At 44.1% G+C, this 121,896-nt stretch overlaps 1 protein-coding gene across 1 annotated transcript; it reads left to right on the forward strand.

Annotated features, from left to right (window-relative positions):
• Positions 1-40,516: 40,516 nt before the first annotated feature.
• Positions 40,517-117,174, forward strand: LOC311144181 (protein FAM222A-like). The gene is made up of 4 exons (XM_084180186.1): positions 40,517-41,438; positions 59,910-60,054; positions 77,818-77,971; positions 114,490-117,174. Exons 3-4 carry the CDS (start codon positions 77,866-77,868, stop codon positions 116,001-116,003), a joined length of 1,620 nt encoding a protein of 539 aa, XP_084036312.1. The 5' UTR covers positions 40,517-41,438; positions 59,910-60,054; positions 77,818-77,865; the 3' UTR covers positions 116,004-117,174.
• The last annotated feature ends 4,722 nt before the right edge of the window (positions 117,175-121,896 follow it).

Raw genomic sequence — 121,896 nt, forward strand, 5'->3', positions numbered from 1 at the left:
TTTATTTATAATATATATATATATATATGTATATATATCTTTTTATTTTTATTTTTTTTGGTTCTTTAATTTTTTCAGGGGGTGCTGCAGCACCCTCAGCACCCCTACTTCCTGCGGCTGTGGGGTAAAAATAATCTTCCAACACGTTGTACCAAACTCAAAATTCAAGAAAAAGAACAAACATAGCGTCACTTAATGCGTCCAACTGAATCAAATAGGCCGGAGGCTGAGCCGAGGTTCGGGCTGCCACTCACACAGAGATAGCATCCACACTGATAATGCTACCAACAACCACACTGCTTACACAACCTATGGTAGCCCAACCTGGTCTCAGAGCATTTCGTGTTATTCTGTACGTAAATCTGAGAAACATTCCTTTCCAACAAAAACTGAAGAGATTAAATTAGAACATAATTGAAAAGAATAATCATCTTCTTCTTCTTCTTCTTCTTCTTCTTCTTCTTCTTCTTCTTCTTCTTCTTCTTCTTCTTCTTCTTCTTCTTCTTCTTCTTCTTCTTCTTCTTCTTCTTTAATAAATCTTTAGCTTTTCTCTGAGCCATAGAAGGCCCTCATTGTTCCCCATTGTATTTGGGTTATTAACAACTTATAGAGTGGCTCTATTTGCCCTCAGCATGCATTTCTTTCGCATTTCTCAATGTCTAAAGAATTCATATGTTCTTCTGAAATATGAACACAGAAATATTGGACATTTTGAACTCTTATTATCGTTGAGATTTGACTAAATTACCGTCATGGTCTTGAATTGGACTCATATTTTTCTGGTCTCTGTCTTGACTCGGTCTCAGACCCCTCATCCCCCTCATGGTCTCGTTCTTGTCTCGGTCTCACCCCCCCCTCCAGTCTTGGTCTTGACTTGAACTTGATTCGCTCCGGTCTTGGTCTTGAATCGGTCTCACTTTAGATGTTCTCGAACACAACTAGCTGTTTTGCCATGTACTGCAAAAATGTGAACACACACTGTGAGCAGTCCCCCAAACCCTGTTCATTGCCCAATTGATCTACTGCTAAAGTAGAAGGAATGTGGTATCACTGTTTCCATAGTCAGTGACAATAAATGAAGAGCTTTTCCAAACAGATGGCCAAGTTGTTCTACGGGTCAATTCAAAACACCATGACAACATTCAAGCATCATTTTTAAATGTTCTACCTTACCCTGACATGACTATGATGGTCATATGTGTGTACTGTTTTCACCTGTCTTTTGGTCAAAACATTTTCTTCATCTGACCTTAAAGAAATGGAAACCCACCATCAGTGAACCGGGAGCCATCTGTCTCCCATCTGTAGGAGAGACGGGAATGTCGGGAACATCATCAACTTCCACGGAGAGAAAGATGGAATCTTATCTGGCCAGTCAGCACAATTCCATTAGACCAGTTCCTTCCCAATATCCCTTCTGCACTCCCAGCTTTTGTTTTAGTCAGGCACGAGCGAGCCACCACTCAGACGCAGAGGTCTGAGATTAATCGGAATTGGGTCTGACAGCTGCGGCTATAAAGTGGCATTCTATACAATTGGTGTTGGAATTCCAGTGCTCTCTGAGGTGAATCATCTATCCATTAGACCAGATCGATTGGATTCAATTGATTCTTCAGCCTATTTAATTTGGTTTCTGATGTCTGATTAGTAATGACTTACAGAGCCCTGTGTGCCATCGCAGAATCCCTCAAAGATAGGGGTGAAAGTCATGCTACCTTTGATGAGCCTTCTTGATTTGAGTTTCTTTCAAAGCAAGCATGAAATCTTTGGATTCTGACCCTACAGACAGATGGCTATCACATTCTACACTCTGTAGCTTCTGCATATAAGGGGGGGGGGGGGTGAAGGCCCTATCTTTTGATCTCCTGTAGGGAGTGAGTGAGGTGTTGGGGTAGGGTGAAGGAAGGGGAACAGGGGGAAGGTTTCGGAGACTCTCTCCCCTGCTGTCAGTGGAGAGGAGGAAGTGGAGCGTCTGTCCGAAAAGCGGCGTTTCAGAAGTAGAGGCCTGTGGGTAAATGGAACCGCACAGCTGGAGCCCCCCGCCGTGTCCTTGTTGGCCCCTGCTGCAGGTTACTGTGGTGCTTACAGCCCTGTGATAAAACACAAAGACACGTGCTGAGAACAAAGCACCGGCATTATAGAAGGAAAATATCAAAATAAAGACAATTAACTATGATATAGCCAGATATCAAATAATTTAATAAACAATGTTAGCGATGTTGTTCTTTTTTCATCACATAGGAGTCTGTTTATAAGACCTTGCTCCTTGATGGGCCAGTGGTTAAGTTATTCACTGTTGGGTTCTGTCTGCTTCTTGATCACTCATCGTTGACGAAACTCCCATATAGATTTTTTGCAAAGCAAACAGTGCACTGCTGACTGTGATGTTTTTACAACACACTTGTAATGCCTCTGCTGTTTATCTCTGCGGAACTGAAGAAATGTTTACATAGAACCTTGTTTTGCTCCATGCATTCTATTTGATGTGTGTTGTGGATTTAAAACTAGTCGGTAGACTTCAATACCCCTCAGTGGAGACATATGAACCACTAAAGTTGTACTTCTAAAGGCGTCCGAATGCATCCCAGCTGAAACAGTTCGGTAGAGTTTGTGCGTATACAGTGCATTCGGAAAGTATTCAGACCCCTTGACTTTTTCCACATTTTGGCACACCTGTATTTGGGGAGTTTCTCCCATTCTTCTCTGCAGATCCTCTCAAGCTCTGTCAGGTTGGATGGGGAGCGTTGCTGCACAGCTATTTTCAGGTCTCTCCAGAGATGTTCGATCAGGTTCAAGTCCAGGCTCTGGCTGGGCCACTCAAGGACATTCAGAGACTTGTCCCGAAGCCACTCCTGTGTTGTCTTGGCTGTGTGCTTAGGGTCTTTGTCCTGTTGGAAGGTGAACCTTCACCCAAGTCTGAGGTCCTGAGCGCTCTGGAGCAGGTTTTCATGAAGGATCTCTCTACTTTGCTCCATTCATCTTTCCCTCGATCCTGACTAGTCTCCCAGTCCCTGCCGCTGAAAAACATCCCCACAGCATGATGCTGCCACCACCATGCTTCACCATAGGGATGGTGCCAGGTTTCCTCCAGACGTGATGCTTGGCATTCAGGCCATGGTCTGAGAGTCTTTAGGTGCCTTTTGGCAAACTCCAAGCGGGCTGTCATGTGCCTTTTACTGAGGAGTGGCTTCCGTCTGGCCGCTCTTGCATAAAGGCCTGATTTGTGGAGTGCTGCAGAGATGGTTGTCCTTCTGGAAGGTTCTCCCATCTCCACAGAGGAACTCTAGAGCTCTGTCAGAGTGACCATCGGGTTCTTGGTCACCTCCCTGACCAAGGCCCTTCTCCCCCGATTGCTCAGTTTGGCTGGGCGGCCAGCTCTAGGAAGAGTCTAGGTGGTTCTTAACTTGTTCCATTTAAGAATGATGGAGGCCACTGTGTTCTTGGGGACCTTCAATGCTGCAGACATTTCTTCATACCCTTCTCCAGATCTGTGCCTCGACACAATCCTGTCTCGGAGCTCTACGGACAATTCCTTCGACCTCATGGCTTGGTTTTTGCTCTGACATGCACTGTCAACTGTGGGACCTTATATAGACAGGTGTGTGCCTTTCTAAATCATGTCCAATCAATTGAATTTACCACAGGTGGACTCCAATCAAGTTGTAGAAACATCTCAAGGATGATAAATGGAAACAGGATGCAGCTGAGCTCAATTTTGAGTGTCATAGCAAAGGGTCTGAATACTTATATAAATAAGGTATTTCAGTTTTTTTATGCATTTGCAAAACAATCTAAAAAAGTTGTTTTGCTTTGTCATTATGGGGTATTGTGTGTAGATTGCTGAGGATTTTTTTTTACTTAATCTATTTTAGAATAAAGCTGTAGCGTAACAAAACATGGAAAAAGTCAAGTGTTCTGAATACTTTCTGAATGCACTGTATTATGATGACATTTTGTGATGTTTTTGTTCGTTTTGGACTTTGGTGAGGGTTTTTTCGGGTATTCAGGCACACAAAAAAAATTCTGGAGGCAAGCCGAAGTTCGGAGCCGAAGTCTACGCCCCTTCGTGGGTGATTGGTCAACAGCAGGGATTCTTCAATAAAGTCTTTGTTGTTATTCAATGAGAGATGACTCGTTTTCATGCGACATTTTCCATAGAAAAATACTGCACCAAACATCTTAGTTAGATGTACAATTGCGTGACTAAGATCTCTTCGGCAAAAAACGTCAAAATTAATGACAGATTTCTTGAGTTATCTTAGACTATTTTGAAGTGTATACTGGCTACGGCGTCTCAAAACGGACAAACAGTACTATTGCTGCTTTTTTCTTGTTTTTCAAGCGAAGGTCTTTTAAAGGAGTATGCGAGCACACTTGTTCGGTTCGGCTAGCCTTAACCCAGGCTGTTCCTAGATGTTATATAGTCTCTGGGCTTTGTGGTTTGGCCATCAGTTGACTAACAAATTCTTTGGGAGGCTACCACTTCCACTTTATTGAAATTACATTAAAATGCTGATAGTATCTCATGCTAAAAGTCTCTCTCATGCAAATGCCAAACTTAATCTCACAGAGGTTATTTCCAATATGTGCAGCTCCACGTGAAGGGGGGGAAATGACACGCAGTCTCCGGTGTAGAGGCTGATCGTGTGCTCGAGTCATTTGACTGCCAACAGGCATGAAGACACAGAGGAAATTAGGCGTGCCACACGAGTTCTCACCCGCCAGCCAGGTGATATGGCAGTTGCTGGGACTCTCTGAGTTTAGGGCTTGTATTCATAAAGCAGTAGAGTGCTGATCTAGAATCCGTTTTGCCTTGTAGATCATAATGAATAAGATTACATATACAGGGGGGACCTGATCCTAGATCAGCACTCCAAATCCGAGACTCTTTGTGAATACGGGACCCAGGTTCCTATGGGCTTATGGATCTCCAGTTGGAACAGAACTTGATCACCCTACGTTGACAGTAAATATTAGAATGTTGTTCCATACCACAGAAGAAAGGGGGACAGTGTTATGACTGTCCATTTGTATTCCTGATGAGGCGTTGATGTTCCGGACGACTTTCCCAACTACGTGTCTCAAAGCTTATGGTTTGTAGATTCTGTATGTGGGTAATATGATTTTGCCAATGGGTACTTGTGAGAATTGTATTGCATCTGATCCAGTCTCATAACCCCCATAAATGACGGTATACCATTATACTCCAATCAACCTTTCCTTATATTTTCACATTTTCTTCTCAGTCAATTGCACTCCTTGACATAATACAGTAGTTTATACTGTACATTCTTATTTAAGTTATTAGTAACATTCAGTACAAATCCAATCAACTTTTCAATAGCCTCTACAACTTTGGTCAGAAGTTGAGAAAAACGACATAAAGGAGCATTGAGTGATCAGCTAAGCTTGACCCAGATCAAGGCAACACAGCGTGTGTTAATGCTTCCCAAAATCAAAGGCCACACCTACCCTCTGTTCTCCCATCCATAGGATCATGAGGTGATAACACTCGGGTAATGAAACCAGTTTGTTTCCAATCAGAGAGAACATGACTTGTGTTGAGATTTTGTCAAAGCTTCAATAGCACTGCCTCACCTGTATACACACATTGTCACCTAATCTATTTCCGTCAAATCATCCCTCCCTTCCATGTTGCGCTTTGTTCAGAGGAAAAGACATCAAACAACGCCTTGTGTTTGATTTTTAGAGCTACCCATGGTGCATTTTTGTTTGTGGAGCGTGTGTGTGTAAATGTGGGGTGTGTTTGTCTGCTTATAGGTAAGAGTAGGGTGGATGAAGCCATAGGACACTCCAGCTTAGCAGTGGCTTGATTTGTGTGTCTTGATTGAGAGAGGGTAGGTGTGTGTGTGTGTCCAAATGCAGCTCTGCAGGCTTGAGGTAGCAGGTGAAGAGGTCTGTCTGTGGCAGAAGGGTGGGACCCAGTCAGTAGGAGCCACCTGCTTTAGACAAATAGCCAGCACTTATGCTCTGTGAGTATTTGTGTGTGTGTTGTGTACTGTATATGTGTGTATAAGTGTGTGTGTGTGTGTGTGTGTGTGTGTGTGTCTATATGGTTGTTCAGGCTTTAATGTTGACTTGGATTCCAATATCTGGAGCATATTGTACTGTGGCCTCATGTAAAACGCCTTTCTCCTCTAGTCTGACGCAGTTCTCTCTCAGTGCTTCAATCTGTTTGATCCTGGCTTTGGCTTGGCCAGTAAGGAGCTGCTTCCTAGCCTATCTCCTCTACTCTCCCCTGTGGCTGTTGGAGGGACATGCTGGCCTCCTCTCACCTCTCTTTCCTCCAGAGGGCCCTCTCTCTTAATCTCCCTCTCTCCCTCTCTCAGTTCCCCCTCATCTGCCACATCAAAGGATCTCATTACGAGCTGTCATACCAGCTCTGCTCGCAGCCAACCTGCTTCTGCCATCACATTTAAATAGCAAGACATTGTATTTTTAATAGGCAATGTCACGGCAACGTGCTCTCTGATGTCTCCCCCCAGCTCTCCCGTGCTTTCTCTCCGCATCCCCGTCCCCCCACCCCCTATTCCCCCGACACCTCCACCCAGCCCTGTACACCTCGACAGACGGCCCTCTATAAAATTCTCTTTTATTTATTGCTTGTTTGCTTTTTTATTAGGCGGCTGTGTAGAAGCCGAAGTCGCTCGTCTCGTTTGATGTGCGCCGCGTCGTCTCTCGTCTGTGATTATGAATTGTGTCTTTAAAAAAAGGACGTTAAAAGAAACGACTTGAGTGGCGATGCATCCTGGGCTGTAAGTGATACTAGCGGTCGATTGGCCCTCCCCCATCCCATTTCTGATTGGCTCTCTTGCCCTGCTGTCTATACACGACCCCATGTAGGCATCTCACCTGGCCACCGTTGCCTACATGGGGAGGGGCCTGCTTTGGCTTGACAAGCCCACCTGGAGCCATTAGTAATCCAGGGCCCACCTGTTAGTATGCCAGAGTCCCACGGCTGCAGCCAAGGGCATCATTAACAGGAGTGGGGTTCCTGCTCCTGCTGCTCGCCTCCCTCATTTACCCACTTAATTTATTTACTAAAGGAACGGAGCAGTGCCACCGGCTCGGCTCTGCTCAGGTTCCCGGCAGCACTCTCCATCCACACTGCGACGGTAGCGGGGCCGTTAAAGGAAAAGGTAGGGCCTTCCAATGCGCCGTAAATTATCTCAACGGCGCACTTTGGCCGAAGCGAATGAGCACCGCCAATGATACATATGAGGATGATGACAGTGAGGTGGGGGGGCTTTGGCGTAGGAGCCTTTTATCACGATCAATGGACGCTCGTTTTAAGAATTTGGGTCCTCAGTGGTGCAACTCTGTGATTTATCTGATTGTGGAGGCTTTTGTTATTTCCCTCTTGCTCTGTCCATGGCTCATAAAGCCCCTCTGTCTATCTTTCTGGCTGGACTGACATCGCTCTCCTCATCTACTGACTGCCAATTAAATCAGCATGGTAGTGAAACCTGGACGGCCAAGCGTTCGCTCGACTGACCCGGTCGGCTATGGAGGTGTGTGTGTCAGAGGAGTGTGTATGTGTGTGTGTGTGTATGTATGTATGTGGGGGCAGAATGTACAACCACAAGGACAACTCCTCCATCTCTCCAGACATGTATCTGACACTTGGGAGTAATAGATGGAAGTAGCAGTGGTTTTTGGAAGGCGATGTTAAGACTTTTATTTCAGAGAGATATTTTGTTTTTCCTTGGAGGGCTTCTTTTGGCAGGGCTGTTGCTCAGAGGCATTACTCTTTCTTCTTTCTTCCTTTATATATTTTTCCCTCTCTCTTTTCATCTCCATTTTTGTTCCCCTCTCACTCTCTCTCTTCTTTCTCTCTTTCTCTCTCTCTTTCACATACACACAAACACACACAAAAACACACACACACACAATCTCTCTCTGTTTGATAAACTATTGAGATTCTCATTTCCTATAACAAAGCACACAAGAAACCCCAGCAGCTGAGGAAAGGACAATCGCATTGTCAAGGTGCTTTGAAGAGCAGAGCAGTGTGCCACGCCAGCAGATTAATGTCCTCGTAAAGCGAGGGAGCTGATTTTGATGGAGGACTTTATAGATTTTGAGGTGGACCACCTCCTTCGGGGGATATTTATTTCATTGTTTGTTCTGCATACTTGAAGACATAAATGGAGGAGAGGGGAAAGTCGGAAACACTCTTGAGTCATGTTATTTGACACAAAACTGAAAGAATTTGGACAGAAACAGGGAGGGACTACTTGGAGTTCAGAAACGCTTATTTCCATTTTTGGGGTTGACAATGTGGGTTTTAAAAACCATATCCACTAAATTACCATTCTTCTGCATGGAGCTCCCCCATACATCTCACGGGAGGAGGATGATCCATATCCCCTGCAACACTGGTGCTTTGTCTACTGTAGTAGAGGGATTGGACATTGTCCTTGGAGTGGCCTGGTAAGGCAAAGCACATGCAAACAAACACACGCTGTCGCTGGCACACACTCACACACACACACACACACACACACACACCCGCTCATATCACATCATCAAGGGGTAATCGTCCAGGAATGATTGGCCCAACAAACAATGAATCAATTACTATAGTAAAAAACAGCCATGGCCATTGACGTGAGTAAGTAATGATATGATAATACTTCACAGATGGAACAGTTTGTTAAGGAGTCACTGACCTTGATTCCTCCCATAGTTCCTATCTGCCCTCTCATCTGGGAGTCTTGTGTTGACACTTTAGTACAGATGTAGGATCTGAATTTGACCCGTTTCTCACAGCAGGAAAATAATCCTGCAGCAACAGGAAATGTGAAATATTGTGAGGATTATAATTAATGGACATTTCTGAAGGGGTTGATACATTTGTAGTTAAGGCAAATCAAGTCAGACATTTTTAAGTGGAAATTACAAACTGGAGAAGGCTTTTTAAACCTCAAATAAACTACAAGTTTGCATTTCCTGCAGTACAGGACATTTCCCACAACAACAGGGTGATCAAAATAAGATCCTACATCTGTAGATCTTCTTCTGGCTCTCAACATCAACATTACACTAGTCTTGGACAATTCATTAAGATTGTGTGAGCTTTCCTTTAAACTTTGTTTGAAAAATTACTGTTATTATTATTGCATTACTATTCAGGCCAGAGCATTTATTTACTAATATTGTTGTAATTGGGAGTTGGAGGGGTGCGGCTGTGGAACAACAAAAAACGGACATTATTTTTTTACTGCTGAAATTCAATTTTCAATTTGACAGCCACAAAGAACAGCAGCAGAGAGAGAGAGCCTTGGAGGAGAAGAGAGTTGAGGCTGGACAGGTGAGCAGGGTAAGGAGACCTCCCTCTGGGCCTGGCAGCCCCAATTCAGTCTATTGATTTTCTGTCCACCCCTTCAATATCTGGAATGCAGCGTACCCGATAGATTATGACAGACGGGGCCGCCAGAGACCAGCGATCCTCTCTAATTGAACCTGATGGAGTACAGCTGAGGATCACAGGTTGGGGAAATTCAGTGACATAGCAGGTTTCTCTCCTTCTTTAAAAAACACTCAAGGTCCATTAAACAGGGGGAGGGAGAGAAAAGGCGTTATCCTCTCTCCCTCTCCAATCTTCCTCCCTTCTCTCCTTTCCTCCTTTCCTCTCCTCAGACAAGGGAAAGCTAGACTCTCACCGCAACGTTGAGCACAATGGAGTCAGACTTGGTGCTTTACAATAACAACCTTCTGCCAAAAGTGCAAAGAAAAAAAGCAAGGCAGAAGAAAAGCTCAGTGCTCTATTTTGATGAAAGTAACAAGCACAGCTTGTTGTAAATAGGCTTTTCTCCCTGGAGGACGTGCTTTCTGCATCTCTCCCGGGGTGGCTGTCGCTGAAAGGTTCTCTCTGGAAAGAAAGAAGAAAAAAAATACAACTGGAAGAGGCACAAACAAGAACTAGCTTCAGCTGTTTCAACAGGAGGAGGAAATCATCGTTCAGTGGGACACGCTCGCCTGGAATTGCCATCCATTCAGATTGGAGAATGAAATGCGGTGTTACATGGCAGACCGAGTGGGGAGCAATTTGTTAGCTGTGCACGTTGGGTTTACACTAAGTACAGGTGCACACAGAAGGGTTTGTAGCCGGGGGTGTTAAAGGTGTTCAGAGATGCAGAGGAAAGAGGTTGTGCCTTTTTTGTGATATCCAATTGGTCATTTACAGTCTTGTCCCATTGCTGCTCCCGTACGGACTCGGGGGAGAGCCATGCGTCCTCCGAAACACGACCCCGCCAAGCCGCACTGCTTCTTGACACGCTGTCCGCTTAACCCGGAAGCCAGTCGCACCAATGTGTCGGAGGAAACACCGTACAGCTGGCGACCGAAGTCAGCGTGCATGCGCCCCGGCCACCACAAGGAGTCGCTAGAGCGCGATGGGACAAGGACATCCCAGCCAGCCAAACCCTCCCCTTACCCAGACGACGCTGGGCCAAATGTGCGCCGCCTCATGGGTCTCCTGGTCGCGGCCGGCTGCGACATGGCCCGGGATCGAACTTGGATCTGTAGTGACACCTCTAGCACTGTGATGCAATGCCTAAGACCGCTGCGCCACTCGGGAGGCCCCGTGTCTGTCCTTCTGTCTGTCTGTGAGCTCTGTTCATCTGTGTGTGTTTGTGTCTGTGCCTGTGTATTTGTCTGTCTGTATGTCTGGCAGGGAGCTCTGTCTGTCTCCTGATCCCAGATAACCCAGATGTGTGCATATTCAAATGAGACCAGCTCCAGGCATCCTCTTGCAAATCAGGTGCCCTTCACGCGGTGCATTGTTACACAAATGAGAAACGTCCGTTTAGGGGCTGAGGAGAGGTGTGGACTGCGGACCCACTCAGCTCTGGGCTTCCTTTGATGAGGAGACCACCTCCACACCTCCTCACAAAGACAGGGTCCACTGAACCATGTGACTCTCACCTCCATCCTGAGGAGAAAAAGAGGGAGAGAAAAAAGTGTTTCCAGTCAAGAGAGAGAGTCGTTTTTTCTCTTTTTCTTTTAATAAATCTCCTCAAACCTCTCTCTTCAGTTACCTTTCTTCCCAGTGCCTATAAGCCCCTCTGATCCTTTCCAATAATAATGGCATTGCCAGCCAATCTCTCTGAAAATGGGTTCAGCGCATACCTAATCCCATTTAATTACTTAGACACAGAGGGCTCAGCACACACTGCTCAGGCGGTGCCCCCCCTTGGTAAGCATGGCCCCTGTTTGCAGCCCCCATCCACCTCACCTCATGAATTATGGATCCCTAACTGGCTGCGAGGCATAAGGGCCATCATTCCACCTGCTCTGTCATAAGGCTCAGGGAGAGCCTGCGCTTTGTCTAAATATGGTGCCTGTCTGGGGTCGGGATGCCCTATTGTGCCTGGTATTAAAAGCTTGCCACTCTCTCCCTTCCCTCTCTTTACTTCTGCCGCTGCATTGGCTCCAAGCAGGGGGAGGGGGGTATGGGTAATCACATAGGCCTTCCAGCTCCCTGCCCAAGTTCATCTGTGCCCAGCTCACGCTGACCGGTATTATGGCTGACAGTCATCCTACCTGTGCGACGGGGAGAAATGGAAGGGAGATTGAAGCTGAAGGCAGTGGAAACAGGCTGGATCAGCCCAGTTTACTGGTGATTCGTCAGCAAAAAATGTTTTTTTTTTCTCTCTCAGTACGAAAACATCAACTTTTCAACGTAGCCAGATGACAAAGTCCCTCTGGCTTCTTTCTGGAAGCAGATGACGTAACGTTGATCTAATGTTGAGATACATCTGTATTATAACCTGTTTAGCTAGCCCATTTTGTGAATAGGCAACATGCTCTAAAGCAATGTTTCCCAACTCCGGTCCTTGAGTACCCGCAACAGCACATATTTTTGTTGTAGCCCCGGACAAAAAAACAAGATTCAACTTGTCAAGGGCTTGATGATTAGTTGACAAGTAGAATCAGGTGCGCTTGTCCAGGGCCACAACAAAAAGATGTACTGTTGGGGGTACTCGAGGACCGTTGGGAAACACTGCTCTAAAGTAACCCAAGAGAGGGCATTTAATATTGTAATTTGTATCCAGCCTGCTCCAAAATTAGACATATGGCAATTATATGTCTGTGTCGACGTCGTCGCATGATATATTATGTTAATATTTATAATGCACCCCACACACACACACCAAGAAAAAAAAAATGATTCTGACTGTATCCATGTTTTCAACTTGTCTGCTCTGAGATCTTCTGATGCTGTCTGTCAGAGCCCTGAGCACATTTCCTTGAGCCCGATACAGATGTGGGCTCGGGCTCGGCTCGTTGCCCTCAGCAGCAGACAGATGTCATCTTTATCTCTCCAGATTCCGTCCTAATCTGTTTCTCCCCCCTCGGCCTCTCTTCATAAATCTGTCATAAATCATCTCTGGACTCTGCCCCCGGTCGTACAAATGCTTTTATAAAGAAACAGGAAAAAGGCACAGACAAAACTGTCACATATCCAGACTAAATTCCATCTCCATATCTTTCTATAGGTTTCAAACTTTAGTCGTTTTTCCATAGCCATATTGCTCTCGTCTACAAAGTACTAAGAAGACACAATAGGTCTGAGCTAAGAACAAGTCCTTGGTTCTCAGAATACTTTGCCTCTGCTTTTACCTCTGACCCTCCAGAGCCACACTCTTACAGGTTCTCCACTTCTCAACAGCGAAGCAATTAAAATGGAATGGAATAAATTATTGATAATTAAGTGATGAGAACGGAAATCAGTAGACTCAAAAGCCTACCTATGATCTTAGGTCGCAGGGCCTTAATTAATGTTAGTCACAGGACATGCTTAGGAGTAATAATCAATTATTCCACCATATACACTGAGTATACCAAACATTAGGAACACCTTCCTAATATTGAGTTGCACCTTTTGCCCTCAGAACAGCCTCAATTCAACAGGGCATAGACTCTATAAGGTGTCGAAAGCGTTCCACAGGGATGCTGGCCCATGTTGACTCCAATGCTTCCCACAGTTGTGTCAAATTGGCTGTATGTCCTTTGGGTGGTGGACCATTCTTGATACACACAGAAAACTGTTGAGCATGAAAAACCCAGCAGCATTGCAGTTCTTGACACAAACCGGTGCGCCTGGCACCTACTACCATACCCTGTTCAAAGGCACTTACATTTCTTGTCTTGTGCCATTCAGAGGGTGAATGGGCACATACACAATCCATGTCTCAATTGTTTCAAGGCTTAAAAATAATTATTTAACCTGTCTCCTCCCCTTTCTCTACACTGATTGAAGTGGATTTAACAGGTGACATCAATAAGGGATCATAGCTTTCACCTGGATTCACCTGGTCAGTCAATGTCATGGAAGGAGCAGGTGTTCCTAATGTTTGTATACTCAGTGTATATGTATATCAGGCTGTAATCCTAACACAGACCATGGCCATTAAAACTAGTCTGATTGCAACCAGGATCTAGTGTACTTAATCAAAAATAAACATCTTAGCAATGAAGGATCATAGCAACAGCCTTTACAACTAGAAAACTAATCAGGATCATCACCTAACTGATGATTATGGACATGACGCAAAACCCACGTCTAATGGATAAAGGCTGCAACAGCTGAAACGTCTCCTCTCTTTTTTCAAGTGCTCTTCATTTTGACAAGTATCATCTAAAATGATGTCGTCATGGCAACGGCATACTCATTACATTTAATGCACTAATTGCTAACTACCTCCACAATTGGTTGTAATTGCATTGCACGGTTAACCCTTCGATTGGTATGCAGAGCAGGCCTACTCCTCCCTTCATCGGACAAAGGGCACAAATAAAACAGAGAGCGCTTAAAAATCACCCTCCCATACACACACAAACACGCACCTGCACACGCACGCACACACTCAGTCACACAAACCCATTCCCTTTCTAAAAAAGGTTATTTGGCTTCCCTAAAGCATCCAGCACTTTATTAACCAGTGGCGGTTGCCATGGCAATTAATCACTGCATTCTCTGTCAGCAGTTTTTAGTCAAATGGGCCCTGATGTTTGTTTGTTAATGGAGCAGTAAACAATGCTGCTGGAGCTCTTTTATTACCTCCTCAGCAGCTCGCTCTACTCTGCTCTGCCAGCACCTGGACCATTCAACCATAGACGACGAGTCGTGACATCAAAGGAAACAAATCTCCTCAATTTAATTATACCAGCAATGCTGTTCCCCTTACAAACACATCTGTCTTTTCTAGCTGTAATAATCTGCCGGACTGTGCTGTTGGGGTGTCATACAAAAGTAGTGCAATTGGCACGCCAAAATGTATGGGATTGGTTACTTTAGAGTGGCAAGGTGCAGTTAGCACCAACACCCAACTATAAAATCATGGACACATTGTTGTGTGGTCACACCAAATGTTCAGTGACTGTGAAAACTAATGTCGGGTGTGAACGAGTACTTTGGAGGAGGCGTGTGTATGCACGTGTGCGTGGGCACAGAACAAACCAAACCCCTTTGAAGAGTGCACAGCTCAAAGGACTGGAGAGGCAATCCGAGAACTTCACAGGCGCATAGGGGAAATTGCCTTGAACCTCGAGGTGTATGAAAGTGCAATTTGTGTCCCATCTGTTCTGCTTCCCTTCCATTAGGCGGGAGAGTGCTCTTAGGCGGGAGAGGAGAAAATGCCCACGGTAGGGTCCTCTGGGCACACAGAAGCACTCCTACATTTAATTTGACATAGGTTATTCTCTTTTTTGCTATATTATTTGGAGCTTTGTATGTTCTTTTTTCAATTCCATTTGTAATTTTCAAGATGAAAGTACAGTACATTTTTAGTTTGCGGAAATGTTTCAAGAGGTAAGCTTTGTTGCTTTGTGTGAGTGTGCGTGTGCGTGTACGTGTCTAAAAGAGGAAGTAATGGGGTTGTGGTAAAAATGATTTCTTTACTCAATTGACCACCTATGGGGAGAAGTGGGGAGGGAGAAAAAAGGGATACAGACCCGAGGTCTCTATTGTCAAGAGTCCTTCTGCAACATAAAAAACCCTGTCCCTCTCACAGGAAAGTGCACAGTGGCTGTATTGGCTTCCTTAACTTTGTACCCTTTCTTCAGATGGATTTGCATGACAGAAGCCAGGAGGGAAGTGTGTTGCCCGGGCAACGGATTGCCTCCATTTGCAGTTGGAGCAGAGGTGTTACTAGAGCAGCTGAAGCCCATGGCATGGGGAAGGAGACAGGCCCCAGGGACAACATGTTTGTCAGAACCCAGAGAATAGAGGACAAGTGTATGACACTGACAAGAGGATTTTGGTCCTTTGGTGACATTTCAAATTAAATTGGTTCCACATCTCTATGGGGACTGCATTTAATAGACAGTTTGTGTATTTTTGTACAATGTTCCACTTAGAGATAACCAGACCAACAGGCCCACTCAGGTTGAGTATATTTACAGTGGCTTGCGAAAGTATTCACCCGCCTTGGCATTTCTCCTATTTTGTTGCCTTACAACCTGGAATTAAAATTGATTTTTTGGGGGTTTGTATCATTTGATTTACACAACATGCCTACCACTTTGAAGATGCAAAATATGTTTTATTGTGAAACAAACAAGAAATAAGACAAAAAAAACAGAACTTGAGCGTGCATAACTATTCACCCCCCCAAAGTCAATACTTTGTAGAGCCACCTTTTGCAGCAATTACAGTTGCAAGTCTCTTGGGCTTGGCACACCTAGCCACTGGGATTTTTGCCCATTCTTCAAGGCAAAACTGCTCCAGCTCCATCAAGTTGGATGGGTTCCACTGATGTACAGCAATCTTTAAGTCATACCACAGATTCTCAATTGGATTGAGGTCTGGCCTTTGACTAGGCCATTCCAAGACATTTAAATGTTTCCCCTTAAACCACTTGAGTGTTGCTTTAGCAGTATGCTTAGGGTCATTGCCCAGTCTCAAATCTCTGGACGACTGAAACAGGTTTCCCTAAAGAATTTTCCTGTATTTAGCGCCATCCATCATTCTGTTTCCCAGTCCCTGCCAATGAAAAACATCCCCACGGCATGATGCTGCCACCACCATGCTTCTCTGTGGGGATGGTGTTCTCGGGGTGATGAGAGATGTTTGGTTTGCGCCAGACATAGCGTTTTCCTTGATGGCCAAAAAGCTCAATTTTAGTCTCATCTGACCAGAGTACCTTCTTCCATATGTTTGGGGAGTCTCCCAACAAAATATTTGCTTAGCAATGGCAATGGCTTTTTTCTGGTCACTCTTCCGTAAAGCCCAGCTCTGTGGAGTGTACGGCTTAAAGTGGTCCTATAGACAGATACTCCAATGTCCGCTGTGGAGCTTTGCAGCTCCTTCAGGGTTATCTTTGGTCTCTTTGTTGCCTCTCTGATTAATGTCCTCCTTGCCTGGTCCGTGAGTTTTGGTGGGCGGCCCTCTCTTGACAGGTTTGTTGTGGTGTCATATTCTTTCAATTTTTTAATAATGGATTTAATGGTGCTCCGTGGGATGTTCAAAGTTTCAGATATTTTTGTATAACCCAACCCTGGTCTGTACTTCTCCACAACTTTGTCCCTGACCTGTTTGGAGAGCTCCTTGGTCTTCATGGTGCCGCTTGCTTGGTGGTGCCCCTTGCTTAGTGGTGTTGCAGACTCTGGGGCCTTTCAGAACAGGTGTATATATACTGAGATCATGTGACAGATCATGTGACACTAAGATTGCACACAGGTGGACTTTATTTAACTAATTATGTGACTTCTGAATGTAATTGGTTGCACCCGATCTTATTTAGGGTCTTCATAGCAAAGGGGGTGAATACATATGCACGCACCACTTTTCCGTTATTTATTTTTATTTCATTCCACTTCACCAATTTGTGTATGTCCATTACATGAAATCCAAATAAAAATCTATTTAAATAACAGGTTGCAATGCAAAAAAATAGGAAAAACGCCAAGGGGGATGAATACTTTTGCATCTTCTGTCACTATAAATACATTCAATTTAAAGGACATCAAAATGGAGAATCATGTTGCCCCTTGGATGCTCTCATACATATTTCAATCCTGTGAAAATCTAATCCCGTTAACTTCAGTGAGCCGCAACCAAAGATTTCCAGACAATGTGATATATTCACCTTCATGCAGTAAATCACCATGTCCAAGTGAATCAAAAAAGAAATCCTTGAGTCAAGGCTATTTGTATATTCTCTTGTACCATTATGGCATCGCAAAGGAAACGTAACTAACCTCTTGCTGTGTTCTCTAGGATGAGTCATGCTTTTCCGAAGAACCCACTTAAGAGGAGGTATGGAGCGGGCGCAGACCCCATGACCCCTGCACCAGGGGTATTAGCGAATCATAATAGCGCCTTTCAGGGAAATGCTCGTCTCGACATATTGATTTCCAGGTATGAAACCCCGAGCTGCCGCAGGAGGTTGCAGCTCCTCAATCCGTCTTCACACATACAGTGCCTTCGGAAAGTATTCAGACCCCTTGACTTTTTCCACATTTTGTTACGTTACAGCCTTATTCTAAAATGGATTAAATCGTTTTTTCCCCTCATCAATCTAAACGCAATACCCCATAATGACACGGATGTGATACGGAAATATCACATTTACATAAGTATTCAGACCATTTACTCAGTACTTTGTTGAAGCACCTTTCTCAGCGATTACAGCCTCAAGTCTTCTTGGGTATGACGCTACAAGCTTAGCACACCTGTATTTGGGGAGTTTCTCCCATTCTTCTCTGCATATCCTCTCAAGCTCTGTCAGGTTAGATGGGGAGCTTCGCTGCACAGCTATTTTCAGGTCTCTCCAGAGATGTTCGATCTGGTTCAAGTCCGGGCTCTGGCTGGGCCACTCACGGATATTCAGAGACTTGTCCCGAAGCCACTCCTGCGTTGTCTTGGCTGTGTGCTTAGGGTCATTGTCCTGTTGGAAGGTGTATGTTCGCCCCAGCCTGAGGTCCTGAGCGCTCTGGAGCAGGTATTCATCAAGGATTTATTTTTACTTTGCGCCGTTCATCATTTTCTCGATCCTGACTAGTCTCCCAGTCCCTGCCGCTGAAAAACATCCCCACAGCATGATGTTGCCACCACCATGCTTCACCGTAGGGATGGTGCCGGGTTTCCTCCAGACGTGACGCTTGGCTTCAGACCAAAGAGTTCAATCTTGGTTTCATCAGACCAGAGAATCTTGTTTCTCATGGTCTGAGAGTCTTTAGGTGCCTTTTGGAAAACTCCAAAGCAGGCTGTCATGTGCCTTTTACTGAGAAGAGGCTTCAGTCTGGCCTCTCTACCATGAAGGCCTGATTGGTGGAGTTATGCAGAGATGGTTGTCCTTCTGGAAGGTTCGCCCATCTCCACAGAGGAACTCTGGAAATCTGTCAAAGTGACCATCGGGTTCTTGGTCACCTCCCTGACCAAGGCCGTTCTCCCCCGATTGCTCAGTTTGGCCGGGCGGCCAGCTCCAAGGATAGTCTTGGTGGTTCCAAACATCTTCCATTTAAGAATAATGGAGGCCACTGTGTTCTTGGGGACCTTCAATGCTGCAGGATTTTTTTGGTACCCTTTCCCAGATCTGTGCCTCGACACAATCCTGTCTCGGAGCTCTACGGACAATTCCTTCGACCTCATGGCTTGGTTTTGGCTCTGACATGCTCTGTCAACTGTGGGACCTTATATAGACAGGTGTGTGCCTTTCCAAATCATGTCCAGTCAATTGAATTTACCACAGGTGGACTCCAATCAAGTTGTAGAAACATCTCAAGGATGATCAATGGGAACAGGATGGACCTGAGCTCAATTTCGAGTCTCATAGCAAAAGTTCTGAATACTTATGTAAATAAGGTATTTCTGTTGTTTTTTTATATACATTTGCTACAATTTCTAAAAACCTGTGTTCATTTTTTCATTATAGGGTACTGTGTGTAGATTGATGAGGAAAAACTTGAACGTAACAAAATTTGGAAAAAGTCAAAGAGTCTAAATACTTTCCCGAAGGCAATGTATGTGGCGCTGTGAGAGGGCTGGCCGATGACCTTCACGTAAAAAGGGTTTTACTAAAAGAACTGGAACAGTTTCTTCTAAATTTTGAGATTTATTTCCAATAAATATACAAACACAAAAACAGGCTTCAAAATGGCAAAGAGTTAAAATGATAAAAACAAGGACTAAAAGAGTAAGACCAAGAATAAAAGCATCATCTTCACTGGTCTATCCTTGTTTACCTCTCTCCCCCACTGGTACACGACGACAAACATTTAAACAGCTGTAGCTCATTATCTAATTTAGTGGGCGGGGCCTACAATTACCTCTTTAGCCAATACCAATTCAGACAAAAACACAAAGTTACTAGACACTACTGTAAAAATAACTAACCAAAATATATTTTTAGAGTAATCAGTGTCTGATCAGAGAAGTATGTACAGGTACTTGAGAAGTGTTCTCCCTGTTTCTTTATTATTTCAGTCATAGTTACTATTTCGTATTTTGGCTGTCAGCTTGTTTTTGGAGACTTATTTGCTCCACATTTATTTTATCGTATTAAGTCCGTTGTTTTATATCCTGGCTTTGGGACCACCAGTAAAGATCCTTGTTTCACCATCTCTGCCTACTGCCTACTGTCTATCCTGCACCGCACCTTGGTCACACCTCACACCAACCCTTACAGAAAACTGAGACAATATGGACACAGCAGAGGCAGCACTGTATTGGAGCCCATTAGCATCACAGAGCTTTGCTATGCTGAACCAACATGACCGTAGCCAGCAGCAGCTCACCGAGAATCTCCGCCATCTGACGATCACCGCGCAGAGCCGGGTGGACACCCGACCAGCCCCGGCAGCCGGTGGAGCGGAAGCCGCGGCAGTGGTGTCTCCAGTCTTGCCTGCGACATCGCGGGAACCCCGCCTAACACGTCCGGAGAGGTATGACGGACGTCCAGAGGGCTGCAGGGAATTCCACACCAAGTGTTCCCTGGTATTCAGCCTACAACCCTCCTCTTTCCCGACGGAGCAGGGCTGGGTGGCCTACATCAACACTCTGTTGACGGGTCGGTCCCTTTCCTGGGCTACCGCGGAGTGGGAGAGCCAAACTCCGGCATGCTCTAACGAAAGACGAACTCTCCTTTAGGGAGCTGCTAGAGCGACTGGACGGCCTCGTCGACCTCTCGGTGCGTGTAGACAATCGGCATCGTGAGAGGGCGCACGAGAGAGGGATGACGCAAGGCACGCCTCCGCGTCCCCCTATCAGCCCAGAGGCTTTCCGCTGATTCAGGGAGGAGACGCCTCAGGAGGAGGCTATGCAGCTGGGTGCGGCGCGCTTGTCCAGGATGGAGAGGCAGAGGCGTCTGCACCAGGAACGTTGCCTGTACTGCGGCCTTCCAGGTCACCACTGCGACTCATGCCCGGAGAAGCTGGGAAATGGGAGGGCTCGCTAGTATCGGGAGGGGTGCTAGCGAGCCGGAACCAAAACTCCAGAGATTCTCAGACTTTTCTCCCCGTCATGGTTCAGTGGGACCACTCTGCGAGTCGGCGCATGCACTGGTGGATTCTGGGTCCGCGGGAAACCTGATGGACGTGGGGCTGGCCCAAGGGTGGAGCATTCCGTTACTCTCCCTCTCTGAACCGGTTCCGGTCATGGGACTGGACGGCCGGCCGTTGGGGTCGGGCTTCATCACCTGGCGCACTGTCCCTGTGCGTGTCCAGGTGGCAGGGGGGCTATGGGATGATATCCAGTTTTTCATTGTGGACTCTACGTAATGTCCCCTTGTCCTCGGGCACCCCTGGCTGGTCGCCCACAAACCCCGGATAGACCGGTCCACGGGGCGGCTCATCCTGGAGGGAGGATCCGCCACCGTCCTGTTCCGGTCTCCACCGACAACTCATCAGCCCAAACCACCGTCCCAGACCACCTACCAGTCCTCACTTCTTCCCCAGGTCCCGCACTCCGAACCGCCTACTGCCCTAGCGCCGGTTGCCACCGGGAGGACGGCGGCTACAGACTCCGTCACCGGCCCAGACCTGGCAGGCGTTTGCCGGGAGTATTGGGATCTGGGGGAGGTGTTTAGTAAGAGGCATGCCAAGGGTCTGCCTCCTCACAGGCCATACAACTGCGCTATTGATCTCCTTCCGGGAGCCATGCCAACATGAGGGCGATTGTTTTCCTTGTCCCGGACGGAGACGCTGGCCATGAGGGAGTATATCGACGAGGCACTCGTCGAGGGTCACATCCGCCCATCTACCTCACCCACGGGCGCTGGCTTCTTCTTCGTGGGGAAAAAGGACGGTGGGCAATGGCCGTGCATTGATTACTGGGCGCTCAATGACATCACGGTCAAGAACCGCTACTCACTCCCCCTGATGACGACGGCATTCGAGTCGTTGCAGGGAGCCCGGATCTTCACCAAGCTGGCTTACGAAATGCCTACAACCTGGTGAGGATTCGGGAGGAGGACGAGTGGAAGACTACTTTTAACACACCCAGTGGGCATTACGAGTACCAAGTCATGTCGTTCGGTCTAGCCAACGCGCTTACGGTGTTCCAGGCGTTGGTCAATGACGTGCTCCGGGACCTCCTCGACCACAGCGTCTTCGTGTATTTGGATGACATCCTAATATTTTAAAAGGACATGAGTGAACACCAGCAGCACGTTCGGCAGGTCCTCCAACGCCTTCTCCTTCACCAGCTCTACGTCAAGGCGGAGAAGTGCGTATTCCACATGGAGACAGTCTCCTTCCTGGGGTTTATCGTCACCCAGGGAGACCTACGGATGGACCCAGCCAAGGTCAGCTCGGTACTGGATTGGCCCCAGCCCAGTTTTTAGGGTTCTCTAATTTTAAATACTGATTTATTCACAATTTTAGCTCCCTAGCCGCTCCCCTGACAGCCCTCACCCAGACGAGCGTGCGCTCCTTCGCCTGGACCCCGGAAGCGGGGAACGCATTCGATGAGCTTAAGCAACGTTTACATCGGCCCCGGTCCAAGGGCATCCTGATCCGTCCCTACCGTTCATTGTGGAGGTGGATGCTTCAGACGTTGCGGTGGGAGCAATCCTGCAAGACTCACCCCTGCGCGTTTTACTCCCGTTGGCTATCCCCAGCGGAGCGGAATTACGATGTGGGAAACCGTGAGCTTTTAGCGGTCAAGCTCGCCCTGGGGGAGTGGAGGCATTGGCTAGAGGGGGCCTCCCATCCATTCGTCGTATGGACTGACCATAATAACTTAGCCTACATTCAGGGGGCCAAGAGGCTCAACTCGTGCCAGGCCAGGTGGGCGTTGTTCTTCACCAGGTTCCGGTTCACGATCTCATACCGTCCGGGGTCGAAGATCACCAAGCCTGACGTGCTCTCCCGGCAGTTCGACCCCATGGACCTGGTGGAAAGGGATGACCCCATTGTCCCCAACGCCCTGATTGCTGCCCCAATTTCGTGGGGAATCGATAGGCTGGTCAGAGCAGCGCTACGGCGGGAGCCCGATCCAGGCGGAGGTCCATCGGGGAGGATGTACGTACCGAAGGTGGCGCGCTCGCGACTGCTTCAGTGGGCGAATGCGTCCGACCTCACCAGCCATCCAGGGGTGTGCCAGGACGTTGGAGTTCCTGCGTAGGAGGTTCTGGTGGCCATCAGCTGATATGCACACCTTCGTGGCCGCTTGCCCGTGTGCGCTCGCATGAAGAGCTCATGTCAGCCTGCGACAGGGCTGCTCCAACCCCTGCCTATCCCCAAGCGCCCCTGGTCCCACATCTCGCTGGATTTCATTTCTGCCCTACCCCCCTCTGATGGATACACAGTCATCCTGGTTGTTGTGGACCGGTTTTCGAAGGATGCCCACTTCATTCCACTTCTCAAACTCCCGTCGGCCCGGGAGATGGCTAAGTTGGTGGTGCAGCACATTTTACGGGTCCACGGCCTTCCCCAAGATGTGGTGTCGGATCGGGGCCCTCAGTTCGCCTCCAGGTTCTGGAAGGCGTTCACCACCTGCCTCAGCGCCTCCGTCAGCTTGTCTTCAGGCTTCCACCCCCAGTCGAACGGGCAGACGGAGCGCATCAACCAGGATCTGGAGGGGGTGCTGAGGTGCTATGCCTCCAGCAACCCAGCTACGTGGAGTCAGCGACTGGCATGGGCGGAGTACGCCCACAACACCCTTCTCTGCTCGTCGACCAGCCTGTCCCCCTTCCAGTGCCAATACGGGTACCAACCCCCACTATTCCCAGAGCAAGAGGAGGAGGCGGTGGTCCTGTCGGTCCAGGCCCATATCAGTCGCTGTCGCCGCACCTGGAGGCAGGTACGGGCGGTGCTTAAGCGGGCCTCCGTCAGGTCTCAACATCAGGCCAACCGCAGGCGTGGCCCGGCCCCGGTTTTTTGCCCGGGACAGAGGGTGTGGCTCTCCACGTGGGATCTTCCCCTCCGCGTGGAGTCCAGGAAGCTGTCTTAGACCGGTCCAGTGGTCCGGAGAGTCAACCCAGTTGCCTACCGCCTGCAACTTCCCCCCACCATGCGGGTGCATCCCACGTTCCATGTGTCCCTCTTCAAGGCCATCGCCACCTGTCCCTTGGCTCCCCCTCCTTGTCCTGTTCCCCTGCTGCGCCTCGTCGGAGGGCAGCCGGCTTTTACTGTGGACCGGATCCTGGACTGCCGGCGGTGGGGAGGGGTCTCCAATTTCTGGTGGACTGGGAGGGTTATGGGCCGGAGGAGCGGTCCTGGGTGCCCAGGAGGGACATTCTGGACCCAGGGCTGATAACAACATTCCGTCGCCTCCACCCGCAGGCACCGAGGTGAACGGCTGGGGCCTGTTACAGGAGAGGGTCGCGGTTCCGGAGCGATCCACTAGGTGTCATCCTCCGACAACCTTAGGCATCTCCTTACTCACAGTCTGGACTAATCATCATCCTACTGGTGTCACCTGTGTCTACCTGTTCACCTGTGTATTTATGCCCTCACTTCCCTGTGTTGCCTTGCTCAGTTTTCTCTGCTAGTTTCACTATGCTCAGCAGTACTAATCAGTGTCTGATCGGAGAAGTATGTACAGGTACTCAAGAAGTGTTCTCCCTGTTTCTTTATTATTTCAGTCATAGTTACTATTTCGTATTTTGGCTGTCAGCCTGTTTTTGGAGACCTATTTGCTCCACATTTATTTTATCGTGTTAAGTCCGTTGTTTTGTATCCTGGCTTCGGGACCACCAGTAAAGATCCTTGTTTCACCATCTCTGCCTACTGCCTACTGTCTGTCCTGCACCGCACCTGTGTCACACCTCACATCAACCCTTACAGCAGATGAATGCGTGCTAAACTTTGTTTTATTTTCATTCATTTCATTTGTTTCATTTAATTTATTTTGTTTGATTAGACAGTACACCAATGTTGCAATTATATCTGAAATTTAAAAAATTGTTGCATGAATGATTGTAGAGGATGTCTTCATTGATCACCCCTTTGATTACACATTGGATAGATATTATGGAATTTATAGATATGTCAATTGTGTTGGGTAATGTAAGTGTATTGCCTAATGTGAAAACGGTAATCTACTGTAATTTACAGTACTATAGCATATTACATTCAGCACTTCTAAGGGCGATTTTAAACACGTATCTTGCATTGTTTGCGATTGGATTAACTGGTAGTTAAAACGACTAAATTGAATTGATATCATGTTGTGTTTTGTTGATTAAACCAATGTTCTCATTACATTTCACAATAAACATATATTTTTAACCAATGGTTGTGTGTCTAAAGATGTTTACAATCCAAATGAATGCACAAAGACGGGTTTTGAATGAAAGACTAGCTGCGTTACAAGTGTGACCAGTTTGGAGTTTTGTACTAAGAGTTGTGAAAATAGTACCAAAGCGATAAAAAAATAGAAATAGGGAGGGGGGGTGTAGTGTGTTTGTGTGTGTGGATGATTAGCACCATGGTCTACACGGAGGAGAGTGCACATACCGTCCCTCTCCTGCCAGCTGTGAAACAAGAGGCGTCTAAATTGAATAATGCAGTCTGTGGGAGAAAGAAGTGGGATTTGCACACAAAGACTGACTGACAGATGGAGAGAGAAAGCAAGAGAGAGTGAGTAGAGGCAGCCAACCTTTAACAGAGCCAGGGAAAGAAAAAAAGACAGTCAAATGGCAAGATAGATTAATAGATTGGTACGGCCTCGCAGAAGACAGGACAATAATTCACCAGGAAAATAGTGATATTTGGGGGTCTGAGACAAAAGACAAGATGGCACCGACAGACACGTTCACCCTGTTTCTAGCTCCTAGCCAACTACGCAGTAATTGGGTTTTTTGTGTGTTATTTCTTACGTTATTTGCTCAGAACGCTTTTAGTATTATTACGTACAGCTGAAAATAACTTTTGGACATTCGATCAGCGGTCACTCACCAAAAACTTGACCAGAAATTCGACTTCCCTGACCTGGATCCTTTGTTTGGACTCCCTGAGGCAGCCCCATTCATCCTGGGTGCTACACCAAAACGTAGACGTAGAAGAGGGGTCCTAGTCAGGCTCAGGTGGCGAGCAAACCATCCACCGCTTCTGAGTATATAACGTTCAGTCCCTGGACAATAAAGTAGATGAGCTCAGGGTGAGGATCTCCTTTCAGAGAGACATAAGGGACTGTAACATACTCTGTTTTTGGATACATGGCTCTCTCCAGATATATTGTCCCCGTCCATACATCCAGCGGGGTTCTCAGTTCATTGTGTGCACAGGAAAAAATAACAGGTTAGGGCTGTGGCGGTCACGAAATTTCGTCAGCCGGTGATTTTCAAGCAAATACCTGCCGGTCTCATGGTAGTTGACCGTTAATTAACATAAACACATTTAGTATCTCCTGGGTTCCACGCATAGCCTACAAGCCACTGATGCAGACCTTTGGAACATCTACATTAAAAAAAAGTCTAATAAATCCATGTAATATAGCCTACACTTTCACAATAAATCCATTATTTATTTTAGACAGGTCTAAAGAAACATGATATGAAGAAAATGTAGTCTATTTCAAAAGAACAGAATAGCATACTCTGAGTTGTCCTTATGTTAGGTCCTGATCTGGCTATGCCATATGGCTGTGGGCTACACTAGTGAATTTAGCAGACAAGATTTGCTTAGAATTCCGTGGCATTATTTTATAGTATGAAGAATACAATTGAACAAAGCTGAATAAAATAGAAAGGATATTTTCTCCAAACGATTTGAGGGAGTGCGGACATGCGGCTGTTCTGTGTTGAGCGGTTAACAAATAAATAGGTACTCCTATATGCTTAATTTAGAGTTATTCATGTAACTTTAGTTGTTCTACAAACGTTGGGCTATATGTTATGATTTTTAATACATTGTAATGATGATTTGAAAAAAGTAACTTGAAAGGCATGAGCTCTGCTTTGTTTTTCGCGCAGGCTGTACACACTTCATCAGTCTGTCATTTATAATTTGACAAGCACTTGATAATGCCTCTACTTTCCCGGCAGCATCCTCTTTGTATGGCCGTAATGCCGCCTAACAAAATCCATGCCTCTCCGTGAGTGCTGCGTGTTCCGAAGCACCTCTCACTCACATGGCTCTCCATCACGTGATCAGGTCTTTCTCACAGGGTACAAGTGAAGACAGACACATCGGGGACGCAACGGCGCGCGTCCTTATCCAATTCCGAGGTGCATATTGAAGATATTGGAAGAACTGTCCACATTTACTTTTCATCAGCCAACAAGATGAGTAGGCCTAACGAACAGCAAAAGCACTAGCCTATGTCAATCTACTATCCCCCATAGTACAAAAGTTGACCTATTCTATTCTGTGCGAGAAATAAATATTCCAAACATAGTCTGGGACAGTTGTGGGATGTGGTAGATCCCAAATTAAAACAACCACTACCATCAAAAAAACGTTTTAACGCAATGAGGCTGATGCAACAGATCAGAACGTTTAGCTTAAAAGGTTGATAAACTATTAGGCTATTTCTTCACATTATAAGCGCTGCAATGCGCACACGGGAAAACACCATTATCAAAAGTGGCCGCATATGCGATTATGCATGCAATGCTTTCATTTTTTGAAATTTTAGTCATTTAGCAGACGCTCTTATCCAGAGCGACATACAATTAGTGAGTGCATACATTTTTCATACTGGCCTCCCATGGGAAGCGAACCCACAACCCTTGCATTGCAAGCACCATGCTCTACCAACTGAGCTACAGGAGGGCCAATATTATAAAGGTGCATTTTTATGGTGACAATTATCTTCCTCAAACTTGAAACTCATGCGCTGCTTATTTATGCCAGTTAGCCTCTACACCCCTTGTAAAGCGGATTAATGTGTTATTTGGCCACTTTAGTTGTGATACAAACCTTATCAAACAGATAGGCCTATGGGCTAGACTACATGAGGTGTGCGACTGTGATTCGAAAAAGTCGCAAGAAAAAAGGCATTGTTTCTTGCCTTATGCTGGGCATCATTCACAAATGATAATATATAATTCACAAGTGATAGGCTAATATTGTCACCCATCAGATTATTCTTGATTTACAGTGGCTTGTGAAATGCATGGCGTTTGCAACGCCAGGGTTGTGGGTTCGATTCCCACGGGGGGCCAGTATGAAAAAATAAAATAAAAAAAAATAATAATAATGTATGCACTAACTGTAAGGGTTCCGCTGGTGTACAGCAATCTTTAAGTCATACCACAGATTCTCAATTGGATTGAGGTCTGGACTTTGACTAGGTCATTCCAAGACATTTAAATGTTTCCCATTAAACCACTGTGTTGCTTTGGCAGTATGCTTAGGGTCATTGTCCTGCTGGAAGGTGAACCTCCATCCCAGTCTCAAATCTCTGGGAGACTGAAACAGGTTTCCCTCAAGAATTTTCCTGTATTTAGTGCCATCCATCATTCCTTCAATTCTGACCAGTTTCCCAGTCCCTGCCGATGAAAAACATCCCCACAGCATGATGCTGCCACCCCCATGCTTCACTGTGGGGATGGTGTTCTCGGGGTGATGAGAGGTGTTGGGTTTGCGCCAGACATAGCGTTTTCCTTGATGGCCAAAAAGCTCAATTTTAGTCTCATCTGACCAGAGTACTTTCTTCCATATGTTTGAGGAGTCTCCCACATGCCTTTTGGCGAACACCAAATGTGTTCGCTTATTTTTTTCTTCAAGCAATGGCTTTTTCTAGCTACTCTTCCGTAAAGCCCAGCTCTGTAGAGTGTACGGCTTAAAGTGGTCCTATGGATAGATACTCCAATCTCCGCTGTGGAGCTTTGCAGCTCCTTCAGTGTTACCTTTGGTCTCTTTGTTGCCTCTCTGTTTAATGCCCTCCTTGCCTGGTCCGTGCGTTTTGGTGGACGGCCCTCTCTTGGCAGGTTTGTTGTGCTGCCATATTCTTTCCATTTTTTAAATAATGGATTTAATGGTGCTCCGTGGGATGTTCAAAGTTTCAGATATTTTTGTATAACCCAACCCCGATCTGTACTTCTCCACAACTTTGTCCCTGCCTGTTTGGAGAGCTCCTTGGTCTTCATGGTGCCGCTTGCTTGGTGGTGCCCTTTGCTTAGTGGTGTTGCAGACTCTAGGGCCTTTCAGAACAGGTGTATATATACTGAGATCATGTGACAGATCATGTGACACTTAGATTGCACACAGGTGGACTTTATTTAACTGATTATGTGACTTCTGAAGGTAATTGGTTGCACCAGATCTTATTTAGGGGCTTCATAGCAAATGGGGTGAATATATATGCACACACCACCTGTCCGTTATTTATTGTTTAGAATTTTTTGAAACAAGTTATTTATTTCATTTCACTACACCAATTTGGACTATTTTGTGTATGTCCATTACATGAAATCCAAATAAAAATCCATTTAAATTACAAGTTGTAATGCAACAAAATAGGAAAAACGCCAAGGGGGATGAATACTTTTGCAAGGCACTGTAATCTTGTCTTTACAATATACTAAATAATATATGTGTGAAATTCGTTTTGATTTAGAATGGAGCATTATCATGCACCAGTCTCGAAACAGGGGGAAAAATGCTTGTCATTTTTACATTTTAAATTTTAGTCATTTAGCAGACGCTCTTATCCAGAGTGACTTACAGTTAGTGAGTGCATACATTTTTCATACTGAAACAGGTTTCCCTCAAGAATTTTCCTGTATTTAGCGCCATCCATTATTCCTTCAATTCTGACCAGTTTTCCAGTCCCTGCCGATGAAATGCATAACATATCAGCTGCACTTAAATAACAAATGGAGGACGCTTTTTCCGTGGTTCATTTTCATGCGAGCCAGGTAGGCTATACTCTTGTTGTAAAGAGAAGCAATGTGCTTAATATTAGGAAAGTAGAGAAATAAATATAGTAGGCCTAGCCTATAGAACGCTGATGGGATCCTCCTCTTTTTAATAGAGGCCATCACTCTGTTTTCTCACGCAATTGCATAGCCTATAGAAATGTTGCGCAACATGAGCTCATGGGCTCTCATGAAGTGTTTGATTAGATTTTCGATTACATTTGATGTCAGGGTGATTAGAGGGACAATAGAGTGCTGAGAACCAGGCAGTTAGCAAGTTTGTTAGGCTACTAATGACCATCAGCAGCATCAGAGCTTGGAGAAGCCTAATTACCGTGACTAAACGGTCACGTGGAATTTGACTGCCTTCATGACTCGTGACCGCCGGTATGGTGGTAATATGATCACCACAACAGCCCTACTCATGGTGCGATTGTTGTAACGTACAGGAACTCCAGTCCTTTTGTTCTCCCGATCTGGAATCCTTCACCATCAAATGCCGACCGCATTACCTCCCGAGTGAATTGTATTTTCTTATTGTCACTGCATTGTATATTGTCCCCCAAGGAACTACACTAGACTTTGTGAAAACTGGAAACCTCATATCCTGAGGCCACATTCATTGTAGCTGGGGACTTTAATAAAGGAAATCTGAGTAAAACGCTCCCGAAATTCTAACAACACTTCTCCTGTGTTAAACATGGCAAGAACGCGCTTGACCATAGTTACTCTCCCTTCTGGGACAGCTACAAGTCCTCCCTTCAGCAAATCAGACCATGCCTCCATCCTACTCCTCCCGCTATAGGCAGAAATTTAAGCAGAAAGCACCTGTGGTAAGGACAGTTCAACGTTGGTCTGATTAATCGGAATCTATGCTTCAAGACTATTTTGATCACGTGAACTGGGTGACTTGGTTCATCAGGAAGTGCATAGAGGATGTTGTTCCTACTGTGATGATTAGAACTTATCCAAATCAAAAACCGTGGATAGATGGCAGCATTTGCACAAAACTGAAAGCAAAAACCACCACATTTAACCCCGGCAAGGTGACTAGGATATGGATATAGGAATATGGACGTGTACACACAGACCAGCTATGTCCTCCGTAAGGCAATCAAAGAGGCAAAATGACAGTACAGGGACAAAGTGGAGTCGCAATTCAATGGCTCAGACACGAGGCGCATGTGGCATGGACTACAGACAATCACAAATTATAAAGGGAAAGCCAGCCATGTCGTGGACACCGATGCCTCGTTCACGGACAAGCTTCAAGTTCCTCTGAAGGAAATTGGCTTGGCACCTAAGACCCTCACAACTTTCTACAGATGCACCATCAAGAGCATTCTGTCGGGCTGTATCACTGCCTGGTATGGCAACTGCACTGCCCGCAAATGCAGGGCTCTCCAGAGGGTGGTACGGTCAGCCCAACGCATCATCGGGGGCACACTACCTGCCCTTCAGGAAATCTACAGCACCTGGTGTCACAGGAAGGCCAAGAAGATCATCAAGGACCTCAGCCACCCGAGCCACGGCCTGTTCACCCCGCTACCATCTAGAAGGCGGAGACTGTACAGGTGCATCAAAGCTGGGACCGAGAGACTGATAAACAGCTTCTATCTCCAGGCCATCAGACTGTTGAACAAGTCATCATTACCCGGCCTCCGCACAGTACCCTGCCCTGAACCTTAGACACTGTCACTAGCACCTGTTTCTCTACCCTGCACCTTAGTGACTGCTGCCCTATGTAAATAGAGTCATTGAACACTGGTCACTTTAATAATGTTTACATACTGTTTTACCCACTTTATATGTATATACTGTATTCTAGTCATGGCTGATCCTATATAGCTACTGCTGTACACACCTTTTCATATACTGTCCATACTGTCTATCAGTGGCGGTCGGTGCCATTTAAGATGACGGAGGACAACCATTTATTTTCATGAGCATGGCCTTATTTCTATTACAATATATTGGATGACTGTCATTCATATTCCATTCACCCAGTTCAATGTAACAGCGATAGGTTTAGGCTACTTCATGATACTCAGATTTTTCCTATACCCATCATGAGGTTGCTACAACCTAGCCTATGAAGAAAAGTTTACAACGTATGTCTACACAGGTCGAGAGAAAATGTTGAGGTGACAGACAGTGACACATGGACAGACAGTGACACATTCAATACCGCTAGCTGATCTAGGGTGTAATCATTAGACCAACAGTTGCAAACAAGAGTTTCTGTTGGACAAATTCAGGTATGTTTATCCCCATTTTGTTCCGTTTGCTTCCGTTTAAGAAACGTTTTCAACAGAATCAGCGGAATGAATACACCCCTGATCATGCGTAAACACAGTTTACTTTCTAGCAGCCACATTGTATTCCTTCTCGCATTTATGCACTCTCCTCCTCTCACCTTTTTCCCTTCGCTTGTGGACTTCAATGCACAATACATCAGCTGTATGTGACCAGGTGAAAAAACCTTTCCAAGCCAAACCTTATCATAACCACTACACACAGCCTACATCGTTGTCACCATATTAGCTAAAGTAACATCATAGTCAACATAGCTAATAGAACTAACGCGTTAGTAAACCCATTACAATCATGCAGTAAAGTTACAGTGTACAGTCAGTAAGCGGTTTAGCACTTACACCGGCTGGCCCCGGTGGCAATACATTTGTAAAACCAAAAGCTTACCTTGACTTGGAAGAGTTCCAGTGTTGTGTTAGATAGTCATAGCCGGCTAGCATCCCTCTGTTTGAGCAGGGTGTTTTAGCAGGCTAAACTAGCTAGCTGCATTTGCTAGCTAAGTAAGTAAAACTGAAAGTGAAAAGAAATGACAATCTCTCTCTTTTCATCTCTCTCTTGCTTCTCCTTCATTTTGGAAGAAATGAATTTATTCAAAACTGTTCAACTATCGTCTTTCTCTCTCTTTGAGTCAACTACTCACCACATTATATGCACTGCAGTGCTAGCTAGCTGTAGCTTATGCTTTCAGTACTAGATGAATTCTCTGATCCTTTGATTGGGTGGACAACATGTCAGTTCAAGCTGCAAGAGCTCTGATAGGTTGGAGGACGTCCTCCGGAAGTTGTCATAATTACTGTGTAAGTCTATGGAAGGGAGTGAGAACCATGAGCCTCCTAGGTTTTTTATTGAAGTCAATGTACCCAGAGGAGGACAGAAGCTAGCTGTCCTCCGGCTACACCATGGTGCTACCCTATAGAGTGCTACTGGGGCTACTGTAGACCTTCATTGCAAAACAATGTGTTTTAATCAATTATTTGGTGACGTGAATATATTTAGTATAGTTTTATCTAAAAGGGATAACTTTTTTAATGTTTTACAATTTTATTTTCATGAAATTCACTGAGGAGGATGGTCCTCCATTTCCTCCTCTGAGGAGCCTCCACTGCTGTCTATATACACCATTCACATACACTGTATATATGTATTTATATTCCGGACTCTGACATTGCTCGTTCTGATAATGCTCGTTCTGACATGTCTTAATTTCTTGTTTAAAAATATATATACTTTTGGATTATGTGTGTGTTATTATTGTATTGCTAGATATTGCTGCATTGTTGGAGCTAGAAACATAAGCATTTTGCTGCACCTGTGAAAACATCTGAAAAACTGTGTACGCGACCAGTAAACGTTGATTTGAGTTAAGCGGGAAGAGGGGAGGCATAGTGCTGAAAAAAATAGATAAAAGAATGGCAGAAAATGTCAAATGTTTAAAAAGATAGGAAAGAAAGTGAGAGGGAGGGGAAATGAAGGTAAAGATGGTGAGCATGTGGATATTACACAGAGCAATATAGTTCCAGTTAAAGGGAGAAAGAAAAGCGAGGGAAACACCCCTCATTATTTTCAGAGAGAAAGAAGCCAGTTAACTACTGAACTCCAGGGTCATGTTCATTAGGCACCAAACGGAAGAATACTGTCGTGTTCATTAGGCACCAAACGGAAGAAAACAGACTGAAACAGGGAAGGACTACCTGAACTTTCATTTTTCCGTTTCAAAATGTTTTGAAATATTTATACTGTGTGTCCTAATTAACATGACCAAGCTCACCATGTAACAGAGGTTTACAGCTGTTTCTAGACAGTGGGATATGATGGAGTGAAAATGAGCACCTGGCTCTCCGTTATCCAAAAAGCTTATTTGAGTCTCTTTTTTTAGAGCAACATCAGCTGAATAGCACACAATCACTCTGGGTGTCAATTATATCCTGTGACATGGGAAATGTACTATTTAATTGTACAGACCTCAATCCTGTAACCCTTTCTAATGGTATGTTGCTTGTTTGAACTTGGTTCCTCCTTGTGTAGTGATTGCATGTTTCTTTTCTGCTCCGACTCTTTCACTCTCCATCCCCAGGACCCTGATTTTAGCCCCCTCTCTCTGTCCTCATTCATACTTTGTGTACTTCATTTCCTGAAGTCCCACAGTGCTTTTGCCCAGCTGCCAGAGCTGTTCATTGGGCACCAAATGGAAGAAAACCAATTAAAACAGGGAGAGACTACCTGGGACTTGTCCAATAAGAAATATTAATTTTCTCGTTGCAAAATGATTTCCTGTTGTGCACCTTAATGAACACAATGATGTAAAAAATCTATTCAAATCTGTTTTTATTTGTCAAATGCTTCATAGACAATAGGTGTAGACATGTGAAATGCTTACTTACGGGTAATTTTCCCACATTGCACAGTTAAGTACAAATACAAAATGTAAATAGTGACATGATGAATAAATACACAGTGAATAATGAATAACGAGTAAAAGTAACATGGCTATATACACGGAGTACCAGTACCGATGAGCAGGGGTATGCGTTAATTGAGGTAGCTATGTATGTGTAGGTAGGGGTAAAGTGACTAGGCAACAGGATAGATAGTAGACAGCAACAGTGTATCCTTGAAGAGTTTTTCTAGTGGCACAGTCAGCTTAGATAACATTTTGTTTAATTTGTGAGCATTCCGTAAATTTAGCACTGAGCATCAACTAGGACACCAAAGGAACCACAGATGTCATCCTAGTCAGATTCTTCTGGCTTCATTCGGCATCATGGAAGAAGGCTGAAGAATCGATACTCTGTAACAGTGTCATTAGGGGCATCATTTCAGAGAGGGGAATGAGCATGCAACAATGTCTCCATCACCATCATCATACAATGTTCCGTACTGAAAATGTTTGACACCCAGTGATGATGCTTTAGGAGGACAATTCCTGCAAGTGACGTAGTCCAACCGAAAGGATAATAGCCTACTCGGCAGATATTTAGAAGTATGGCAGGGAGTCTAACCCTCATAGTCAGTTGTTCCACTCTAAACTAGGACAATATGTGAGGAAGGAGACTGAGGAGAAAGTATTAATTGGACTTTCATGGAGAAGGGAGTGTTGTAGTGATCTAGAGAGAGCGAGAGAGGTTGTCTCTAATGTGATTAGCTGTCTGGTTGAAATTAAACACAGGCCAATCATGAAACCAGGGACAAAGTAGCCAATTGTCCTCCACATCCCCTGCAGATCTCTCTCTCCCTCGCTCCTCTGTTTCTCTGTCTTTCTCTGACAGCTTTTGTTCCGCCTATCATCTCCAGACCCTGTCCTTTTTTTTTTTGAGACTGACAGAAGAGTGAGAGAGAGATGGGTGGGGGGGAGAGGGGCAGTGGGTGAAAGGAGGGAGCACTCAAATCCCAATGGCTCAGGGGGGCTGTCAGAACTGATAGTACTCTATCACTTGCGAACGGAGGTGCAAAATTGGGCAGAGCCGAGCGTTGGGGCGAAGCAAAGGATGATGGTCCTTCTGTCTACTGGAGCCTGACTGACAGAGATGGAGGGGAGGCAGAAGGAAGGAGGGAGTCTCCAGCCGAATCTCCAGGTATAACTACAAAAACTCCTCCATAAATCACCAATGTAGTTTGATACGCTAACAATAACGCTACTGAATAAATCACCTATAAAGAAACTCACTACTACTAATAATAATAACTGGTAATGAATTCTCAATATTAATATTCGGTTTATTATATTTATATTACATTTACTTTGGGTTTCTATGTTCTATCATATCCTACCATTGGTGTGTTATTTGGGGAAGACAGCAAGAGTAACAGCAGTAATTGGTGACAGTGTTTTGCCAGGTTTCTGTATGAGTGTGCTGGTTGTGATGGAGGGCCTTCTTACCTGTCACATCCACCAGTGGCATCGAGGTATCAGGGAACAATGGCCTTGTCTAAGGGGAGAGGGGAGAGATGCTACCACAGCGTTCACAAAGAACAAACAAGGTTTGTTGTGTTGTTGGCAAGACCTTCCAAAACAGCTGTTGTTTTGGCGATAAAGTGTCATTTTGATGGCTATCACTTTTGACCTTAAGACAGTTCAGACTTTTATGTGAAAAATACCCAAGACAAGTCCACTCCACTTCAACCTCTAAACATTTCAGATGTTGACATAGCTTCCTGAATTGTTTCATAAAGTAGTTTACCTAATGGATGTACAGTGTTTGCACATTATGTCTCTATAGTTTATGTTTTCAACAATCTGGCTCTTGTACAGACAGAGCGCTATAGGGAAAAGGTTGTGTTCGAGTGGCCTTATGACCTTTCACACCTCAGGCGAGAGGAGTCACTCTCTGTCTGACCTTCCCACTCCTCTTTGGTGTGCTGCTGGTCACATGTCAAGTCACAGGAAAATCACTTTGGATACCAGACAAATACATGTCAACAGTGTGTCATCAATATTACATCTCAAATAAAGTCATTCACACAATGCATGCATCTATGTATTCATTTATATGCAAGGGAATGAGTTGAAAGACAGAGAGCTGGAATACCCTGGGACAATTCGACCCACTATGTCAGTCAAAACCTTCATGAACAATTAGGCATGACATTTGAAGTTGAATATCTTACTAAAATGTCATTCTATTTGAGGTATCTGTTGACTATTGACCCTTGAAACTTTACATATTTTGTGATCTAATTCTACAGTAAGCCAAATCTATTCAAATGTACACTGAGTGTACAAAACAACTACCATACCCCGTTCAAAGGGACTTAAATATTTTGTCTGAATGGCACACATACACAATCCATTGTCTAAAGGCTTAAATTGTCTCAAGGCTTAAGAATCCTTATTTAACCTGTCTCCTCCCCTTCATCTACACTGATTGACATGGATTTAACAAGTGACATCAATAAGGGATCATAGCTTTTACCTGGATTCACCTGGTCAATCTGTCATGGAAAGAGCAGGTGTCTTTAATGTTTTGTTCACTCAGTGTAAATGTGTGTACACTAATACTGTACCACACCTGTATTCAAGCATCCTGGATACAGCCATCACTTATATTATGGTGTGTACTTTCCATCAGTACTTCAGTACTTTCATCAGTACTACATTAATTTCCATCAGTACTTCAGTACTTTCCATCAGTACTTAGTTATGTGCTCTTGGTTTCCAGGGAATTGGTAGTTGATTTACCCTGAGCACCCACTAGCCATGTCACACATGGTCTGGACACCTAAAAGCATCACTGTTTCCACAAACTGTCCCTAACCAGTCTTTGCAGCTCACAAGTCATTACATTTACATTTACATTTTAGTCATTTTAGCAGACGCTCTTATCCAGAGCGACTTACAGTTAGTGAATACATGTATATATTTTTTTTATACTGGCCCCCTGTGGGAATCGAACCCACAACCCTGGCGTTGCAAACGCCATGCTCTATCAACTGAGCTACATCCCTGCCGGCCATTCCCTCCCCTACCCTGGACGACGCTGGGCCAATTGTGCGCCGCCCATGAGCCTCCCGGTCGCGGCCGGCTGCGACAGAGCCTGGATTCGAACCAGGATCTCTAGTGGCACAGTTAGCACTGCGATGCAGTGCCTTAGACCACTGCGCCACTCAGGAGTATCTATAGCCTACCTCATCCCACTGGGCACAGACGTCATTTCATCGTCTAGTTTTGATTTACATTTGGTTGAGTTGTCAACTAATGTGAATTCAACATGAAAACAACAAAAAATGTCACCATGTCCTTGGATTTAGATTAAAAATACAAAATTCCCTTACGTTGATGACTTTTTGCAAATCCAGTCAGCTTTCCACGTTGATTCAACATCATCACATTACATTTTTTGTTGTTGAAATTACATGGAAAAAACATTGATTCAACCAGTTTTTGCCAAGTGGGATCCAGTCTTATCCAGTCTGATCCATCCACAACCTCTTTTTCAATCTGATACTTTTTGCCTTTGCCCCCACCCCTGTCTACCCCCATCTCCCCTTTTCCAAGTCATCATCCACCCCTGTGTCCTCTAACCACTTGACACATTTTCAGATTCATTCCATCATTTGGCAGACAGTGTGTGTTTCACCTGTGGGCCACGATGCAGCAATCCCCGTGCAAATCAATGGCAGATAAATCAATTCAATCTCTTTTTTCCATGCCTCTGCTGCCATAAAAACATTTTCTGTTACTTTGGTGTTTGAGAAGACTTGAATTTCGCTCAATTAAACTCCAGTTGACTTTTCCCGATGAGCAAATTGTAACAGGACAAGGCTTGTATCTGTGTAACAGACAGCAAATCCCTGCCAAAACTCAGACAAACACTATTTATGAGGTGCCCCATATACAAAATAAACTGGGACTTGATGTCTTTGGAGGTTAGACCTACTCTCACTAATGTTATTGCAAAGTTGATATACAATTGCTTAGTCAAAGACAGAAGTTCTCTCTTGCGAAATAAGGTCTCTCTTGCAGATGACAATGAATTTCAATGAGACTAATCTGGATAAAAATGGGAAACCACAGCCACCTCCCTAGATGTACAGTAGTGGCCTATCCAATATTGGCCAGATTGCCACTCAAAAAACTCAAATAGGAAAATAGCTGTAGCTGTACCCAGGCCATTTCGGATCAGTATCATTTAGGGAGAAAACAAAGGTTACCAGTGCATTGCATGGGGGAAGTTTTGCTTCCAGGTCTCTTGGCAGGGAAATGTTCAATGTGATCTGCTAGGACTATCTTCAGCCTTTATGGCACAGATGCAAATATAATTGGAAATCATTTCCAGCTGATGCACAAGCTCAGACATATTATTTTGAAGCCTATATTTAATATAGCCGCACAGAAAATAATCCACTGTGATATTGTGCTTGTCTCCTCCATAAATAATTCATTATTTTTATGTGCCCTCATGGTGCCTTGGGGGATTGGAACAGCTAAGTGTTTTCACAACGCAGTTGTGTCCAATCTTCGGCGTTTTGGGCGTACTCTAATAAAACTGAGTAAACATGCTTTGAATATTTGTTGAGAATCAACAGTTGAGTCATTTGCTTATCAGCTAATCAAATAGCTTGCTTGCATGCCTCGCTCGGGCACAACAGTGCTCTGCTTGAGTATTTTTCAATTAATAAGATATTGAGTTGATTGACAGGCTGGATTCAATGTACACTGTTGGTCGAGATAGGATTGTCTCTCACAAACCAGCCAGATCCTTCGATAAAGAAAGGGTATGACAACTGGAGGGTGACTAGAAGGGAGGAACTATTAGAGCCCACCCATTGGGCAAAAATTGGTTGAATCAACATTGTTTCGACGTAATTTCAACCCCCCAAAAAAATCAAAATTATGACGTTGAATCAACGTGGAAAACTGATTGGATTTGCAAAAAGTAATCAACGTAAGGGCATTTCGTATTTTTTTCACCCAACTTTTAACCTAAATCCAATGACATGGTGAATTTGTTGTTGATTTCACTTAGAGTTAACGTAAATCTAAACTAGACGTTAAACTGGCATCTGTGCCCAGAGAGGATGATTGCCATAGAGTATTGTCCAGTGTCTCAGATCACATAAAAGACCACGTACTTTATGTATCCTCCAAAGATATGTTACTTTTTAGCCTACTGAGACTAGCATGAAAGTGCAAGTCATACAGAGTATTTTCAAGGGAAGGTCCAGGACAGCCAGTAACATAGCATGGAGCTGCCAGTGCAAGGGGGATTGGTGAGCAATCAGATAGGGCAGAATTGATGACCTGGCTCAGGATGGATTTCTGGAAGAGTGGGCTGCCACAGCGAGGTAATACTTTCAGGCTCTTATCGGCACTGGCATAAGCTGAGGGCTGCATCACCCACTTCCCAGCGTCAGCTTATTATGAGAGGCCATGATGTGATTGCCTTGTACTGCTTTTGTGTGTTCCAGCAGGGTCTGTATGTGTGTCCCAGGCTGCCGGCTGGACAGAGTGCTTTTGGAGATGGCCTCATGTCACTCATCGCAAACTCCATATAGCTCCCTGTATTCATTGTGATAGTTTCCTAAATGTGGAATGCATTTTTGCAAGCAGAATTCCAATGATGGATAGACTAGAAGCTGTTGGGGTCAAATTCAAGTGGACAGAGTAAGTTATTTCATTTCCATCTTTATTGTGGATGATACATGTAATAAGATGTCTTAATTAAAGTATTGCTGAAATGGGAAAGGTTAACAGATGGTTGGTAATTGTGGGTTGGGTTGCTCTCACCCTTGTTGCCAGGCTTAGACTATTTAGTGCTCACAGCAGCAGGCACTAGCATTTGTTTGACAAATTGTGAAAACCATGAGACAGTTTGTTACATATATCGGCTAATTGTAATTTTTTTAGTGATCCAATTGACATTTTAGTCATTTAGCAGACGCTCTTATCCAGAGCGACTTACAATTAGTGAGTGCATACATTTTTCATACTGGCTCCCCGTGGGGGTAAGTAAGAATAAGACTTAAAAGCACATAACAGGCCTACATTTACTGTATATGGCTTCTCCTTCTTAAATTAGGAGACCCTTATGAGGGCTTTATTATGCCTATAATAAAGTAAGAATAATCAATCCGTGTATTCCCTTTATTATCGGGCCTATAATACACCGATTCACGTTTCTTATTTACAATGTGCAGTCGAGTCGGCTAGACTGAATCTCTCCATTCTAGGCAACTAGTCTACTAATTTCATTAAATTGGATAGATTTTCCGCGAATAAACAACGTGGTTTCAAACGTGACGCCTGGACGCTGACAGCGTCACCGTGGTAACAATCCTCAATTACCAATGATTGGCTAACCCGTGCAAACGTTTCAATTCCCTCAGTACAATGATTGGTTAGTGGGCGGTCTGAAGAGCGGGGGAGAGTCTGCATCGTTCCGGTTATTGTCAGTTTCGGCAGCTCGGCATAGGGAGAGGACCACATCCCGAAACGCAGTGAGCTGCCTTAAACAGACTAACATTATCAATATCGCTTGGTATTTAGATGAAAGAGAGGAACAACGCAGAGGAACGTTTAGAACTTGTTTTGTTACCTCATTTGGAAATCCGAGTCTGTAATCCGGAGGACAGAGGTTTCTGATAGGCTCTAGTCCAGACATCGCCAGAGAAAGTGTAAAAGACGAACGGGGCTTCATCGCCAGGATTTAATAGCACCTATTAATTTATTTCCGACAACTGCATTTGTTTCAAAACCAAGCTTTGGAATCTGTACGGTTACTCGGTGCCATAGACTACGTTTAAACATTTTGTCTACTGGACAAGTCCAGGTTGATTAGACTAAATAGGCGAAATACTTTGCCTATAGCCTATGCTATATCAATTATTTTGGATTGACAATTCCGTTTTGTGACAAGTCTTTTTGGAGATATTATCCGGGAAACGAGGAGAAGAAAGAACACGAAAGCGGATCATTTTGACAGGTTACTTTGTTTCGGAGGGCGAAAGGTTGAGTATGCTATACGTTAGGTGAAACCACCGTTTAACGGGAGAGATTGACACGCAACGCTCCTGGATTTGCCGACCTGTTATTTGTCGAGGTTTTAATACACCATCGTTAAACCCAGGAAACGAAACGCATCATTTACAACAGTACTGTGCCTTGACAGAAAGAGCAATTATCTTAACTATTGGGTTTTCCAGTTTGGAATCAGATTCACTGTCCGAATGTTCATGGCACTGAAAAGGGGAGAATAAACTGTATTGCTGATCAACGACGAGTGGTTTTGTGGTTTTGGAGAGTGGGATGAAACGTTTTTGATTTCTCTCTGGACGCAACGCTCTGAAGCAGACTGCTCAGCGCCAGTTAACCTGCATGGGATTCTAGTCTGCAATACGAAACAATTTATGGTAAATATTTTTCCCTTTCTAACTAACTCTTCACGTGCCAAAACGATATATGCCTAGTAATTAATTCATCGCATGCGTAAATGTGGGATTTTGTTCCAGCCTAATGGCAGCTGGGGTCATTTGGCGACATATCAGCATATCATAATTGATGGATGGAGTGAAGGGCGGCACAGCGTATAACAATTGATGAATAGTGTTGGAAGAAAATAGAATGAGGATGGAAAATGTTCGGTCTACGTTGCATAGATTTTGATAGGACTCTGGGATAGGATGGGCTATAAAACCTTTGTTTTCACGCATAGCCTAACCTACAGTAAAGGAAGTGTTGTAAAATGTATGTCAGTTACTGAATGGCTTTATGACCTGCTTTGATGTGTAGTATTTGGTATTTCAAGGATGGGGAGCAATTAAGTATATTGTCGGAGGTAGGCTAAGCAAGCAAGGCACTGACAGTCATGGGCGGCTCAGAATTAGGGTGTGAAATTCTTTTCTGTATGCCCCCATGCGTCATATTATTTTTAATGAGCAGTGAGTAAATATAGTTTCAGTGGAAATTAATGATTTCCCCTTAAGTGTAACTGGTGCTGCGTTTCTTTAAATAGTTAATGTCATACACTGATGTTGATCAGAGCTCTCAGATGTTCTCTTCCTCAAATGAAAGAGCATCACCAGTGAGTAATTCCTCAGAACTTTTTTAGTTGATGCTTATAGCCTATGCCTTACAGGTTGGCCTACCACTGTCTCATTCGATGTAGCCATTAAGTATAGACTATGCCCGAGTACATGTGCCTAAGAACAGTTTCCAAGAATAAATCCGCAGTTTGACTATCAGTTTTTTTTTTACCCCCTTTTTCTTCCCAATTTCGATCTTGTCTCATCGCTACAACTCCCCGACGGGCTCAGGAGGCAAAGGTCGAGTCATGCGTCCTCCAAAACATGAATGCCAAACCGCGCTTTTTAACACCCGCCCGCTAAACCCGGAGGCCGGCCGCACCAATGTGTCGGAGGAAACACCATTCAACTGATGACAGAGGTCAGCCTGCAGGCACCCGGGCCCGCCACAAGGAGTCGCTAGAGCTCGATGAGCCAAGTAAAGCCCCCCCTGGCCAAACCCTCCCCTAGGCTACTATTTCATCCCTCAACTAAAATATAGGCCTAGTCCCGACACATCTATGGTTGCTAGCCAAGCCGGCTGGCCGTTCATTCTATCAGTTAGCTAGAGACGCGACCCAGTTGTGAAGTATTTTTGTTCTATATCTATGGATGCGACCCAGTCGTCCTTTCTACATGTTCCATTGCCTTGCTGGCAGGCAACACTCTTATAGCTTGCTTGCTTGCTAGCTAGCCAACTATGGCTAACACTGTCACGTCAAACTGTGCATCTAGAATAACAGCAAAGTAGATGCATTTAATTTAATTTGACCTGTTTTTCTATTGACATTTCTTTGTATACAGTGCACTCAAACTATTCAGACCCCTTGACTTTTTCCACATTTTATTACGTTACAGCCTTATTCTAAAATTGATTAAATACAACATTTTCCTCATCAGTCTACACACAATACCCCATAATGACAAAGCGAAAACAGGTTTTTAGAATTGTTTGCAAATTTATTAACAATAAAAAAAACAAATACCTTATTTACGTAAGTATTCAGACCCTTTGCTATAAGACTCAAAATTGAGCTCAGGTGCATCCTTTTTCCATTGATCATCCTTGAGATGTTTCTAAATCTTGGAGTCCACCTGTGCAATAGGGGTAGAACAGCCTTGGTCAGGTGACCAAGAACCCGATGGTCACTCTGACAGAGCTCCAGAGTTCCTTTGTGGAGATGGGAGAACCTTTCAGAAGGACAACCGTCTCTGCAGCACTCCACCAATCAGGCCTTTATGGTAGAGTGGCCAGACGGAAACCACTCCTCAGTAAAAGGCACATGACAGCACACTTGGAGTTTTCCAAAAGGCACCTAAAGGACTCTCAGATCATGAGAAACAAGATTCTCTGGTCTGATGAAACCAAGGTTGAACTCTTTGACCTGAATGCCAAGCGTCACGTCTGGAGGAAACCTGGCACCATCCCTACGATGAAGCATGGTGATGGAAGCATCATGCTGTGGGGATGTTTTTCAGCGGCAGGGATTTGGAGACTAGTCAAGATCGAGGGAAAGATTAACGGAGCAAAGTACAGAGAGATCCTTGATGAAAACCTGCTCCAGAGCACTCAGGACCTCAGACTGGGGCGAACGTTCACCTTCCAACAGGACAACGACTCTAAGCACACAGCCAAGACAACGCAGGAGTGGATTTGGAACAAGTCTCTGAATGTCCTTGAGTGGCCCAGCCAGAGCACGGACTTGAACCCGATCGAATATCCTCTGGAGAGACCTGAAAATAGATGTGCAGCGACGCTCCCCATCCAACCTGACAGAGCTTGAGATGATCTGCAGAGAAGATTGGGAGAAACTCCCCAAATACAGGTGTGCCAAGCTTGTAGCTTCATACCCAAGAAGACTCGAGGCTGTAATCGCTGCCAAAGGTGCTTCAACAAAGTACTGAGTAAAGGGTCTGAATACTTATGTAAATGTGATATTTCAGTTTTTGTATTTGTAATACATTTCTAAAACCAGTTTTTGCTTTGTCATTATGGGGTATTGTGTGTAGATAGATTTTTATTTTATTTTTTATCCTCATCAATTTTAGAATAAGGCTGTAATGTAACAAAATGTGGAAAAGTCAAGGGGTCTGAATACTTTCCGAATTATGCTGATTCATGATTTCGACTGGCTGAGAAAAGATGTCTGTCTCGTCCTGACACGTACATTCTCAATAGGACAGTGGAGATCGAATTTCAATATTGAAACAATATTGCAAATGTCAAGAGACAATCTGTAACGTTTTTACAAACCCACATTGTTGCGACATAGTCTCGGCCTAACTACAGCACTGCCAATATATCCTCCAAACACCGGCTTCTCTGGCATTATCACTTTTATACAATGGATTACCAACATATTCAAATAATGATTGACATATTTTCATTAAAAACGTTATTTTGATGAATCTATACTTACTATTTCATCCTTCCACAAGATATAGTCCCGACACAAATCTAGGGTTGCTACCCAAGCCGGCTGGTCATTCATTCTATCGGATTGGTTGCCAAAGACACAACCCAGTCGTTCGTTCTAAATGTTCCATTGCCATACTGGATGACAACATTCTTATCCCTTGCTTGCTAGCTAGCCAACTACGGCTAACTTAACAGTCACGTCAAACAGTGCAGCCAGAATAACAACAGAAGCTGCATTTGCATTTGTTTAAGCTGTTTTCTCGTGACATTTATTTGGGGACATCCATAACAATGAGCTAATGAGGCACGATTTCGCCTGGCATAGAAAATGTGCTCTCTCGTCAGGACACTGTTGTTTAGAGGAGCTAGCTAACAACACAGCTAACACAATCACTTCAAACTGAAGCTGGAAAGACTGCAAACTAGCTGCACTTCGTTTTGTTTGACCTTTTTTCAATTGACATTTCTTTGTGTATATCCATAAAAATGATGCCAGAGAATTCATGATTTCGACTGGCTGAGAAACGCTGCCTGCCTCGCTCTCTCGTCCCGACACGTTTATTACTATGGGACAGCAGGAGATTGAATTTGAATATTGAAACAATGTTGCAAATGTCGGAGAGACAGACCGCAAGGTTTATACAAATCTCTGCTGTTAAATACGAAATGTTAGTCTAAAAGAAATGAGATAATGTCTAGATGGAGATCAAGATTATAAATTGCCTTGCTGCGCTGATGAGACATTGGATTGCGCAGTCAGATGGAACAGAGTAAATAAGCATTTTAAGGTCATAGATTTAGCCGGTTGTAACTTGTGGAACAGACACCGGCTGGAATGCGGTTTTAACCAATCACCATTCAGGATTAGTTTTGACCAACCTGTTGTAGAATTTTTTGAATAAGAATGGGACAAGTTGATAAACGAAGTTGATAAACACACACACACCGCATCAAGCTACTGTAAACAGCAGGTGCTAACAGGAAACATTTAATCTTTTTTTTATCTGTTTAGGATTTAACATGGGGACCATTAGGCCACAAACACACACCAGAGGAGCCTACTGGGAGGATCTATAGGAGGATGGGCTCATTGTAATGGCTGGAATTGAATCAATGGAACGGAGTCAAATGCGTTGTTTTGATGTGTTTGGTAGCATACCATTCCAGCCATTACAATGAGCCTGTCCTCCTATAGCTCCTCCCACCAGCCTCATCTGACACACACCACACACACCTTCTTCAGAGACCAGAGGGGACACACACACTAACATAAGCAAATGGGTTTTGTTTTTTCCTATGTGATAATCCTGGAGTTTGTGACTAGCTAACAGGCCTGGATAATCCATTTATTCATAGACCACTTCAGGCCAGGCTTTTGCTTAAAGTATCTATCTCTGCATTGTTTCAGTGGCTGGATAGTGGAGTAGCCTTCAGTTGAGCACAGTGGAGCTTTGCCCTTTCCTCGCTTGCTCATTGATCATCTAACATGGGGCCCCTCTACATCCTAGAGTCGCCAGCCCTGTGCGGCACCTGCTATAGCATAGCACAGTGCCTGTTTGCTAGTATTGAATAAAACATTGGGTGATGTATGAGGCCGAGGCTTCACCTGAGGGGCAAAGCCGCCTCATTTACTTCCTCCACTCGGCGCCTATGACCTGCTGAGCAAATCGTGCTCATATTAGCACTGCGGCTGCTCCTCATCGAAACAGTCTCCCCAGCATAATGCTTGCCTTAACATGATGGTTGGAGACGGGGGCTGGGGAGGATGGGGCTACTGGAGCTAGAAGGACAGCCTAATATGTAGGCTAGGTCAGTGAATTACCTCTTGGATTTTGTTTCGCCTCTGTTTCTTTGACGAAATATCGGGACTCATTCTGCCTCTGAAGGCTGAAAATAAACATGGTGGGCTTAAAGTGTTTTACTGAATTGGGATTTTGATACTAAGTATCCCGACATATTTTATTCAAAAATGAATATCCCAGCTGATTGTTTTTACTGTACAATCTCATTCGCAGGATTCTAAGTCCATATAGAAAATAACTTAAGCAACGTTTCTATTGTAAAAAAAGACTTCAAGCTATAGTCCTTAATTGAAACAATAACAAAGAAATCTCCCTGCCCGTTTGGCTAAAAAGCTGACGGATTTTGCCTATAGAAATGTAACCACAAATCATAGACAGGGCTATGGATTAATGCACTGGCCATCCATGATATTAAATGTATAGTTTTAACCATGTTTTGAGGCCATACAGTGTTTGTTTCCATTTACGAGTAAAGCTTATTTCTGGTTCTGATGGGGTACGACAGTTAAACTAAGCTAATGAGGCATTTATAAGTTATATTCTTCAAGAATGAATTGGCATACAGTGCCTTCAGAAAGTATTCACACTCCTTGACTCTTTCCACATTTTGTTGTGTTATAGCCAGAATTTAAAATGGATTACATTGAGATTTTTGTCACAGGCCTACACACAATACCCCATAATGTCAGTGTTTTTTAGACATTTTTACAAATTAAGTAAAAATGAAAATCTGAAATGTCTTGAGTTAGTAGGTATACATCCCCTTTGTAATGGCAAGCCTAAATAAGTTCAGGAGTAAACATTTATTTAACAAGTCACTTAAGTTGCATGGAATAACTCTGTGTGCAATGATAGTGTTTAGCAGGATTTTTTAAATGACTACCTCATCTCTGTACCCCTCACATATATACAACTATCTGTAAGGTCCCTCGGTCGAGCAGTGCATTTCAAACACGGATTCAGCCACAAAGACCAGGGAGGTTTTCCAATGCCTCGCAAAGAAGGGCACCTATTGGTAGATGGGTAAAAAAAAAAAAAGCTGACATTCAATATCCCTTTGAGCGTGGTGAAGTTATTAATTACACTTTGGATGGTGTATCAATACACCCAGTCACTACAAAGCTACAGGCATTCTTCCTAACTCAGTTGCTGGAGTGGAAGGAAACCACTCAGGGATTTCACCATGAGGCCAATGGTGACTTTAAAACAGTTACAGAGTTTAATGGTTGTGATAGCAAAAACTGAGGATGGATCAACAATATTGTAGTTACTCCGCAATACTAACCTAATTGACAGAGTGAAAAGAATGAAAGCCTGTACAGAATAAAAATATTCCAAAACATGCATCATGTTTGAAAAAAGGCACTAAAGTAATACTGCAAAATATTTGGCAAAGCAATTCACTTTTTGTCCTGAATACAAAGTGTTATGTTTGGGGCAAATCCAATACAACACATTACTAAGCATCATATTTTCAAGCATAGTGGTGGCTACATCATGTTATGGGTATGCTTGTAATCAACTGGGGAGTTTTTAAGGATAAAAAATAAACGGAATGGAGCTAAGCACAGGCAAAATCCTAGAGGAAACTTGGTTCAGTCTGCTTTCCACCAGACACTTGGAGATGAATTCACCTTTCAGCAGGGCAATAACCTAAAACACTAGGCCAAATCTACACTGGAGTTGCTTACCAAGAAGACCGTGAATGTTCCTGAGTGTCAAAGTTACAGTTTTGACTTAAATCTACTTGAAAATCTATGGCAAGACCTGAAAATGATTGTCTAGCTATGATCAACAACTAATTTGACAGAGCTTGAAGAATTCTCCAAGAATAATGGGCAAATGTTGCGCAATCCAGGTGTTCAAAGCTCTTAGAGACTTACACAGAAAGACTCATAGCTGTAATCGCTGCCAAAGGTTCTTCTGCAACGTATTTACCTCGACTAACCTGTACCCCGCACATTGACTCGGTACCGGCACCCCCTGTATATAGCCTTGTTATTGTTATTTTATTGTGTTACTTTTTATTTAATTTTTTACTTCAGTTTATTTAGTAAATATTTTCTGAACTCTATTTCTTGAACTGCATTGTTGGTAAAGGGCTTGTAAGTAAGCATTTCACTTTAAGGTCTACACCTGTTGTATTCGGCACGTGACAAATAACATTTGATTTGTTTTGACTTAGGGGTGTGAATACTTATGTAAATGAGATTTCTGTATTTAATTTTCAATACATTTGCGCACATTTCTAAAAACATGTTTTCACCTTGTTGTTATGGGGTATTGTGTGTAGATGGGTGAGAAAAATATCTATTTAATCCATTTTTTTTTTATTTCAGGCTGTAGTCAAGGGCTATGAATACTTTCTGAAGGCAGTGTATATCATTCATTTATACAGGAAGTCCAAAAATGGATGTAGAAACTGAGTCTAGCTGTAGCCCTTTCCTGCAGTCGAATGACCAAAGCGCTCTCTAGTGGCCTCATGAGTGGAACGTTATTAATATTTTTCATAATTTCTTAATTAATCAACATTATTTATTTTACACAGAAAATCCAGTGTTTCTATGTCAAATGGTTTTGTTATATTTCAGTCTTCTGTGATGTATATAAAGTGTAATATTGGGATGCAAACACAAAATTGAATATATTTCAACTCTATATCTGACATGGTACAGGTGTCTTCTATTTCTTAAGCCCATAACCATGTGTGTGAGGTCTATACTTTTGTTTCTAAGTAGATTTGTTTAAGACCCTGATTTAGCCAATTGCAGTAAAAGGTTAAGACTGTTCCATCCTAGGTTAACTTAACACTACATTGGGTAAATGCAATGACTATCTTTCAAACTCCATCTTTGTATTGATTAATTGCCTCCCAAAACCATCTAAAAAGCAGAACAAATCTAATGCTGTTGCCTGAACTTTCAACAAGTATCCTTCTTAATGTGCACAGAGTATTGGTTGAAGGACAGATTACATTTTGGCAAGATATTAAAACAGAAGTTATACTAAGCAAGCCCAGGCACTATATACATTTCCAACACTGAACTATTATTTTGATTTGATTGATTGATAGCATTGGCGTGAATGCACTGTACTCCTTGCTTATTTAAACTGCAGCCATGAGGGAATAAGTAAGGTTTGCTGATGAATATCTTTATAATAGCTCAACTTTAATTTCCTGCTCTATGTATTAATCATTTTTTAAATCCCACTATGGTTTGATTCTCTAAATGCAGACCCAGAGGCAAGGAAACCCAACTAGCACAGTATGTGCAATGCCACTGCAAACATACCTTTTATGATATTTTAAAATCATATGCTTTGGTTTATCTTCAATATAAAATAAGATTACTGTGCCAGCTTGATTGTGACATTTTGTGATTATATTTACAGCAATGCAATAGCACATTTGTTTTCCAGATAGAGGTGTTTGATGTATTCTGTATAGGCTATATTTAGTAAATGAAAGTATAGGGAATGAAAAGCAATGATCTTATCTTCATCTTGTGGCACAGCTTCCACAACCACTGACAATATTAAGTTGCTTCTTTCTTTCCAGGAAATGCATTTAGGCAAAACAATTTAATGTGACAAATGGGCATTTGGGAGTTAGGTCCATGAACCTTCTCTCTCAAGGGTGTCCAAACAGCATCTCATTAGATATTGATCAAAGAGTTCCTCATGCAGGGAGGTTACTGTATATATTTGCTCCGACTACAGTGTGCACAATTATTTGTGTTAACAATTTACATATGAATGAATACAAATGAAAGAAAGATGTTTGTGTTTGTGTTTCGAGCAGGGCTGTATTGTTTGCCATTTTGAGGTATAGGTACTGTGCTGTATGCGTATCCCCATATGGTTGGTAGTGTTAGGAAGGATTGAAGCTGGGTGTAGTCTCAAGTGGCTCTACAGTATCTTTTTCAGTGACACTTTCTTCCCTGGTCTTGTTGCCTTAGCACAACACGGCTTAAAGAGGCACTGGATCGACCGATGTGGCTAGTTTTATTGTATTTTCAAATAATGTAAGGACACAAAAAGAGGATTGTCTAGCCCACTCTTGTAAAGATTAAGGAACAATCATATGATACAGTTTACCAAGCTTCTGTTTCAGGCATGTGGTTTTGACATTCCTTGGGTCTTTAATGAGGCTGAAATGATTGGTGTTAAAGGATAAGGTTGATTTGGGACTAGAATGATATACATGAGTCATGACTACATCTCATGTCCTAACAACAGAATTCTATTTCATTTTAATTTGTTACAAAAGTTTTGATCACATCTATGTTTATCAAGTCATGACCCCCAATATCACCTCCTTTTTGGCTACTGATATCAGCCCTCTCCTTCCTATTACCCTGTTGGACGGCCTAAGACGCACACATTTTTATTTGAGAAATCTGCTGAGAGAAACATAGAAGACATTGGATCTTTTGGGATATAAGAGTGCAGAGAAAAAAATGTTCCAGTCTTGATTGTGTATGCCCCCCTGCAGTGTGCTGGCCAGCTGGTTTGGGTCTCTAAGCCTTATTATATCTGTGCCTTGAGGTCATCTCCAGACATGATTACCTTGCCTTGGACTGTGAGGACAGGTTGGTGATGTGCCCTAACTGGTGTTCATCCACTGTAACCCATAGTGATGGCAGGCAGTGGGCTTTTCATCAGGCTCAAGAGTGGAACTATAGTATAACTAACACATCCAACAGTATGGAACCAGGCTCAGTTAAGACACTCTATTCCTCCTCAGTGATAAGCTAACCAGTTCTCATAGAGGTTAATATATATTATATTTATATTTTAGTCATTTAGCAGACGCTCTTATCCAGAGCGACTTACAGGAGCAATTAGGGTTAAGTGCCTTGCTCAAGGGCACATCGACAGATTTTTCACCTAGTCGGCTCGGGGATTAGAACCAGCAACCTTTTCGGTTACTGGCACAACGCTCTTAACCACTAAGCTACCTGCAACCCCATCATACAGAATGCAGTTATGCATTTGAGATACAAGATGGAATCTCCAAGAGGACCTTGTCCCCAGTAAGGATATTTATGTGAATCCTATACGTTTCGGGTTTGCACATCGAAGATTAATAGGCTGTATTAAATAACTTCAGCTGCTGAGGCGGCAATACAGAATATTGCTAGATTTATAACTAATCGAGTTGGAGTGAGGAAAGACGTGTTGTCGCCAAAACTTTCCCACAAAGAGGGAGAGGATAAAACAAATCTGACAAGCTCTCCAACAGCAAATTTGTTCTCCTTTAAAAACAATGCCTCTCTGGCCTTGCCTCATGGTAACATTGATTTGTCATGTGTGACAGTGCTGGCTGCTCTCAAATCACCCTGGTGATGACATTGATCTCAAGGATTGTGAGGGGGACCACGGAGACACAGCACAATGAGAACTCAACTCAAAAACTCACTGAAGCCACCTCAACCTCAGTAGTGCATTAAAGAGGCTATATGGCAATTCTTTTCACTCTGGGGGTGTGCTTGAGCCAAAAGAGGTTCCTTACTCCTCAGCATTGCGTTAAGGCCTTGGATATGATTAGGGCCATTTATTCTGCCATAATCCTATGTGTGTGTCTTGGCCTCATCAGCAATTATGCATGAAGGAAGCTTTGATTCGTTGTGGAGGCTTGGATGCTGTTTGATTCGCTATTGTGTTGCGTATTATCTCCTGAACTCTTAATTGCCACTTGTTTCCATGCCAGAAACAGCTAGGGGTGTTTTTTTTTTTTTTATCTTGTGCAATCGTCTGATTAATCTCTCTTCCCCCAATGCTGGTGTACTTTAATCTGGAACGGGAGCTATCTGATTCTCCTCGCTTATTGAGGAAGATCAAACTTTAATGGAACAAGGAACTGCACATCATCCTAATCTCCGTCTCTCTTGGATTTTGGTCAGTTGCCTTACCTTGGGGGGAGGGCAAGATAAAGCGTTTTGTCTTTATGCTTTGGCCATTCATTCTCCGTTGACAATAGCCAGCACTTTACATGTAATTTTATTTGCTGGTTGGTTGATTACCTGGTTGTAGGAGCTGTCAGCTCGAATAAACAGGGCCAATGATTTACAAAATTGCAAATAGTCATGTGACCTAAATGGGCTGAACTTTTGTCTGCTATTTTAAATTAATTTCCTTAATGATCAGGTAGCTCTGGCTATGGTAGCCAAGTGCTCTTTACATATTGGCAGTTTTACACAGGGGTTTGAGGCCCAATGTGAATGACCTACATCATCCTATGCCCTCAGGGCCTGTGCTGTAGATGAGCTTCAGCAGTATGGATGTCTCATGGTTCAATTTTGTTTTAATTAGAAGGCAGTCATTCAGAAATAAGCTACGTACTGCAATTTTGCACAGCCAATTCAGATATTATGTCATTCAAAACGTTAGGCATTGTAATGTGTTCACTAGCCTGGCTTTGGGAGTGTGTGCGACAATGGCTACATGACTTGATTGTTGCAAATGGATACTACTTATACGGGGGTGACACAGCGACCATTAGCGTCTGTGACAAAAAAAAGAGGCTGTTACCCAATTCTGATGGCATTGCTGTAAAGGTAATACAATTTCCACTGACTGGAGAATATAATGTTGTCTGTTCTGCATGGTAATTGGAGAAGCCACCCCTCTTCGTTTCCCCAGCTCAGGGTGAACGCAACACAATTTAATACAACTCTGGAGATTTGGATCTTTTATTGCCGGGCCTAGCACCGGCGACACTGAGTGGAAAGCTGAGGCATTCACAGATAAAGGTCATTCAATTGAATTTTTACCAAGCTAGAGACAGATTTGGGAGAGAGCATGCGAGAAGGTTGGGATGGGGGGTAGTTGGTATATGTTTCTAGCCTAAACCCACTGTTAGAAATCCTTGCGATATTAGGATCTGAGGCCCTTTGGCTTCTCTGTGCCTGCTTTCACTCACGTACAGTCAGAAACATAGAAACACTGGCATGAGGACACATATGGACACACACACATCCACTTCTCTCTCCTAGCGCCTGTTTTTATTACCTCCCGCCTGCTGCTGAAATTGCTTTCCTCCCTCGAGTGAGCCAGGCAAAGCCGGCTTTATTGTGTTAACCTATTTGTGTGTCAAGAGCGATTGCGGCGTTCTTTATCTCTGTTTGTATTCGGACGGGGAGAAGGCAGCGAGATAGAGGGGAGATAGGCGGGCCACCAGAGATCGCCGGATGGCCAGTCACCTCGATCCACTCCCGAGGATAATGACTGGTTGCTAAGCAAAGAAAATGTCTCTGTCCCCCCTCCCCAGCCTGACTGGCATCCAGAGTAATCACTTTATCTCTCAAAGATGTCATGTATAATTATAAACCCACCGCCATCCTGTGAAATCTGCCTAATAGTATTTTAATTTATTTAGATGGGTGGGGGTGGATATGAAATTGGAGATTTGGGTGTGGGGGTTGGAGCTCTATTGTTTGATTCAACAACCTGTGTTTGTGTGTGTTCCTTTTCCCTATATATAAGTTCAAACTGCCTGCTGTAGCATATCCGCTGAAGCATTATCTACTTTGGCGGTGAGCAGTTGGAGTTTGACGCCCAACCCCACACACACACACACACACCTTCATCTTCAGAGACCAGGGGGGGATCAGGGTTCCTTTTTGTGAGCTCTTAGTTTTATTAACATTTTTATTGAGTTGAAGGACTTGCTGACCCTTGGTGGCATAATTAATTGCCTTCTCTGCTTAGGGGAAATTAGAGTTTAGGCAGAAATGTCTGGCACAGCTCCAAGCTTTTTAACCCAACATTTGTACTCTGTTGATTGAGCAGGTAACTTGGGGTAGGTAGGTATGGTAGGTAGGCCTGTATTTAAATGGCAGGATGAAGGCATATTATTTGAACATGACCGCAATTTACACATGCTTTCATCCAAGCAGTCATTGATGTGTGCCCAAAGTCCAGCATCATTTTAATGCCTGGCCAATTATCTTCCCTGCTTCTGAAAACACCCCTCCCTCTCCTCATTTTCCCATGTATGTAGAGGTAAAATATTAATTAGAAGTTCAAATTAAACATGAACATCTTCAATACAGACCAGAATATGTGGGGTTCAAAGTAAATGTGTACAGGATGGTATAGCCAGTTGGTGTTGCCTTAATAAAGCACACATTTGGATGTAGAATTACATCTTGAAGTATTTGCTTATTTTTTGAGGATTAGAGTGGTCGTCTCATCCACGTCTGTCTGTCGTTCGGTCAACTGTGTGCTGCTTCACTCACTCACTTCTGTTTAGTACCATCTCTCTTGAAATTTCAGACGCAAGAAACCGTTGCTACATCCGTTGCTATGTTTTGACAGCTTCCCTCGTCCGGGGAACTTCATACAGACATATGAAACATTCTACCCCTCCTCCCTCCCTTTGTGGTATGGTTCTGTGACTGCGTCTCCGGGAAGGAACAGCTGTCCAGCTGTCATCACAGCCAGCCAGTCAGCTGATATCCAAGCGAGGCAACATCTGTAGAGGCTGAACACGCAAGGGGCAGCGTGCCTCTACTCTCTGAAGACCACGGAAGAGTGTCAAGCATGTTCACTCTACATGACTACTGTACTGACCATATAAGTAGAATCACAAGAAGGGGAAAGCCCCTTAGAACACGGCAATTTGACTGCACCCCCATGGGTACACTCAATATGGCTGATATGGTAATGACATATCGATGGGTTTGTTCATTATGCAGTCTCACACTATACATTATCACTGTAATACTACATCCACCCTATTGGTTGGCGGCGCATACATATGCAACATCAGAACACCTTTATTCGCCAAGTACACAGAATTGTACTTGTTGATATGGTGCTGCTAGTGATAGACAACATTTAGAGACCTAATGCAGACAGTGGAGTTTAAACAGTTTACATACATTATATACAGTACATCCACCCTGTACCGCACTAAGCAACCGAAATGGATCTGTGAACCTGTCATTTTGGTTGACTTGGTTGAGTCAATTTAAACCAACTAAAAAAAAAAACTCCCACACACCTTCACGTGTTGTTTATTTGATGATGGGTGTGATCCCTGTTTTGGACATTGTCAAATACCTTGGGAATTGGCTTGGTCTGCAATTCATTCTGTTCTCATTCTAAGCGGGATCCCTACTAAAAATGCTCAACCTCTGGATTGTGCGTGCGTATGTAAAACAAAGTCCCAGCGAGTGAGGTAATGGCCTGGAACTGACAACAACCCACTGGGAGACTCTCTCCTTCATGTAGCCCCCCTCTCCATCTCTCCCCTCCCTCGCTCCCAACCTCCTGGCAGCGTGGAGAGAAGGAGAGGAGGAGGATGCCCATAGAGCCGTCTGAGTGGGGTGGGGAGAGCAGAGTGCCAGTCCCCTCTGTCAGCCACAAACCAGGATCTGGGAGAGGGAGAGAGAGAGAGAGAGAGAGAGCACATGGGACTTCCTCCTGGGATGAGCCTGTGGTGAAGGAAAGGGAGGAAAGCATCTGTTCACTGGGCTTGTTGTCTCTTCTTTCTATCAACGCATCGCTTGCTCTTTCCTCTCCTCCTCTCCCTGATGCTGTCTGTCTATAGCTTCTGTCAAGCTATTGGTGGAATGGCACATGGAAAAGGAAACATGTAGCATATAATTCTATATGAACTGACTAAGAAGAGGTCAGTTCTAGGATAGTGTCATGACACTGCCATCCACCTTCCTTATCCACCTTCCTGCTTTTATTATGAGACAGAAGTAGTGGATGACTTGTACTATTTTAAAACAGGCCTCTCAGGCATAGACTGCTGGTTGTCTACCCCTGCTGCTGAAACTGCGATGCGATGGGTTTGAACAAAGTTTTATGGATACTGTTGACTGGAGCAGAGAGAGAGAGAATGCCTTGATGTCTCCAATTAAGTGTCACTTAAGGCTCGTCTCCCAGTCCCATTTACATTTTGCTCTCCATCTACGGCAGGGGTGTCAAACATATGGCCCGCGAGGGGGTCCAATCCGGCCTGCGGGTGGTTTGAGAATGATTTGACCCCTTGACTTTTTCCACATTTTGTTACGTTACAGCCTTATTCTAAAATGGATAAAATAGTTTTTGTTCCTCATAAATCTACACACAATACCCCATAATGACAAAGAAAAACCAGGTTTTTAGAAATGTTTGCTAATTTATTAAAAATAAAAACCTGAAATATGACATTTATATAAGTATTCAGACCCTTTACTCAGTATTTTGTTGAAGCACCCTTGGCAGCGATTTACAGCCTTGTCTTCTTGGGTATGACGCTACAAGCTTGGCACACCTGTATTTGGGGAGTTTGTCCCATTATTCTCTGCAGATCCTCTCAAGCTCTGTCAGGTTGGATGGGGAGCGTCGCTTGGATCGGGTTCAAGTCCGAGCTCTGGCTGGGCCACTCAAGGACATTCAGAGACTTGTCCAGCATCTCAACATTCCATATGGCTCTGTAGTGGTAACCTCTCCTCTCCTCCTCTGGCCCCCATTCAGCCACTCCCCACCCAGCCCCCCGATGACAAGGAAATGGTCTGTTCGTGACTTATGGTTTTATCATTCAAATGTTCTCCATTGATGCCCCACCACTGTGATTGGCAGCTGGAGCTGAAAGACCAATGGAGCTGGGTGTCGGCAGCCAGTTGGTAACCGTGACAATGGTCTCTCTCTCTGCTTTCTTTTCAAACTTTTCCTGTTGTCACGGAAACTCCTCGGACTACATTTCTGCCACAAGGACAGCATCCTATTAATATTTTAAAGAAGAGCCTAAGCGAAGAAGCCATAGCCGGGGGAAGAAGGGGTGTTGAGGGTGCTGCTGCACCCCCTGAAAAATTATAATAAATATAAATGTTTTTTTCCACAAAAGTAGTGCAATGGGCCTTTACTAGATCTGTATTAGTGGACCGATATAGCCTATTGTAGCACAGGCAATTTTTATCTGCAGCACCCCCACCCCCAAACATTTTCACACGGCTATGGAAGAAGCAGTGTTTGCCAAAAACTTTGAGTTTGTTCTGAGACCACACAAAGGGGAAAAGGGGAAGAAACGGGGCTGGGTTAGGTCTAATTTGTGGCAGGAAAGCTGATCCTCTTTAAAAGGAACAATATTAGAAATCTTGGTCTGCTGCTGTGGGGGCATGCTGCTGAGGTCTGAGCAGTGGGGTGTATTCATGGTGCCAAGGGCTTCCCAAAAAAATTGACCAAGAACAAAACATAAAATAATGTATCTTTCGTCTCTGTGTTTTGAAAATGTTCCTTCAATTCGCAAAAGGCTGAATATATCTCACTGGAGAAAGCATCCGAGCAAGCAAAACAGCGCCCCTCTGTCTGTATGTGTAGGCTATCTATCTGATGCGGTCTGGTCATAAAGAGTATGACATTGTTGCGGCTTATAGCTTTGAATGCAAGGGAAGCCAGCGAGCATTTGGCCGCCCTTGATAATTTTTTAAATAAAATAATAGCCAATCAGCGTTGAGCTAAACTGAGTGAGCTCAACTGTGAATGGTCCTGGCGCACCCAAAAAAAGTGTGAAGGGAAGCCAGTTTGGTTTGGTTTCACTCCTATCACAGAGAAATACGTCATCAATAGAAACAACTTGAATTGTTGCATCTCGTTGTGTCGTTGTGCTGGAATAGTGGAGGCAGCTCCTGTTTTCTTTGCGACTTGCAGTGTAACTCCGTGGTTCTAAATCAATAGTTGTTTAGTAGTCCCAAAATGTCGGAAACATTAACTTTCTTGACCATGACAAACATGCAATATGCTTTGTGGACTTGCTCTCTGGTTTTGTGATGAAACAAAGGTGTGGGTGAATTTATTCTGCCACTGTCTTCTTATTGTCTTGGCCTTAGTTCATATGCCTTGCGACCGTGATATATGCATAACAGGTTATTGAGCAAACAATGCAATTATCACAACACATACAATTGAAGTTGGAGGTGTGAAGTTGGAGGTGTTTACATACACCTTAGCCAAATACATTTAAACTCAGTTTTTCACAATTCCTGACATTTAATCCTAGTAAAAATTCCCTGTCTTAGGTCAGTTAGGATCACCACTTTATTTTAAGAATGTGAAATGTCAGAATAATAGTAGAGAGAATGATTTATTTCAGCTTTTATTTATTTCATCACATTCCCAGTGGGTCAGAAGTTTACATAAACTCAATTAGTATTTGGTAGCATTGCCTTTAAATTGTTTAACTTGGGTCAAATGTTTCGAGTAGCCTTCCACAAGCTTCCCACAATAAGTTGGGTGAATTTTGGCCCATTCCTCCTGACAGAGCTGGTGTAACTGAGTCAGGTTTGTAGGCCTCCTTGCTCGCACACGCTTTTTCAGTTCTGCCCACAGATTTTCTATAGGATTGAGGTCAGGGCTTTGTGATGGCCACTCCAATACCTTTACTTTGTTGTCCTTAAGCCATTTTGACACAACTTTGGAAATATGCTTGGGGTCATTGTCCATTTGGAAGACCCTTTTGCAACCAAGCTTTAACTTCCTGACTGATGTCTTGAAATGTTGCTTCAATATATCCACAAAATTTCCCTTCCTCATGATGCCATCTGTTTTGTGAAGTGCACTAGTCCCTCCTGCAGCAAAGCACCCCCACAGCATGATGCTGCCACCCCCGTGCTTCACCGTTGGGATGGTGTTCTTCGGCTTGCAAGCGTTCCCCTTTTCCCTCCAAACATAACAATGGTCATTATGGCCAAACAGTTCTATTTTTGTTTAATCAGCCCAGAGGACATTTCTCCAAAAAGTATGATCTTTGTCCCCATGTGCAGTTGCAAACCGTAGTCTGGCTTTTTTATGGCGGTTTTAGAGCAGTGGCTTCTTCCTTGCTGAGCGGCCTTTCAGGTTATGTCGATATAGGACTCGTTTTACTTTGGATATAGAAACGTTTGTACCTGTTTCCTCCAGCATCTTCACAAGGTCCTTTGCTGTTGTTCTGGGATTGATTTGCACTTTTCGCACCAAAGTACGTTCATCTCTAGGAGACAGAACGTGTCTCCTTCCTGAGCGGTATAATGGCTGTGTGGTCCCATGGTATTTATACTAGCGTACTATTGTTTGTACAGATGAACGTGGTACCTTCAGACATTTGGAAATTGCTCCCAAGGATGAACCAGACTTGTGGAGGTCTACCATTTTTTTTCTGAGGTCTTGGCTGATTTATTTTTATTTTCCCATGATGTCAAGCAAAGAGGCACTGAGTTTGAAGGTAGGCCTTGAAATACATCCACAGGTACACCTCCAATTGACTCAAATGATGTCAATTAGCCTATCAGAAGCTTCTAAAGCCATGACATAATTTTCTGGAATTTTCCAAGCTGTTTAAAGGCACAGTCAACTTAGTGTATGTAAACTTCTGACCCACTGGAATTGTGATACAGTGAATTATAAGTGAAATAATCTGTCTGTAAACAATTGTTGGAAAAATTACTTGTGTCATGCACAAAGTAGATGTCTTAACCGACTTGCAAAAACTATAGTTTGTTAACAAGAAATTTGTGGAGTGGTTGAAAAACGAGTTTTAATGACTCCAAACTAAGTGTATGTAAACTTCCGACTTCAACTGTATGTTGTAATATGGTTTTTTTCCCCCTGGCTTGGCTTCCCCAGTGATTTTACCCACACACCGCTACTGGGCCTGAGTGCAGTCAGAAGCACCTGAAACTCCGATACGGTCAACATTTTAGGACACCCTCCACCTCTCCTCTCCTGAATGACTCCAGCAGATGTGTCTGGACCAGGGTTCCATTAGCAGGTAATAGATGGCTTTTGGTCCTTTTTTTTTAGCAGATAAATAAAATTGCCGCCAATTGTCCGGGAGAAGACGAGAAAATTCCATTGGGAAATAATGCTTTTTAGCCTATTCATTGATGGAAATACCAGTTGATGGAAATACCTTTGACTGGTCATGCTTATCGGTCTATAGGTTAATTTAGGTTAATTTGCATATTTAGTGGAATTATATTGGTCCGTGTGTACAGTATATTCAATCAATCAATCAATTTTATTTTATATAGCCCTTCTTACATCAGCTAATATCTCGAAGTGCTGTACAGAAACCCAGCCTAAAACCCCAAACAGCTAGTAATGCAGGTGTAGAAGCACGGTGGCTAGGAAAAACTCCCTAGAAAGGCAAAACCTAGGAAGAAACCTAGAGAGGAACCAGGCTATGAGGGGTGGCCAGTCCTCTTCTGGCTGTGCCGGGTGGAGATTATAACAGAACCATGCCAAGATGTTCAAAAATGTTCATAAGTGACAAGCATGGTCAAATAATAATCAGGAATAAATCTCAGTTGGCTTTTCATAGCCGATCATTAGAGTTTAAAACAGCAGGTCTGGGACAGGTAGGGGTTCCATAACCGCAGGCAGAACAGTTTAAACTGGAATAGCAGCAAGGCCAGGCGGACTGGGGACAGCAAGGAGTCACCACGGCCGGTAGTCCCGACGTATGGTCCTAGGGCTCAGGTCTCTCAGTTGGCTTTTCATAGCCGATCATTTAGAGTTGAAAACAGCAGGTCTGGGACAGGTAGGGGTTTCGTAGCCGCAGGCAGAACAGTTGAAACTGGAATAGCAGCAAGGCCAGGCGGACTGGGGACAGCAAGGTGTCATCATGCCCGGTAGTCCTGACGTATGGTCCTAGGGCTCAGGTTCTCAGAGAGAAAGAGAGAACGAGAGAATTAGAGAGAGCATACTTAAATTCACACAGGACACTGGATAAGACAGGAGAAGTACTCCAGGTATAACCAACTAACCCCAGCCCCCCGACACATAAACTACTGCAGCATAAATACTGGAGGCTGAGACAGGAGCGGTCCGGAGACACTGTGGCCCCATCCGAAGAAACCCCCGGACAGGGCCAAACAGGAAGGATATAACCCCACCCACTCCGCCAAAGCACAGCCCCCGCACCACTAGAGGGATATCCCCAACCACCAACTTACAATCCTGAGACAAGGCCGAGTATAGCCCACAGAGGTCTCCACCACAGCACAAACCAATATTCATTATGTATCTTATTTACATGCGTACAGCATACAGATACAAAGCCTTTGAGCGTAAAATCTGTCAGAAAGCGCAAGAGCTGCTGCCACAGCATCTCAAACAGAAAATGTATAGGCAACATCAGCACGTCACACACCACTTTGCAATGAGCTGGAGGCAGTATACATTTTGAAAAAATATACTTAATTGTTTGAAACCTAAACGTTTTACCCACATAATATGAGGAATGTCTTACCTTGCTTCAAAGTAGCCTAGCCAAAATCAGACCATATCCATGGAGGCAGTTATTTTATATCAACTTTCTTTCATTGTCCAGTAGCCAAAGGCACAATCCTATTCATATAAGCAACCCATGCTAGTTGTTGCATATTAGATCTCCCCTTTTTCTAAATATGTTACAGATATTTTCATCTCTGTCACGTGAAACCGCTCGTATGTGTGGTGCCCTTTTGACAATGGTGTTTTCTCGCTAATTACATTATGGAACAAACCTTCACATAGTCTACTGCCTTGTGCACATTGCTGCCCTTATAATGTGAAGAAATAATAGTTGATCAACATGTTAAGTTAAATGGTCTGATCTGTTGCATCATACTCATTGCTACAAAAAATAAAACATAGATGTTGCCTAGGCCTACTGGTTGGATCTATCGTCCCACAACTGTCCCAGAGTCTGTTTGGAATAGGCTATTTCTTTCTCGACAAGGTAACTAATAGAATAGGTCAACTTTTCTATTATGGGGATAGTAGATTAATATAGGCTAGTGATTTTGCTGTTCGTTACTCGTCTTGTTTGCTGAGAAAAGGTAAATATGGAGAATTATTCTAACATTTTCAAAGTGTGCATCAGAATTCAGGAAGAAGGACCACACATCATTGCATCCTTGACTTGCATGTTCTGTTAATATGAATTACCATAATCTAACTGTGATTTCTGTCATTCTGAGCCTCGTGGGTGGATGCCCTAATCAGGTTACGCACTCAATGCATATGGGTCCAGTAAATTGATTAAATGCCCGGTAAATTAAAATGCTGCCGGTCAAATGTCTGGCACCACATTTTCCTAACAGAAATCCTGGTCTGTATTCTGATCTGGAAGATGGCAGTCTGAATAGAACTCCTGTATTTATAGCAAATTCTAAGCGTATATGGAATTATGTATCTGTTTTGTTATGGGAGAATGGAACTTCATACATTCTGTAGTAGCAGTATGTTTCAATATTGCTACAGTATATTCAGAAATTCATGCTGTAGCAACCTCTCACTGAGAGATGCAACAGTAACAAGGCCAACAAGTCACTGTGCATAACAGAACAGCAACCTTGTAGAACAGCCCTTTTCTTCTAACCAACATTAATATCTGTGGAGATCATAGCTGGTCCCATGTTGTCTACATCACAATCCTTTTTTATTCTCAGAAGAAAGCTGTCTGACTTGTGGTTGCTAAGGGTTATTTCTTTTGTAAGTGTTACTATTACATGTAATTGGTGTTAATTTTCCTAACAGTGGGAAGTCTGTTCTCTGAGTCCAGATTACTACCCCTTTCAAGGAAAAGCCTTCTTGACACTTTAATTTGTAATGAAAGCCTCTGTGTGCACTGCTACTAAATCCAACTTCATTTAAGAATGGATGATGCGGAAATATACACATAAATAACAGAATTATACAGCAGCCAGAGTTGCTGTTCTATGAGGTATGGTGGCTGTAGTATAAAGATACTGGACGCTATCAGGGTACTTGTGTCCTTGTCTCCCCTGCCCTCCCCTCCAGGCCAGTTTGGTTGTGGTCTCATTAGAAACCTGATCAGACAGGCCCAGCTCAGCTCCAGACGGCCCGGCTGGGCTGACTGAGACACCCAGGGCTGGGCCGGGCCAACCCCATAGCCCCCCCTACCTCTCTGGCTCTCTCCCTCCCTCCCTAAACCAGACCCCCAGGCCCAAGTCCTGGTAAATGGGGTTGGATTGACTTTCCCCCTCTGGTCCTCTGGTCAACCACCACTGTCAAGCTCTGTGGTCTCTCTCTCTCTCTCTCTCTCTCTGCGGAGCTATTCATAGTCTTCTATTCTGAAAAACACTGTAAATCAATACATTAATAATGAGACACGCACAGAGTTCAGAACAATATAACCCATGACGTAAAGCTCTAGTCTGACACTATTCCATTCTTGCAGAATCCTAATGTGGTACATGTGTATGTGGTGTAAATGTTAACTTGATCTACAGAAATATCGATATTAGATTAACAGAATGTTGAGTCTTTACAATGTTGATACAATGCTGTTACATGATCAGGTAAATAAGGAGTTTACTTTGTACTATCCTCCTGGAAGTTCTTGCTGTCTTGGTTATTTCATGACTTCCAGAATCTTATGTACAGTAATTGCAAACCTGGCTCTTTGTGGGATACCTAGTTAAATGTTTGTGTGTGTGAGTGAAGGTATACCTATTTGAGACTGTATGTGTCAGTGTTCCTCCTGACCTGGCAGATGTGTGTTAGCGCGCAGTGAGGGAACCTCTTTTTGTTTTCCTGAATCAACACAAACACTGCTGTCTCAGATTCAGCCTCTCATTAGTCTACCAATGCCTGCAATCCAGCGCAAGTAGTGTGTGCGCGCGTGTGATCACACAGCCACTAATTGTCCCTCCACCCAAAAATCGAGAATTTCTTTCCCTTTCAAAAGGGCTGCGATGCATAGCTAAACAGTAGTGTGTAGAGGCATCCTCCGCCTCTCCTGACCTCCCCATTGAGACAGCACTCTTGACCTGCCACCCCATTGTTTCCACTGGGGATGGATGTGGAGCCCAGGCGCCTCTGCCAGGGTGATCCGCCACTCAATAACCACCCCATCTGTCGGCTGCATGCCTGGGCGTCGCAAGCGGGGATTTGACATCGTCTGTGCGAGATGTGAAAGGCGCCCATCTCGGGGGGGGGGGGGGGGGGGTATGGCTCTCTGTCTCTGAATAGGGGTTTAACACTGCTGCGTTGGGGGTGTTGTCCCCCCCCCCCCCCTCGTCCCGTCGCAGGCCCCGACCGACGCAGCCGGCTGGGAGTGTGTGTGTGCGTGGAGGATGAGAGGCCTTCATTGTGTCTGTTCACAGGCCCCCCGAGCGACAGGGTCACCTTGTCCCCCAAAACAAACGCTGCCCTCAGTGGGATTGTTGGCACTGTGTGTGTGCTTATCTCTAGCATCTATCCCTTTCACATCACAGCCTATTCAGCTCAGGCTGTCTGGATCAAGCTTTCAAAGGACATCTGAAATGTATGGGAAACACTCCAAACCGCTTTGCAGGTCAAACTAGTCTTAGTAAGAATCAAGGCTAACAAAACTGCCGATGTCACCCGCTCTGTCTTTTCACTGCTGATTTACGAGGATCCATTGAAATGTATATTTGTTTAGTCTTTTTAGTGGGGCATGAGCAGCCATAGGCTGGGTTGTGGGAGGAAGAGAGGGACTGTATCAGAAAGAGCAGAAGGCAGCCGGGGGCAGGAAAGGAGGTCACCTGGTAGCTACTTAGCAGGTGCTCACCAATCCCAACAGTCACCAACCACTGTGCTGCTCCTCCAGACTATTTCAGCCAGTTCAAACTGGGGTTAAACCGCATCCCCTCCACACCTGTGTGTGTCTGTGTGTGAGATCCTTCAAACCAGAGCGCCCTTTGGAAATCTGAGCATGTCCCTGTCCTCCAAATTAGTGCCATGGCAGCTCCACTGCATATCTGAACCGGTGGAAAATATTTCACACCAGCGTATGCATTATTAAGTGTGCGGCAGGCCCGGTGCTAAGCATTGTGGAGATAGACTGGTTATTCACAGCTCTATTGGGAACGAATGCGTCATCGGGTGAAACCGCTGCCGTGCTCCACCCTATCAGATTGTATGTCATGAGTGATAGACAATTTTCAACGGGAGCCTTTTTCAATTTATTCACCACAGTGCTGTCACTGCAGTTTCCTACCCCTACCCTCTCTCTCGCTCTCTCTCTTTCTCTTACCCATCTCGTATAGAGGGGGGTCTCTGTATCCAAACGAAGCGCCCGCTCATCGTTTGGTGGTGCTGCTCGACATTCCTCATTCGGTCTTCTTCTCTGGCGGACGGGGGGGTTGAGAAGTCTACAAGCACAGGAGAGGAGCAGCGCTGGCCGGCTATCTTATCACCCTAATTTAATTGAAAGTGTTTCGGGGGCAACTTCGGTGCTGGGGTGGCTGTGGGCTGCTGTGATAAAAGGGAGACGGAGGAGGAGTGAAAAGGCTGTGTGCGTCTCCTCTCGATGCCTAGTTAGGACAGAGTAGAGCTGGGGGAGATAGGCCAGGAGGCCTTCGATTACAGAGAAACACAGGAGGCCGCTGCATTACGCTGCAGACTTCCTGACGCTGTGGAGAAAGGGGAAAGTAAGGGTGCTGTTGAGGCACTTTATACGAGAGTTTGTGTGTGTGTCATTTGTGTACAGACCGTGCTCTGTAGGCTTGGTCTGGATCATTCCAGACCGTAGTCCTGTACAATCTGGGTTTTTATAGCTGGCATTCGGGGCCCTGATACCAATTATGCAAACTATTAAAAATTTAAGGAGGACAGTCTTTTTATAATTTAATCCTAAAGTAATAGATTTGATAAAAAATGCATGAGAGGAGCTGTATAGATGAAACTAGAATGAGTGTATCAGAGACTCCAGTGAAAGATGCAGAGGGACTGGGCAGGAGGGAGGGGTGCTATCACCTCATTATTCAAATAGAATGTGATTAGCACAGAGTGATAGTCTCTCAGAGGCAGGACTCACTGGCCAGTCTATTCAGACCAAACACACATTGAGGTCATGTTCAGCAGGCACGATATTGAAGAAAACAGTCCAAAACTGGGTGAAATGGGGAGGTTCTATCTGAACTTGTCCAATAAGAAATGCTTCTTGTCATTTTCCTTAGGCACAACATTTTGAAAAATGTTGATACACTGTGCTCTACTGAACACGACCTGGGTTTGGGAAAACTCAACAATAACATTTGCTTTTGTCTGGTAGGGCAATATATAATGATTTCTGAAACCTTGTCTATGGGACAATTTTCTAGAGGGATTTATTCTGCTCCTGTATCTTCCTTTAATCCTCTAGCTCCCTGTCTCTCTGGCTCTCTCTCTCTTCAGATTGTTTTGTCTTGTCCCTGCGTAAAGTGCATGTAGAAAGTGTCCAGGCGTGAAAGCAGGAAGCCTGCACAACTGTAATTGAATGGCTTTTGCAGCTTGGGAGCGATAGAGCTTTTACTGGCTATAATGCTGCTCATACTGTATCATTGCTGAGTGGCAGCAATGGGACATTAAGGGCCACAGCTTGGAGGAAACATTATTTCCTATTAGTTTAACATTTTAATGTCATGTGCACAAGTAAAGTGAAATGCCTTTCTTGCAAGCTCTAAACCCAACAATGCAATAATCAATATCAATGTAGTACAAAAAATAACATAATTTAGAACAAAAACACACGAGAAATAAGAAGAACACGAGAAAGTAAGAAGCTATATACAGGGTCAGTTCCAATACCATATTTACAATGTGCAGGGATACTGGATTGATAGTGGTATATACTGTATGTATAGGAGTAAGGTGACTAGGCATCAGGATATATGATAAACAGAGTAGCAGCAGCATAAATTAAGATTGTATTCGAGTGTGTGTGCATTTGTGTAGAGTCAGTATAAATGCGTGTGCACGATGTGTGTGTTGCTGTGCGTGAGTGTGTAGAGTCCTGTGAGTGTGCATAGAGATGTACATGTAAATAAAGGGTCAACTCCGATGGTCTGTGTAGCCATTTTGTTAGCTATTTAAGCAGTCTCATGGCTTGGGGATAGAAGCTGTTCAAGAGCCTGTTGGTCCCTGGATCGGGATGTGCGTCAGTGATTGTTGATGCAGATCTTGACTGTGTCGTAATTCCCATACCAAAACCGCTACTGAAAGGGATCTCTAGGCTATATACACTGAGTGTACAGAACATTAGGAACACCTTCTCTTTCCATGACAGACTGACCAGGTCAATCCAAGTGAAAGCTATGATCCCTTATTGATATCACAGGTTAAAGAAGGCCTTAAAGATGTTTAAGTCTTGAGACAATTGAGACATGGATTGTGTGTGTATGCCATTCAGAGGGTGAATGGGCAAGACAAAATATTGAAGTGCCTTTGAACAGGACATGGTTGTAGGTGCCAGGGACACCGGTTTGAATGTGTCAAGAACTGCAACGCTGCTGGGTTTTCCACACTCTACAGTTTCCCGTGTGTATCAAGAATGGTCCACCACCCAAAGGACATCCAGCCAACTTGACTCAACTGTGGGAAGCATTGGAGTCAACATGGGCCAGCATCCCTGTGGAACGCTTTCGACACCTTGTAGAGTCCATGCCCCGACGAATTGAGGCTGTTCTGAGGGCAAAAGGCGGTGCAACTCAATATTAGGATGGTGTTCTTAATGTTTTGTACACTCAGTATGTATGTGTGTGTATATATATATATATATATATATATATATATATATATATATAAGTTGGAGAAATTGGATTAAAACCACCAACCAAAATTGAAAGCCAGCAAAGCTTAAATGGATTTTAAGTTGTGCCTCGGGTAAATTCCTTGGTTTTTTTATGTAACGGTTTGTATCCACTGTTTGTGGAATCAATCCAATTGGGCTAAATCGATCATCTCCGTGCAAAGGTCAGGAGAAGAGGCAGCCGTGTTTTGAAGTGCTTATCCCCAGGAAAGTGAGCCAGAAATGTGACACCTCCATATGAGTAGGGCAGGCGGATTAGAGGCGGACAGGGTGGCCCACGGGGGCGATTTAGGCAGATCCAGCTCTAAATAAATCCCATATATCATCACAGAGGGAGAGAGTTTAAGCTGCCTATACTCTAATCCCCATTTTCAACAGAAAAGCATATTAGCTAGTAGATTTGGAAAAAATTGGACATTTTGAAAAAGGTGAGAGGTCAATACTTGTGTAGGATGAGGGTGGTGCACTTCCTTCCCGTGTGTTTGATTTCATATTGTTTGAAGTCACGGGTTGCTCGGCATCATCCTCTGCAGTCTTTATCTAATGTGGAGTGGGTGGTGGTTGTGAGCAGGAGGCAGCAGCATCTGTGCAGAGTTGAAACAGGGCTCTCTCTAGCTAATCCTCTACCCAGGGATCACTCAGTGGGGTGAAGACAATTACCAGGCTGCTTTCTCATGCTAATGTTATCTCCAACTAGATCTTCCAAAAAAAAGGGTGAAAAAAGGAGGAGATGGAGGGAGGGAGGCATGGTGGTGCAGGAACAACGACCGACCTAGCTAAAATGGCTTTTTAGATTACTGTTTAATTATGGATAGGGTCCCAGTTGTAATGGCTAAGGTCAGGAATAAGGAGCGACGGTTTGTTTTGTTTCGGCGAGAGAAAGGAGATTGTTATTGATATTTCGGTGCGCGCGTATATGACGTCAAAGACTTTAATGTTCAGAGAGGTCACGCGTCAGAGATGCTGCCACTCACCCTTCCTTTATATCCGCCTTCCAGCAAGGTGTCAGACTCTGGAGTGGTTTAAAATTGAATTAATATGCCGGAATTTATAGAATTCACTCCCTTGCCATTTCTGCTGGGAGGGGAAAAGAGTATAACGGTCTCCATCTGCACTAATTACTGGGTCTTGGCAGCACTACCTGTCTACAGTGAAGGACAAACCTGGGCACACAACTGTAACTCACAGGGATGCAACCTGGAGCAGCAGCCACTGATCTGCTGGAGAGGCGGCCACAGGAAGATGGCTGTCTCGGGTCTTTTTTACGCTGATGTTTTTGATGTGCTGGGAACATGGACTACCTTGAACTTCACGAGTGACATCAATAAAGAGGATGACTTCATCCAACATCCTAGTTCCTTCTCTCTCTCTCCCCCCCTCTCTCCATATCTCTCTCTTTCCCCCAGGGCACCAAACTTCTCCAAATTCTTGAGAAGGAAAAGAGACTAATAATCAGTCAGCCCATGCTGTTATCTCTAAATGTCTGGTCACATTCGCTGATTAAAAAAAATGTTCACCATTTTAAAATGGTTATGACCCAGGTAGTTTTTCACTCTCTTATCACTGAACTATAAATACACTAAGACCTTGCAGGTATATAGGCAGGAGGAAGAGGTCTTTTAGCACACACTCTGTGCTAAAGGACCCATAGTACAGAAGGGATGTATGTATGTATGTTTTAGATGACAACCCCAACGGTTCATTTTACCGCACACTCATTCTCTTCAATTTGTCTTAGAGCTCAGTGTTGTGTGAGTCTGAGAGAGACAAGTCTACCTGTCATGTGGGTCTATAAATGTCTCCTTGTTCCATGGGAACAGCTTGGTGGCGTTTCCGTACCGCCTGTAGCCAGCAGGTGATTAAGATGGACGTGTGTTGGTCCAATAGGATCGTCTCTCCTGGCGCGAGCAGCTTGGCTCTGTTCGGTCAAGGCCAGCTTTGTGAAGGAGCATGATGACAACAGCTGGACACTCAGCATTACAGAGTAGAGGGAGGACTGTTGTTGAGAGTCTCAGTAGCAATTCGCATGCCACACCCACCTGAGGATCTCTCCTTTTCAGCCATCTATTTCCTGTGTTTGAGGGGTGCAAAATCCACTTGTCATTTAAATGTCGCTAGATTGATTGCTTTCATTTTACTCTGGCGACTCTTTCCCACTCTTGCTTGTACCATTCGTTTTTCTCCGTTAATGTAACGACTGTGGAAACATTTGTAATGACCTGTCAAACACATTCTGGTAATGGCTGAAATGGGCTCAATTGAATACATTGGCTTTCCGTTGTGTCTACAGTTGAAGTCGGAAGTTTACATTCACTTTAGCCAAATACATTTAAATCTTGTTTTTCACAATTCCTGACATTTAATCCGGGTAAAAATTCCCTGTTTTAGGTCAGTTAGGATCACCACTTTATTTTAAGAATGTGAAATGTCAGAATAATAGTAGAGAGAATTATTTATTTAAGCTTTTATTTCTTTCATCACATTCCCAGTGGGTCAGAAGTTAACATACACTCAATTAGTATTTGGTAGCATTGCCTTTAAATTGTTTAACTTGGGTCAAATGTTTAGGGTAGCCTTCCACAAGCTTCCCACAATAAATTGGGTGAATTTTGGCCCATTCCTCCTGACAGAGCTGGTGTAACAGAGTCAGGTTTGTAGGCCTCCATGCTCGCACACGCTTTTTCAGTTCTGCCCACAACTTTTCTATAGGATTGAGGTCAGGGCTTTGTGATGGCCACTCCAATACCTTGACTTTGTTGTCCTTAAGCCATTTTGCCACAACTTTGGAAGTATGCTTGGGGTCATTGTCCATTTGGAAGACCCTTTTGCGACCAAGCTTTAACTTCCTGACTGATGTCTTGAGATGTTGCTTCAATATATCCACATCATTTTCCAAGCTGTTTAAAGGCACAGTCAACTTAGTGTATGTAAACTTCTGACCCACTGGAATTGTGATACAGTGAATTATAAGTAAAATAATCTGTCTGTAAACAATTGTTGGAACAATTACTTGTGTCATGCACAAAGTAGATGTCCTAACCGACTTGCCAAAACTATAGTTTGTTAACAAGAAATTTGTGGAGTGATTGAAAAACAAGTTTTAATGACTCCAACCTAAGTGTATGTAAACTTCAACTGTATAAAAACGCTAAAGCTTGGTCGGGGATTTAACATAGCGTCTTGACACTTACATCACAAGAAAGAGAAGAAATAACTTTATTTTGATGGGTATTGATTTTTTATGAAATTGAACAAAAGTTATGATTTAATACAGTTGAAATGTTTACAGATTAGATGTGCTGAAATAAAAGCAACTTCCGAAAATGAACACTCGGATTATAGTGATATGTCTGATCTCGCACACAATGTAAAGTATGTATAGATAGGTGTAATCTAGAGCCAAGTGTTTTTATTTTAAATCACTGGGTATCCTTCTCTTGACACACTTGTTGAATTATGCAAGAGTGTGACAACAACAGTAATGAATAATTAATTAAGCAGTAGTCTAGACAGGGCAGGTGAGCACAGGTAGGCCTAGACAAAGCACGTTTTTGGTTGTTGCAGCCCTCTTCCACCCCTTCATATTAATGTATTAATGTATGCAAATACACCTTGTATACAGTATATGCAAATGAGGCACATCAAATTTTCGTTATTTTATCACAAAGTATTTAAAAAAAATAGCTGGTATACTAAGAACATGTGTATATATATGAGTGCATTATAAGAAAGGATAAAGTGACATTTTACAAGAAATGCAATACCTGAATTCCCACCAAAATGCCTGAACTCCATTCATTATTTGTCAGTGCCAGTACATTGGTTTATATGCTATAGTTCAGTCAATATCTGATGGATGAAATTGTTTTAAATGTTTGGAGTATCTTCATCCATTGTCCAACAGTTGCATTTCTATAAAATAAATTAAATACCGTACATTTTTTCCGATAACCGTTGCTAGTCTCAGGTCTAAAAACATGACTCAGTGTGCGTGTGTGGAGGTAAACACCTGCTAGGTTTCTAACTGTGTTTTGCTGTGTGCTCTGTTCTCACGTTGCCACCTACAGTAGGGACCTGAAATCCAACTGCACAAAAGTAAATTAAACTGTCACCCGTCAGTTTGATTGAATGCGATCAGTGTCAATATATAAACTGCACTGTTTGGTTATCCCCGAAGAGGCCCTCATAACCCTGCACCACCATTTGATCTGTGATGCCCTCCAGTCAGACCCTGGGGTCACCTGAGTACCAGCACATAGTGGTGTTGTTCAGAACTAAACATGAAGGAAACAAGGAAATAAATCATGTTTACTTTTAATTATATTCTATTGATTTATTGACAACACATATTTTCAGACATACATATTTTCAGGCGGAAGCATTTTGTGTGCGTCCATGCATGTGACGTGTGTGTGTGTGTGTGCGTGCGAGTGAGAAGGCGTTGCTATTTCTGTCTCTCTGTTTGTCTGTGTTTGATTACTTCATAAAATGACGTTGGCTTCTATTTGATCTATCGGAGCCAAGCTGAGAAACGATGGCACCAACAAACAATGAACAAAATGGCGAAAGACGACGCTCTGTGTTTGAATATTCAAACACAGCAGCATATAGGAGGGGGAAGGGGGGGTAGTAGAATAGGCTGTTGTTTTATTGTTGTGTTAATCGATGAATAGATCTGTCTGTGACACACATTCAGTGATACCCTGGGATAAGAAACTTCTGTGTTTTTTTGGACCAGGGTTTGGAGACCGTTTGGAGACGAGGCATTGAGAAGGGTAGATGGGGGGGGGGGGATTCAGTACCATAACTATGTCAAGTAAGAGCCCTCTGAGCAAAAACTTGCATATAGGCATAATTCTAAAGTAAGCTTTTAATAATAATTAAGCTGAGTCCTACTTGAGTGGTTGTCTTAGCATGTGCTCAGTTGGTAAGATATGTCGGTGATGGAGGAACCCAAGTGACACACTGACATGTCAAGAGCTGGAAGCATCATGGGGGGCGTCACAGGGAAGTCACAACTTTGCAGTGGACCACAGAGACTAAATGCTACTTGCTCCTGTGTTTCCCCTGTCGTCTCTGACAGACTATACTTGTATTTTCATTTCTTACAGGCCAACAGCATCACCGATATACACTACATGACCAAAAGTATATGGACACCTGCTCGTCGAACATCTCATTCCAAAATCATGGGCATTAAAATGGTGTTGGTCCCTACTTTGCTGCTATAACAAACTCCACTCTTCTTGGAAAGCTTTCCACTAGATGTTGGAACATTACTGCAGGGACTTGCTTCCATTCAGCCACAAGAGCATTAGTGAGGTCGGGCACTGATGTTGGGCGATTAGGCCTAGCTCGGCGTTCCAATTCATCCCAAAGGTGTTCGATGGGGTTGAGGTCAGGTCTCTGTGCAGGCCAGTCAAGTTCTTCCACACCAATCTCGACAAACCATTTCTGTATGGACCTCGCTTTGTGCACGGGGGCATTGTCATGCTGAAACAGGAAAGGGCCTTCTCCAAACTGTTGCCACAATGTTGGAAGCACATAATTGTCTAGAATGTCATTGTATGCTGTAGCGTTAAGATTCCCTTCACTGGAACTAAGGGGCCTTGCCCAAACCATAAAAAACAGCCCCACACCATTATTCCTCCTCCACCAAACTTTACAGTTGGCACTATGCATTGGGGCAGGTAGTGTTCACTTGGCATCAGCCAAACCCAGATTCCTCTGTCGGACTGCCAGGTGGTGAAGCGTGATTCCTCACTCCAGAGAGGGCGTTTCCACTGCTCCAGAGTCCAATGGCGGTGAGAGTGTAGTTATGACTGAATTTATTTTTCATACGTAAACTGTAGTTAAGAGGTTGTTGCTTGGTCAGAGTGTCACGGTTGACTCATTTGGGTGGCCTTTTATTGGGAATTAATGTAAAAACTAGCCCTGCGCTGAGACACAGCAGTCAGCCCAGAAGTCTGACAGCAACCCATGACTGAAACACTGAAGCTGACTGGAATATGGAACCAAAAGGGTACTGCTTTATTTTATTTGACAGCCCAGTTTTAGCTGGTACTTACCTGGGCCTGGTTTCCCAAAAGCTAAATTCATCATTAGAACCTTCTTAGGAGCATCGTTAAATCTCCGAGCTGTGTCCCAAAACTATCGTTAACGTTTTACTTGAGAAAGTTTGTAATCTAATGCCTGCCTCAGACCACTCATAGAACAGCTAAATGCGTGGTTAATGCTTTTTTGCCCTCCCGCATGACTTTATACATGGTTTATCCATCTCTGTGACCGCTGATAACTTCAGAACAAAGTTGACTACAAATCAAAAGTTTTTTCAATGTCTTTGCAATTGATAAACAGGCGACGTATACACATATTTTTCAAATGATAACTGAGATGACTGTATTAAAATATAAATACAGTAGGCTATAGGCCTATGTTAATCATATTGAAATACATTTAATGTTCAATAAATGTAGTTCTATTTTGCTACTTGTAGGCTACTGTCTGTAATTTGTCTCAATATATTTCATGATGTGTAGCCTAACGTGTGCAATGATGTGCCAAATCAGTGATTTAGTGCGTTTTTATAGGCAAGCATTAGAATAAGCCACATCAATATTTGCAGCCGTAGAGAGCAGCATTGCCTTTCTTTCGATCCTGTCAGTATCGATACATGTTCCAACGACGCACTTAGCAACTGTTCTCTCTGCGTGTTTTGGGAAACGCTTGCTACACCGTCGGCCGTTGTAGGAAAGATGCGTCGTTAAAACACCCGTAAGCCTAAATTCCATCACTATTGGGAAACTGGGCCCTGCTATTTAGGCAAACAAACTAGGCTGTGTGGTGACAATGGCTACTGGTAGGCATACTTACCTTTAAAGAGGTAAGGCTTTGTAAGTATTGTCATTCTGTAATACCAATTACCATGATTACTAACAGTGAAGTGAATGGATCCTTCTGCACTGACCATTCTCCTTACATGTTATAGAAATAATGTGTTAACTTCCAAATAGTTCCTGTAGGCTTTAGCACACAATGGCCTTTTGTTGTGCCAGTTATTTGTTCTGCTGGTGTATTGGGTTGTGCAGGACTGTTGGGTACAGACTATGTCTAGGGGCCTGTATTGTTCTAGGGAATTGATGTCTCTTGTTAGTGGAGCTGTGAGGGTTGGTTAACAATGCCTTATTTAATGTCCCAGGGTGCGTGCCTGTCAGCAAATGTCCTCTCAGGATTTGTATGTGTGTGTTGTTTATCATTGTGTGTGCTGGTGTGGTGTATGGGAGCCTCTCCTTTTGTGTTTGTGTGTCCAAATTGGGGTCTGTAACTCTTCTATTGTGTGCCCTATCCACCATAGACTAGTGTGGATACGTGAATGTGTGCGTGTAAGTTAAGGGGCCGGCGGAGTTTACTGCCAGCCATTCCTAATGGTAATGGGGCCTTTCACTCTCCCTCTATTCATATGGGAGAGGGGGAGCTGGGGGATTAGCGGGGTAGAGGCAGTGCCTTGTTAAAGAAAAAGAGAGGGATTTGAGTGTGTCGATTGGATTAACTTGTTTGGGTTTATTAACAGGGGAGACACAGTAGCTTGTTAAAAACGCTGCATGGGGTGTCCCACAGTGAGCCGGTGGGCCACCATTAAATTATGCCCAAACCCTGCCCTGTTCAACAAGCACGCCCACTACCAGCCAACCCACCACCAGGCTCCCAGACCTGACCTGCTCTGGTGGATGGGGATGGGGAGCGGGGGGATCACCAGGGCTGCACGCACAAACAGAGAGACTGACAGACAGACAGTCGCAAATACACATACACACTACTCATACATTCCTGCAATGGCTTCCACTTTTGGAGCGTGAGAGGCCCTTTCCTGTGGTTGCTCTCCCCATCTGGTTGGATGCTTGTCTAGGCAGACAGCCCCCTGAGTGCCGGGGGACGCGTCTCCTATAATCTGAGGGTCCATTCTCATTGACGAGAATTCATATCTATTCTTGAGAGACATTACTGTAATGTATATTTCTCACGTCTTGAACGCTACCTCTGTTGGTCGCGCACGACACCTGCCCGACAGTTGCTCGAAGCGGGGCAGTGTAAACAGAATTGTCTCGTTGAGCCCAACATTCATACAGTAAAAATACTAATAGCAGAGCAATGTTTTTGATACAGCTGAAATGTATAGACATTTTCATTATATTTTAGACTTTATTGAGTTTTCACCTGAAATTGCAGTAACAGCCTGAGCCACCGTCCAGGCAAGAAGCATGCAGCAAGAAGCTGATCAACTCACCAAGGGAATATCAACATTTTCAATCAACATTTTTCGTTTACCTCATATAATGACTTCCATGATATTGATAAAATGAAGCCTGGTTTGTTCTAAGGTAACTTTAATACGGTGGAACTGTACTTTTACATATTCGTATGAGAGGGGTAAACGTTCATGTTTAATATGCTAACGTTACTAGCTAGCATAGCTAATGGTAGCTAATGCACTTTTGTACATCGCGCTGTTCCGTACATTTGACCTTATTTTAGCGCCCCAAAAACGTAATACTTCCAGGTCAACTGTAATATGAATACCATTGTAAAGCACAATTTCTCAGCAAAATCAATGACGAGACCTTCAAGCTGCCCGTCTCTGCATGATTGAAGAAAGCAATGGAGCTCCGCCGGGTCATTTTAAAAATGGTGGGTGGGGAAGCGAAAGCTACTGCATCATAGTGAAAGGGGGAGATGTGTGAGGAAGCAGCTTTTTTCACCCGATTTGTCCAACTTATCACCTCTAAAATGTAAATAAAACACTATAAAGAGTTTATATAATGTCTCATTACATACCTATTTGAAGGTTTGTGTTGAATTTGAATAGGGTTTTTTATCTTCACAATTTAACTGTGGGTGTCATGGTTTTTGAGAGTCATGATGGCTCGCAGTGATTACGCAAAAAAAAAAAATTTGAATTAACTATTGATGAACTCTTGAGTAATTAACTTTACACTCACCATTACACTCACCATTGATGATTTCTTGTTTTTAATCTTCGAGAGAAGCGCTACACCTGGTGGAAAGAGGCTGTACGGCACAGAATGAGTTGAATAATGCGTGCCGTACGTTATGTCGTGACATGTCACACTTTAACATACAGCGTCAGCGGGGTCAGTTTTTTTGACTTTTCTCCAATACTATTGGTCCATTACCATGTCAATCAACGCTGAATCGAAAGTTAGCACACACCCCGGATTCTGATGCCAACACAGTCGCTACAGTCCCATTTTCATCGCAGCCTCGTTTGAATGCCGCGGTTGCCCACATATGTACGGAACGGAGTTAACTACCATTACCTAGCTGTGTTATTTTCATGCAAGTTACATTTAGCCAATGAATGTAAGAATGAGAAAATAAACCCTTTTAATTGTCTGCACATGCTTGTGAATAAGGCTGTAACGTAACAAAATGTGGAAAAAGTCAAAGGGTCGGAATACTTTCCGAATGCACTGCATTTACTCAAGACATTTCAGCTTTTCATTTTTAATTAGTAAAAGATTCAAAAAACTTGATTCCACTTTGACATTATGGGGTATTGTGTGTGTGTGGGCCAGTGACAAAAAATCTAAATTGAATCCATTTTAAATTCAGGCTGTAACACAACAAAATGTGGAAAAAGTCAAGGGGTGTGACTTTCTGAAGGCACTGTATGTGTTAGTTAGACAGAAGTCAGGCTAGAGCAGATGCCATGTTTGAAAGCGTCAGTTTGGACCCTCCTTCCTCTAACCTGTTTGAACTGTTCTGTCCCCAGCGAAGAGCAGGTGCCTGTTTTATCATTCTCACAGAGTTGCTAAGAAGACAGGCAGTTGTAGGCGGCATAGAGCCAGTCCTAGTCCCAGCCTGCTACTGAGCTTCACAGACCTCCATGCCCATGGAGCTTTGCTTCTTCTGTTCTGATGCTTTTCTCACATTCTTTCTTCATTCCCCTCTCTCATTCTCTTTCTCCCCTAGGTTGGCCTTGGCAGTCCACCGGCTGTAGTTGTCTGCCCGCCCCCCGCCATGCTGGCCTGCCTGCAGAGGAGGCAGAACCCTCCCATCCCATCCTCCCAGCACCCCCTGTGTGCCAGCAAGGCCCTGGAGCCGCCTCAAGCCCTCAGCCGAAAATGTAAGTCCACGACAAAGAAAGGTCACAGAAAGGTCAGGGGTTTTGTTAGGTTGACGTTATTTGTTGTTTCCAAATGTACAGTGCCTTCAGAAAGTATTCACACCCCTTGACTTTTTACGATGGCTGTCCCTGACTAAAAAAAATCTTGGTCGTCTGTTCTTTCGACCAATCGATTGGTCTAAATTTTAAAACGTGTATTTTTACATATATAGACACACTGTTTGAATAAATTCAACTAAATGTACGCTACTGAGCTTGTCTGATGCTTTATGCACTGCGAATAAAAATGAAGAAACACAAATTACTAAAGAGGGAGCCAGAGATCAATATAGCCTAACCAGAAGAAAAAAACCTGTTCCCCCCCCCCCCCCCCTCCTGCCGCTGCCCGCTGCTGCTGGCTTTAGCAGATTCTGCCATTATGCTCCTGAAGTTGCCGGTAATAGGCTACACCAGCGGTCAGCAACCTTTTCCATTTGGAGTGCCAAGTTATTGTACTATTTCTACTGATCTGCGTGCCAGTTATGATTTTCATATGAACATTTTCGTGGGACAGTTTCATTTCATTTATAATAAAGACTAAATATAAAAAATATTAATGAAAATGATACAAATCTAAAAGTAACTTCTATTGCCATTGCCAATAGGTAATAATAGCTTACATAAAGCCAACAAATAAAAACATTGCAGCCCGCAGGTAGAAAATATCCTGATAAAAATAAATATCCTATAAATCACATTGGCTACGCATGGCCTGTCTGCAAGGAACTTGAAACCTTGTATCAATTATTAACTTGGTCCAAATGCTTGTGCTAGCAAACTTGCAACATTGTATAAAATATTCTGGGCCCTCAGAGTTTCCTGCACCAGCAAGCTCCGGACAGACACCCACACCTCTAGGCTATTTGTGCAAGGTATAAGAAATAATAAGGCAGGCCTATTTTATGAAGTTTCCACTGGATCAGAGCATGACATTTTTTTCCCCTTTCATGCTGAGTGGTTATCGAAAGCGAGAGAGCAGGAAAGATTTTTCAAATAGGCTACGTTGAGGAACTATTGTCATTCTCAATGGATTTCAAACTTGCTGTTTGAGGCAAAGAAAAAAATACTTTGAGAAGCTGCACAGTGATGGTGAGTAAACACAATCAAAAATAGTATCAGATCCCCAAATGGGCACATTTATAGGCCTATATTTGCGCGCAGGCCAGGTAACCTAGGCCTACTGTACTTCCATGCATAAGCAGGTGCGTGTCCTTAATCAAGATTGACAGGAGCGCTCCAAACAAAAGACAATGAATAAATTGACAACTCGTAAATGTAATGAAATAATCCAAAAGTGTAGCCAAGCTTGTGCGCTCTGCAAACAACATGTCCACTCCTACAATGACAGCGTTAATAGAAATTACCGTAACCAAACAAACATTGTAGATGATAAATTATGGTAATTAACATAAATGTACTACTGGTGATAGTGGGGTGCCATCTCCGTAATGGATAAGCCCTCTCAGACAGGCATAAATCAGACAGGTGTCTCGTGTGCCATACATTTTATATTTGACACTGCTCTACAAAAAAAATCTTGGTCGACCAACAGCCTATCGACCAAACCAGTCGACTAAATGGGGTCAGCCCTACTTTTTACACATTTTGTTATGTTACAAAGTGGGATTAAAATGGATGTAATTGTCCTTTTTTGTCAATGATCTACACACAATACTCTAATGTCAAATTGGAAGAAAAATTATATGATTAAAAAAAAATGTATGAAAAATAAAACACATCTTTATTAGATAAGTATTCAACCCCCAACGGTATTCACCTTTGGCAGCGAGTGTTTTGGGGTAAGTCTCTTAAGAGCTCTTAAGATCATTGCTAGACAGCCATTTTCAAGTCTTGCCATAGATTTTCAAGCAGCTTTAAGTCAAAACTGTAACTAGACCACTCAGGAACATTCAATATTGTCTTGTTAAGCAACTCCAGTGTATGTTTGGCCTTGTGTTTTAGGCTATTTTCCTGCTGAAAGATGAATTTGTCTCCAGTGTCTGTTGGAAAGCAGACTGAACCAGGTTTTCCTTTAGGATTTTGCTTGTGCTTAGCTCTATTCCATTTACTTTTATCCCAAAAAACTCCTTAGTCCTTGCCGATGACAAGCATACCCATAACATGATGCAATCATCACCATGCTTGAAAATATGGAGTGGTACTCAGTGATGTTTTGGATTTGCCCCAAACATAACGCTTTGTATTCAGGACCAAAAGTACATTTCTTTACCACATTTTTTGCAGTATTACTTTAGTGCCTTATTGCAAACAGGATGCATGTTTTGGAATAATTGTATTCTGTACAGGCTTTCCTCTTTTCACTTTGTCATTTTAGTATTGTGAAGTAGCTACAATGTTGTTGATCTATCCTCAGTTTTCTATCACAGCCATTAAACTCTGTAACTGTTTTAAAGTCACCATTGACCTCATGGTGAAATCCCTGAGCGGTTTCCTTCCTCTCCAGCAGCTGAGTTAGGAAGGACGCCTGTATCTTTGGAGTGGCCGGCTGTATTGATAGACAATCCAAAGCGTAATTGATAACTTCACCATGCTCAAAAAGATATTCAGTGTCTGCCTTGTTTATTTTTACCCATCTACCAATAGGTTCCCTTCTTTGCGAGACATTGGATAACGTCCCTGGTCTTTGTGGTTGACTCTGCTTGAAATTCACTTCTCGACTGAGGGACCTTACAGATAATTGTATGTGTGTGGTACAGAGATGGGTTAGTCATTCAAAAATCATGTTAACCACTATTATTGCACACATAGTGAGTCTATGCAACTTATTATGTGACTTGTTAAGCACATTTTTACTCCACTTTGACATTATGGGGTATTGTGTGTAGATCCGTGACACAAAATCTCAATTTAATCGATTTTAAATTCACGCTGTAACACAACAAAATGTGGAAAAAGTCAAGGCGCTGTATTTGATGTGGTGTGCACTTACAGTAAAGAGAGACTTTGGGGTTGCCGTGTTGTTCCTCATTGTGAAGAGAGGGACTGTTTAGCTGTGCTGACTGTGCAGTCCTGGCAACGGCGCGTTTGAACAGCGTTAGTGTTTAATGTGCCTCCCTTGCCCTGGGTGACCCTCGGGGACCCTCGGGGTGTGTAAACATTTACAGTGTCTGGCCCCTGCCTCTGCGGCCCAGTGGGCTGGCTGTAAAGCACCACAGCTGCTCTGTTTGAGCCCAGAACACAAGCCTCCAACGTCCCTCTCATGAAACACTGTATGTCCATGGGAAGTTGTTATGGAAAATGGAAGGGGAAAGAAACTAGTTTGGACCAGCTAAGGATTAAAAGCTGCCGTATCCCCCTGGAAGGTGAATTTCTGCCTAAATTCCCTGAAGCCTCAGGATTAGCACTTTAGTGGAACGAAACTGTCCTGTTTGTGTGTGTGTCGGGGTGGGGGGGATGTTCCGCTTATAGAATGTTCCCAGAGTATTTAGTGGCCTATGTTTGCATGGCAGTCCTACTACCTCACAAGCCGATTAAAAGGGAAGTAGGGAAGGAGCACACTAACCTAGCAGTTTCTACCTCAGCGTAGAGAAGCTTAAAGGCGCTATTGTACATGTAACAGTTTCACCTGCTAATAGCCCTCATTTTTAATAACATTTCACTATTAGTAAAGGAAACATACTTTTCTGACACAATAAAATTGCTTTTTTAACTGCGACTAGCGGGTCTGGCCAGCTTTCACTGTTGCACGATTGATTCTTGTTTGCAAGGTTGACAACTTGTAACAGATGTTTTTTTAGAGTACGATAAGGTTGTAAAGCAATACTCAGCTATTTCAAGCATTTCTAAGCTGTTTTTTTTTTTTTACACAAATATTATGGCTAAAGAGTTACATGTAACTCCTTTAATGGGGATAGCAGGGCTTGTTCCGCTTCCTTGTTCTACCCATCTCCCAATTGAAAGGCTGTCAACGCCCCTGATTGGCTGTAGGGCAGGAAATGAAATATTAACCTGGGTCTCACAGGCCTATTAGCGTTCAACAATGTCCTCCCCCTGTTTGCGTCAACTATCAAAGGGGAGGGGTAAAGAGAGGACCTGTTTACAGTGTTGCTTTTGTTCAGACCTACGTGTGTGTGTCCTGGATCCATGGGGATGGAGCAGATCTATAGTGGAGTGAAGTCCATCCAGTTGAGTGAGTGAGAAAGTGACGGGGAGGGGAGAAATGGAGAGTGTGAGGAAAAAAAGAGGGCGGCCTCGAATGGCCATCTTAATCGATTCCTTCCAATATGGACAGGATTAGCACACTTCCTCCCCGCCCGGGCCTCTTATTGAAGAGGAGTCAGAGCTGGAATCAATAGAGAAAAATAACAGTTTCTCCTTGCCCCCCCCCTCCCCCCTCCCCTTCTCTCTCTCTCTCTCTCTCTCTCTCTCTCTCTCTCTCTCTCTCTCTCTCTCTCTCTCTCTCTCTCTCTCTCTCTCTCTCTCTCTCTCTCTCTCTCTCTCTCTCTCTCTCTCTCTCTCTCTCTCTCTCTCTCTCTCTCTCTCTCTCTCTTCTCTCTCTCTCCCTATTAAATCCTTTGATTGAAAGATTACCACCGTGGCCATATTGAGGTTCATAATGAGTGTATTTGAGAAGAATGGCCTCCTTTCTGTCCCTTCGGAGGTGAGACTGAGTGTTGAATTTCAGCATTGTACTGTACTCTACAGCCCTGGCCCCTCAATGAGAGAGGGGATTGTTCAGCCAGGCTCAAAAGGGGTTCGGAGAGGCAGATGTCGGCTTTGGCCGGGGAAACGTGGGCACACACTGGGCTCCCTCGTGCAAAGCTAGGTCACCGTCGATCGATCACCCTTGGCCCAGTAAGAGATGAGGGACGAGGAGGGGGCGTTGTGGGGAAGTTGACCCGGACTCTCAGTAGCACGCTGCTGCCTGTCTCTGCCTGCCTGAATGATTCCAACCAGAGAGAAAGAGGAAGTGAGGGAGATTATTACCTGGCAGTGACAGGAGAGGTGAGCTGCTCTTCCATTTGCATCTTCTGTCCTTTGCACAAAAGCAGGAGGCGGTGATGGGTAGGGGGATGAGAGGGTGAGGAGTGGGGCAGCAGGAATATTAGAACCGCCCTGCATGTAGATGCCGAGGGGCTGCACAGTTCATTGACGCGACTCCCATTAAAAATCCCTCATACCCTCAATAAAAAAGGACTTAACTGGCGGGAAGCATTCAGATCGTCTCGCCAGACAATCAATTTCCCCAGAGCGCACAGAGCTTAGCGGGAGAAACGGGAGGTGGAGAGAGTGGGGGAGAAGGAGAGAGGAGAGAGAGACTTTTAAAAAAGCCCTTAAAAATCTCAGTGCGTGGGTAATATCACTGAGGAAGCCAAGCCTGGAAAAAAAGCCTTATTACAACCTATGTGTTTTGATAATTGCGTTGTTTGCAATATAACCTATAAGTTCATATCCCTTGCCACCGTTATATATATATATATATATATATATATATATATATATATATATATATATATATATATATATATATATATAGTCCTTAGGCTGAGACAATAAGAAGTGGCATAATAAATTCAACCACACCTTTGTTTATAACAAAACCAGAGAGCAACATCTGTCCGGTGAAGTCCACAAACAAGCAGTTATATGACCTACTACAGCATGGTCAAGCAAGGTAATGTTTCCAACATTTTCGGACTACTAAACAACTATTGATTTAGAACCACAGAGAGTTACCGCAAGTCACAAAGAAAACAGGAGCTGCCTCCACTACTCCAGCACATTTCAATATCAAATCACCTACGCTTAGTCTAATACAGTGACAACTACGATACACTACATGACCAAAAGTATGTGGACACCTGCTCGTCGAACATCTCATTCCAAAATCATGGGCATTAATATGGAGTTGGTCCCCCCTTTGCTGCTATAACAGCCTCCACTCTTCTGGGAAGGCTTTCAACTAGATGTTGGAACATTGCTGCGGGGACTTGCTTTCATTCAGCCACAATAGCATTAGTGAGGTCGGGCACTGATGTTGGGCAATTAGGCATGGCTCGCAGTCGGCTTTCCAATTCATCCCAAAGGTGTTCAGGGCTCTGTGCAGGCCAATCAAGTTCTTCCACACCGATCTCGACAAACCATTTCTGTATGGACCTCGCTTTGTGCATGGGGGCATTGTCATGCTGAAACAGGAAAGGGCCTTCCCCAAACTGTTGCCACAAAGTTGGATAAACAGAATCGTCTACAATGTAATTGTATGCTGTAGCATTAAGATTTCCCTTCACTGGAACTAAGGGTCCTAGCCCGAACCATGAGAAACAACCCCACACCATTATTCGACCACCACCAAACTTTACAGTTGGCACCATTCACTTGGCATCAGCCAAACCCAGATTCCTCTGTCGGACTGCCAGGTGGTGAAGCGTGATTCATCACTCCAGAGAACGCGTTTCCACTGCTCCGGAGTCCAATGGCGGCGAGCTTTACACCACTCCAGCCTGCGCTTGGCATTGCGCATTGTGATCTTAGGCTTGTGTGTGGCTGCTCGGCCATGGAAACCCATTTCATGAAGCTTTCCGACGAACAGTTGTGCTGACGTTGCTTCCAGAGGCAGTTTGGAACTCGGGAGTGAGTGTTGCAACCAAGGACAGACAATTTGTTCGCGCTACGAGTTCAGCACTTGGCGGTCCTGTTCGTTGAGCTTGTGTGGCCTACCACTTCGTGGCTGAGCCGTTGTTGCTGCTAGACCTTTCCACTTCACAATAACAGCACTAACAGTTGACCGGGGCAGCTCTAGCAGGGCAGAAATTTGACGAACTGACTTGTTGGAAAGGTGGCATCCTATGACGGTGCCATGTTGAAAGTCACTGAGCTCTTCAGTAAGGCCATTCTACTGCCAATGTTTGTCTATGGAGATTGCATGGCGGTGTGCTCGAGTTTATACACCTGTCAGCAACTGGTGTGGCTGAAATAGCTGAATACACTAATTTCTTCACATACCTTTGTGTGTAAATAGTGTACCAAAAATAATTTTTTGCAATCAACGTAAGCTACATATGATATGGCTGTCCATGGATTTCTGTGTGTCTGTGTCTGTGTGATTGAGTAGGAAAAAAGACATGGTGACTCGCACAGAAACGCCAATGCCATCCTCCTCTCTTTCATGACTCTGTCATACAGTACACACTTTTAGTTTTTGTTGTCCTAGGCTACATTTACATTTACATTTTAGTCATTTAGCAGATGCTCTTATCCAGAGCGACTTACAGGAGCAATTAGGGTTAAGTGCCTTGCTCAAGGGCACATTAACGTCATTTAGCAGACTCTCTTAGCCAGAGCGACTCACAAATTGGTGCGTTCACCCTATAGCCAGTGGGATAACCACTTTACAATTTGGGAGGCTACCTGGCTAAAATGCTTGCTCACTAGCCTAATTTCCTTTCATGGGCAACGATGCGCAAGGCCAGCTAGTTAACATTAGCCTACTACATCTAGCTACATGTTGAACTTCCGTACTCTCAGGCCAGGGGCACGATGTATGAATTTATGGTTGGATCAGAATCCCCATTATAATCATTGGCCAGTACGGAGAATTAAGTAAAATCCCTATCTCTATCCATGGCTTATTTAAGAAAGGGACAAATTTAGCTAGCTAGCCACCGGAGGACAACGACACAATGAGATGCAACAATTCAACTTTTTCTGTAAATTATGTTTGGCTTGTGATTGGTGTGAAGCCAAATGGTCGCTGGCTTCCCCTACATTCAATGCTATGGGCGGCAACAATGTAATACTCTTTTTGACCAGACAGCACGGATGCTTTCTCCAGTGAGATACGTTCAGCCTCTTGAAGGAACATTATGAAACACAGAGATGAAAGATAAATTATTAAAAACATTTATTGGTGATTTTTTGGGAGAAGCCTGTATCGTTGAATACAGGCCACTGCTCACTGGGCAATTTTTTTTCTTTCTGGACGTGGAATTAAAAGGAGTGGGGAAGCATTACGTAAATTATAAATCATAGGCACTTCCTTTCAGCGTGCCCAAATCCCAACGTATGTGGCTGCACTCTCCCTGCGCCAGGCCCTGTCATTTTTTATTAAATCTCCCCTTGTGGGTGACATTTGTAACGTCCTCCCCCCCCATCATGCCTGTCTGCAGCAACTGTATACGCTGCCCTAGATGGAGGCAGGGGAGGAGACGGCGGTGGAGCCAGGATCTCTCGTCAGGCTGGTTCCCAGAGAGGGCAAGCCCAGTCAGAGGAGAGCGAGGGAAGGCCCTGGGCCTGTGGGGGAGAAGGATGCCACTGACCCCAGGCCTGTTCCTCTCACTTTCTCAACCTACAGCCACCTACCCCTGTGGAACTGGCCTCTCTCTAGATAGGGAGGTGTGGACAGAGAAGTGTTTTGAGGTTTGAGTTAGTAACTCTAAGATGGCTGGGCAGGAGGGAGCACAGCACCCAGCAGCCCTTCCATAGCACCTCTTTCTAGTCCCAGACAGAAGCTACTGTACTGTACTCTCTACAGCATGTCAACTTTTCATTTCACCTACATGATTTCGATCTACAATTTGACAAGAATGTGAGAATGTAAGAATGTGTCCACTGTCCAGGCCATTTTATTCTCTGTAACGACGTTTATTTTCTTCGTATGGTGTGTTTGATGTCGGCAAGATAAGCAGGAGTGACGATGATGCTCGTGGCTATCCATATGGTGTGTTTGTGACAGCCCTGTCAGAATGGGTTCTGCACGTTGGTGGGTTCTTTTTCCCCGGTCGGACTGCTGTAGGTCCTTCCCTCGTTAGACCACACATGTCACAGCTGCTCCCATGTCTGCCGTGTGATTGGATCAGACCTCTCGGGCTCTGTCCTGTGATTGGATCAGACTTCAGATTAAATCTGTGTCTCCCTGTCGTGCCTCCAGCCAACAGCAGGCCCTGGCTCTAAACCCAATGTCCAGAAGACATGCTGACATCATCATCCAGCCGGCCTTGGAAGCCAATCGGGGAGGTGCATGGAGAATGAGTAGAACAGGAAGTAAAAGAATGGGAATGTCAGTTCTAGCCATTATCTATGCTGATATTCTATGGGCCCTGGTCAAAAAGTAGTGCACAATATAGACACAGCCTATGTTCCAGATAATGACCTCCAGTCTCTCTATCGCTCTCTCTCTCTCTCTATCGCTCTCTATCGCTCTCTATCGCTATCTCTCTATCGCTCTCTATCTCTCTCCATCGCTCTCTATCGCTCTCTCTATCACTCTCTCTCTATCTCTCTATCGCTCTATCTCTCTATCGCTCTCTATCGCTCTCTATTGCTATCTCTCTATCGCTCTCTATCTCTCTCCATCGCTATCTCTCTATCGCTCTCTATCTCTCTCCATCGCTCTCTATCGCTCTCTCTATCACTCTCTCTCTATCTCTATCTCTCTATCGCTCTATCTCTATCTCTCTATCGCTCTCTCTATATCTCTCTATCGCTCTCTCTCTATCGCTCTCTCTCTATCGCTCTCTATCGCTCTCTATCGCTCTCTCTATCGCTCTATCTCTTTATCTCTCTCTCTCTATCGCTCTCTATCGCTCTCTCTATATATCTCTATCGCTCTCTATCTCTCTCGCTCTCTATCTCTCTCGCTCTCTATCGCTCTCGCTCTCTCTCTATCTCTCTATCGCTCTCTATTGCTCTCTATCTCTATTTCTCTATCGCTCTCTCTCGCTCTCTCTCTATCTCTCTATCGCTCTCTCTCGCTCTCTCTCTATCTCTCTATCAATCGCTATCTCTCTATCGCTCTCTCTCTATCTCTCTATCGCTCTCAATCGCTCTCTATCTCTATTTCTCTATCGCTCTCTATCGCTCTCTATTGCTCTTTCTCTCTATCGCTCTCTCTCTATCTCTCTATCGCTCTCTATCGCTCTCTATTGCTCTCTATCTCTATTTCTCTATCGCTCTCTCTCGCTCTCTATCGCTCTCTCTCTATCGCTCTCTCTCTCTATCTCTCTCTATCGCTCTCGCTCTCTCTCTTGCTCTCTCTCTCGCTCTCTCTCTCGCTCTCTCTATCTCTCTCTTTCACTCTCTCTCTCTCTCTCTCTCTCTCGCTCTCGTGTTTGAGCCAAAGGTAGACATGACAGTAGAATTACCCTTCCATATCCAATTCGAGCACTGTATCTCCAGGACCTGTTAAGTGGGGAGAAAAAGGGAAAGGTTTTCTGTAGAATATTTAAATGTGGTCACGAGTAGCAGCAGAAATAACAACGTTTTCCCTGATTGCCTTTGAGCCCGGAGGGAGAGAGGATTGGAGTGGAAATGTAGAGAGGAGAGAGAAGGAGCGGTGGACCTGGGGAGAATCTGCATGCACTTGACCTTTCCCCACTGATTGAACTGCCTCTTTTCCATCTCCTGTTTGGAATTCCACAGACTCACTGCACATGGCCAGCCTGCCGCCGTCATTATTCCACTTACTCCACTTTAGCCAGAGAACAGAGAGAGAGGTCAGAAGGATTTTTCTCAAAGTGAGAGGTGATTGACAGCCAAGCGTTTCATGCTCCTGCCCCCGCTCCCTGATATACACTCTTCTCCATCCTCTCCCTTAGTATCACGAAGTGTATCTCTACAACAGCCCAAAAAAAACGTTTTAGAATGCACCGATTTCTTTTCATGAGTAACAACTTTACCTGCACTTGATTGAGCTTGCTTGGCACCATGGAACCAATGGAATAGTCCCAAAAGTTCAAACCCCGCCCTAATCTGGCACTAAAGGAAGGCGTGATCAGACGTTCAAATGTGTTTGAAAGAAAACAACGACTATTTGAACCCAGGTTTGAGCATGGTTTTGAGGACAGGCACAGTCTGGGCAAACAGTACAAGCACCAGCAGCCTGTCTCATGCCCACTAGTACTCTGTTGTGCCAGGATGGTGGAGGGAATCTCAGCGCTGGCACTCAGATGATCATTTCCGGCGGGCCGCATCCCACAGTGTCATGCCCCTTCGCTCTGCCCTCTGCCGTCTGTTTATGGGGCAAGGAGGTAGCGTGTGGGTGGGGGTGTGGAGTATTGTTACTGCATAGGGCGGTTAGGCTCTGGGAGGCAGGCCACCGCTCTAGTTTTGGCCACAGTGGGACTTGGTTTAGAAACATACTTTAGGCTCCCTGTTCCAAGCCAAACCCCCTCCGAGCTAGCTGGCATTTGGGCATCACAGGTGCATGGCATTGACACCCTATTACTAGTAGGGGAGGGAGTGTCCACGGCCCCTGCTGTCCCACAGGAAATGACATGGTAGCCCCTGCCATCTCCTGAGCTGAGCCCTCAGTGGGCTGGAGCGTAGGATGCTGCGGCGGTGTTGCACGTTGGTATCATGGGGGCTGTGAGATTCTGTTGTCACTGCCAAGAGTAGGACTATTTCTTCATCACAATTGACATCATAAACAATGTCGTAATAATCATACTAACGACGCCATCTTTCAAATTGATCATTTTACAGTTGCTGTCCATATCCAGCACTGCGTATGGTGACTGACAGTTTTCCCCTGGCCTCTGTCCATTCAGTACTGAAAGGGATGGACTGAGAAGATGGAGAGAGCGGAGAGGGATGGACTGAGAAGATGGAGAGAGAGGAGAGGGATGGATTGAGAAGACGGAGAGAGATGAGAGGGATGGATTGAGAAGATGGAGAGAGATGAGAGGGATGGATTGAAAAGATGGAGAGATAGGAGCGGGATGGACAGAGAGAAGAGAGGGATGGACTGTGAAAACATCTGAGCGAAAGTTGGCCACAGCACAATGCTAAAAGCATGGCTCCTGAAGAACCTTTAACTTTAATTAATGTAGTCCATCTTAACTGTGTTATGTGTGTATGTGCGTGCGCGTTTATCAGGGGTTGGCCATCCAAGGTATTAGACCTAGAGCAGTGTACAATAACTGTATCAGATGTGTGACATGGCTGGAGTGTTCTTGCTGACCCTAACTGTCACCTCTGCTCTCGGGATCCCTGAGGGCTAAAATGAATCATTCAAACCACACATCCAAACCAGTGACAGAAAGATTTATGTTGAGAAAATACTAATGAAATTCCTTACTCATATATCCAGACCACAGTATCCATCCATATTGGACAATGATTTGAGTCAATGGAGGATGTTTCTTTTCTGACCTGCATTGAGTCATTAAAGCTGTAATATTTACTGCTGCCTTCTCTCTGTCTTTCTGTTTCGGACCTTCCCCTTTTTTCTCTCTCTCCCTCTTTTGCTTTTCTCTCTCTCTCTCTCTCTCTCTCTCTCTCTCTCTCTCTCTCTCTCCTAACTCTTTTGCCTTTCTCTTTCCCTTCTCTCTCGCTCCCTCCCTCCCTCTTTCTCTATCTCCCTCTCCTTCTCTCCTTCTCCCGTCTCTCTCTCCCTCTCTTCCCTGGCTGCTGGTGTAATGCAGACAGCGGAGGGCCTTGTTGTCTGTGCAGTGTTAAATATTAATTGGGAATCAGTGGAGGACTTGTCTCCTAAATGATAGAACAGAAGGGCCCAGGCTTTTGCCTCAGGCAGCCTGCGGGTGCCTCTCTTCTCCCATTTGCGTTCAGGCCCGCGAACCAGCGCTTCCTCCAGTCTGACAGCCCAGGCCTGCCCAGGACCGCCTCCCCTCATCTCCCTCCCTCTCTCCCTTTCCCTTCAACTGCTGCTCCGCTCAGCTCTGCCTCCATTCTTATCTCTGTGTCTGTGTGCTCCTACAATCTCCAGTCCTCAGGTCCCCTACTCAAACTCTGGGTTTGGTTGTGTATGTAGAGGAAGTGTGTGTGCGCATGCTGCCGCCAGCTCTCGGCTCCACTTTTAGGCTTTTGAGGGAATAGTGTAGCACAGTGGCAAATACTACTGACAGCAGCCAGGACAGGAGAGGTGCCTTGTTGTTATCATAGATGATATAGATGGGTACAGTGTGTGTGTGTGTGCGCTGCTTTACACAGAGCCTCCCTTTGTCCCTCTTTATCAGGGCTATCATCTGGAGAGGTGTGATGAGATGAAACAAGTGTCCCAGTACATGCTGGTCCGTTGGCTGGCTGTAACCTGTGGGTGACCCCTATGGCTCAGGGATCATTAGCATATAAAAAGGCCATTAGTACTGTTTTGGAATTGGAAACCAGTCTGGGTTGATATTGAATGTTGGCTCTTTATCCCTCAGCTCTGGAGCTCAGCTTCTAATACAGAACACAATGCAATGGGGGCCCATTGTGTCGGAGGGGGCAGGGCTGGACGGGGGCTAGAGAGGGAGAGAAATGGTGTGGGAGGAAGAGAGAGGGGGAGGGATGGAGGGAGCAGGGGGCTGGGGTGACTTTGATGCCACAGGAATGAGTTCACAGGCTCCTGAGCACAGGCCAAATCGCACATGACAATATCGGCTGGTGTGCCAGTCGCAACGCATAACCGCACGCCGCTAGCTAGGGCTGCTGACTCGGGGTATTTGCTGATAAAGCTCGGCTTTCTACACCATGCTGTGTGCACAATGAGGGTGGCCCAGGCTTGCCCCAGGGAGAGGGGCAGGCTCGTCACAGCCATACTCCGTTCGAATAGAAGGACAGGCCGGTGAATAAAGTAATTTTCCTTTCCATTTCTAATTTATTATGTCACGCATTCGGCCCCATAAATTATTGCAAATGGAAAATAAAAAGACTGGTGAGGCTCGGGGATTGAAATGAGATCGGGGCTATGGGCTTTGCCGGCGGCGTGAGATTAAACATTTTCCGTTGTTTTTTTTCTCCATGTTTGATTGGAACACCCTTTTTGGCTTTCATGGGAACGAACAGCACAAACAACAAAGCATAGCTTTTTTTGTTTGGCCTGTTTTGTTTGTAGGGTGTCGCATGAAGTGTGGGGTAAACATGTTGCCCCAGATTCTGTGTTTGTTTGGCATGGCCGCTGACCCACAATAGAGCCGGCATGGCTGCTGCTGACGGACTGCATTCTTCCTCCCCAGCCAGCACAAAGAAGGACCGGCTCGGCCAGCCCTCACTCTCTCTTGCTCTCTCTCTCTCGCTCTCTCTCTCTGTGTCTCTCGCTCTCGCTCTCTCTCTCACTCTCGCTCTCTCTCGCTCTGTCTCTCTGTGTCTTGCTTTCTCTCTCTCTGTCTCTCTCTCTCTGTGTCTCGCTCTCCCTGTGTCTCTCACTGTGTCTCTCTCACTGTGTCTCGCTCTCGTGTCTCTCCCTGACTCTCTCTCTCTGTCTGTGTGTCTCTCTATCCCTGTTGTTGTTGGTCTAGCTAGCTGCTCAACCAGGGAGATGGAGGGCTAGAATCACTGTTTAAAATAGTCAGCAACCTCCTTTTTATCCGTGGGGATTAAAAATAAATATTTGACGCTATCTGAAATGGCAGCCTATTCCCTAATAGTGCACTACTTTTGACCAGAGCCCTATTGCACCCTATTCCCTATATAGTGCACTACTTTTGACTAGGGCCCAAATCTTTCTGTATAATAAAAATACTACACTGCTCAAAAAAATAAAGGGAACACTAAAATGACACATCCTAGATCTGAATGAATGAAATAATCTTATTAAATACTTTTTTCTTTACATAGTTGAATGTGCTGACAACAAAATCACACAAAAATTATCAATGGAAATCAAATGTATCAACCCATGGAGGTCTGGATTTGGAGTCACCCTCAAAATTAAAGTGGAAAACCACACTACAGGCTGATCCAACTTTGATGTAATGTCCTTAAAACAAGTCAAAATGAGGCTCAGTAGTGTGTGTGGCCTCCACGTGCCTGTATGACCTCCCTACAACGCCTGGGCATGCTCCTGATGAGGTGGCGGATGGTCTCCTGAGGGATCTCCTCCCAGACCTAGACTAAAGCATCCGCCAACTCCTGGACAGTCTGTGGTGCAATGTGGTGTTGGTGGATGGAGCGAGACATGATGTCCCAGATGTGCTCAATTGGATTCAGGTCTGGGGAACGGGCGGGCCAGTCCATAGCATCAATGCCTTCCTCTTGCAGGAACTGCTGACACACTCCAGCCACATGAGGTCTAGCATTGTCTTGCATTAGGAGGAACCCAGGGCCAACCGCACCAGCATATGGTCTCACAAGGGGTCTGAGGATCTCATCTCGGTACCTAATGGCAGTCAGGCTACCTCTGGCGAGGACATGGAGGGCTGTGCGGCCCCCTAAAGAAATGCCACCCCACACCATGACTGACCCACCGCCAAACCGGTCATGCTGGAGGATGTTGCAGGCAGCAGAACATTCTCCACAGCGTCTCCAGACTCTGTCACGTCTGTCACGTGCTCAGTGTGAACCTGCTTTCATCTGTGAAGAGCACAGGGCGCCAGTGGCGAATTTGCCAATCTTGGTGTTCTCTGGCAAATGCCAAACGTCCTGCACGGTGTTGGGCTGTAAGCACAACCCCAACCTGTGGACGTCGGGCCCTCATACCACCCTCATGGAGTCTGTTTCTGACCGTTTGAGCAGACACATGCACATTTGTGGCCTGCTGGAGGTCATTTTGCAGGGCTCTGGCAGTGCTCCTCCTGCTCCTCCTTGCACAAAGGCGGAGGTAGCAGTCCTGCTGCCTCCTCCACGTCTCCTGATGTACTGGCCTGTCTCCTGGTAGCGCCTCCATGCTCTGGACACTACGCTGACAGACACAGCAAACCTTCTTGCCACAGCTCACATTGATGTGCCATCCTGGATGAGCTGCACTACCTGAGCCACTTGTGTGGGTTGTAGACTCCATCTCATGCTACCACTAGAGTGAAAGCACCGCCAGCATTCAAAAGTGACCAAAACATCAGCCAGGAAGCATAGGAACTGAGAAGTGGTCTGTGGTCACCACCTGCAAAACCAGTCCTTTATTGGGGGTGTCTTGCTAATTGCCTATAATTTCCACCTGTTGTCTATTCCATTTGCACAACAGCATGTGAAATGTATTGTCAATCAGTGTTGCTTCCTAAGTGGACAGTTTGATTTCACAGAAGTGTGATTGACTTGGAGTTACATTGTGTTGTTTAAGTGTTCCCTTTATTTTTTTGAGCAGTGTATATAGGCACCATTATGACATGACCACCAGCACTACGAGGACTACTCCTCCTCCTAATAATAATCCTAAAAATGATAAGAGGAATTCCTTGTAGCAGTGGTGTCTGCAGGGCTCTGCAGGGCAGGAATGCTGTAGTGCTTTCCCACGCTGTTGCTTTTCCTCTGCCGGCCGCGTTTGAGACAAGGCTCTGCTCTAGGCCTAATGCAGCTCGAGAGCAGACAAATGGAAAGTGACACTTGTGTGTGTAGAATGGTATTTGTGGTGACTCTTTGACTACAGATAATAAAGTGTTCGCCCTAGGTGATTTCACTCTGCGAGCACCCCCCAATGGAACTCACTTACTCAGGGAGGGGTGGAGAATGAAATATAGAGTGAGGAAAGAAGGTAGAGGGATGGAGAAAATCCAGACTTCTTAAAATGATGCACAGTGTCAGTTACTAGAGGAAGTGAGGTTCAGCTGAAGAGCTGAGGTTTGGGTGATCTGTTCTGAAAAGGATGATGTATGTGTGTGTGCCTGCGAGCGTGTTAGGCCCTGTGTACAGAGGACTTCTTCAGAATCCTCAGTCATTTCCCCTACAGCCCATAAAAGGCAGGTTGCTACAACAAACCAGCTAATTAAAGTGAACAAAAATGTAAACACAACATGCAACAACTTCAAGGATTTTACTGAGTTACAGTTCATAGAAGGACATCAGTCAATTGAAATAAATGAATTAGGCCCTAATCTATGGATTTCACATGACTGGGCAGGGGTGCTGCCATGGGTGGGCCTGGGAGGGCATAGGCCCACCCACTGGGAATGAGTTTCTCCCCACAAAAGGGCTTTATTACTGTCAGGCGTGCTGAATGTGGATGTAGTGCAGGAATCAGGCGCAGGACACAGAAGCTTAGTCCAACAGATTTTAGTCACAAAAATACAAAACGAGCCTCAAAAGAGCCCGGAGGCGAGCGATTACGCACACAAGGCGTAAACTACAAAATACAAAGCAAACGCGCACAACCGTGCGCAAAACCTCTTCAACACAGAGGAGCAAAACTAACAGCAACAGTAGACAGGCGGAACAATAACACACAACACAAGACTAACCAAAAGAGAAACTTATAGGAGACATAATCAACCAAACAGGAAACAGGTGTACACAATCAGACAAAACCAAACAGACATCGAAAACATCAAACGGTGATAGCTAGTACTCCGGAGACGACGACCGCCGAAGCCTGCCTGAACAAGGAGGAGGAGCAGCCTCGGCCGAAACCGTGACAATTACAGACAGAAATACTCCTCAGCACCCCCCATCAGACGATCCCACAGGTGAAGAAGCCAGATGTGGAGGTCCTGGGCTGGTGTGGTTACGCGTGGTCAGCGGTTGTGAGGCCGGTTGGACGTACTGCCAAATTGTCTAAAACGACGTTGGAGGCAGCTTATGGTAGTGAAATTAACATTCAATTCTCTGGCAAAAGCTCTGGTGGACAGTTGCACGCTCCCTCAAAACTTGAGACATCTGTGGCATTGTGTTGTGTGACAAAACTGCACATTTTAAAGTGGCCTTTTATTGTCCCCAGCACAAGGTGCACCTGTGTAATGATCTTGCTGTTTAATCAGCTTCTTGATATGCCACACCTGTCAGGTGGATAGATTATCTTGGCAAAGGAGAAATGCTCACTAACGGGCATATAAACACATTTGTGCACAACATTTGAGAGAAATAAGCGTTTTGTGCGTATGAAAAATGTCACTTTACATGTTGCGTTTATATTTTGGTTCAGTGTAGTTTTGATGTGGCGCTATATACAGTACCAGTCAAAAGTTTGAACACACCTACTCATTCAATGGTTTTTCTTTATTTTTACTATTTTCTACATTGTAGAATAATAGTGAAGACATCAAAACTATGTAATAACACACATGGAATCATGTAGTAACCAAAAAAGTGTTAAACAAATCAAAATATATTTTATATTTGAGATTCTTCAAATAGCCACCCTTTGCCTTGATGACAGCTTTGCACACTCTTGGCATTCTCTCAACCAGCTTCACCTGGAATGCTTTTCCAACAGTCTTGAATGAGTTCCCACATATGCTGAGCACTTGTTGGCTGCTTTTCCTTCACTCTGTGGTCCGACTCATCCCAAACCATCTCAATGGGGTTGAGGTCGGGGGATTGTGGAGGCCAGGTCATCTGATGCAGCACTCCACCACTCTCCTTCTTGGTCAAATAGCCCTTACACAGCCTGGAGGTGTGTTGGGTCATTGTCCTGTTGAAAAACAAATGATAGTCCCACTAAACCCAAACCAGAGGGGATGGTGTATCGCTGCAGAATGCTGTGGTAGCCATGCTGGTTAAGTGTGCCTTGAATTCTAAACAAATCACAGACAGTGTCACCAGCAAAGCACCCACACACCATAACACCACCTCCTCCATGCTTCACAGTGGGAACTACACATGCAGAGATCATCTGTTCACCCACACCGCGTCTCACAAAGACACGCGGTTGGAACCAAAAATCTCAAATTTGGACTCCAGACTGTTTCTAGTTTGTTTCACAATAAAAAAATATTTTGCATCTTCAAAGTGGTAGGCATGTTGTGTAAATCACATAATACAAACCCCCAAAAAATCAATTTTTTGATTTTGATCCAACCATAAATGTATACATTGTGCCCCTGGCCTGAGAGGATGGAAGTTCAATATGTAGCTAGATGTAGTTGGCTAATGTTAACTAGCTGGCTCATCGTTGCCCATTTAAAGGAAGTTCCAAGAGTGGGCCAATATTTGCAAGCCTTTTAGCCAGGTAGGCTAGGACAACAGAAACTAAAAGCGTGTACTGTATGACAGAGTCATAGACCGTTTTGTCAACATGAAAGAGAGGAGGATGGCATTGCCGTTTCTCTACAAGTAGTGTGAGTCAGAAACATTAACTTGCTTGATCATGCTGTAGGTCATGTAACTGTTTGTTACATGCTATATGCTTTGTGTTCACAGGACAGAGGTTGCTCTCCGGTTTTGTGTTGAATCAAAGGTGTGGTTGAATTTATTCTGCCACAGTTTCTTCTTATTGTCTCAGCCTTAGTCCTATACAGTGCCGTGAAAAGGTATTTGCATATTTTTTATACTGAATGTTATCAGATCTACAACCAAAACCTAATATTAGATAAAGGGAACCTGAGTTTACAAATAACAAAAACAATTTATACTTATTTTATTTATTTAATTAACAAAGTTATGCAACACCCAATTCCCCTGTGTGAAAAAGAAATTGCCCCCTTACACTCTAACCGGTTGTGCCACCTTTAGCTGCAATGACTGTAACCAAACGCTTCCTGTAGTTGTTGATCAGTCTCTCACATCGCTAAGGAGGAATTTTGGCCCACTCTTGCATGCAGAACTGAATTAACTCAGCGACGTTTGTGGGTTTTCAAGCATAAACTGCACTTCTCAAGTCCTGCAACAACATCTCAATTTGGATTAGGTCTGGACTTTGACTAGGCCATTCCAAAACTTTAAATGTGTTGCTTTTTAACAATTTTCATTTAGACTTGATTGTGTGTTTTGGATCATTGTCTTACTGCATTATCCAGCTGCACTTCAGCTCACAGACGGATGGCCTGACATTCTCCTGTAGAATTCTCTGATACAGAGCAGAATTCATGGTTCCCTCTATTAAGGCAAGTCGTCCAGGTCCTGAAGCAGCAAAGCATCCCCAAACTATCACACTACCACCATCATGCTTGACCGTTGGTACTCAACCCTCTCCAATTCGCCAACCGTCCTGACAGATCCACGGACGACGCAATCGCCATTGCACTGCACCCTGCCCTTACCCACCTGGACAAAAGGAATGCATATGTGAGGATGCTGTTCATCGACTACAGCTCGGCCTTCAATACCATAGTGCCCTATAAGCTCATTACAAAGCTCACAGCCCTGGGTCTGAACTCCTCCCTATGCAACTGGGTCCTGGGCTTCCTGACGGGCCGCCCCCAGGTAGTGAAGGTAGGCAACATTACCTCCTCGACTCTGATCCTCAACACGGGGCCCCTCCTGTATTCTCTGTATACCCACGACTGCGTGTCCTCACACAGTTCCAACTCCATCATCAAGTATGTTGATCACCAACAACAAAGATACAGCCTACAGGAAGGAGGTAGGCACTCTGACAGCATGGTGCCAGGTAAACAACCTCTCCCTTAACATTAGCCAAAACGAAGGAGCTGATTGTGGACTTCAGGTGGAACCAAGCTTGACACGCCACCATCCTCATCAACGGGGCCGCCGTGGAGACGGTCAATAACTTCAAATTCCTCGGCGTACACATCTCAGAGAAGCTGAAATGGTCTAACCACACGGACACCATAGTGAAGAAGGCACGACAACGACTCTTCAAACTCAGGATGCTGAAGAAATTCGGCCTGTCCCCGAGGGCCCTCAGTGTTCTACAGGAGCACCATCGAGAGCATACTGTCGGGCTGCATCACAGCCTGGTACGGAAACTCCACCGCCGCGGACCGCAAAGCTCTTCAGAGGGTGATACGTGCAGCCGAACGCACCATTGGGTGCACACTGCCTGCCCTACAGGACACCTACAACACCAGGTGTCGCAGGAAGGCCAAGAAGATCAGGGACCCCAGCCACCTAAGCCATGCCCTGTTCTCCCTGCTTCAATAACTCAGACGCTGGCAGTACAGGAGCATCATGGCAAAAACTGTAAGACTGGCCAATAGTTTCTACCCTCAAACCATCAGGCTGCTGAATAGCCACCACTAGTCAGCTACCTGTTCCCACCTCCCCCTTGCTAAAAAATCCAGTACAAATCATCCATTCTGTTTGCAACTGGGCCGTTAAGTAATACTGTAAGACAACACAGCAAATAAATTAACCTTTTGGCCTAAATTAAAAACGGTAGTCTTGGGTCAAATCCAATACAACACATCACAGAGTGAAACCCTCTGTATTTTCAAGTATTGTGGTCTCAGCATCATGTTATGGGTATGCTTGTCACCCGCAGGGACTGGGGAGTTTGTCAGGATCAAAATAAATATTACATGCGTAAAGCCCAGGTAAAAAGTTAGAGGCAAACCCTTCCCCAGTCTTCTGAAAACCCAGTGGGACAATTACACAAATGTTAATGCCAAAGACACACCAGAATGGCTTTCCAATAGGTGTTGAGTGGTCCAGTCTCAGTCCTGGCTTTATTTGCTTGAAAATCTGAGACAATGTTTGAAAATTGCAGTCCATCAATGATTCCCAACCACATTTACTGAGCTTGTGTAATTTTGACAAAAACAATGGATAAGTGTTGCCCTAAGAGTTGGTGGAATCTTATTCAAAATGATTCACAGCTTTAATGACTGCCGAAGGTGCTTCCACCAAGTATTAACTCTGGGGTAGAGGTCTGCGTGGGACTGATTTCTTAATCCCGTTCCCACCTGCACCCACAGCTTTTCATACTGCACCCGTCCGCTCCTGCTGGCTTTCTGTCCGACTCCCACCGGCGCCCGCAAGAACTGGTCTCGAACCCAACTGCAGTCCCGCAATGTTATTTTAGGTATATGTGACGCAGCTGGCTTGACAGCCATGGTCCTATAGGCAATATACAAATGTGAAGAAATAGGTTAAAATACCAGAGATTGTCACGTGGCCCATTATATTAGGCTATTGGCATTACAGGGCTATATCAGCCAATAGGCTAGACATAGTTTGAAGAGAGCAAAGTTGGAGAGAGAGCGGACACTTTCTCCTGAGCTACGTTTTGTATATAGCCTATGTTTTAGGAGCGGGACAAGTATGGATGATCAATATTTATTTCTAGGCAATGTAATAAACTATAGCCTAATAATTTTTAGGAAGTTCATTTCCTTGGAAAGATAACTGCCCCCGTGCTTCTCCGCCCATGCATATGCTATTTAATTGAGACCACACTTGCACCTGATCTTGCACGCCCAACTAGGAGAGAAGAGGTATGGCTACTGAACTTGAAGCAGCAAGAATGATGAGAGTGGACACTTGCACTTTCTCTTGAGCTATATTTTGCATATAGGATATAACCTACCTTTTCAGGAGCGGGATGATTTGCAGGCAGAGACAAATAAATGGGTAATCAATATTATTATTATTATTTTATTTATTTATACCCCCTTTTCTCCCCAATTTCATGATATCCAATTGGTAGTTACAGTCTTGTCCCATCGCTCCAACTCGACGGTCGAGAGCCATGCGTCCTCCGAAACACGACCCTGCCAAGCCGCACTGCTTCTTGACACACTGCTCGCTTAACCCGGAAGCCAGACGCACCAATGTGTTGGAGGAAACACCGTCCAACTGGCAACCGAAGTCAGCGTGCATGCGCCCGTACCGCCACAGGAGTCGCTAGAGCGCAATGGGACAAGGACATCCCGGCCGGCCAAACCCTCCCCTAACCCGGACGACACTGGGCTAATTGTGCGCCGCCTCATGGGTCTCCCAGTCGCGGCCGTCTGCAACACAGCCCGGGATCGAACCCGGATCTGTAGTGACGCCTCTAGCACTGCGATGCAGTGCCTTAGACCGCTGCGCCACTCGGGCCCCGTTAATCAATATTTATTGAAAAGGAAAAGGCACAACGCTTGCACACCATGGTCTGCTTGTTGCGCCTTTTTCCTTTTCAATGATAATTTATTTTTATTGCACCTCAACTCACGTTGGTTGAAAGCGATCAATTTTTTCCATTACCAATATTTACAGTGCTTATTTATTTTTACCCATCTACTAATAGGTGCCTTCTTTGCGAGGCATTGGAAAACCTTCCTGGTCTTTGTGGTTGAATCTATGTTTGAAATTCACTGCTCGACTGAGGGACCTTACAGATAATTATATGTGTGGGGTACAGAGATGAGGTAGTCATTCAAAGTCATGTTAATCACTATTATTGCACAAAGAGTGAGTCTATGCAACTTATGTGACTTGTTAAGCAAATGTTTACTTATTTAGGCTTGCCATAACAAAGAGGTTGAATACTTATTGACTCCAGAAAATTTAAAGAAATGTCTAAAAACATAATTCCACTTTGATATTATGGGGTATTGTGTGTAGGCAAGTGACACAAAATCTAAATTTAATCCATTTTAAATTCAGGCTGTAACATAACAAAATGTGGAACAAGTCGAGGGGTGTGAATACTTTCTGAAGGCACTGTATTTACAGACACTGTAGTAAATTATAGCCTAATCATATTTAAGTAAATTTCCTTGGAAAGATAGGCCTAACTGCCACGTGATTCTCCACCCATACATAGGCAGCCTACTCGATTTCATTGAGACCACACATAGGCCTACTGTAGGCGCACTTACAAGCAGCAGGGCTCTCATTTGCCCCCACATGGACTTGAATTGATTAGTTTCCCTAGCTGAGGGCATATTCAACATGCCCCCCCCCCACCCCCCCCCCCGCCATGCAACTCTTCCCTATTGATCGCTGGCTCACACATGCTGCTTTCTCGCTCTCCATCACTCTACTCAGAATGCTCCTGCAGGGGAGCCAGGTTTTTGATTGACTGACGGCCGAGTCGGCAGAGCACCTCTATTATTATAGTTTTTACCTCCGATAAGGAGGTGGGGGGTGCTGTCCGAGTGGTCTGGCCAACAGCCCCTGCTTTGTGTGCCCAATAGTCAATTAGAGGCGGCGCCCCGGCTGAGACAACAAGGATGCAGGGTTAATTGCAGAGGACCAAACAGCTGGCTCTGTCAGGGCCCATTGTGCATTGCAGCAGTTGTCACGGCAATCGAGGGCCAGCCTGTAATCGCTAACTAGTCAGCCCTGTGGCAGATGACACCTCCATTAGCACAAGGCAGGTATTGTTCAGCGAGCAAAGCTGCCTCTAGTTCCCCCATCCACCCCCGCCTGCGCCTCCTTTCATAGCTCAGCTTTTGTCCGGCGTTGGTAACAGAGGGGGGCGGAGAGGATGTCTGTCATAGGATCAGGGTCTATCTAGCCCAGGACGAAACGATAGGCACGGGTCAAGGGTGTCCCTTCACAACAATGCATTTTCAAATCCGTCCGTTCCCGAACAACAATACATTTGAACAAGTCAAACTTTTTCCAAAGTAAGTGATTCAAGCATGAGGGATTCGAAGGCTGTTCTAGACATTAATTATTAACTTGAATAGCTCCATAACAATGAGGTGGAAAGGGCAAAGCGTCCCTTGCTTGCTCCGTGGAGACAGGACAGATTGAATATGCAGCAGGATGGTGGAAGGGAAAAAAAGTAGATTAGCATGGCTTGGCCTAAAAACATTGTAATTTATAGGGACCTGTGGTTTTAAAAGGACACATGGTGGTGGGTGCTGGGGCCGGGGCTGCAGCGGATAATGCCTTCTTTGGGCTTTGATAGTGCTGACAGCTCATGCACATTTAACAGCAGCTTCTCTTCTCTGGAGAAAAGGTTCCTGGTGAACCTGGCGGATGTTACACTGCTGCTGACCTAGTGTTTTCTTTCATCTCTCTCTCTCTCGCTCTTTCTCTCACTTAGAATCAGCTCCTGTTGTAATTGCCCTAACCCTGTCATCCTCACAGCCTCTGCTTATTTGGTGAAAGCTAATGAGTGTTATGTGTTCATCGTTCTGTAAAGACATAATTGCAAACCGCTCAACCACATGGTCTTTACCCCTCTTTAAAAAAAAACTTAAATGGCATTTTCTTTGGCTTTGTTGCTGTAGAAAGAAAGAGGGGATAGATTAAAGTGTATAAGTAAGCACCACATTGCTGATACTGGCTGAAAGTAAAGATCGAGAACATACCAGATGCTCTCATGTGATGTGTCGGTGTTACCCGTTGGTTTCACTAATAACTAGAAATGTCTCCAACCTGCTCATGATTTTAGAACATTTTGAGCTCTAATAAATGGGAGAAAGGAAGGAGAGGGTTTCAGGCAGTTCTTTCTGGCTTATTCCTGTGAATATTCAATTAAGCCGCTAATTAGAATGCAAAGCAGTTTTATGCTCCTCTGAATTTCATACTGCACTCTCTCTGCACAACCTCTGACTCCTCATCCCTGTCTGTCTCTCCTTTTCTGCTGTCCTATTTTCCCTCCCTCCATCACTTACTTTCTCCTTCGCCTCCATCTTGTCTAACTCTACCCTCTCCTGCTCACTCCATCTGCCACTGCTTCTATTGATCAACACAATTTGACCACTCACTTGGAAGAAGTGCACCGAATTGAATTGATTTTTTATAGTCTGATCCCGTTCCCAGTTCTCTCCTTATTGCTGTTTCGTACCCAGTGGACCTCACCCCCCCCCCCCCCCCCCACCCACCCACCCTTCCCTCCTCCACCCCCACACACAGAAAAATTAGTTCATCAGAATTCAGAGTACCGCTGGCTAATTAAAGGAGTGTTAATTGAGTGTTCAGGATTGGGCAACACACGCGCACACAAACCACCCCCAAAGATGGCACAGGGCACCCCAAGGACGATGTGCTTGGGGAGCTCCACTTCACTCAAAAGACAGGGGGAGTACAGTTACATCCGCCCCCTCTGCTTTGTTCTTTTAACCCATAAGAGTCTAAGCCCTGTCTAAGCCGGGGGAGGGGGGTACTACAAAGCTATATGGAATTGTATTAAGAAGGTCATACCAAGGATCATTTTGCTATTTGATTTTGAATTGAAAGACCCCTTAAAGTATCAAAAATATATGGCCTTACTGCCATTAGCCCATACAAACGCATTGAATAACAGATTCACTACATGGAACAACAAATGGTCCCAAAAACATATCAAAAGGAAGTTTGTTCTGAAGTGTCTCTCCTATAGAGGGGTACCATGTAGCTCAATTGGTAGAAAATGGCGCTTGCAATGGCAGGGTTGTGGGTTCGATTCCCAAGGGGGACCAGTATGAAAAAAGTATGAAAATGTATGCACTCTGGATAAGAGTGTCTGCTAAATGACTCAAATGTAAATATAAGAAAGATCAGGAAACATTTGTTAGTTTTTGTTTTACATGTATTTAACCCCATATTTTTGGCATTAAACAGTCTATATAAATTATATATATATATATATACACACAGTGGGGGAAAAAAGTATTTAGTCAGCCACCAATTGTGCAAGTTCTCCCACTTAAAAAGATGAGAGATGCCTGTAATTTTCATCATAGGTACACGTCAACTATGACAGACAAAATGAGGAAAAAATCCAGCAAATCACATTGTAGGATTTTTAATGAATTTATTTGCAAATTATGGTGGAAAATAAGTATTTGGTCAATAACAAAAGTTTCTCAATACTTTGTTATATACCCTTTGTTGGCAATGACACAGGTCAAACGTTTTCTGTAAGTCTTCACAAGGTTTTCACACACTGTTGCTGGTATTTTGGCCCATTCCTCCATGCAGATCTCCTCTAGAGCAGTGATGTTTTGGGGCTGTCGCTGGGCAACACGGACTTTCAACTCCCTCCAACGATTTTCTATGGGGTTGAGATCTGGAGACTGGCTAGGCCACTCCAGGACCTTGAAATGCTTCTTACGAAGCCACTCCTTCGTTGCCCGGGCGGTGTGTTTGGGATCATTGTCATGCTGAAAGACCCAGCCACGTTTCATCTTCAATGCCCTTGCTGATGGAAGGAGGTTTTCACTCAAAATCTCACGATACATGGCCCCATTCATTCTTTCCTTTACACGGATCAGTCGTCCTGGTCCCTTTGCAGAAAAACAGCCCCAAAGCATGATGTTTCCACCCCCAATGCTTCACAGTAGGTATGGTGTTCTTTGGATGCAACTCAGCATTCTTTGTCCTCCAAACACGACGAGTTGAGTTTTTACCAAAAAGTTCTATTTTGGTTTCATCTGACCATATGACATTCTCCCAATCCTCTTCTGGATCATCCAAATGCACTCTAGCAAACTTCAGACAGGCCTATACTGGCTTAAGCAGGGGGACACGTCTGGCACTGCAGGATTTGAGTCCCTGGCGGCATAGTGTGTTACTGATGGTAGGCTTTGTTACTTTGGTCCCAGCTCTCTGCAGGTCATTCACTAGGTCCCCCCGTGTGGTTCTGGGATTTTTGCTCACCGTTCTTGTGATCATTTTGACTCCACGGGGTGAGATCTTGTGTGGAGCCCCAGATTGAGGGAGATGATCAGTGGTCTTGTATGTCTTCCATTTCCTAATAATTGCTCCCACAGTTGATTTCTTCAAACCAAGCTGCTTACCTATTGCAGATTCAGTCTTCCCAGCCTGGTGAAGGTCTACAATTTTGTTTCTGGTGTCCTTTGACAGCTCTTTGGTCTTGGCCATAGTGGAGTTTGGAGTGTGACTGTTTGAGGTTGTGGACAGGTGTCTTTTATACTGATAACAAGTTCAAACAGGTGCCATTAATACAGGTAACGAGTGGAGGACAGAGGAGCCTCTTAAAGAAGAAGTTACAGGTCTGTGAGAGCCAGAAATCTTGCTTGTTTGTAGGTGACCAAATACTTATTTTCCACCATAATTTGCAAATAAATTCATAAAAAATCCTACAATGTGATTTTCTGGAGAAAAAAAATCTCAATTTGTCTGTCATAGTTGACGTGTACCTATGATGAAAATTACAGGCCTCTCTCATCTTTTTAAGTGGGAGAACTTGCACAATTGGTGGCTGACTAAATACTTTTTTCCCCCCACTGTATATACTTCCATTACATTTTTCAACTAGTACCGGGGGACCTTCAGAGGATTCTTGTGAGGCCTGTGGGCGTCCTAGAGCAAAATATTAGTGTATAGCCCAAACGGTTCGGACGCTACAGACAGAAGTTGGCAGATCGGCTCTATCGACGGACACTTGTGGAGTTCGTAGAGCAAAAGGGAGAACACTATTGTGTTCGCGAGAGTCTCATCTTTCCATAGAGGGATTTTGTGGATGTCTCATGGTCTGACAAACACCGCTCTAGCTCTGTTACCTTTCACTGCAGATGCAGAAGTGCGACATAGGCGGATGTAGTGGATTGAGATGCATCCAATGCAAAAAACCAGATATTTCTAGCTTAAATTGACAGATTATTATTATATATTTTTTTTAATGCTAATAAACCTTAGGGGTTAAAGAGCTTCTTCATTCTGTTGAGAAAGGCCCTCTGTTCAGTTCTGTCTTGCCATGCTATATATTGTATACACACAAACACACAGCCTCTCTCACTCGAGTGCGAAGCGCTAATGAGCGATGGCATTTTGAGATGTGCCCGCTCTGACACACAGGCATTGTGTGCCAGGCGCTGGGTGATTAAGGATGAAGGTCAGCCCGTTAATTGCCTCCCTGCCATCTCCTCTCCCTGGCGTGGGAGCCCAGCTCCCAGCTCCCAGCTCTCACCACCACTAGCTGGATGGTGCTGGCGCTGCCACTTATCTTCACTGCTATAGTATATAGGCAATTCAATCTTATGGTACGGGGATTGGATGACCTCACTATGAAGTCTGGGTTTGGATAGTGATATTGTAACGTTACGCTATGAAGCTGTGTTGGTCTTTCCAGTTTTTTCTCTGTTCATTGATGCTGTTTCAGATGTGCATATGAGAATGCCTGTCGTCGCCTCATGCCTTGTTGTGGAAAATAAAAAAAATAGAAAAGTGTCTTATTCCATCCCCAAGGGAAATAATTAATCCGTACAAGGCTGTCGCGTGTTGAAATGAAGCAAGTGTGAAGCATTTAGCCCAGGAGGCATTGCAGGCACCTGTTGTCGTCCCTGCCCTACATTTCAGCAGAGCGCACCGAGCAGAGGAAAACAACATGCTCCAGTGATGGCAAGTGAAACACACAATCACAGCTGGAGCTTCTTCTCGTGTGTGTTTGTGTGCGCATGTGCACGTAGGTGCGTGTGTGTGTGTACATGTGTACACGTGAGTGTGTGTACAGGAAACCCTAGCCCTTTGAGGAGGAGGTAGGGAAGCTCAGAGGAGGCAGTGGCGGGCACCTCGGAGGCTGTTTATCACCCAGTACCATCTGTACGCTGCTGCTCAGCACTGTGATCTACTGCAGCTGGAGCCAATAAGTCACGTAGCGCTGCAGAGCTGGCCTCAACACCGCTAGGCGCTCTCCTTTCACCTCCTCCATGCCCTTAGCTTACTTATCCTGCAGACCCACAGCTCCTCCTGGGAGAGGACAGATGAAGATGCCCTGGCCATGCACATCAAACAGCACATCAAAGTGTGTGTGTGTGTGTCTGTGCGTGTGTGTCACATTTAATCAACTCTGCAACAAACAGAATATTGTAGGCAACTTGAATACGGAAGAGCATACGCTCATTTGCCTCCTCTTCCTCAGTGCCAGGAGGCTCTAATAACCGGAAGCCTTTGTGGGGCTGAGATGGGTATTGTGGGGCCTGTCAAGCCTCTAATCCCTGTGGCCTCTGAAGTGTGAAACCCTTTGATGTCAGGTCGCTCGCCAAAGGCTCTGCCTGTTGACAAACAACGGGCGGGCCGGGAGAGACGGAGGGAGACTGAGGAGATCAGGAGTAGTGGGGCTTTTCTCCGCGGCAGAAGGAGAGACCGCACAGTAGAGTCAGGCATGGAAAATATGGACTCAGTCACTGAGAAGGAATGGAAATTAGCCACCCTTGAATGAATTTCCTGGTTGTTTTGATAAGTAATTTTTTCTTAATGTGGCAGTAATTAGGGGGAATGATGGGCATGTTGCAGGGGGGTGGGTGGGTGGGTGGGTGGGGGGGGGGGGGCACAGCCCCTTGATATGCCAAAGCCGAGTATCGCTCCTCATTTAAACCATGTGATGATCAAAGATGTTTTTTTCACCCTGCGTTGTTCAGAAAAAAAAATGCAGCCGGTCTATTTGAATGTGGACCGGCGAATGCAGCTATTTTTTTTCTTTGGAGCAAATGAAATAAGTCTTCTGTCAGTTTCCCCTGCCTGTGGGAACATCAAAGCGTGGTGCCACCAACGCTGTCACCAGGGAAGGTTAGGTTGGGAGCGTTGTGCCCCAGTCAGGCAGCCCCAGTCCTGCTGCCCACTGATCTGGATCTCTATGGGCATGCATGTACAGTGTCCATATTAGGACATTCCTACATATGTACGGTATCCTTATAAGGACAGTCATGCATCCTTGGTTTCAGAGTCATATATGACCATTCCAGCCCAACCCATTAAAATGTGATCAGATTAATTTACACCCATAAACATAAGATTGTATATTTTTTTAACCTTTTACCGTAGTGGGCTAAATCAGGATCACACTGAGTGTTTCTTGAAGTCTTAAACAAATCTACTTTGAAACAAAAGTATACACCTCACACACATTGTTATGGGCCTAAAAACACCCGTACCATGTCAGATATAGAGTTGAGATATATTATATTTTGAGTTTGCATCCCAATATTACACTTTATATACGTACATCACAGAAGACTAAAATATAACAAAACCGTTTGACATAGAAACACTGGATTTTCAGCATTTAAATTTTTTGGATTAATTATGACTGTAAGTCGCTTTGGATAAAAGCGTCTGCTAAATGGCATATTATTATTATTATTATTATTATTATTATTATTATTATTATTATAATAACAAATATTAATAACATTCCCCCCATGAGGCCACTAGAGGGTGATTTGGTCATTTGACTGCAGGAAAGGGATACTCAATTGTCTCGTGTTATTTAGGACCAAGTGTGATGCTGGAGTCTGATAGTACTGTCATTGACTATTGAAAAGGTTGTGATGTGTAGGCCTAATATATTTGGCTTGAAGCATCAATATGTTTTACTTCAACAGTATTTAATAGGCTTTTCCTGTCTTGTAGTTGGAGCAACGGGACTGTGCTTAAGAAGTGTCTTCCATTTAGCATGGAGAATTCACAGACACAAATAATATGCCCTTCACCCCTCTGCTTTCTATCTTGTAGATGTAATAATTTTCACAGTTGGAGGCCCATTGGATAGTAGAAATTAACTCCCCATGCTATCAGTAATGGGAGCGAAAGAATAAGAGTTGGTGACTGCTTGGCAGTAAAGTCTCTTTAAAATGAAATGGTGTGAGTCCTGCTCACACAGCCCCTAGCCTCAACTCCTCAGGTCGCCATGACATTCGCTGATTGGCACGTTTTTATTTCACTTAATCTTGGTGCTTTTTTTTGTTAGCTTTTGCATGAAAATTTCATTTTTTAAGGGGTACGAGTCATTGGTGGCAGAGTATTTATTTCTGTTAAATTGAGTTCTTCCCCGATGCCCCTCCTCTTTTTGTTGCACATAGTTAAAGGTGACAGGCAAAGGTCTCCACAAAAACACCTTAATAATTAATAACTTTTTGGGTGACCCGACCAAATTGACATAGAAATGTTAGTTATAGATCTGTCATTCTCATTGAAAGCAAGTCTAAGAAGCGGTAGATCTATTCTTTGTGCGCTATTTATATGCTTCCTGTTCTTAAGTTTCATTTTTGTGCCTTTGACTTTCGGTTTTGTACACCAGCATTAAACAGCTGAAACTGCAATATTTTTGGTAATGTAAAATATATTTCACAGTGGTTTAGATGGTACAATGATTCTCTACACCAGGGTTTCCCAAACTCGGTCCTGGGGACCCCCCTGGGTGTACATTTTGGTTTTTGCCCTAGCACTACACAGCTGATTAAAATCATCAAAGCTTGATGATGAGTTGGTTATTTGAATCAGCTGTGTAGTGCTAGGGCAAAAACCAAAACATGGACCCAGGGGGGGCCCCAGGACTGAGTTTGGGAAACCTTGCTCTACTCTATACTTGCTTGTTTTGTCACAAACTGAAATTAGGCTAAATATTTGAATTTTAGCAACCAGGAAATGGTGGCGCAATTTCTGCATAGTGCACCTTTTTAAATAAGCCTCAACAACATTTTTGTCTATGACAACATTTTAGTTGTCATTTCTACTTTTTGGTGAAGATGTCATTTTCTGGCCATATAATACTGCAAGGAACACAAGCTACAGACATGGCTTTTATGAGTCATTTTCTGAATCAGAAATAAAACGAATGATACTGACATGATGTGAGAAGACACTTGTATATCTGGGAAATAAACATGTATTCATATGCAGAGAATGACATATAATCTAGCTAGCTAGTTAGCTAGCTATAGCAAGACAGTGTACATTATTCCCAATCAATATGATGAGGCTGCCATTCAAACAGCTAAGACTAGCTAGCTAACTAGCTAGCTAAATATTTTAGTTGGTAAGACTTGTTGTATGACAGAACACATGTATAATGAATGTTAGCCAGCTAGTTACCTAGCTCATAAATTTAGTTTACTTCTTGGGAAACAATATTGATGCTATCTAGCTAGCTACACTGGCTGCAGCCATTGCAGACAGAAAGCTAACTAGCTAACCAAAACGTGGCTAACTACCACATGAAAACAATTCAGCTATTTCTGATCAAATGTTACCATATATAGATAGCTAGACCCTTTCTGACAATTGTACTGTGAGCTCAAGGTTAGCTAGCTAGCAAACGTTAACTAGTGTGTGGCTTAACTAAGTGTGGCTTAGCTAGCCAAGAACATCCATGATCATAATCTCTCCTGGTGAAATTGCTTTGAAAAGCATATTCTTTCAATCCCAAATACTCTTACTACTTTGAGCTGTCCATAACTAAAGATCACTGTAAACAGTAGTGTCGTTTCAAGTGATTTATTATAGTTAGCTAGAAGGAGAACAGCGTCTTGTCTCCTCATTCTGCAGTATGAATCCGACCGACCACCGAGTGTCACAGTGCATCACAAGTGAAAAATAAAAACTACTTTGAAATCCCGGTACCTAGCTACAACCAGATTATCAGATTATCTCCTGACAGAATAGCTGGATCAAATGTGAAATAGAGTTCTGATTATGTTCAGTACAATATCGAGCATGTGAGCTCAGAGATGTGAAATTGTGCACAAAAATAAGACAACTTTGAACATTTTCAAATTATGGAATTTTCACAATACCCTCAAATGACATCATTTCCAAACATTCCAAAGGAGCATGTTGACAGGTAGTCATGCGTCTTTTAGTGTTATATCAAGGATATAAAATCTACCCTGACCAAAATATTATTGCAGGTCATTTTATGATGTATTTAGCTGTTGTATAAAGAAAGGTTTAGAAAAACAGGGAAACCTTTGCCTGTCACCTTTTAAGTAGCCATGAAATTGCCTGAATGTCGTTTAAATCCAATCTCTGTACCCCTCCCCCAACACTGACAAATCATGGAGGGCTTTTAGAAAGGGACATTTTCCTACTTTGTCACCTCTACTCTGGGTCGATTAAGCTGTTGCTACCTGAGTAAAGGCCAATAATACTAGTCTGCGTGAATGAACTCAGATGTTGTGGAATTTAATATGGGGGTTGGAATGGCTGCAGGTACTTCAGGTAGCATACCACAACCACCATTTAGTTGTAAGTGACAGATGAGCTTGCTTATGACAGTGTAATTCTGGCATTAGGCAGGATTTCTAGCTAGTGTTACAGCCATAGAAATACATACGTACATATGACTGTATATTACTATGTGTTCTAATTAATTTAGTGGACCCCTATACTGTAATTACACAAACTCTATATAAGCCATGTGCCAACTTTAATCTAAGCTTTACAATTCAGAGATTTTAAAACTAAACCTTTTGGAGTTACACTTTACTACAGTACCAGTCAAAAGTTTGGACACACCTACTCATTCCAGGGTTTTTCTTTATTTTTACTATTTTCTACATTGTAGTATAATAGTGAAGACATGAAAACTGAAATAACACATATGGAATCATGTAGTAACCCAAAAAGTGTTAAAAGGGTTCTTCAAAGAACCCCTTTTAATGGAAGAACCTTTAGAATAACCTTTTGGCGTACATTTTTGAACTAACCCCCCCCCCACAAAAAAATACTAAATAATATATTTTCTACTTGAGATTCATCAAATAGTCACCCTTGATGACAGCTCTGCACACTCTTGGCATTCTCTCAACCAGCTTCATGAGGTAGTCACCTGGAATGCATTTCAATTAACAGGTGTGCCTTCTTAAAAGTTAATTTGTGGAATTTCTTTCCTTAATGCGTTTGAGCCAATCAGTTGTGTTGTGTCAAGGTAGGGGGTATACAGAAGATAGCCCTATTTGGTAAAAGACCAAGTCCATATTATGGCAAGAACAGCTCAAATAAGCAAAGAGAAATGACAGTCCGTAATTACTTTAAGACATGAAGGTCAGTCAATATGGAACATTTCAAGAACTTTGAACGTTTCTACAAGTGCAGTCACAAAAACCATCAAGCGCTATGATGAAACTGGCTCTCATGAGGACCGCCACAGGAAAGGAAGACCGACAAAGTTACCTCTGCTGCAGAGGATAAGTTCATTAGAGTTACCAGCCTCAGAAATTGCAGCCCAAATAAATGCTTCACAGAGTTCAAGTAACAGACACATCTCAACATCAACTGTTCAGAGGGGACTGTGTGAATCAGGCCTTCATGGTCGAATTGCTGCAAATAAACCACTACTAAAGGACACCAATAAGAAGAAGAGAAACACGAGCAATGGACATTAGACCGGTGGAAATGTGTCCTTTGGTTGGTTACAACCGCCGTGTCTTTGTGAGACCCGGTGTGGGTGAACGGATGACCTCTGCATGTGTATTTCCCACCGTAAAGCATGGAGGAGAGGCCTATTTATACCAAGAAGGAGAGTGATGGAGTGCTGCATCAGATGACCTGGCCTCCACAATCCCCCGACCTCAACCCAATTGAGATGGTTTGAGATGAGTCGGACCGCAGAGTGAAGGAAAAGCAGCCAACAAGTGCTCAGCATATGTGGGAATTCCTTCAAGACTGTTGGAAAAGCATTCCAGGTGAAGCTGGTTGAGAGAATGACAAGAGTGTACAAAGCTGTCATCAAGGCAAAGGGTGGCTATTTGAAGAATCTCAAATATAAAATATATTTTGATTTGTTTAACACTTTTGGTTACTACATGATTCCATATGTGTTATTTCATAGTTTTGATGTCTTCACTATTATTCTACAATGTAAAAAAATTGTACATCTAAAGAAAAACCCTTGAATGAGTAGGTGTGTCTGAACTTTTGACCGGTAGTGTATCTTCATTCTTTAGTGTTTTGTAACAGTAGGGTTGAAACACATTGTATTAAACGTGACTTGTTATTCTCAGTATTTAGCTCACCCTAAAACCAGGTTAAGAATTCCCTACAGGTGGTTAATTGGGATTTTAGTTCGGGTTTCCATCGCCCCATCTCCATGTAGTCCTGGGTCGAATCATTGAGGAAGGGTAAAACCCAGTAAGTGATACTACTTATAAATCTCAACTGTGCCACTGCAATTAAATATGCTTCTATAACCCCTCCTCCTCCCCCTCATCCCTCCTCATATCCAAGGCTAACCCAATTCGATGCTAAAGAGAGTCTGAATTAATTTCACAAAGCACTGATTTAACAGTGCCTAAGGTGCCAGCCTTCCACAGAATTAGTTTTTTTTTTTAAGATCGATTCGTCGAGGGATATACTTTTACAGGGGGTGAAAATGAGATGGATGGATGGAGGAGGGATGTCATTTCTGGTTTACAAAATGCCTCAGATTTGTATTTTGCCCAGCAGTTTATCTGCTTTTATGTCAGCAGTCAGCACATTTATTAAGGATACTCTTCCTGGGGTCCAGCAACATTAAGGCAGTTATATACAATTTAAAATATGACATGACATTACATTTCATAACACTTTTCACAACACATTAAGTCTGTCCCTCAGGCCACTACTCTACTATCACATATCTAAAATCTGTGTGTAGAGTGCGTGTCTTATCATGTGTATGTGTGTCTGTGCCTGTGTGTGTCTCTTCACAGTCCTCGCTGTTCCATAAGGTGTATTTTTTAAATCTGATTCTACTGATTGCATCAGTTACCTGATGTGGAATAGAGTTCCATGTAGCCATGGCTCTCTGTAGTACTGTGCCCCTCCAATAGTCTATTCTGAAGAGACCTTTGGTGGCATGTCTTGTGGGGTATGCATGGGTATCCGAGCTGTGTGCTAGTAGTTTAAACAGACACCATTCAGCATGTCAACACTTCTTACAAAAACAAGTAGTGATGAAGTCCATTTCTTCTCCACTTTGAGCCATGAGAGATTTACATGCATATTATTAATGTTAGCTCTCCTTTTACTTTTAAGAGTCAGCCGTGCTGCCCTGTTCTGAGCCAATTGTAATTTTCCAAGGTCCCTCTTTGTTGCACCTGAACACATGACTGAACAGTAGTCCAGGTGCGACAAAACTAGAGCCTGTAGGACCTGCCTTGTTGATAGTGTTGTTAAAAAGGCAGAGCAGTGCTTTATTATGGACAGACTTCTCCCCATCTTTGCCACTGTTGTATCAACATGTTTTGACCATGACAGTTTACAATCCAGGGTTACTCCAAGCATTTTAGTCACCTCAACTTGCTCAATTTCCACATTATTTATTACAAGATTTATTTGAGGTTTAGGGTCTCTTGTGCTCACTCCCATGTGTCTCTTTTCTATTTGTCTTGCAGGTGAGATGGTGGTTCCCATACATTCTCCCCGCTACCCCAGCGTGGCTGAGCTGGATGCCTACGCCCAGAAGACGCAGAGCAGCCCGCTCTCCATCAAGATCTTCCCCACCAATATCAGGGTCCCCCAGCACAAGCACCTTAACCGGACTGTGAACGGCTTTGACACCACAGGTAGCCAGCGCTACAGCCCCTACCCACAACTCCACACCGGAGGCTACACAGGCCTCCTGGCCATTGTCAAGGCCTCTTCCTCCTCCTCTTCCTCCCACTTCGCCCCCACTAAGGGCGTCCTCAAGAACTCGGAAGGCAGGCGGACTAAGCTCTCCCCAGCCCAAATAGCTGTCGCACCGTACCCGCCCCCTAGCAGTAGTACTTTAGCGAATGGCCACTGCCGGATGGTGTACCACACTGGACCCTCGAAGCCCCCCGAGGCCCCTGGGCTCTCCCTCTCGGTGCCCCCTAACGTCACTGTGGCCGGCTCTGTGATCCCTGTGACAGGGGGACGAGGCCTGGCCCAGCTACCCCCCCAGTCCAACCTCCCCTCCATCCAGAGCATCATCTATCAAATCAACCAGCACTGCCAGGCCCAGGCTCTGCAGCAGGTGTGCCAGGGTGCAACCTCCTCCACCGCACCCTCCACCAACCCCAGCCCCTCCAAGCAGTGTGCGGGGGGTGTCATGGGGGTATCCTCCTGCTCCTCGGGAGGCGGCTATGTGGGCGGCATGGCGCCCCAACCTAACCTGGTGTACACAGGGGCGGGGCTACCGCTGGCGGCGCACAGTGGCGAGGCCATGAAGGCCGGGGTGTACTCGGACAGTATGGACTACATTCTGTGGCAGAAACAGCAACAGCAGCAGCAGGCTGTGCTTCGCATGTACAGTGGGGGCAGCGGGGGAGGAGGGGCCATCAGTAAGTCCCCTGAAAGCTGTGGTGCCCCGGGGGGAGCAGGGATCATGGCCCAAGTGTCATCCTCCTCCACCTCCAGACCCTACCACCTGACGGGGGGCGGTGGCAGTGGAGGGGGCGGGGGGTGCCTGGACAAGGTCAGCTCCTCCCCTCTGAACTGCATGGGGATGCATGGCAACTTCTCGGTGGGCCAGTACTTTGCACCGCCCTGGAACAGCGTGCTGGTCACCCCCGACAGTGACTGTTACAACCCACACCAGGAGCTCCTGGGCACCAAAACCCGAGGGCCAGCCACGGGGGGGCACAGGGAGATGGGATACCCCCACCACCATCATCCCCACCATCACCACCACCACCACCATCACCACCACCCCTCCGCCATAGACAGCGGGAGCGGGGGAGGCATGTGCTGCAGCCTGCCCAGTAAGAGCCAGCTGTGCAACACGTCGGTGCTGAGCAGCAGCCTGCAGTCTCTGGAGTACCTGATCAACGACGTCCACCCGCCCTGCATCAAAGAGCAGATGCTGGGCAAAGGCTACGAGACTGTGTCGGTGCCACGGCTGTTGGACCACCAGCACGCACACATCCGCCTCCCGGTTTACAGATAGAGCGGGGGGGAACAAGAATTAATGAATGATGCGAAATCTGTATCAAAAGCTTAGGGACAGAGGAGAAGACCTTGATTTCCTGGGTATGTATAGACTGGCACTGCTTGAAGCAGCTCGGGAGCTCCAGGGAGGGAAGCGATGGTGTTAGAGTGGATCTTGTATTGGGTGACGGGCTGGGGGGTTTCTCCCTCCCAGCCCAGAGTGGTTATTAATCAGTCAGGGAGAAAAGGGATTTCAGTGGTTTTGGGTGCCCGGACAGAAGATTTGCCAGATGTTCAATGGTGTGGTTTGCCAACAGGAATTTGGGGCTGATTTTATTTTCATTTGTTCCTTTCTTGTTTTGTTGTTGATGTTGTTGTTTTGAGTTGATTAAACTTTTTGGTGAGAATCATAGCTTGATATGAAGTGCATACAGCCACCTCTGTTGTTCCCCCATCCAAATACAAGCAACTGGGGTGCTATAGTCACAGAGAAGGCCCCAAAGGGCCAAAGTGTAGGGCTGCTTTCTAAATCCCTTAAGAAATACATCATACGCACACACATTTTCATACAATCACATGCACACGCTCAAAAACTCATACACACATACACAAACACAGACGTGTACACACAAACGTCACAATGTTGAATGAAAAATATATGACAATATTAGTAATTATTGTTGTTATAATTGATACCATAAATTGCACTGCTTGGAGTTTAAAAACCTTGTTAACTTTGGAGTTTGGAATTGGGTAGTTTGGATATGATATATTTAAGAAACTTGAAAACGTGAACCTATTTTTGTTGTTTTCTATATTTGTAGGTATATTATATGCATAGGCTGCTATGGAGGAAAACTGTCTCATTTTGGGTTGATTGATTTATTTTGTTATTCCACCTCAAGCTGACAGTTTCTGATGTCCTGGTGTAAGGCATAGTCGCTGCTCTGGTTCTGTAACCTAACCAGAGAGCTCTCTTCTCTAAACAACACTGGAATCTACAGTACATCTTGAAAACACTTACTAAAAAGAAAATGTTGCAACAAAAAAAAGATGATTTTTTTTTTTCACTATTGAAGATTGTTACTGTATGATTGGGAGATTTTCCACCATGACCTGTGTGTTTTAGTTATACTTCTTTTAATATATTTATTTTAATATACACTACCGGTCAAAAGTTTTAGAACACCTACTCATTCAAGGGTTTTTCTTTATTTTGACTATTTTCTACATTGTAGAATAATAGTGAAGACATCAAAACTATGAAATAACACATATGGAATCATGTAGTAACCAAAAAAGTGTTAAACAAATCAAAATATATTCTATATTTGAGATTCTTCAAAGTAGCCACCCTTTGCCTTGATGACAGCTTTGCACACTCTTGACATTCTCTCAACCAGCTTCATAAGGTAAACACCTGGAATGCATTTCAATTAACGTTTCTTCTTAACGTCGCAAAAACCATCAAGCGCTATGATGAAACTGGCTCTCATGAGGACCGCCAAAGGAATGGAAGACCCAGAGTTACCTCTGCTGCAGAGGATAAGTTCATTAGAGTTACCAGCCTCAGAAATTGCAGCCCAAATAAATGCTTCACAGAGTTCAAGTAACAGACACATCTCAACATCAACTGTTAATAATAATAATAATAATAATATGCCATTTAGCAGACGCTTTTATCCAAAGCGACTTACAGTCATTCAGAGGAGACTGTGAATCAGACCTTCATGGTCGAATTGCTGCAAAGAAACCACTACTAAAGGACACCAATAATAAGAAGAGACTTGCTTGGGCCAAGAAACACAAGCAATGGACATTAGACCGGTGGAAATATGTCCTTTGGTCTGGAGTCCAAAGTTGAGATTTTTGGTTCCAACCACCGTGTCTTTGTGAGACGTGGTGTGGGTGAACGGATGATCTCCGCATGTGTAGTTCCCACCGTAAAGCATGGAGGAGGAGGTGTTACATTTTACATTTACGTCATTTAGCAGACGCTCTTATCCAGAGCGACTTACAGGAGCAATTAGGGTTAAGTGCCTTGCTTAAGGGCACATCGACAGATTTTTCACCTAGTCGGCTCGGGGATTAGAACCAGCGACCTTTCGGTTACTGGCACAACGCTCTTACCCACTAAGCTACCTGCCGCCCCAGGTGTTATGGTGTGGGGGTGCTTTGCTGGTGACACTGTCTGTGATTTATTTAGAATTCAAGGCACACATAACCAGCATGGCTACCACAGCATTCTGCAGCGATACGCCATCCCATCTGTTTTGGGCATAGTGGGACTATCATTTGTTTTTCAACAGGACAATGACCCAACACACCTCCAGGCTGTGTAAGGCCTATTTTACCAAGAAGGAGAGTGATGGAGTGCTGCATCAGATGACCTGACCTCCACAATCCCCTGACCTCAACCCAATTGAGATGGTTTGGGATGAGTTGGACCGCAGAGTGAAGGAAAAGCAGCCAACAAGTGCTCAGCATATGTGGGAACTCCTTCAAGAGTGTTGGAAAAGCATTCCAGGTGAAGCTGGTTGAGAGAATGCCAAGAGTCTGCAAAGCTGTCATCAAGGCAAAGGGTGGCTATTTGAAGAATCTCATATAAAATATATTTTGATTTGTTTAACACTTTTTTGTTTACTACATGATTCCATATGTGTTATTTCATAGTTTTGATGTCTTCACTATTATTCTACAATGTAGAAAATAGTCAAAATAAAGAAAAACCCTTGAATGAGTAGGTGTTCTAAAACCTTTGACCGGTAGTGTATTCCTTTTAATCCCCAGATTTGTGTTCCCTAGACTTGCCCATCCCCCCAAAACAAAGAAACCCCAGTTTAGGAATCTGAAAATGAGGCTGAATCAGCTTTTAACTATGGGAGGCGTTTAACTTCAATCCGTTATAGTGCTATTCCTGTCATGCCTCCCTTTTATAAGTATGGTAGAAGTGGGATATCCCTTTCACTTTTGGGCACTATCATATAGGAGGATTGAGATATGGGACCAAAGGGGAGTCTTGATGTGCCCCATACCCCGAAAACAACAAAGTGAAACAATCATGCCCTGTCCTCTCAGGTGATGTGAGATGAGACAAGGTACACTGCTTTTTCCTGGTCCATTTCAGCCCATGGTTGAGATGCGTTAAGCCCAAGTCATTCATTGACTTTAGGATTCAGAACATTGAAATATTTATTATGACTGTGAGTTTCCCTTGAATGTACTGCACTTAAATTACTGAAATGTCTAATGCCTTGGCTTGAGGGACTCGAGTGAAAATATTTAAAAAATAATAATAATAATTGATCAGTGCAGCGGTCCTAAATTAGCATTTCCTTGGTCAGTCAAATTTCACTGGTAAATTGAATTTATTAACTGGAGAGAGAGCTGAGGCTTTGCCACATGGAAATGCTGGCAACAGTGGAGATTTATGAAGTGCAATTATAATGACTGTATTAACATCTTTCTCTGAGCTTACACCAAAAAATGTAAACTACAGTTGTGAATACATTCCCAATGTACCACGTGCCCGATACTTTTCTGTTTTGAGGTGTAAAATAAATCTCATTTAAGGATATATTCAGAAGCCACATCTTGGCTGTGAGGTCTGTCATTATTTATTTTTTAAATGTTCCTCAAAAAAATTGTCGGAGAAAAAGATTGACTCAAGTCAAATATCCATGATTCTGGAGAGGATCGTATTTTTGGCAAGTCTCTTCATGGTGTGTATAGATCTGAGGTTTGTGTGTGGAATGTGTGTTAAAGATGAACTGAAACAATTTAGGAAACAAGGGTCCTTTTAATAACCTCATACGATCACCAACCATGTCCCAAATGCTTCATAAATGATTTTGTGATCACTATGGAACCTCTTCCACCAAACTAACCTTTATATAATGGATTGATCATCTTTTCAATTTGCCACAATGTGTTCAAATAGCCATATCCATACCATTGTTTATATAGGCCTACCACTGAAAGAAAGTAGTTATCGACCTACAGTCTTTCTATACCAGGATTTGAAGATATTCCAACTCTATATCCTTAGCTTTAGTAGAGCCACAAAAAGTAGATGACTAACGAGAAAACTGAAACTGTGACTTTCATTGTTTTGCATCTCAATGCATCAGCAAACGTGATTTGCATTTCCCCCTCAAGATAACCCCCTTTACCATGAGCCTTAAAGTGGCAATCAGCGGTTGAAACATTACCAAAGCTTTTTCCCCACCACTATTTCTGTAAAAAGCGGGGTGATGGGGCTGGAGAAATGTAACTACTCTCAAATTTAAAGACAGAGCTATGGATGCAAATTATAGTTTTAACCATGTTTTTAGGCTATACAGTATTTGTTTACGTTTACTTTGTTTACAAACATTAGCGTAAAACAAGCTTAAATTTTGGGTTCTGATGGGGTATGACAGTTAACTAAGCTCATGAGGCATTTATAAGTTATACAGTGCTGTGAAAAAGCATTTGCCCCTTTCTAGTTCTCTGCTTTGGCATATGTTTGATACTGAATGTTATCAGATATTCATCCAAAACCTAATATTAGATAAAGGGACCCTGAGTGAACAATCAACACAACAATTAATTACTTATTTCATTTATTTCATAAACAAAGTTATGCAACACCCAATACCCCTGTGTGAGAAGTAATTGCCCCCTTACACTCAATAACTGGTTTTGCCACCTTTAGCTGCAATGACTCCAACCAAACGCTTCCTGTAGTTGTTGATCAGTCTCTCACATCGCTGTGGAGGAATTTTGGCCCACTCTTCCATGCAGAATTGCTTTAACTCAGCGACATTCGTGGGTTTTCAAGCATGAACTGCTCATTTCAGGTCCGGCCACAACATCTGGACATTGACTAGGCCATTCCATAACTTCAAATGTGTTGCTTTTTAGCCATTTTCATTTAGAGTTGATTGTGTGTTTTGGATCATTGTCTTGCTGCATGACCCAACTGCGCTTCAGCTTCAGCTCACAGACGGATGGCCTAACATTCTCCTGTAGAATTATCTGATACAGAGCAGAATTCATGGTTTCTTCTGTTAAGGCAAGTCGTCCAGGTCCTGAGGCAGCAAAGCATCCCCAAACCATCACACTACCACCACCATGCTTGACCGTTGGTATAACGTTCTTACTGTGGAATGCAGTGTTTGGTTTTCGCTAGGCATAATGGGACCCATGTCATCCATAGAAGGAACCATGAAATCTGCTCTGTATCAGATAATTCTACAGGAGAATGTCAGGCCATCCGTCTGTGAGCTGAAGCGCAGTTGGGTCATGCAGCAAGACAATGATCCAAAGCACACATGAAAATGGCTAAAAAGCAACAAATTTGATGTTTTGGAATGGCCTAGTCAAAGTCCAGAACTAATCCCAATTGAGATGTTCTGGCAGGACTTGAAATGAGCAGCTCATGCTTTAAATCCCACAAAGGTTGCTGAGTTAAAGCAGTTCTGCACGGAATAGTGGGCCACAATTCCTCCACAGCGATGTGAGAGACTGATCAACAACTACAGGAAGCATTTGGTTGCAGTCATTGCAGTTATTGAGTGTAAGGGGGCAATTACTTTTTCACACAGGCGAATTGGGTGTTGTTTAACTTTGTTAATTAAATAAATAAAATAAGTATCATTTTTCTTTGTTATTTGTAAACTCAGGTTCCCTTTATCTAATATTAGGTTTTGGTTGAAGATCTGATAACATTCGTTATCAAAAATATGCAAAAATAGAGAATCGGAAAGGGGGCGAATACTTTTTCACGGCACTGTATTCTTCAAGAATCAATGGGTACATATCATTAATTTATAAGTCCAAAAATGTATGTAGCAATGCTGATTGCCCCTTTAAATGAATACGGTAATAGTGTTTGTGGAAATCCTTGGAAGGCTGACAAAGCAAAGCTC

The sequence above is a fragment of the Coregonus lavaretus genome (assembly GCF_964263955.1).
Source record: "Coregonus lavaretus genome assembly, chromosome: 17".
Lineage (NCBI taxonomy): Eukaryota > Metazoa > Chordata > Actinopteri > Salmoniformes > Salmonidae > Coregonus > Coregonus lavaretus.

Excerpts from the sequence above, each read along its gene's own strand:
- LOC311144181 (XM_084180186.1), top strand. The coding sequence starts at position 77,866 with ATGCTGGCCTGCCTGCAGAGGAGGCAGAACCCTCCCATCCCATCCTCC. Across the intron at positions 77,972-114,489 it reads TCAAGCCCTCAGCCGAAAAT|GTGAGATGGTGGTTCCCATA; the intron begins GTAAGTCCACGA and ends TTTGTCTTGCAG.